The sequence below is a fragment of the Clavelina lepadiformis genome, chromosome 7 (assembly GCF_947623445.1).
Source record: "Clavelina lepadiformis chromosome 7, kaClaLepa1.1, whole genome shotgun sequence".
NCBI lineage: Eukaryota > Metazoa > Chordata > Ascidiacea > Aplousobranchia > Clavelinidae > Clavelina > Clavelina lepadiformis.
In genome coordinates this window covers 13319843-13457868 of record NC_135246.1, presented here as the reverse complement: position 1 = coordinate 13457868, position 138026 = coordinate 13319843, and the positions used below count along the sequence as shown (strand labels likewise).

General features: G+C 36.9%; 15 protein-coding genes across 26 annotated transcripts; 10 read left to right on the top strand and 5 right to left on the bottom strand.

The window, feature by feature from the left end:
- The first annotated feature begins 1743 nt into the window (after positions 1-1743).
- Positions 1744-16234, top strand: LOC143465067 (activating signal cointegrator 1 complex subunit 3-like). Of its 2 annotated transcripts, XM_076963207.1 has the most exons (45): positions 1744-1952; positions 2193-2325; positions 2430-2535; positions 2682-2835; positions 3046-3254; positions 3466-3547; positions 3651-3771; positions 3863-3918; positions 4010-4131; positions 4234-4372; positions 4485-4607; positions 4690-4890; positions 5010-5150; positions 5307-5471; positions 5551-5642; positions 5778-5934; positions 6043-6177; positions 6337-6594; positions 6816-6974; positions 7069-7188; positions 7347-7443; positions 8223-8377; positions 8512-8688; positions 9058-9286; positions 9476-9630; positions 9865-9963; positions 10044-10212; positions 10296-10433; positions 10521-10686; positions 10838-11004; positions 11211-11356; positions 11561-11681; positions 11831-11973; positions 12183-12441; positions 12736-12878; positions 13044-13182; positions 13300-13459; positions 13532-13648; positions 13850-14018; positions 14211-14362; positions 14551-14674; positions 14822-14933; positions 15068-15165; positions 15266-15438; positions 15596-16234. In XM_076963207.1, the coding sequence occupies exons 1-45, from the start codon at positions 1851-1853 to the stop codon at positions 15717-15719; spliced, it is 6507 nt and encodes a 2168-aa protein (XP_076819322.1). In that variant the 5' UTR covers positions 1744-1850; the 3' UTR covers positions 15720-16234. The 2 variants fall into 2 exon arrangements, with proteins under 2 accessions (XP_076819322.1, XP_076819323.1); XM_076963208.1 differs by lacking the exons at positions 1744-1952; positions 2193-2325 and having other exon boundaries at positions 2433-2555.
- Positions 16235-19971: 3737 nt separating this feature from the next.
- On the top strand, positions 19972-24517 carry LOC143465059 (lipoamide acyltransferase component of branched-chain alpha-keto acid dehydrogenase complex, mitochondrial-like). Of its 2 annotated transcripts, none has more exons than XM_076963197.1 (8): positions 19972-21633; positions 21770-21926; positions 22061-22200; positions 22276-22434; positions 22511-22741; positions 23212-23403; positions 23504-23575; positions 23690-24517. In XM_076963197.1, the coding sequence occupies exons 1-8, from the start codon at positions 21325-21327 to the stop codon at positions 23855-23857; spliced, it is 1428 nt and encodes a 475-aa protein (XP_076819312.1). In that variant the 5' UTR covers positions 19972-21324; the 3' UTR covers positions 23858-24517. The 2 variants fall into 2 exon arrangements, with proteins under 2 accessions (XP_076819312.1, XP_076819311.1); XM_076963196.1 differs by having other exon boundaries at positions 19973-21633; positions 22058-22200.
- Positions 24265-28220, bottom strand: LOC143465058 (methionine synthase reductase-like). The gene is made up of 4 exons (XM_076963195.1): positions 28065-28220; positions 26845-26988; positions 25855-26731; positions 24265-25753 (listed from the first exon to the last, which is right to left on the bottom strand). The coding sequence occupies exons 1-4, from the start codon at positions 28111-28113 to the stop codon at positions 24688-24690; spliced, it is 2136 nt and encodes a 711-aa protein (XP_076819310.1). The 5' UTR covers positions 28114-28220; the 3' UTR covers positions 24265-24687.
- A 1222-nt stretch (positions 28221-29442) lies between these two features.
- LOC143465871 (uncharacterized) lies at positions 29443-32764 on the top strand. 2 transcript variants are annotated; one of them, XM_076964386.1, is made up of 9 exons: positions 29444-29853; positions 30390-30500; positions 31117-31215; positions 31355-31453; positions 31548-31745; positions 31897-31985; positions 32100-32208; positions 32392-32490; positions 32574-32764. In XM_076964386.1, the coding sequence occupies exons 2-9, from the start codon at positions 30402-30404 to the stop codon at positions 32661-32663; spliced, it is 882 nt and encodes a 293-aa protein (XP_076820501.1). In that variant the 5' UTR covers positions 29444-29853; positions 30390-30401; the 3' UTR covers positions 32664-32764. The 2 variants fall into 2 exon arrangements, with proteins under 2 accessions (XP_076820502.1, XP_076820501.1); XM_076964387.1 differs by lacking the exon at positions 31355-31453 and having other exon boundaries at positions 29443-29853.
- A 2227-nt stretch (positions 32765-34991) lies between these two features.
- On the bottom strand, positions 34992-38422 carry LOC143465870 (cytochrome P450 4A7-like). The gene is made up of 11 exons (XM_076964385.1): positions 38131-38422; positions 37792-37933; positions 37566-37698; positions 37294-37455; positions 36972-37131; positions 36675-36833; positions 36509-36596; positions 36238-36340; positions 35852-36068; positions 35671-35753; positions 34992-35561 (listed from the first exon to the last, which is right to left on the bottom strand). The coding sequence occupies exons 1-11, from the start codon at positions 38323-38325 to the stop codon at positions 35393-35395; spliced, it is 1611 nt and encodes a 536-aa protein (XP_076820500.1). The 5' UTR covers positions 38326-38422; the 3' UTR covers positions 34992-35392.
- A 6161-nt stretch (positions 38423-44583) lies between these two features.
- LOC143465349 (uncharacterized) lies at positions 44584-46316 on the bottom strand. Its single transcript, XM_076963583.1, has 3 exons — positions 45743-46316; positions 45467-45534; positions 44584-45363 (listed from the first exon to the last, which is right to left on the bottom strand). Exons 1-3 carry the CDS (start codon positions 45808-45810, stop codon positions 44594-44596), a joined length of 906 nt encoding a protein of 301 aa, XP_076819698.1. The 5' UTR covers positions 45811-46316; the 3' UTR covers positions 44584-44593.
- An 11829-nt stretch (positions 46317-58145) lies between these two features.
- LOC143464774 (uncharacterized) lies at positions 58146-63512 on the top strand. Of its 2 annotated transcripts, none has more exons than XM_076962757.1 (9): positions 58146-58455; positions 58653-58735; positions 59687-59785; positions 59919-60017; positions 60115-60312; positions 60463-60551; positions 60666-60774; positions 60956-61054; positions 61138-63512. In XM_076962757.1, the coding sequence occupies exons 2-9, from the start codon at positions 58733-58735 to the stop codon at positions 61225-61227; spliced, it is 786 nt and encodes a 261-aa protein (XP_076818872.1). In that variant the 5' UTR covers positions 58146-58455; positions 58653-58732; the 3' UTR covers positions 61228-63512. The 2 variants fall into 2 exon arrangements, with proteins under 2 accessions (XP_076818872.1, XP_076818871.1); XM_076962756.1 differs by lacking the exons at positions 58146-58455; positions 58653-58735 and adding exons at positions 58747-58961; positions 59069-59230.
- A 370-nt stretch (positions 63513-63882) lies between these two features.
- On the top strand, positions 63883-67731 carry LOC143464773 (cytochrome P450 4A7-like). Its single transcript, XM_076962755.1, has 11 exons — positions 63883-64160; positions 64357-64498; positions 64588-64720; positions 64841-65002; positions 65841-66000; positions 66139-66297; positions 66376-66463; positions 66632-66734; positions 66904-67120; positions 67219-67301; positions 67411-67731. The coding sequence occupies exons 1-11, from the start codon at positions 63966-63968 to the stop codon at positions 67577-67579; spliced, it is 1611 nt and encodes a 536-aa protein (XP_076818870.1). The 5' UTR covers positions 63883-63965; the 3' UTR covers positions 67580-67731.
- An 815-nt stretch (positions 67732-68546) lies between these two features.
- On the bottom strand, positions 68547-73050 carry LOC143464775 (DNA-directed RNA polymerases I, II, and III subunit RPABC2-like). The gene is made up of 5 exons (XM_076962758.1): positions 72532-73050; positions 71925-72022; positions 70902-70998; positions 68749-68820; positions 68547-68634 (listed from the first exon to the last, which is right to left on the bottom strand). Exons 1-5 carry the CDS (start codon positions 72558-72560, stop codon positions 68547-68549), a joined length of 384 nt encoding a protein of 127 aa, XP_076818873.1. The 5' UTR covers positions 72561-73050.
- Positions 73051-76842: 3792 nt separating this feature from the next.
- LOC143464544 (cytochrome P450 4F3-like) lies at positions 76843-80091 on the top strand. The gene is made up of 11 exons (XM_076962376.1): positions 76843-77189; positions 77387-77528; positions 77622-77754; positions 77875-78036; positions 78199-78358; positions 78497-78655; positions 78734-78821; positions 78993-79095; positions 79265-79481; positions 79579-79661; positions 79770-80091. Exons 1-11 carry the CDS (start codon positions 76995-76997, stop codon positions 79936-79938), a joined length of 1611 nt encoding a protein of 536 aa, XP_076818491.1. The 5' UTR covers positions 76843-76994; the 3' UTR covers positions 79939-80091.
- Positions 77408-91927, bottom strand: LOC143464545 (DNA-directed RNA polymerases I, II, and III subunit RPABC2-like). 4 transcript variants are annotated; one of them, XR_013118513.1, is made up of 5 exons: positions 91371-91927; positions 90762-90859; positions 80930-81026; positions 77962-78050; positions 77496-77549 (listed from the first exon to the last, which is right to left on the bottom strand). XR_013118513.1 is itself a non-coding variant. In XM_076962377.1 (4 exons), the coding sequence occupies exons 1-4, from the start codon at positions 91397-91399 to the stop codon at positions 77534-77536; spliced, it is 240 nt and encodes a 79-aa protein (XP_076818492.1). In that variant the 5' UTR covers positions 91400-91926; the 3' UTR covers positions 77408-77533. The 4 variants fall into 4 exon arrangements, 3 of the variants coding, with proteins under 3 accessions (XP_076818492.1, XP_076818493.1, XP_076818495.1); XM_076962377.1 differs by lacking the exon at positions 77962-78050 and having other exon boundaries at positions 77408-77549; positions 91371-91926; XM_076962378.1 differs by lacking the exon at positions 77496-77549 and having other exon boundaries at positions 77909-78050; positions 91371-91923.
- Positions 91928-96423: 4496 nt separating this feature from the next.
- LOC143466106 (serine/threonine-protein phosphatase 2A 65 kDa regulatory subunit A beta isoform-like) lies at positions 96424-99292 on the top strand. The gene has a single exon (XM_076964721.1). The coding sequence runs from the start codon at positions 96500-96502 to the stop codon at positions 98261-98263; it is 1764 nt and encodes a 587-aa protein (XP_076820836.1). The 5' UTR covers positions 96424-96499; the 3' UTR covers positions 98264-99292.
- Positions 99293-99317: 25 nt separating this feature from the next.
- On the top strand, positions 99318-108789 carry LOC143466105 (uncharacterized). 3 transcript variants are annotated; one of them, XM_076964718.1, is made up of 21 exons: positions 99318-99460; positions 99586-99691; positions 100013-100099; positions 100225-100388; positions 101573-101692; positions 101891-101952; positions 103580-103658; positions 103783-103834; positions 103987-104043; positions 104118-104196; positions 104297-104450; positions 104580-104781; positions 104860-104969; positions 105060-105152; positions 105237-105364; positions 105571-105687; positions 105834-105959; positions 106134-106297; positions 106487-106745; positions 108222-108381; positions 108566-108789. In XM_076964718.1, the coding sequence occupies exons 1-21, from the start codon at positions 99404-99406 to the stop codon at positions 108701-108703; spliced, it is 2514 nt and encodes an 837-aa protein (XP_076820833.1). In that variant the 5' UTR covers positions 99318-99403; the 3' UTR covers positions 108704-108789. The 3 variants fall into 3 exon arrangements, with proteins under 3 accessions (XP_076820833.1, XP_076820832.1, XP_076820834.1); XM_076964717.1 differs by having other exon boundaries at positions 106134-106303; XM_076964719.1 differs by lacking the exon at positions 99318-99460 and having other exon boundaries at positions 100311-100388; positions 106134-106303.
- Positions 108790-112705: 3916 nt separating this feature from the next.
- Positions 112706-123412, top strand: LOC143466104 (extracellular calcium-sensing receptor-like). Of its 2 annotated transcripts, XM_076964715.1 has the most exons (23): positions 112706-112900; positions 112971-113072; positions 113690-113811; positions 113883-114015; positions 114519-114720; positions 115182-115371; positions 116428-116616; positions 116813-116988; positions 117145-117240; positions 117429-117443; positions 118677-118856; positions 119047-119221; positions 119436-119540; positions 119678-119826; positions 120008-120112; positions 120190-120321; positions 120428-120650; positions 121285-121406; positions 121487-121610; positions 121715-121920; positions 122021-122066; positions 122199-122253; positions 122387-123412. In XM_076964715.1, the coding sequence occupies exons 1-23, from the start codon at positions 112737-112739 to the stop codon at positions 122655-122657; spliced, it is 3282 nt and encodes a 1093-aa protein (XP_076820830.1). In that variant the 5' UTR covers positions 112706-112736; the 3' UTR covers positions 122658-123412. The 2 variants fall into 2 exon arrangements, with proteins under 2 accessions (XP_076820830.1, XP_076820831.1); XM_076964716.1 differs by lacking the exon at positions 117429-117443.
- Positions 123413-125016: 1604 nt separating this feature from the next.
- On the top strand, positions 125017-137037 carry LOC143465160 (rho GTPase-activating protein 26-like). 2 transcript variants are annotated; one of them, XM_076963341.1, is made up of 16 exons: positions 125017-126349; positions 127332-127458; positions 128314-128416; positions 128773-128902; positions 130226-130357; positions 130476-130547; positions 130675-130853; positions 130989-131229; positions 131399-131509; positions 132000-132181; positions 132410-132568; positions 132798-132957; positions 133143-133321; positions 133841-134001; positions 134515-135176; positions 135336-137037. In XM_076963341.1, the coding sequence occupies exons 1-16, from the start codon at positions 126227-126229 to the stop codon at positions 135873-135875; spliced, it is 3261 nt and encodes a 1086-aa protein (XP_076819456.1). In that variant the 5' UTR covers positions 125017-126226; the 3' UTR covers positions 135876-137037. The 2 variants fall into 2 exon arrangements, with proteins under 2 accessions (XP_076819456.1, XP_076819455.1); XM_076963340.1 differs by having other exon boundaries at positions 125021-126349; positions 135333-137037.
- The last annotated feature ends 989 nt before the right edge of the window (positions 137038-138026 follow it).

Sequence of the window (138026 nt, the reverse complement as noted above, 5' to 3'; positions counted from 1 at the left end):
TGTTTACTAACTAAACTCCTGCCACCCAAATTGTGGTGCAAATTGGTTGTGCATTTCTACACTACACTTTCTTTATTTTTAACCTTGGTTTAACTATCTACTGCACTGCCAGCTGCCAGGCACCTCATCAGCAGTTCAGCACTGCTACACTGGCTGACTGTAGTGGAAATTGTGACACCTGCACGCACAAAGCTCATCAATCTACACTCCAAATCTTTTTATTTTCATGGCGATTTATAATAGACAAACAAAGTAAATTGGGTTGTTTAAGCTCCAATTTATAATAATTAAAGAATTGAAGCTTTCTGTGTGGTTCCAATCCAGAAATTTCATCTTTGCACGCATGGCTTCTCGTCAAAAACTGCCATACTTTCCACTGGGCTGGCTGTCACAGCTGTAGATACTAGCTATTCAAATAGGGTCATAAACCTGTAGTCTAGTCAAATCGCAAGGCATCAGTCATGTTGTTTCAATGATAGCCTGCGGTTATTTCTTGTAGCATGTGAATTTGACTTAATTTTTTAAAACTCAAGATGCATGCCTGGTTGGAAAATTTACTAAGTTTAATGAAGAATTTTCCTGTGCAACAAAGATCAAAAGAATTAAACAAAGTAGTGCACAGATTAAAAATCACCACGCATTTTGCAAACTTTCCTATCTGACAAGTATATACTTTAATCACATGCTGAATTTTTATAACAATTAGTTGCAGAGCGAGAGTGTGAGGATTATAAATTACAGTGATGCAAACTCATGTGGCCCTGGACTCGTATGATATTTAGCAACGCAACCATTGTAATAGTTAGGGGCAAGGCATTAGTGAGCTTCTACCTGTTGCATGGTAAACAGTAAGAAATATTTTTGCAAGAGAAGAAGAAAAAAGAAACAAATCTAACCACCGAATAAAGCTCACAAACAAGTTTGTTCACACACGTTTGCACATAGACAACACAGCCGGTACATAAGAGGTGAGGAGTCATCACCAAGTTTAAGTTGTGCAAAGGCTCTGATACCGAGCATAAAGGCTCTGATACCATGTTATTGCTTCTTCTAGATATCTACTGTATATTGAGTATGAAACGTTAGACTGAAATACTATGTTTGTATCTGTAATATGACAAACAGACATATTACAGAAGGAAATGATATGCCACCAGGGCTTTGGAGCAGGCGTAAATGTTAAATTGCTCCAGCTCTGGAGCTCTCTTTTATCATAAATTAGCTCCAGCTCCGAAGCTCATTGATACTACTGCTCCGGCTCCATTACGTCAAAAAATGAGGTTCAAGGATGAACGCTCAATTTGGGATATCTAGCTCAATGGGTCAGTCAGTAGTCAATACCATCAGTTATGAACGTCTGACTGCTCTGCTGTCAAATCCCCTGCAATTCTAAATTTTGTGAAGGGTTGCTGTTAAATTATGTGAATTCAGCCAATAGTAGTAGGCTAGTAGCATAGCATCTTATGAAATACATCGGAGCCGGAGCTATTTTTCAAACAACTGGCTCCAGCTCCATTTGAATTTTGCATAGAGCTCCAGCTCCGTTGAAAATGCACGGCTACGGGGCTCTGGCTCTGGCTCCAAGCCCTGTATGCCACAGTGTGTGAATGAAACATACCAAGATGGGAATAGCTGAAATACCCAACATAAAACCTCTATCGTTGCTAGCTTCACTTTAGACTTTAAAATAAGTCAAAACTTAAGGCAAAATAACTCATATTGTTTGCATTTCGTTTCAAGCAATGGTAGCTTACTAACTAACTAACCAAGGATTTTTGCTGGCTGCCGGTACTGGATCGCCATAGGGTAAGGATTTCTACTGTGGCCAGTTTTTCCCCGGAATCAAAGTTATGATGAAATCACAGCTCAATATATTGGAGACACCTCACTTAACTACAGCTATCAGGGAATTTGGAGGAATTTCACAGCAATATTCATTGCATGAGAAAAAGGTCTTCACTTGTTAATGTGTAATGTAATTGTGCTATGATGTAATTCTTTTCTCGTTTATTTTGCATATTTATACTGTAACTGATTTGCACATGTAGCTTTGCATTAAACTAGTATGTATCTAGGCAAAGTTTTCCTGCTTAAACTTTTAAAAGTCTGCTCTTCACGTTTCTGTTGATGGCCGTGTTTAAAATTATTTTTATGTAATCTCAAAACCAGTTGATGTTATTTCTATTAAACAGCCATCTTTCTCTGACTGTGAACTAACATGGCAAGAATTCCAAGTGTTGGTTAGAAAAGGATGTAAGGAACGGAAGGCACATCAGTTGGTAAAATCCATGTTAAGGGACCTTTTACAAGAAAGTGGTAATATTGGTGAGTGATATTTTGAATGAATGTTCTTCCAAGAGAAAAAAAAATTGTCGCAACCATTGCACTTGATTCAGAAAATAGTTATCAAAATAAAATTTTCAATATAGTTGGTGATGATGAAAGTGCAGAAGTAAAACAAAGTGCCGCCACCATTTTTTTTCTTTATCTGTACGAAGTTGAATCCATTTCTTCAAAGAATGTGGAGGAATTAAGGTCTGAGTAATAGATTTACAGTTGAGTGTTTTCTTGGCTTTATTCTGTATATATTTTCATCCATCTGGAGTGAGCAGTTGATATAGACAAATTACTTTTAAGTGTTTAGGAGATGATATTGTAATTTTGACTTATAATCCTGTTAGAACAAAGGTTGGGAAAGTGGATTTTACCAGCTTAAAAACGGTTCATCAGGTTGTGATGAAGCTTGCATCAACAGCAGGGAGCAAAGCGATTGATGAGATAAAATATCTGGTGGAAAGTCAAAGAAATAGAAAACCTTTTGGTCACAAAATTAAGGTTGTAAAATGCTTATAACCTTTTGCCTTGTAATGTCTTTAAAAGCAATAAATACTATTTTTTTAATTGTAAAAATATTTTTTAAACATAAGAATAAACTCTAAAGAAGCTGTTACATGTAGATTTATTTAAAATTGGTAATTGTTTACAAGTACAATAAACAGGAATATTGTTTAACATATTATTCAAAGTGTTTATTGTTTATTGTAGTTTTCATCAAAACTGCCTGCTTTTGTGAGATCTGATTTTGTGTTTGGATCTGATGAGGATGATATAACTACTAGAAATGACTTTGTTGATGCTTTCCGACAAATCCATTATGATCAAACTAGGCTTCGGGAAAAATCAATAGCAGATAAATCAGCAAACACTCACACCCAGGGGTCCGGAATGCCATGGCTAAAAAGACAGATGCAAATGTAAATTTTGAGTGTGTAAATGTCTATTTTTTTTACTTTCAATACTAGTAGGAAACTTAGGAATGTTTTCTGATTTAATGGAGCAGTGGGTAAGGTTATCCTTGTCCTACTGCCTTTTCAGACTCGGATTACTGAATGAACGCAAACAAATAATATTTTAAGCAATATTGTGAAAATAATATATCATTAATTATCCTTATGATATATTTAGGAATTTCAAGTCTGGACAGTTAGTTGACCCAGCATTGGCACTACTCAAGTCGAACCAAACAAATGACCATTTGCAGAATGAGGTATTATGTAATATATGTTGCCATTGACATATGATTGAAGTAAAGCATTATTATGAACACCACAAGCATTACGAGCATTTAGTACTGGTTTATATTGTGCAAGTTCTGTGAACTGCTGGGCTTTGACCACCTTGATTTCATTGCTGAGATTCTGCGAAGAAGAGAAGCTATTGTGCAAGATGACAACCTTTTGAAGAGTAGTTCTCAGCATGGAAATAGCAAATGTTGGTGCATCTTGCAACTATGACTTTAAACAGAACAAAAAGCCATTTTTTATGCATTGTATGCATTCATTTATACCTGTCTGTATTTCAGCTTTGCCTTCAACCAGAGAATCCATTCCCAAGTATGGTAGTCAAGTTGTTGTACAGGTAAGACCGAGACAAATTTGATTTGTTTACTTTCTATGCAAACTGGGCTCTTTGCGATTTTACTTCGCTCTTCTAATATTGCACTCGGAAGACTGATGCTGAAAAGCAGATTGCAAAACTTATCCGCAAAGAGGAGAGAAAGGCACAGAAGGTTTTCAACAAGCATCATGAAAATACTGATGATTTTGACTCAAATAACTTGCGCCAACAGAGGTTTGCATCCTGTCTATTTTTATCAATGCATACAGCTCTGTATAGGGTTGTAATGATCATAAAGTGTATAATCATTGATTGATTGTAAAATTGTTTTTATAGGAATAAGGCCTTGTCATTGGCCTCAACCGCCCCACTATTTTCTCATAAAACTAAAGGAGGCGCAGTCGAGGTTTACCCAAATGTTTACGACTCAAAAGTTGCTGCTCATCAATCTGCAGCGTTTGTTGGTGGAGTTCGGGTGTGTAGTTCCTTAAGAATGCTATCTGTTTGTGTACAATGTTCGCTTGAAGTTTCAACTCATAAATTACATGAATTCTTTTGATACTTGAGCTGGTTCCTGTTTTACTTAGATGGCCTTACCTGAAGGTTTTGAAGTAGAATCATCAAAAAGATTTGAGGAAATTCGTATACCAGCCACAGGTGGCTTCCCTGGTCAACCCTGGTCTTTGGTTTCAATAAGTCACTTAGACGAGGTAGTATACATTGTTCTGAAATACAAGCTCGCATCCGTTGCAATGCAATTAAGTTTAAACTTCTTTTGTTTTTGATATTGAGATTGCTCAAATGGCGTTCACTGGTGTCAAGCAACTAAACACCATACAATCCCGAGTCTTCGACACAGCATACAAGACCAACGAAAACCTTTTAATCTGTGCTCCCACCGGTGCTGGTAAAACCAACGTCGCCATGTTGACAGTTGTCCGTGAAATTATGCAAAATGTGGTGTCTGGAGTAATTCAAAGAGATAAGTTCAAGGTATGTGGCTTCGTGGTTTAAAGACTGACTTTGCTTGGGAGTGATTACCTTCCTGGGAACTGCATCGCTCAATGTGGAGTTTGATCGTATGTATTATTTACTTGGTATTTTCTGTTTAGGTTGTATATGTTGCTCCAATGAAAGCACTGGCTGCCGAAATGACCGAGAATTTCGGTAAACGCCTGGCTCCGCTTGGTGTCGCTGTCCGAGAGCTCACTGGTGACATGCAGCTGACTAAAAAGGAAATTGCAGAAACTCAGGTACCCGGTCATTCCCAGTATCCAGTCAATTTTAGACTGTTTTAAGCTTGTTATATACATTCAAATTTAACGATAATAACGCTAAAATCATTTTTTTTCCCACAAACATTCATAGGAACACACAAAGAATTTATAACATATAACCGTCTATTTCAGATGTTGATAACAACCCCAGAAAAGTGGGATGTTGTGACTAGAAAATCTACCGGAGATGTGGCCCTTGCACGCATGGTACGCCTACTTATCATTGACGAGGTTCACTTGCTGCACGATGAAAGAGGACCGGTGCTGGAGACCTTGGTTGCAAGAACTTTAAGACAGGTTTTGTACCAATGCTTTTTTGGCTGTTTTTGTTCGACGGTCAGTAAGAATTTTCTTACTGATGCTCGTGCTGTTTCAGGTTGAAACACAACAAACAATGATACGAATTGTTGGTTTGTCCGCAACTCTGCCCAATTATACAGACGTGGCCAGGTTTCTTCGTGTTAACCCGTAAGTTTAACTTGTACAGGAAAACTCATTCTTGGGTATAAGATATCTGTCAATTGTAAATTATATTTGGAAATACGAAAACACCACCGGACTGTTTGTATTTGAATTTCGTAATTTATTTCTTATATTATTCAGACACATCGGACTGTTCTTTTTTGACGGTCGTTTTCGTCCGGTTCCTCTCCAACAGAACTTCATCGGCGTTAAGAGTAGGAGCGTGATGCAGCAAAACCTTGATATGGACGAGTCATGCTACGAAACGGTCATGAAAAACTTGGTTAAGGATTATCAGGTAAACGATGCTTAGTTGTGTAATAACTATCCAGCTCTCAAACCCAACTACTTGGCTGAAGAATGCCCGTGCAGACGTAAACCTAAAGTGAACGTGATCCATCCTCAGGTATTGGTTTTTGTTCATGCGCGCAAGGCCACTATAAAGACGGCAAACGCGTTGTTGGAAATGGCGAGGACAAATAACGAAACGAGTTACTTCAGTTGTCAGAAGATGGAAGGATATTCTCTTGCGGACAAGCAGGTATTAAAAAACTGTAGAATTAAATAAAAATAAAGAATAGGATGTTTCTAATCTAATCACCGTTTTACAAAATTATTTCAAAATGTTCCGCACAATTGCAAATCCTCATAACTGTGATAATTCCTTTCGATTTTCTAAATCACTCTGTTTAAATCCCAGATGCAAAGATCCCGCAACCGCGAGCTTCGTGACCTCTTTCAGTGGGGCTTAGGGGTTCACCATGCGGGCATGTTACGCGCTGATCGTAACCTGGTTGAAAGGCTCTTCTCCAAAGGTCTTATTCGGGTGCTCTGCTGCACAGCTACCCTTGCCTGGGGAGTGAATCTTCCCGCCCACGCCGTTGTGATTAGGGGCACCCAGATCTACAATGCTAAAATGGGTTCCTTTGTTGACCTTGGTATTTTGGACGTCATGCAGGTAAAATAGGTCGGATGATATTTTCATTATCCTTAAGTTTGTTAGTGTTGATATGTGTCAATATTGCCTGGAGTACTTTTCAAACAGCGTTGTGCTGACGGTTATTCCATGCATGACGCAGTTTTTCAATAATATCGTAAATTTCGTATTTATACTTGTTCTTGTCATAGCTTAAAACTCACAAGTTTCTAAATGTTAAACTTCCCTCCTTTCTTGACTAGATTTTTGGCAGAGCTGGCAGGCCTCAGTTCGACAAGACAGGTGAAGGCACAATAATAACAACCTACGACAAACTTTCCAAGTATCTTGCTCTACTTACCAGGCAAAATCCAATCGAAAGTCAGTTCATAGAATCATTGGTCGACAACCTAAACGCAGAGGTATGTTGCCGTGAAATGTTGATTTTATTATTACCATGGAATATTGTGTATAAGCCCGAAAGCTGCCGGTACAGGTACAAACGATTGCTTTCAGATTTGCCTTGGGACTGTCAACACGGTCGAAGATGGAGTTAAATGGCTTTCCTACTCCTACCTTTATACTCGCATGCGAAGAAATCCGCTTGTCTACGGAATATCAGCAGATATGATTGAGGTAGAGTAGAGTGGAAATGGACGAAAATTCAGATCAATAACTTCAGATTGCTGCAAATCGTAAACCGCTTTCTCGCTGTTGCGTTAGGCTCCTGGGCCGTTTTGATCTTGCTTGTGTGGTACCTTCAATAGGTGCTTACCATTTGTTCAACTTTTTAGAACGATCCAACGTTGGAAAAATGGCAACGAGATTTAATTACCACAGCTGGTAGGAAACTTGACAAGGTTTATATGGTTAGGTTCGACGAAAGGACAGGTTTGTTTTGAATGAACGGTAAATTACCTCAAAATAGGTCAATAACCTATCACGCCAATCGATTTTTTATGTTTAGTATATGCCAGGGGTAAACTTAAAGTGAAGGACAAGTCCGAAAACAAGTTGGCGTTAAATCAAATATTAGTTGTTAGTAGATATACTGGTGAAAGGATTTGTACTAATATGTAGTAGTTAACCAGTTATTGTCATGAATAAGTGACAAAAACGCAAACTTATTACTTAATTATGACGAGGCCCGAACGCTGGTTAATGTTTTAGCACATGGCCCTCAGTGAAAAAGGTTTGGACAACCTTGATCTAGAGTCTAGATTCTAGACTCTAGAGCATTTGATCCAAAACACTTCCACTGCATATGAAGCGGACTTGATAGAAAATTTCCGTTGCCTTTTCGGGGTTTTCCCGTTTCCTATTGGCGAAAGCTAGAACGTGTGTCTTTATCGCTATCAATCATGATTACGTTTTATTCAGAATTTACCGTCTCTTCCTTAAAGGTGCTGGCCCGCCGCCTATCACCATCGTGGTTTTGCCGCTTGCGGTAGAAAATGGTTGGAGACCCCTGGCATATGCATTCAATAAGTCTAATATGGACTATAGTGTTGTGGAATGCAGGGTTTCGTGTTTATCCCTTACGTTAAGGCAAAAATACCCAAAGTCAACGATTTCTTAATACATTGTTATTGCATAATCATGATGCATTACATTAATATTCCGCCTGTATATAGTAAAAACTGTCAGATGAGTCGTTTGCCTTATTCCAGGTTACTTCAGCCCAACTGATATGGGTCGAACTGCCTCTCATTATTACATCAAGTATCTGTCAATCGAAACTTTTAACGAGATGCTGCGATCTGACATGGATATTACGGCCATCGTGGGGATGATCTCTAAGTCTCATGAATTCGAACAGATAAAGGTTGAATTCGCGCAGTGGAATTTTATCTTTACACTTGACTAGGCCAAGGCTATTTTCCGTTGCCCTTTTGGCTTTTGCGTTCCACACAATTTCATTAGAGTTCGCCACCATAAAATGAAGTGCATCATTTGTAGGTTCGAGACGATGAAATGAATGAGCTTGACGAATTAATCGACGAATGTTGTTTTATGTCCATGAAAGTCGGGCCCGAGGAAACTGAAGGCAAAACCAACATTCTCCTTCAAACTTACATCTCATGCGGAGAAGTTCGTAGCTTCTCCCTGACCTCTGACCTCATGTACATAGCGCAGGTAACCTGTTCGTGGCGATTATTTGTAAAGTTGCTTAGTAATAGTATATAACATATACTATATATATATATAGCATTGTTTGCTGTGACTTTTCGAAATAGACGTAAATAGACCTGCAAGTTTGACTTAAGCGTTGTTAAGTTAACTGAGTTGTTACAGTTGTCAACATAATTTAGCCAATGTACAGTAAAACTATTAGAGAATGGTATTTTAATTCATCAGCCTTTTGTTCCACTCTTCGTGTATCAGCATTAGTGCTACTGCATATTTCTGTAAAACACACTTTACTTTACTTTACTTTACTTTAATACCGCAAGAGTGTATTGAGTGAAGGAGACGAATCCGACGTTCATTGTTGTTCTTGCTCAGAACGCCGCCCGTATCGTGCGCGGTGTGTTTGAGATTGTACTCAAGAAAGGAATGACTCGAGTGTCGAGCCGCATGCTCAAGCTGTGCAAGAGCGTCGATCGGCGATTGTGGCCCCACAACACCCCACTGCGTCAGTTCGGCTCAAGACTGGGCAAGGATATTTTGAGAAAAATCGAAGATCGAAAGTTGAAGATAGACCAACTGAGGGAACTTACCCCCAAAGAAATTGGTATGTTATTTTGTTGTATCTACCGACGTTGTACAGAACTCATGACATATTTATTAGCATCAAAGGTACTTTTGCAAATACTAGTACCAAATACTTACTTTTGGTACTTTACCGTCACATGGCTGCGTTTTACGTTTTTGTAACTGTGTTGACTTGTAAAAAAAATTAATAATATATTTGACTGTTCAGGCCACATGCTGAAACATCCAAGTATTGGGGAAAAAGTTGCACGATGCGTCAGCGAAATGCCCCACGTTTCCTTGGAAACGACCATACAACCAATCACGCGCACCATCCTTCGCATTAAGCTGATCATAACACCAGAATTTCGTTGGAACAACCATGTGAGCTGATTGGTTAAGATAACTCTCATAGGTTACGCAGGTGACCATAAAACCGGCTTTGCAGTTCAGCTGTGGAAAGCTTAGGCGAATGTTTGCATTTCTGCGCTGATCTGATATAAGTCATTATATGTTGAAAGTTGCGTGCAAAACTTGCACGTGTAAACATGCTTTAATTGGGAAGGTTTTGACTATAAGCGATGATTGTAGTTTAGTTTCGCGTATTATTTTTCATAGGTTCATGGAGCAACAAGCGAACCGTTTTGGGTTTGGGTTGAAGACCCTGACACAGACCACATGTACCACAGTGAATATGTTCAAATTACGAAAAAGCACGTAAGTCGAACTGAAACACAAGGAAAGTGGTAACTGTTTATTGTCGAATGGAAACCGGTAAACGTTTTATAACCATGTAGGTTGTTCGCAAAGAACCTCAAACTTTAGTGTTCACCATTCCTTTGGTTGAACCGCATCCCAGTCAGTACATGGTCCACCTGGAGTCGGATCGTTGGTTTGGATCCAGCGCTGTTTGTCCGATCTCGTTTCAACATCTGATTCTACCAGATCGCCACCCTCCACATACAGGTGCTTTATAAGTATCTGTTGCCTTCTCGAAGCGTTTGTTTTCTTTTAATTTTGTCTTTCATCATTCCAACTCGGTTTGGTAGAATTGTTGGATTTGGATCCTCTGCCTGTAACTGCGTTGGAAGAAAGATTTCAATCAGTTTACAACTTCAGCCACTTCAATCCCATTCAGACTCAGATATTTCACTGTCTTTACCACAATGACTCGAACGCATTAGTCGGTGCGTTGTTGGACACTTTTTCATTTCATGCTAACCAGAATATAGCCTAGCCGTAGATAGTTAGTTCGGTGGCTGTTTATCGTCCAGGTGCACCGACCGGTTCTGGTAAGACTGTAGCAGCCGAACTTGCAGTTTTCCGCATGTTACGCACCCAACCTGGTTGCAAGGCGGTTTATGTGGCTCCTCTCAAGGCTCTGGTTCGTGAAAGAATGAACGACTGGAAGAAAAGACTCGGCACAAAACTGGGCTTAAAGTTGGTTTTGTGTATTTTTCGGCTTATACGAAATTTATTTGGAAGCGGCATTTAAAACTGTTTTTACTGTGAAAGTCTTTTTAAGGTTTTTATCAAAGTCTTTCTAGTTTGCTGTCGTCGTCACCATACCGTTTTGTGCAATCGTCTCTAGGTTGGTTGAATTAACTGGTGACATCGCCCCTGACATGAGGGCAGTAGCTAGCGCTGACGTCATAATCACCACCCCGGAAAAATGGGATGGTGTGTCGAGAAGCTGGCACACCAGGGGATACGTCCGACAAGTGGCGCTGCTCATCATTGATGAAATACATCTACTTGGTAATTTTGGACGTTTGTTGCCATTTATATAGATTGTGAAATGTTTATTTTAATATTAACGTTAATAGGCCTAATGACTTGTCTTTTGACTGTTGTCAACAATTGGACAATTGTCTTTTGACTACCACTTGGTAAACTACAACTTCGATAGCATTTTGTTGTTTTACATATCATTGTTTACTCAGTATGACGACGTTTATTCATAGGTCAGGACAGAGGACCAGTGTTAGAAGTGATCGTTTCACGAACCAACTTCATTTCATCACAGACAGAGAAAACTGTTCGCATTGTCGGACTCTCTACCGCCCTGGCAAACGCTCGAGATCTGGCTGACTGGCTTGGCATCAAGCAGGTAGGCTACTGTTATAGTAAAGTTTCCGAAATTTTGGTGATGCTTATTTTTGTGAAACGTGTTTGAAAAATTAAAATTCCTTTTTAACAGGATGACTTAAAAACATTAACCGTGCTACATAATATTGTGGGGGTTATGTACAATAATAAGTTTTTATGTAAGTCTGTTTGAGTTTCAGTTGCTTTTATGTGTTTTCGTTTTTAGATGGGCTTGTTTAACTTTCGGCCTTCTGTGCGGCCAGTTCCCATGGAAGTTCACATACATGGCTTTGCCGGAAAGCACTACTGCCCTCGTATGGCCGCCATGAACAAACCATGTTTCCAAGGTACAGGAGTTGATGAGCATTACGCACGACATATTTAGGCCTACTACATTTTTATATATTTATTTCGGCGAGAATTTTGCTTAAACATCTTAGCTCTGCAAGTTTTTGTGTATCCCGTTGTTAGGCTACTCCAATCATTTTGTTCATAGCGATTCGAACACATTCTCCGGCCAAACCGAGTCTCATTTTCGTGTCATCACGACGGCAGACACGCTTGACTGCCCTTGACCTTATAGCTCATCTAGCAGCTGAAAACGACCCAAAGCAATGGCTGCATATGGACGAATTCGAGGTGTTACCCAGGCTTTAACTTAGCACGTATTTGCCTCACGCCTTAAGTTAGTGTTAGGATAAAGTTACACGGATCAACTAAGCTTTCGATTAAATCAAGACATTTGTCGAAAATCTAGTGATGACTAAAATTTTATTAAACTAAACTAAAATTTATCGGAATTGCTTTAGCGGAAATTCCAGTCGTGTTAAATCCCTTATCATTTTAAGATGGAGGAACTGACATACACCGTGAAAGATCCCAACTTAAAACTTATCCTTGCGTTTGGAATCGGAATGCATCACGCTGGCCTGGTGGAACGAGACAGGACTTTAGTGGAGCGTTTGTTTGCGGAACAGAAGATTCAGACCCTCATCGCAACCTCCACTCTTGCTTGGGGAGTGAACCTACCGGCTCATCTTGTGATTGTCAAAGGCACCGAGTACTTCGACGGGAAGCAATCCCGCTATGTTGACTTTCCTATTACTGGTAAGTTTGTGGTTCGTAATCGAACCTATTTTGAATTATTGGCATTTTTATCCCACAGTTACGCAGTAAGTTGTTAAAATTGAGTTAGTTTCGTGATAGACGTATTTGGTACGTTAGAATCTACTGAGTAGATTACTGAATGTATCGCTTCATTCCGTGAGCTTCGGAACAGTTTTTATCTGGCAGACATTTCGTAATTTCTTGAAAAGGTTAAGCGGCACGAACAAACAACAACTATATTATAAAGATAAGAAACTATTCTTTAATCTATTAAATTCTCTTATAAATTTGCAGACGTTCTACAGATGATGGGACGAGCAGGTCGACCCCAGTTTGACGACAAAGCTGTCTCCGTCATTCTTGTTCATGACGTAAAGAAAGCTTTCTATAAGAAATTCTTGTACGAACCTTTCCCGGTTGAGTCCAGTTTACTTGAGGTAACCACGTCGTTATGAGCAGAATACAAGACAAGATTTAAGCAGCTAATGTTATAAGATCTGTTCGGGTACCGACTAAGTACGTGGTACGTTAAATCTGTCCGCGACCAAAAATTGTTCCTTTTGTTCCATTGCAGCCAGTGTTTTCTACTTCGACATTTGCAGGTGCTTCAAGATCACTTAAATGCCGAGATCGTGGCTGGCACTATAGCCAACAAGCAAGAAGCAATGGACTACCTCACCTGGACCTACTTCTTTCGCAGATTGCTCATGAACCCGTCTTACTACGAGCTGGTTGATGTCGGTAGGTTTCTGACTTGTTAAATTCAGTCAATGATTTTAAAGGAAGCCCATCTGTGTTCTAATTTGACGTATTAATTTCACGTACTTACAATTGACGTACTTACAATTTTCTTTGAAGAAAACAATTCTGTAAACTTCTATCTGTCAAAATTAATCGAAAAATCTGTCCACGATTTGAGGGCATCCGGGTGTGTGATGTGGGACGACTGTGATGATCTTGAAGCAACCAACGCTGGTCGAATCGCCTCATTCTACTATCTTAGTCATTTAACATTGAGGTAAGAGTGGATTTTTTTACTTAAATGGGAAATTCCATTTCATCGGCGATTTTATCAACTATTTTCTTCCAGGATGTTGCATGAAGACATGAAGCCGGAATGCTCGGTTGAGGAAATCCTCCTGCTTCTGTCCAACGCGCAGGAATATCACGAGTTGCCAGTCCGCCACAACGAAGATGCAGTAAACAGGTGAGTCGAGTGACTTGACCACAATGATGACCGTTTTTTTTCACCACTTACAGTAAGTTATTCGAGCTACGATTTTCTTGGATAGACGCGCCCAATGCATGTTTAAGCTGCAGTCTAACTGCTTGACTTACATCTACAATAAAATATGATTTGTTATTAATTTTGTTTGTTGTTTGATGAATAACCCTAACGTCTCTTTAGTGACTTGTCACGTGACCTTCCGGTGAAAGCTGATGCGACCACCTTCGACTCCCCTCACACCAAGTCGCTCTTGCTCTTGTACGCCCACTTCTGTCGGATTCAACTTCCTTCAACAGACTATGTCACTGACTTGAAATCTGTTCTCGATCAGGCCATACGTGTATTACAGGTTTGACAATTACAAATTGTGAAACGTCGGTTTTATTGCGTTACTTATTTTTACTTAAAGCAACTTTGGTTTATGCAGGATGTAAGCTTAATTTAATTGAAAATAGAAATGTTTGAAATCGGCATTTAAAAATAAATGATATTAACTATGCGCTTTATTTGTTGAATAATAAATTTTTGCCCATGATGTAAGGCTTTTGTTGACGCGAGTGCTGATCGAGGTTGGATTGTTACATCATTGAGATGCATGCATGCTATCCAGATGGTGTCGCAAGCTAGCTGGTTCCACGAAAGCACTTTACTTACTCTGCCTGTCATCGAACGCAATAAGCTCTTTGTATTCAAGTAAGTTGCAAATGAAAACTCTTGAAGTCAACAACTTCCAAAGCTGAAATTCATACATTTTTACAATGCTTTTATCTCAATTTTCATTGTCTGTCTTTCTCGTGCATTCACCCTAGGCTTTTGTGGTGTAAGTATGCCCAAAATAGTTTACCTGTTTGCACTAACTATGCTATTTTTGTTATTTATAGACAAATGAAGCACTCGGGACAGCCAGTTGAATGCCTACCAGAGCTGATGAATTTGTACAGCAAGAATCCGAATATTGTCCGTAGGGTTTTATCAAAAGAGTATAGTGAATCTGATGTAAATAAAGTGAGTTTAGGTGAATTTTATAGAGTAGCGCCATCATCACTGCATTCCAAACGATAATTTGTAGAAAAAAGTTTCGGTTAATGTAGCGCAAATATTAATAAGAAAACCCAAGTTAGAAAAAAAAACAGTACGTCTTCATTTCTGTAGATCTGCTCTCACGTTTCAAGTCTTCCCCTAGTTGAAGTATCGCTTAGCATACGAGGTTGGTGGGCTGATAATCCACTACGCGAAGTACAAAAGAAAGTGTCTTCTTGCTTTGGTAAGATCATTTCAGTCCGTTCATTAGTTGGTTGAAATTTCGCTTTTCATGGTACAAGCAATGGGTAGAAATTATTCTTAGTAAAATGTAATTGACAATTTGAACCATGTGTCATACTTTTCCCATAAATTCAGGTGTTTCGTTGCGCGATGAAAAAAGTTGGTTGAACGTGCACGCTGATCAGGAATATTCTTTAACTGTCAATTTACGGAGAATGAACTTGAGCCAAAAGGTGGACGAAAGCAGTTACAAATGTTCATGCAGATTATTAGATATCGGTGTTGAGTGTTTGTTGGATTTCGACATAGTTATTAATCTTTATTGTTTTTAAGCGGCCCAACGACAACGCTTTTACACCACGATTTCCGAAGCCAAAATTAGAAGGTTGGTTTCTAGTTCTTGGAGATCGTGAAAAACGAGAATTGGTTGCACTGAAAAGAATAAGCACTTTACGGAAACGTTCTACGGAAACATTGGCTTTTTACACACCAGAAAATGTTGGAAGGTGTGTTAATACTTATAACAACATTACTGGCTGTATTTTTCAGCCTCATGTTTCATCAGTTGAATACAATATGCAGTAGCTAGCGTATAAAAACGTTTCGATATAATGACAACGTCTGGGATTATGTTTCCAGCAAGAACTGTTTTTTATTTTGCAGGCTTGTCCTTACGCTTTGGTTGGTTTCTGATTCATACATAGGCCTAGATCAACTTTATGACGTCAGACTCAACATCATTGAAAGCGATATTGCATGCCAAATAAATCAAGAGGTAAAGTTGTAAGATGACGATGATGTTACTTAAACAAGACCTCATACGTTCCTCATTCCGGCAAGATTGAAAACTGCCATTGTTTTAATTTTGGATGTTTTAAAATATGGGTGTTAAGGGAGATTTGCTTGTATTTTATTTATTTTCCGCTTAGTATGCCGTTTTCAAAGGAATTTATTATATTAATTATAGTTCCATCAGTTTTAATGCCTTACAATACTTTTCTTCGTTCCTGCAGTTTGAATGGTATTATGATGCAATCAATGCAGTATTTACATGGCAGCTATAGCTATATTTACAGTACATGGCAGCCCCTGAAATGTTTCGTTAAAGTCAAATTCTGTAACGCACTGTTTCTGGTTATGTTCAATATTGATATTGTCTTGAGTTTCAAGTTGCCCATTACTACTTGCTTTCGCTAGTTAACTGCTGTCTATGAGGTGATTCTCGGTTTTGGCGCGTGTGAATTTTATTGGGTACGTTATTACGTTGGCTATTTAAGAATGATTAAAACGGTTTACTTGGAATTTTACCCATGCGAAATTTTCACAATTCATTAAAAAAAATTTGTTAACAAATACTAATTTAATATGCCAATAATTACGACTAGGCCAACACAAAAACAATTTGTACAGATGAGTGCAATGTGATGCCTTGGTCACCAAATAAAACAACATGTAAGGCTTCAACTAGTCGGCTCTGTTAGGTTGAAACTTCATACTCATCCTCTTTACAATGCGACTCCTGGTTACCGGGGCCCCTTTTCTGTGCATTTTTTGTAATCTTGCGTAAATTTAAAACTTTTCACCAGGCCCACTGAACAGGAGCAAGCGTCGTTAATGCCTTGCCCTTTCCCAAAAGCATTACAATGATCACGCCGCTGGGTATCGAACGTGGGTCAGCATCATTGCATAGTTGGAGATTTTTTACAAGACGAAGTATATGGAATAGAATGTTTTGCAGGACATGGAAGTTTTTATTTAAGAGCATTAGCATTAAAAGAACAAAGTAGGCCGGTATCCAACTGACCACCCATATCAACAACAAAAGGTGCTCAACTGGTGATTGGATTCTTTAATGAAACCATCATTTTGTAAGCCCATCCGGGCGAGCTTCGTCAGGGCAATTGTTCAACTTACCAGTTGTCCAAGCTCACCCGTATAGGCTTGCGAAACGTTGATTTCATTAAAAAATTCAAACACCAGTTCAGAACCGTTTTTTTTTGAAATTATGTCTGGTGGCAAAGATAATGTATGACTACCTGTATGTTTGGTACAGTTGCTTTACCTCAGCGAAATTTGAAAAGTACCTCGTCAATTAAGATTCTATAATCTATGTTGAATAGCGCCATTATCACATTTCATAGTACTGTTTGTGCACAACTCTGACATTGACACAAATAACTCGTATTATGACGGCTTCCAGACTTTTTTGTAGTCTACGTAGTCTTCTCGCGATATTAAGAGAAGTCTTTCTTGGCGGGTTTAGGCCTGTATAGATCATTTGGTGAATTGCGTTTTTGTGAGAATGGCAAAGTCCCTCCGACTCAGGGATGTCACCAAGTCATTTTTTTCTGACTTGTGTCATTTTGAGTTGTGACTAGAGTCAGTCAATGCCTTTAATGTAAAAAATATTTTGAGGTCACGTTCACGTATGCGTCATATTCGTGGGTTAAAATTTGTGTACACGCCATGGCAAATAAGGCAGCGTACAACCAACGGATCAACTAAACATCTAGAACGCTTTTTACTAATCACAGTAAAGTGCACGGCCAAGTCGGCCATTGTTCCCAACACAAGCTTAAACCAATGCCTCATACTGTACAAATACACGATACTAAGTTTAAACGTTTGTATCTATCAGTAGAGCGTTTGTTTTCACCCACTGGCGAGGAAGTTTATGAGCCGCTGGCTTGTGAGCCAGTGTCGCATAAGCTTACTTTTTCTTTTTTACGTCAGCAGTATTAGGCGTACGCGGAACATGCAGCAAAAGCTTGGCAGTCTGGTCACTGCTAACTGCTGTATTTGCTTGTTCGTAATTTAGTAAATATTTGTGTATTTCATGGACCATATTACCCTATGCGGTGTCATGCATGCAATTGTTCTTTGACATGTTTCGTATTTTAACATAACAAGGAGACCTGCGCAATTTAACGAAAATGATTGAGGATTGCTTGGAGAGCGACGTCTTTAAGAGTTGTAAGTGGCTTTATTGTCGGCTGACGCTTATCTGCCAAGGCTTTGTTGTCCGCTCGCTTGCATGGTGTCTCGTAAATGTGGTTTGTAGCATCTGCAAGCAAAGTCCATCAACGAGGGAGAGTTTGATTACGAGTTGCATCACACAGTGACCGTTGGTCAACGCAGTCCAACAAAAAGCTTGAGCAACTGTTCTACGCGTAAGGTGTGATGGAGGGTGAAAGAAGTCCTACTAGGCGGTAGATCTGTCCTGCGTCATTTAAAAACTGGAGCATAATGCCTTGCCTGATGGCACAACGTAGGGGAAGATATGTTCTTCAATGAACGGGAAAACGAGTGTTAACGATAATTCGGCAAAATCTTGGTAGGAGTAGTACTCAGCTTGTCGGAAATCAGGTTGACTCTTTTGCAGTGTATGTGACACTTCCTGTCTTTCCGTTCCCACATTAAACTCCTGATTGGTTTGTGAAACTGCGGTAAGCTCAAAATACGGCTCTAACCGGTTTACAGAGACAATTTTCCGTGATCCGTTAGTCAATTCAATTACAAATCTTGGGTCGTCATCGTCATCATCATCTTCGTCATCTCCTTCAGAATCTGAACTATTCTGACTTGTAGCCATTGTTGTCACTGAATTAAACAGTGTTGACACTGTGCCAACTATGCAATCATCTTACTAAAGTTTGTTGTTATTGCTGTTGATTTCTTTGATTGCAGCTTCTCAGAAACGAGAAGTCCACTCACAAATGCTTTCGTCTTCTATGCTGCCGTTCGTTGTGAACGTCTCATAAATGGCTATGGTAATGCTCTTGAATCACCAGTGTGCAAGTTAGGCGTATTGTTGGGGTTGTGAACTGTTGTTAATTATTATATTTCTTGATTGAATATTATATTATATATAATTATTGCTTGATCGGTTGTTCGCTAATCTAACTCCATTGATAGCGCATTCATTAACCCCTGATAGCCTAGTTGAGCATAGGCCTAACAGTACCAGAACCAAACTGTCAATGTCTTAAATAATTATTTACTATTAGTTCTCAACAAAACGGTTACTGTTTTCAGTGCACAGAATAAAGCTGCATTCTGTAGACTGTAAATTACAGACTGTCATTGCCAGACTCACAATATCAGAACTGACGCGTTGCGTTGTAGTACGAATAACGTAATTCGGAAGTCATCAAAACCGGTCCGTGTATACTATACACGGCCAAAATATAATAGCGCCTACAGCGCTTGTTGTTAAACACACGAAATAGAACACAAATAATATTATAATATCATCAGATCTGCACGAGAATTCCGTAGGAATAAGGGCTAATTATGACAATTAGCACAAGACCACAACCTCGTTTTGTCTCCTGAGTTAAGTAGGGGATTATGAGAAGTGAGTACCTTTGCTGTGTTTATGTGTGCAAGTAGCTAAACTGCTAAAGGATGTGAGGTCTAGTATACAAATGTCCAACCACAGGATTCCTTTGTATAGTAGACGGAGGCCATGTCATTGCACCTAAACGGAATTGCAACCACACAGGATTGCATCCACACGCAGTTGTACACGTTCGGGCTTTGGAACTGTAAGAAAAAAGTACTGTAATTAGTGTAATACATAAGGAAATATTTCTTACGTATCATGGATTACAGTTAAATGATTTAAGAAAACAAATTTAAGATAATATGTGGGTCATACCCATAGATACAATATAAACACTATATCTTTTATAAACTCAACTAACATTTATTTGTACAATAGTAGCTGGAAATTTAAAGTGTACAATTTTGAAACGCCGTATAGCACGAATTTGATTTCTTGCAACCATAGATATGGTATAAACAAGATTTATAAATGATATAATGTTAATATTTTATCTATTCGTGTAATCCACCTTTTAGGCTAAATATATTTTCCTAAACTGTTATCCATGGTACGTACGTAACGTATTTCCTTATGTATTACAGTACTTGTTTCTTGCTGCTCTTGCAGCCCCAAAGCCCGAACTTGTGCAATTGCGTGTGGGTGCAATTACTGTGTGACGTCATCTGGTTGTGCACTTGTATACCAGGTCCCAGGGTGTGCGCAACAACATTATTCACCGACCTTCAACCAAGTTCATGTTGCAACGTATTAGCCACTACCTATTTCGACTTTATTACTGCATATAATACAAGAATTCTGCCATTTTTACGTAGCCTATATACACTTTATGATGAACGGTTAGTAGATTTATGGGGTAAGCAAGAATGTTTAACAATGAGCATTAGCTGGTTAACTAAATGTCAGTTGTGCACCCTAGACTGCTTCCACATGATATTGTATCATGTTTATTTGTATTATTTATTTTTTTGCCATTGACTGTGAGCCAGAGTGGAAAGCATGCATGGCACTTGTAGATGAGATCTCTGGGGTGCAGAACGGCCCAAATCGTGCATTTTGCAGTTATGTAGGCAAAGCGCACAGTTTGTTTTGTTTTGGGCTTTGTTTTACAGAGGTAAATCTGAAACTTTTGGGTGCAGCAAGCACCATTTTTAAAACTGTCTAGGGTACAGTTGCCATCATGCTTTCCACTCTGGGATGTGGGTAGTGAAAAGTATAGTGCTAACCTCGTTGTAGAATGGTCAAACAAGAAACACACTCACAAACAATGATCGAAAACGAAAAAGCGGCAAAGCCCTGAGAGATTGAAATGTGCAATGTTTAAATTACAATTGTGTTACAACGATGGAAGGTTAGTACGGTCACCAACCCTAACACATTAATCTTAAGAGGCAGTGAAACTTTAAATTGTTTTGTTTAAAAAGCAGAGCCTGTGGGCTTTTTTTTATTGCCCTTCTATCACGATGGAGTATTGAGAAATGATAGGTTAAAATTTTTTTCTTAGTTAATGTCATTCATAAAACTATATCATTGTTACTAGGCCTAGCTTTAGGATACTGTACTGGTATAAATCATGAAATCTTTAGAAGTGAAAAAAGAAAAAAATGCACCTCAGCATAGCTGAGCAAGAAGTGTTCACAAGCAAAAAGCATTGTTTGCTGGGTATTAACAACGATGAACAATTTCTTTATTTAATTTGCTTCAATCGACTTTTAAATGAATTTTTGTGCTAGCCTACAAGCTAATGTTTGAAACTCTAGAAAAAGAATCTGTGCAAATTTTTTCATAGTCTGTGAGACAAAACACAAAACTGATAGCGGTTTATTTTTGCATGGTAACAGTGGCTGTGCTATGTCATCCATCAATTAACTGTAGCCATGAGCTGCTTTTTCAGCAATGGCTGTGCCCACCTATGGTAGTGTGCATTTTTAATTCAGTACTTCAACTTGAGTCCATAATGTCATAATTGGTGATGTTGTTAGGCCTAGTTTATTCAATTAAGTGATATTTAATAAATTGTCAGAGTTTAGCGTATAATAATTACAAAATGAATCGTGGACGTATCATTAAAAATATATTTGCTCGCTTCAAGAAACCAAGTTATACCAACCGTACACAGTCATACTGCCGGCTTTCAACTTACTCTATTAATGGAACCAAATCATATCTTTTTATGAATAAAAGTCCTTGCCATTCTGTACAATATGTAAAAAGGAACTTTCATTCATCACACGTATGTTGCACTGTAGTCCCATTTAAACTGTCAGATATTGGAGAAGGAATTAAAGAAGTTGAAGTGTTGGAATGGTTTGTTGCCGTTGGTGATGAAGTTTCACAATTTGACAACATTTGCGAGGTTAGTGAAACCTTTACTTAGCAAGATTTTGTACAAATTTTATAAGTTATACTTTACATATTTACATGTGGTTCGGACAGTTCCATATCCTTTTATGCACTCTGATGCATCATAAGTTTTGACCTTTTGACTACAGGTACAAAGTGATAAAGCAGCTGTAACAATCACTAGTCGATATGATGGAACTGTGAAAAAGTTACATCATGAAGTTGGTGATGTTGCCCAAGTTGGTGATACGTTAGTTGATATTGAAGTTGCAGATGATGAAGCCACAACAGAAAAAGTCCCAGAAAGTATGTATGGTATACACTGCTAGCTTTTCTTGTTGGCTTTATGCTTTGTGGGCTTGGTCATTTATCGTGTCTACGACGTATGTTGTATATATATAAATAATTTTTAAATTGATGTTTTATTGCGATTTTAGCAGAGACTGTATCTGAGACTACTGTGCAAGATGTTCAAAATGTTACCGAGGCTCCAGTTCAAGTTGTACATGACAAAGCGCTTGCCACCCCAGCTGTCAGGAGACTGGCAAAAGAGCACAATGTTAGTTTGTCTGATATCAAGGTAGGTACTGCATTAAGTAACTGTTGTTGGTTTTGATTGCACTAGTTTTGAGACTATACAGGTTTTTACTTTAAGGCAACTGGCAAAGATGGCAGAGTGTTAAAGGAAGACATTTTACTTTATATTGGCCAATCAGGGCCTTCACTGACTGCCCCACCCACAGTTCCACCTCCTTCTACTAAAGTTACACCACTTGCTGAAGACAGAATCGAACCAATAAAAGGGATTAGAAAGGTCAGAACCAATAAATATGCTTGACACTGATTTGTTTCCAAATGACTTTTTATCTAATGATATTCTCGCATCATAGGTTATGTTTACCAGTATGAAGGAATCTTTATCCATACCACATTTTGGATATGACGATGAGTTCGATTTAGGTCAGTTGGTAGATTTGCGGTACAAGCTAAAGAAAGAAGTGAAGCACACTACTGGCTTGAAACTATCTTATATGCCTTTTATTATCAAAGCAACTTCATTAGCTCTTAAGGAACATCCTATTCTTAACTCACAGATTGATGGAGATAACTTAGTATTTAAGGTGATTCATTGCTACAGCATTTATTTGGTTCAACTGCTAACAATGCATTTTTAACATGATTATAACCAGGGCTTTAGAGCCAGCATGAAGATGATGCTCCAGCTCTGTATTTTCTCGAATAGTAAACGACTTCATTAATAGTCGCCCTCGATCAGTAATCACCCCAAATTTAAAGTCTTACGAAATAGCAGACGCACTTATTATATGAGATAATACAGTATATTAAAAATTGAAGTATAAAACAACACAATCAAAGAATTCAAAATGGTTATCAGCCAATAGCAACAGCATCTCATGAAATTAATTGGAGCTGTCTATCAAAAAACTGGCTTTAGCTCCACCTGAATTTTACATACAGCTCCAGCTCTGTTTGATAATGCAAAGCTCCGGCTCCTAGCTCTGATTATAACACAACAAACAATAATTCTACTGTAGTTTTCAATAACAAAAATTGTGTGTTTTTATCAAAGGCTGACCACAACATTTGCATTGCAACGGACACGCCACATGGGTTGCTACTGCCATGCATAAAACAAGTACAAAACCTTTCAATTCTTGACATAACTGCAGAACTTAATAGGCTCCATGAAGCAGGACTAAACAATAAGATATCTCCTGCAGATATTGCTGGCGGGTCCTTTAGCTTATCAAACATAGGAAACGTAAGTCTTCTGCAAGCACTTTTAGTGATACAATTATGATTCAATATTATTCCCATGGTGATTTTGTAATTTATTTGTGCGATTTTCAATTTGAATTTAGATTGGTGGAACCTATGCTAGACCAGTGATATTTCCCCCACAAGTAGCTATTGGTGCCCTTGGCAGGATACAGGTATCAGTATTTTTGTATTCATTTAATTTAGAATTTGGGTTTGGTTGCATGTCAAGTAACTGTTAATATTTGAGTTAACACAGAACTTTTCAATGATCAGTTTTGTCATAACAGGTCCTTCCAAGGTTCGATTACCATGGAAATGTTGTCAAAGCACATGTCATGTGCATCAGTTGGTCGGGAGATCACCGTGTAATTGAAGGCGCAACCATGGCGAGGTTTTCTAATCAGCTTAAAGACTATCTTGAAGAGCCTGCAAAGATGTTGATGCATTTAAAATGATAGCCTTTAGTGGAAATTTTTATTGCTTTAATCTGCTTCAGAATTGCAAGAGTATTGTAGACCAAACTTGTCAGCTATTTTTACATTTAATTAGCATTTGAGCATAAACGTAGTAAAGTAGCAAATTGTGTTCACGTATAACGTCCTGTGCACTACAATACCATTTTGTAGATGACCCACTTACCTATATGAAATCCATGACATTTAGTGAAGCAAACAGTTTCTAGCCACAATATTTTGGTTTTTAGAATCCTGGATCAAGTTTAACATGGCAAAGTAATAAGTAGCATGTTAATCAATGCGTTTTGAATCATACTAGCCTTCTTTTTACCTATTATTGCTTTGTTGCATATATGCTGTTTCATTTTCTCTTATCTCGCATATACACAAAATGCTAAACGCACAACTGCTCATGATTATGCTTTTATTTTTGCGTCGTTTGGGTTTAGCAAAAAAGTCTTAGAAACTCAGATCTAAACTTTTAAGCACAAGCAAAGCCAACATGGGTAACTATGTTAAAGGCATAAAACACTTAACCAATTATACTTCGATTTCCACACACCAGCACAATTTGATATTTTCTTACTATGCACATGTGTCATTGCGTTGTTGGAGATACTGCTGTGCTTACATATTTTAATAAATGGTGAATAGAATGATTACATGGATAATTGGATATATGTTACTTGTATGATTAGTTTTACTTGATCAGGTTAAAGCATGACATCATAAAATTGAAACAAACAAACAAACAAATATCTGCATAGTATTAAAGATTGTATAAGATGATCAATTATAAAAACTGTGTGATTTTGGTGATCAAAAGTATTTCATGCCCATATATCTTCCCTATACCTTTTTTCATCTAAAACTTGTTTAAACAAGTCTACAGCTTCCTTGTCACTGCAATTTCTTTCTTTTGTGATTATCTCAATTATGCATTGCCGGACATCTTTCGCCATGTTTCTTGCATCACCACATACATAGAATATTGCTCTCTTCTGGAAAAGAAGGTTAGCTATGTCCAAGCTGTGCAATTTCAAGTTATCTTGGACATACTTAGGAGATTCAGATGATGTGGGATCTCGCGAAAACGCAACCAACAGTCTTGAAAGAATTCCTTTATTTAAATAACTCTCTAACTCATCTTTATATAGGTAATCTCGATCCTTATGTCGGCAACCATAAAACAACCAACGGTCAGTTGTTTGGGCAGAAAGTGCCTCCAGGTGACGAAGAAAACCAATAAAAGGTGCAACACCAGTGCCAGGTCCAATCATAACTAGTGGTGGTGAAGTATCAGTCGGCAAACAAAAACCAGTCGATTTTGTGCGAAAGACTTTAATGGAAGGTAACTGTGAAATATTTTGATTTGTGGTATTTGAAGAAGCGTTTCCAAGGTTGTGCAAAAAACCTGTGCAAATTCCATCTCTGGCATACATACGACCAATGTCTTTTTCAAATTTCACTACATTAAAAGCAAAAGAAAGATGATTCTTGCTGACAAGAGGTGAATTAATGAGAGAATATCGACGCGGCATAAGTCGAGGTAGATGCTGAACAAGCAACTCAAAGGACGGACTGCAAGTTTTAAATGCTGCCAGTAAGTCTAGTATGCAGACATTTTTCTCACGGATTAGAGCAACGTATTCATGTCCTCCTTGTTTGCTAGATAGTTCTTGCAGTCTACGAATTTCGCTTTGATCTGTGGTATATTCAGCCAAACTTCGAAGCAGCATTTTTTTCGGTACAGATCTTATTTCTATACAATAGGTAAAGGCATATCTAATTGTAAAAATCCTTGGAACATATGGACACGGATTGGTAGCTTTTTTGCTGCTGTTAGGCAGCACGAAAAACTCTGCAGCATTGTCGGCAACATCATTCAAGGACAACCTGAAAAAAGCAAACTCAGTGGAATGATAGCGAAATTTCATTGTAACATTTACAAGATCTCAAGCAGTTTCAAAGTAGTATTTATGAACTGTGACTATTACCTGCTGATCAACCAATCGACTTCCTCTTTCGGATTTTCACAACAGACAGAAATTGAATCACCAGGTTGGTAAGGAAATTGATCTTCTGTTTTCAAAGTTATTTCCATTGCAATTTTTACTGCATCATCTCTTGTAAGCTGCTTTGCTTCAACAAGTTTAGTTAATATCGTTTCAGATGTTGCCAAGGGAAACGAATGACCATTCTGATATTTAAAATCCTGTGATTGTAGCGAAATTCTTTCTGCATCAACAAACCTCATGCCAATCCATTGCTTTGAGAGGGGTGATAAAGTAATGGTGGCAAGTTCTTCGCTTCCTGGAAATGGAGCAGAGGACATATTGAGCATTTCATTACTTGGAATTTCGGTTTCAAAACTATTCAAAAGTGACTGTGATGAGTCTACACTGGTCATATTAGAAAGAAGGCTGGAAGTGCTTGGATCATCTTTGGGAATTGTTGGTATTTTATCTTTACTCAGCGCCAAATTTTCCATGTCTGCCTTCACATCATTCACTTCCGTTCTTGTGTGGTTCACTGTCTCACAAGACTGCACATTCCGAACCATTACATTATTAGGCATTGTACCCAGTGAACTGAAGTAAACATCTAAGGCAGGCCATAGCCCCTCTATCCAAGGCTCCACTGTGTCCTCGAGGTCTGTGCCATCATCAGCATAAGCTGTTTTGAAAAAGCTCTTGGCCCCTCTCTGTTTGAGAGCCTTCTCCAACTTCTTTGGGCCACCACAAAAAGTTGAATAGTTTGTGTCACCCAACCCAAGTAATGCATAATTCAACTTCGAAAGATGAGTTTCAGAAAGACTTTTGCGATTAATTGAGCGTATGAATTTACGGGCATTTTCAGGTGGATCTCCGTCACCTAGTATTCAGAACAATGTGTGTCACTTCCACATGATTATCACCAAAATGCTCCACAAAACATAATTTCCTTTAATCATATCCTTATTTATATTATATTAATTAGTACAATACCTGTTGTAGAACAGACAAAAATTACACATGTCACATCAGTGATTACAAATTCCTTTCCTTCTTCTTTTAAACAAAAAACATTGGAATCATAATTGTTATAAACCGCATCTTCATGAATCCCATTTGCAATGGTTTCAGCTTGCCCTACATCAAGTACAACAAGTATAGGTATAGTATAGTCTTTATATTTTAAACTCCACAGCCCTAAAATGCTAACTTAGAAAAGTACAAGAGAAATATGAAAGTTGCGTATTGTATGATATAAATCAGAATGTCACATCGGGAAGTTGTGTGCAAAATCTAAAATTTTGATCTGTACATCCGTCCAAGTTTTCATTATAAATTGGTGTTAAAGTAAACAGGTTTGTTTATTATTGGAAATTAACATGTGAAACTGTGCATGTTCAGTCATTGATTTGCAATGATTGACATACAATGATTTGTCTCAGAATGTGTGTGTACGCATTAACAGGTTTAACTGAGCACATGTTAAAATTTTCTCCAGACATCACCAATTGCAGCAGCTCCTGCTGTTTTCGAGCAGCACCCTGCAATTAGTGAAGTTATGTGGTTTCTGATCGGTATAGCACACTGTTATTGGTGATGCCACATAGTTGCTGATAAGTGGTTTCAAGAGGCAGGGTCGTAATCAGAAAAATGTGTGTTTTTTATGTTTGTACAGCACGTTATCAAATACCATCCCATTATTCTTTACTGCTCAGTAATTGACAAGCTGCTGTTTATGAGATTTACAATGAACAGCAGCCTGTAATTTCTTAAGTAACACAGGCCTTGCAGTTGGTTGTTGCACTGTAATTGACAGGCTGCAGACTGTGACTGCTCGAGTAGAACTCAACTATTGATTGCTGCTGAAAACAGGACAGCTTACTATTATGTTTATATCATCAGGCATTCAAGGTCCACTTGAACACAAATTACGCTATCCTCATATAGGCCTATATTCTTTTCAAAAAAACCAAGGCACACTTTTCTCAGAAAAATCCACATCAACCGCTCACTTTGTTAAAAAACTAAGCTGCTATTCATTACGTCACAAACAGCGACTTTCAGTCACTGAGCGGCAAGAAAAAAATAGGTGTTACTGGAAAACAGCAGGTTACTGCACCCGTTCTTTTGGTTACAAGTTATGACCCCGCCTCTGTGTACGCGTGTATATTACTAGTGAGCAACACTTTTTTACATACAACAAATTACCTTACCTGTTTGTGACCCGTATAAAACCACAATTTTCCGTCTTGTCGTCGTCATTCTTAACTAACTTACGCACGGGCAATCCGGTATAGCATGGTATATTGGCCGTTGATTAAAAACCAAACTGAGTCAAGTTAGCAAACAGTGTCTGGCGAACACTGTTCGCTAGTTTTACAAAAGCTGGCGACCAACATATAAATAAAAAATAGAATAATAGATGAACAAGTTTGCAAATAAACCATAAAGAATTGGAAAGCACAACATAGATGACTCATCTAAGCAATAATAATCTATCCTATGCTGTTCACCTCATTGACAAAATACGGATGGAAATTGACCAAAACACAGAGGAAATTCACTGAATGTGCCCAATTACTTTCTAACTTGCAAACCATCCAACTTTTTTTTATTTGTACTGAAATATACTTAAGACGACTTAACAAAAAAGAAACTACCGATTTCAAGCGGGGAGTGAGGGTCGAATTAAATGATGTTGGTGTTTAAAGATTACAATAACAGATAGCCTACCAAAAGCTATACTACACTACAATTGCATAACTTGTAGATCCGAACTCCAAATATTGTGATAGGTAGAATAAGAGTACACAAATAGTGAAAATATTATGGCGTAGCCTGCTCCTGAAGTCTCCCCACGAAATTATGTAGACAAGGTTTATATAATAAAACAAAACAGGATATAGTCTGGCACTCTGAAGGTAACTTTATATTTTTAAAAACTATGAAGTTAAAATGAATATAAAAATATAAAGTTAACCTTCAGAGTGCCAAACTTTATCCTGTTTTTTATTTTACTTTAAAATTTGGTTAGCACGGTTCAGACAACATCACGGTTTATGTAATATTACATGTTTCTGTAACAAACAGTGTTTAAGTTTTGTATGCAGCAATATAATCGTTGATAGTACTGTACTTGTTATGGCGCAATATTTACTTTACAAGTTTACAGTAAAGTGAACTCAGCGCACGTGTATTTGCAAAACCAACACGCAACATACATAAATATCACCAAATTACAATCAATGACAAATTTGCTACGAAGGAGATCATACAACAACGAGGATCTCAAGAAAATGTTCAAACCAAAACTTTTGTCAGAGAAAGGGAAAATAAGTGAGACAAAAACTTTCACTAACTGATTTTGTTGAATGTACTGTAGAAGGTAGTTTGCAGCAGTTAGTTGTAGTAGGTGAGTTTGTAGGTTTTGCAGTACAATTGGCCTCGGAGTAGTTTTGCCCAGCCTAACACAAATTGAATGAAATAATCTACATTAATGATCAAACACGATAAGAAAATTGTATCGGATGTTCAGTATGATAAGAAAATACCAAGACCAGGATAAATAAATAAAGTGACGTCAGCCAAAAACGACCAACGGTGGTATTTATAGGAAAGCATTCGTGTAAAAGCATAAGCCTTTGGTCCCTGGAGAGCATATAACTTTTAGTAAGGTATGCCCTAAATTAGCTCTGGGCTTGTCTGGTTAGAACTACCAGAATACTCAATCAGTAAGAAGTAATACTCCATCGCTTGCCTTGTTGTCTTTTAATAATAATCTCTTCTTGTGTTTCGTATCATACCTAAGTTACACAAAATAGCTTAAGCAGGTGACGCTTCTTGCATAGTTGAGCTGATAGTAATGTTTAAAGAGGAAAGAACAGTTGCTAGCGGAGATTTCTTGAACAACAATCGTACCAGGAGGGTTGTCTGCTTACCTGGACACTCTGGCTGTGCTTTGTTGATTGACCCCTCAACTCCTTTACGTCACTGCACCAGACGGTAAGTTATGTGGACAAATTTAAAGTTATAAAACAACTTAAAACAATTTTTAACATTGTCTAGGCCCTAGACTCTAGGGCCAGACCTGTAATATGCTGATTTAATAACGTGATGTCGGTTGGTTATGGAGAGTTAAGTTTTCTCTAGTCTTTCCTATAGTTAATCCAGTCATAATTCGTTTTTTCATATGCAAAAATGTTACAGACAGAATTTACTTCACACAGCGCTCTAACTTGTGTCTTTGGTTCAATATTTTCTGTCTGTCAAAATTGAAAGCATAAAAAATACTGCTTTAACACGTAAGCCCACCATTATCCATTTGCAGTATGGTGATCGTAAAGTATACAAATTAAAATAGCCTATTTAGGTATTTATGTTGATGAATGCGATGAGAAATCATCGCCGAATTTATAAGATGCAAAAGCTTTCCTCAGTCCGAGGTTAAAGACTCTGATATCATATTATACCAACAACGCCTGTCGATCAGCCTATACGCTGTTTTGTGCACGTATGAAACTTTGTACTTCTGTTTACAGCCGGTTCCGGCCATGGCGGAAGCATTACACGGCGCTGCGAGTAACGGAAACATACAACTCCTCCAACAGATATTAGATGTGGGAGAAGTCGGTGTGGATGCATGCGATTCGGTGAGTTTGGGTTTTATGTATGTATGTATGCCCGTTTGCGTGTCTGTTGGCTGGTATTAGTTGTCGTTGAAATTTTTGATCTCGGACTGAGGTAAGTTTTGCACGACATAAACGTGCAGACTTTCACATGTTCTTAACTATTGAAGTAATTACTTCATGACAAATGGTAAGTCACGGTTATTAATAACTGGGAGCAAGGGACAGCTGCTAAGTTTTGTACGTCAATACGTTATGCTCGTGCGTAAACAGTGACGTAAGGTGAAAAAGGGCACCTCCGTAAATAAATTGTGACGGGTTAACAAGAATAATTGAAATGTTTTTCTCATTTCATCAACGATACCGTTACAAAAAAACAACAATATGGCGTATCTATAAACATTTTTTATGTTGATGTTTATATAAGCCGTTGACATGTTAAGATGAACCGCATATATAGGGCCTACAGTATACTTTTGAACGTGTTTGACAACACGGAAAAATGTTCCATAAATAAATCAACAATTTCTGCGTGTTTATTTTTCTGCACACATAATGATGATAACCGATGTTATTTTATTAGATCTAAGTTGTATAATTTAGCAGAACTAACATAACACACATGCCTGTTTGTCTGCAGGAGAACACGACTGCTCTGATGTTCGCATGTGTTGGTGGTTACAGAAATTGTGTTGAATTCTTACTTGACAGGGGAGCTTCCGTCAATTCCAAACGAATGGTATAAATAACCACGTTTATAATTTATCAATATACACTTACAGTAGTCACCAAAACATCTACTGGGTCATGCAATTAGGGTCCTGCAGCACGTCTCTCTGGCTATGTCGTCTAAAGCCAGGTTTTACGTATTTATTCAGACTGGGTGTACAGCGCTTTATCTGGCATCTCAAGGTGGTTTCTACATAATTGTTAATCTACTGATAAACAAGGGTGCTGTAATAAACGACCAAAATCACGTAAGTTAATAACAGCTGACTGCTGTAGTAGGACGATTATAAGATATCCATATACTTATGCTAATGTAGCTGAGAAGTGACGTTTATTTTAAAGAATGGAGGAACGGCTCTTTTTTCTGCGTCACAATTGGGTTTTAACGATATTGTGGAACTGCTATGTTCAAAAGGGGCCAATGTAAACTTATCCCTTGAAGATAAGACGTCACCAACGTTCATAGCATCGCAGAACGGACATCTGGAAACTGTAAAAGTGTTAGAGCACCATCGTGCGGACATAAATCGCAGGAGAGAGGTAACAACAAAATGTCAAACAGGAAGTTTTGTTACCTTTACAACACTTGTTAATACATTGCATATGTGCTAAATATCAATGTTAAGCAAAATTTGAACAAAGTTACACTGCATTGACTTGTCACTTATGCTGTGATGAAATTTCTTTTTAGGACGGTATATCTCCATTATGGATTGCCTGTCAAATGGATCACTACAATGTAGTAGAATTTCTTGTCCATGCTGGTGCGCATACAGATAGGTATAAGAAAAAAGTATAGATTAACTGAAATATCCTCACAATATAGTGCTTTTATACTGAACAATTATACCGTGAATCAAGAATTTCTCTTGTACGTATTACGTTTTCTTGCAGGTCTCGGAGCAATTACGGTGTCACTCCCCTGTTTAAGGCTGCAAGTAAAGGAAACGACAACATAGTCCGATGTCTGTTGAAGAAACTTCCATATACTGGTTTGCTCAGCGTAAGCACTTATACTTATAAGAAAAGGTTTTCTGAGTTTTTTTCGTACTGATCATCGCGCGCACCGTAGGTCCATCAAACAAATCAATGCTTGCCCGTGTGGTGGAAGTTATGGGACCGATTTATAAATCACACATAGAAATCAACTTTGCAATGCTGAGACTTAAATATTCGTAACTTTTAGTGTGGCTATAATCCTTTACACGTGGCGGCTTATCATGGACATGTAACCGTCATCGAAGTTCTACTGGAATTTGGGGTCAACTCCATGGAGAAGGACAGGGTATCTGCAAAGTATTTTTCTACCTGATTATTTTGACACAACTCCTCTAAAGGTATCTTGTAACACACTGTCACGTTGTGTAGGATGGACTGGACGCGGCACAACTCGCCATGTCACAAAATTTTTCAGGAATCAGTGACATCATCACCGCACACCAAAATTCCACATTCTAAACAAATTCCTTTGCTCTGTTAATCATTGAGTGTGTGGATTTATTCTATAACCTTTTTGCATGACTGCTTTTATTTAAAAACTACAAGTGACGACAACCACGTTTGTACGCCTGAAATTATTGCGTTGAGCTATATCTCCATGGATGCAACGTAGGCTAATATCAAACGGTAGCCTACATTACACCCCTTTGTTTTCATTAAACTATAATACATCAGACATAACACAAGGGACACAAGCTTTCATGACATGGAAAAGTTATAAGGACACATTGTACAAGTCAAGTCAGTTTGTTAATTAGCCTATATACCAATCCGTAACAAGAACTTTGGTTGTAGTATTGGAGCTAGATGGTTGAACACAAGGTGTAGCTGATTTCAGCATGCTAGCAAAATATATTTGTAAAGCATGTAACTATATACGCTCAGCTAACGGAAATTATTTTAACACTGGTTAATGATTGTTAAGTTACTGGCACTTGGATCACACAATGGCCTAGTTTTTAAAAACAGAATGCTGTAAAAATCACTAGTTTGTGTAATTACAAGTTTCTGTAATCGAAGTAAGCAAACAGCTTGCCGAAAATTTGTTTTGCTGTTTTTTGTAACTCGACTTCTGAGAAGTCATCAACCGGTCGTTGGTAAATGCGCACTCAGAGTTCGAGCAAGTGCTTCGTTTTTCCAGTAAATTCAATATTGACTTAATCACAGAGTCGAGACGAATATCAACCTGTTTATTATTTAAAGTCCTTTAGGACTGCTTTTGTAGAAATATCTAATGTTATTGCATAGTTTTTCAGTTATATAAAGGTACGGGTACATGCAAACGAATTTAGAAAAAAATTATTAATAAAAGGACACAAATTTCTTGCTAACATTTCACGATGTACGGTACCATGCAGCTTTACAGCGCAACCTACCAATACTGGCGAATATCACTATCGCGGATATAGTAGCTTTAGGTTTCACAATTTTGCGAATAGAGAAAAAATTTTCAGAAATATAACGATTAAGCAATAAATGGTAAAAGCAAACACAGGACTTTCTTGCATATTTCTTCCAGAGCCAAAAAAATTCCGATAATAATACGTCGTTATATGCCTGATGGAAGCTACGAAGATTGGGCAATTGATGAATTAATCATTGAATGATTGTGAATTCTTCCACAAGGATTGAGAAGATTTCTTCAGATGGTCATTTCCTGCAAGTTCTATGCATATGACAATGATTGGAGTTGAACGCGGCCACATTTAAGACAATACACTGGTCTCCTGTACCGCATATAATTGATTAATTATTATATATTTGCTAACAGCTTATAATTGCCATAGAACCTTAACCCTTTGGTTTATTTCAAAGAATTTTTTTGCTCGAGGGATGTGGCAATTACTCTGGCACTGGCAATTACTAGTATGTAAGAATATAATATTTCTTACCCATACAATAAAAATTGTTATAAACATTTTTTTACTGCCTACCGTATATTGAAAGTGAAGTTAATGCAATAGTGCAATTCTACAGTCGAATTAAACTAAAATAATCTTGGAGAACTTGCTACTACAACTTTGTCATGATTAGTACTAACCTCTTAACAAGGTTTGAAATCCATTCAACCAATAACGAATTACTGTATGTGAAGAGGATTAATTTTTCCAAGTAGTGTAAGTACTGTATATTGTTCTAAAAAAGTTCACAAATGTTTAACATTTTCGGGAATTCCCCCAATACTCACAAGATCTTGGAGGAATTAGATTTTAAAATAACAATAATTCGTGATCGTTAAAGTAAGAAAAGTCATTAATTTCGGCGAAGATTCTTCATCGCTGGAGCTTCAGTTACCCAACTTACGTGTTTGCGTTTTTCATTATTTGCATTCACCTACAAGTGAATTTAATAATCGCATCGTTAATTTGTTTTTAATGTTTTTTTTTAATGAAACTAAATAATGGAATTGGAATTAAAAATAGTTTGAATAAGTGTTTGAAAACAGAAAACGTTTTCAAATTTTATGAAGTTTTAATGTTTACTTGCCGTGCACTTCACAATTTGATGTTATGGCTGCCGCCGTATAACTCAGGTCAGTTAAAAGAAAGGTTCTCAAGCAAAGTATGATGCACAAATTAAATTCATCCGCAAACAGAACTAACATCTATTTTGTGAATTTTTTCTATCTTTTAGTAACAATTTGTTATTTCAAGAAACTTTTAATTGTTTCAAACCAAAGTAAAAATTTTTTTTAGTATTGCTTGCGTGATGTGAGGTAATCTTCTGCGATCAATCTGATGTTAACAGACTTAAAAAGATACGCAGTGGAATTGAAAAAATGATGGGCTGTTTAAGCACTCTTGTATTTTCTTAAAAAACTCGGACTTTTTCATGTTACGATTGAACGCAAAAACGAATTTTAAAGATGAAATGTTAAATTAATTTTCATTAAGTAGTTAAAACAATTATTTAGAAACATAGAAGTTAGTACTAAGTTAGACAACCACTGGATTTTATTAGTTTTATAACAGCTTTTGAAGAGTTTAGTACAAGAACTGAAGCAAAAGTGTGTCAAAAGTAAAACAACACTATACGCAACGAGCAAACTAAGTTTTATTCTTGATTTAGAAAAAAACATAGCGCTTCCAAACCGAAAAAAATATCAATATAATTCAATTAAAGTTTAAAGAATTAATGTTTAAATCTTGTTGGCTTTTACATGGTATTTCTTTTAAAGATTATAACAATCAAACTTTTCGTGCGAACAAATGCACTCCGCCACCTGGCTGGATGACAACAGCTGCAATAAGTGATGGATTTGGATAACTGGTGTCTAAGAGGAATTCATAGTTTCTCAACATAAGTGCCAGAACTACTTTCATTTGTTGCATGCCAAAGTGTTGTCCAATGCAGTTCCTGAAAACAAGACATTTAGTTAGAGCTATAATTTTGAAAATTATTTAAGTTTACCCCAAAATGTTTACAAAACGTACTCTTGCAAATACATGAGCTTTTTTATTTATACCTTGGTCCCGCCCCGAAAGGTACGAAGGCGTATGGAGATCTTTCATGAGATTTCTCGGCCGAGAACCTTGATGGATCGAAAACCTTTTACAATATCAGGTAGACTTATTAGTCAAAATGCTGTGTGTTGGTTGTGAGCTTTTTTTCGCATTACTTTCGTTTTTTGTTAACTGAAAGGATACCTCTGGGTTTTTCCAAATGTCTGGATGATGATGAAGTGCCCAGATATTAACAGTAACATTTATCCCTTTAGGTATTTTAATTTCTTTGAATTCGTTGTATCGATGTGATACTGTTACATCCTCCGAGATGCATCTGCCAACCAAGTGTAAGGGGGGACACATTCTCATACTTTCTTTGATGCATTGTGTCAGATATGGCAACTTGGACATGTTTGACCTGTTGAAAAAAAATCATTTTATTAATTGGGCAAAATTGATTACTTTTTGCCATAAAACTTATTCGCAAAAATTTCACTCGAAATTATCGCGAAAAAATTATAGGTCTCACTTCTGGGTTGTTTTGTATAAAGTCTTTATCCTCATTAATCGATTAATGGTTTACTCACGAGGTGAGGTTGTTCTGGTCACCAAGAACATTACGAATTTCTTCCCTACATAATGATTGATGTTCTGGATATTTTGCCAGGAAATAAAGCGTCCAGACAAGACCTGGAATAGTAACATTAAAACAAATAACATCTGTTATCAATCCGTGAATATTTGGCATATTAATAGACCATTAACTTCTACTTATAGTTTCATGTTGAATGTAGTCAATAAGTAATAATTTATTTCATCTACACAAATTGAGACGGGTTTTACTGCGTAACACTTTACCATTTGACACGGTTTCGTGACCAGCACTAAAAAAGGTTATCACTTCCTCATTAATTTCTTCATCAGACAAGCCTTTTCCCTCTTGATCCTGTCAAAATACTTCATGTTTTATAGAATCTGTTCATCTATGATGTGCTGAAATAGAACCGATGTCTAGTCCACTTACTTTTGTTTGAATCAAGATATCCAAAAAGTCTGCAATTTTGCCTTTTCTTTTTCGGAATGTAAATGCTGATCCAGTTTCTTGATTAACCATTACTTCATCTTCGGGATTGCACTCAAGAGAATTTTGTCGCAAAAGAATTTCGCGACGTTCGCTTATTAACTAAAAAAATGCAAAGTGGATGCTTTATCACGTATAGCATGTGAAAAGTGAAGTTGTTACAGCAAATATATTTTATAACCTCATGCTTTTACACAAAAGGTTTGTTGGTCTAAAACTTATAATGGTTATTTACTATACCTTAAAAGCTTGGTCTTCAACTTCTTTCGTAAGTTTTTTAAATTTTTTCCCTTCTTTGCTGAGAATAAACAAGGCTGGCGGCCATAAATAAGGCGTTGTAAAACGTTTAAAAACCAAATATGACAGTTCTTTCAATGCTTGTATGTAAACCCAGTTTTCTCTGTAAATGTAGAAATATGTATATGACCGCAGGGTATTAGTCTCATTTTGCGATCAATCTTAAACGTGTTAATTTTTCAATACGATTTGCTTCGGATGTTTTCAACCAGTAGGGCTATATAGCTTAAGTTATAAGTATTTTTTGCTTCACAAGAAGACTAACTCCGCATCCTTTGTCACTTTCTTTGACATGACACATTCCATCATATTGCTAAATGAGAGATCTGCCAGTGGCGAAGTAATGTCAAAAGAAATTCCAGATTTGGATTTCAACTCGCATAATTCTAAGATGCTGGAGCTGTTAGCATTAAAAACGTCCACGTGTCTGTACATGCAAAAAAATTGTCTGTTAAACGTTTGTAATGTGGATAGTGATATTTATAACTTCAATAAACGTGCTGTCTGGTTAAACCATAAGTTTATGAAAGCACCTACGCTTTTAGAATGTCAAAGTGAAAAATTGGCGTCAACAGTCTACGATGTCGCTTCCAATAATCGCCTTCGGAAATTACCAATCCATCACGTAACAAAGGGCGCAACATAAACTTGTACATAAAAGATTTTGGATCTAAAAACCAATTTTGTAAGTGCGCTTTACGTTAACATTGGTGTACAATATTTTATATGTTTGATTATCCAGAGCGACAAAAAATTAGCTCACAAGAACGGGCTAAAATTTCCTTTATGCAGTCCGGGTGGTATGTTTGAATGTGGCCAAACCATCCCATGTATTGAGTGCACATTGCCGGAAATTCTTTGATTCTTTCAAGACTGTTCATCAGTCCTTGGTGGGTATAGCCGTACTGCAGATATGGAAATATCACATTGTCACGTGAGCATATATAAATGTATTTTTATTTGGCCTTATTAATGCCTTTTGTGTTTCACACTGGACACATTACGATAGCGTATAGTCTAAACAAAAGCAAACAGAACTTGCTATCATTAACTTAAAGCTACAATGTTTCCTTTTTTTTGCAACAAGGATTCCTCAACCCACCTTTGCAGTGTCGCCTAACAACCAATGAGATTTAGGACCACCAACAATTTTTGCTGTGTAATGGAACTTGACCATGTACTTTCCAATTGGTGCCATCGCTGCAGCTATGTAACCGAGGGCAGCTAATGTTAGAAGATCAGCGAGTAAAGTGGAGAAAACAAATCCATCAGCAAATAAAACGGAACTAACAGTCATTTCTTTTAACCGTTGCTTGCACTGTTTTATACGTAAAGTGTAAACTTGAAGCAAGTTATAAGTTAACTATCTAAAAAAAAATTCAATTGCCACATTTGTAAAACTTGAAATTCTTACCAACTTTTATTAGCAATCAAATTTAGCTGTTTAGTTTTGGCTGGTGCAGTGCTAAGCTCAATACTTTTAGTAAACTCAACAATATCATAAAAATGTTTTTATTTTTATCCTTTCAGTAATTTTAATTCCTTTCATAAATTAAATTTACAAATGGCCTATATATAATATCTATTAAAGCAGATTAGTTTCGAGCAGTTTTTTACAATAGCGTTCTACAAGCTGAGAAAAATTTCTATGTCTTCTGTCTGAAACATTAAACGTTTCTCGAACAGACAAAATTCCTGTTGATGCAAGCTTAAAACTGAAAACTGTCTGAATCGAGCTTTGCAGTATGTAGGGCAAAGTAAAAAAAAATAGGCTAAACAAAGATTTTTATTTCTGAGAAATTTCCCTTCTGCTCGGAAACGGTTAAGTGCGCTTTTATATTTGCTTTGTGTCGCCTACACAAAGGTTTAAGGTCAACACGCGACCTATAAGCCTACGCGTTACGCGCTCTTTCGCCCAGCATAGCATATTGGTAAGAGTTTACTTTCAACAGGCCTTGAACTAATTTAGCACAGCTTGCGGTTTAACTTGCTAAACTTTCACAATTAAATGCTATAGTGAATAGTGATATAGTGGATTTTCAATTTGGGCAAACCGTTAAAAATGTTTGGCACTGCAAAAATAAAGTTTACATTTTTGCGCCTTTTTCCTAATTGCTCCTATTACTCATCTATCCTTCTGCAAATAAAAGGAAACTAAAAACCATTTCTTAAACGCTTTGAATCTCCATTTATATCGCTTCATATGTCGTTTATATTGCTATCTAACACCTTACGATTGATACAGTGCTAGTAGAAACATATCTTTCATTGTACGTTACTCAGAATAACATAAATAGCCACGTTTATAATTTATCAATATACACTTAGTCACCAAACATCTATAGGGTCATGCAGTTAGTCTCTCTGGATATGTCGTCTTAAGCAAGGTCTTACGTATTTATTTAGACTGGGTGTACAGCGCTTTATCTGGCATCTTAAGGTGGCTTGTACAAAATTATTAATCTACTGATAAACGTGGGGGTGCTGCAATAAACGACCAAAATCACGTAAGTTAATAACAGCCGACTGCTGTAGTAGGACGATTATGAGATATCCATTTACTTATGCTACTGTAGCTGAGAAGTGACGTTTATTTTAAAGAATGGAGAAACGGCTCTTTCAGCTGCGTCACAATTGAGTTTTAACAATATTGTGGAATTGCTATATTCGAAAGGGGCAAATGTAAACTTATCTCTTGAAGATAAGACGTCACCAACGTTCATGGCATGTGGAAACTGTAAAAGTGTTAGAGCACCAACGTGCGGACATAAATCGCAGGAGGGATGTAACAACAAAATGTCAAACAGGAAGTTTTGTTACTTTTACAACACTTGTTAATACATTGCATATGTGCTAAATTTCAATGTTAAGCAAAATTTGAACCAAGTTACACTGCGTTGACCTGTCACTTATTCTGCGATGAAATTTGTTTTTAGGATGGTATATCTCCATTATGGATTGCCTGTCAAATGGATCACTACAATGTAGTAGAATTTCTTGTCCATGCTGGTGCTCACATAGATAGGTATAAGCAAAAAGTATAGATTAACTCAAAGAGATTTAAACACATGAGTAGAAACTTCTCTTTTGCGCATGACGTCATGTTTGTTTCTTTTATTCTCTTGGAGCATATTCTACTTTCTCCACGGTCACGGTTCACTACATAACAATAAACATGCAGACGACGACAATGATTTTCAGATCTGTTTGCTGCTGGAACAGATTAGTCTTATTATTAGGGTGCAGTTGTTGGGATCCAATAGGTGTTAACTTTAATTGAAATTAATTAATGAAATCAGGTGAGAGTTTTAGGTTCAGCAATTAACTTATTTTCAGTTCCTTGAACTGATAATGCTGCTGTTTTGTATCAAGGCATGGCTTAGCCTACTTGAGTTGCGCGGGAAGATTTTTTCGTTCACCACATTTAAGGTGAAAAATAAAATGAATGGATGAAAAATTTAGATAGACCGAGTCATATTGTATTGTTTCATCTGCGCATAAAATTTCGCTCCACGCGCAGAATAAAAACTTTACAGATTAAGACTCAATAGTACAGGTCTTATGTTGCAGGCTTTAAGTTATTGAAATAAGCTAAATAGTCTGAAATAATGGCAAATTTGTGCTGTTTACCAATGTGCAACAACAGGTCACCTGCCGTGACTCTGTTTAAGATACCTTCGAGAAAATTTGTAAAAAAGGAGAAGGAAAGCTGGGCAGAAAGGTTGGAGTGTATCGTGCTGGCTTGCAGAAGCGACGAGCACATAAAAAATCTATTTGCTCGAGATGCTGTGAAAATGTGTGAAGTGCATTTTGAAAGATCTGACATTGTTTTAAGTAAAATTTGTTCTACATAGACTTACATGCAGTGTAACTAGTGTATTGAGGAAAGATATTTAATGTAATGGCATATCTAGCGTTTGATGCAGTGTTTGTTTTCCATGAGATGGTTTGATGCAGAACTTCATTAAATTTACTAGCGAGTAAGCACAGCATAACACTGCATCTGTGACAAGCTATTAGTGCAAACCTTCACTGTGGTTTCAGATTAATATATGTACCATTACAAGTATCAAAATTGAAAATGTTCATGTATGCACAAATAAGAGTTTTTTTGCAGAGGGTTCCCGTAAAGAATTACGTGAAGGAGCAGTACCCACTTTGTCTTTGCCTAAGCTGACTTTGGCGCAGGTACATTCAAGAAAGCCGCCGAAGAAGCGTATCTTTGAAACAAAATTACATTTCAAATCTGTTGCGTCCTTGAAATCTGCTCGCTTGCCGGAAGGTTGGCAGAGGTCATTTGAAAACAAAAATCTTGTTTTTTCTTTTTATGATGGCTGTGATCAACCTAAATACTCGATTGGAGTATTATATGACATGTCATTAAGGATATGCTATTATGGCTGGAAAGCACCTCGCTCAAGTTGTATTTACTCCCTGGATATAACTACTCAAACACTACACGGCACCATAAAAGATATTGAATCGTTTTCAATATGTTCTGGATTGTATAGTTCTGGAAGTGGCCTGCCACACATGACCACCAAATCTATGACACCATTCAGTTCTGAAAATGCACCAACGGTTAGGAAACTTGCATACAGGTGAAACTAGTTTTTCAATTGTGCCTATTGCATTTGTTACATAAATGAAATTTATCATTATTTAACATTGAATGAATCATATAGAGTGGTGGGATTCAGCCGGTTTGTGCGAACCGGTTCTTGGAATTTTAATGACATCTGCGAACTGGTTGTTAACAAGCATATGTATAAGCCTATGTGTATGTCGGTAACGGGTCAATATGGCATGCTGCTAGTGACCATATACTTACTTATTTTTGGTAACACTGATAATGCATTGCACTTAAAGTGTACACAGTATCTTAGGCATATTTTGTGACTTTTCTTGTTAAATGAACCAAATTTCTTGTTGTTAGAAATGCAAGTTGTGAACTTTTTCTCAAGGAAAGTGGTCAGTGCAGGAGTTGTTGTAGTGTAGATGAAAAGGAGGGACGGCTCAACCAGAAAAGGCTAAATTATTACCATATGGTTAAAGATCAACCTTTAAAACGATCAGCGCAGCCAACATTTAACCTACCATCTCGAATTACCTCCACCTTCACTGCTAATGAAATTTGGTGATATTGCACTTCGTAATCCTATTAGTAATAGTCTCATTCGCAAGATTGTCAGTGTCAGTAGCTGTGCTTTTTACACTTAACTATATGTAGATTGAGCAATGCCAGAAGATAGAAATAAAACAGTATTATTTAAGATAGTCTTGTTGTTATGAAGTAATTCTTTATTAGCATTAGAGAATTAGAAGCTAAGGTTTCGACTCTGTTAGCTGATGATACGGTGCAAGTGGAGGTAGATAAAATTATGTCAGATGACATGACAGCCATTGTTAAAGCAGGTATCATACCGATTACAAAGCTGGTAATCCAGAATATGTTACTTATAACTATTCCAATGAAGCTACAAATGTAATGTGATGCACCTACACAATGCATATAACTCAGTCTTTTTGTGTCGTGTGTTTTTGTGAAGTTTACGTTAATATCATACATTTTTTTAGCTCAAGATGAGGATAAAATTGATAACTTCTACTCAATCTTTTGGAAAGAGCAGCAAAAGCTAAATAGTATGAAAAGAAATGGGGAAAGATATCACCCTGAGTTAATAAAGTAGGTTTAGGTCTCCTTGAGTAATAAACTACTGAATAACTACTAAGTTCAGAACTGAACTACTACTGAGTAACTAAGTTCAGTTGACCTCAATTTTTGTTTATTTCGTAAAAGCGTGCTAAAATCAACCCTTGCAATTTTCTTTATAAGTTCTGTTTGAGTCTAGCTGCTAAAAGTAAAAGCGCCTATGAAGAATTACGACAAAGTGGCATTTTACGACTACCAAGCTCACGTACCCTAAATGACTATCGGTAGCGTATGGGTTCTGTTCTCTGCAATTTGGCTACTACAAGCTAACTACGAGCAATTGTTTCACTTGCTCACTTTTGTACTGTTTTCAGAAACGTTTACTGCACTGCACCTGGCATTCAAGATAATGTTTTAGAAGAACTGAAATCCAAAAGTCTCAGTCTAGCATCACATGAACGATTTCTCGTTATATCAATCGATGAAATGAAAGGTGAAACTTTTCTTGGAATTTTTAACACTATTAATCACACTGTGTAAGATTCTTATTCATGCTTTATGACAAAACAATGACACAAGTTATTAACTGTATATGCACAAGATATAACCTGTTGCTTATTTTGTTTACAGTGAAAGAAAATATTGTGTATAATGCAGCAACAGACCGAATAATAGGATTTGTTGATCTGGGTGTCGACAGACAATACAATAATGAAGCTCCTGCCACACATGCCCTACAATTTTATGGTAGGAGTATCCTCAGCAATTTTTCCCGGCCTATTGTTTTTTATGCCACCAAGAATACAAAGGCATTTCACTTGGTTAGCATGTTCTGGGAAGTGGTTGAATCCTTGGCCGGATGTGGTTTTACAGTCTTAGCACTTGTTGCTGATGGTGCATCCTGCAATCGAAAATTGTTCCAATTGCTCAATAATTCCAATTTGACCGTCCCCTACAAGTGCATTAATATTTATCAGCCAGAAATGCCTATTTATTTGATTAGTGACCCTCCACACTTGCTGAAGACAGCCTGTAACTGTGTGAGATCCAGCCGTCCAGGTGGAGCTAGAATGATGAAGTACAATCAACATTTCATTTTGTGGAAGCATTTTTGCCATGTTCCCTACCTATTTGAAAGTTCAGAGTTGAGAAGTTGCAAGTTGACTGATGGCCATTTTTCCCATAAGAGTTACGCAAAAATGCGGGTTTGCTATGCCGCACAATTGCTCTCTGGAACTGTCTCCAGTTTAATGAAGAGTCGTGGTGGAGAAGAAATGAAGATGAGTGCGTGGTTTGCTGGTTTGATGAATAAGTGGTTTGACCTCATGAACACCAGATTAAATTATTCATACAACCCTGACTTGAAACCATATACAACGATTGATGATCCTCGTCTGAAATGGCTTAATACATTCCTTTCAGAGTTAAAACAATGGTAAAGCAGTTTAACTGGGTCCGTTTCCGAACAGTCAAAGCAGTTTCTGAGCCATCAAACCTACGACGGTTTAGTTTCCACATCCATGGCCATTGCTGAATTGGTGAAATTCTTGTTGGAGAACAGCCCAGAAGGTTCATACGTCTTAACTAAGCGCTTAAACCAAGACCCATTGGAGGCCTATTTCGGTCATATGAGACAAACTGGCCGTCGAAATGAAGTGCCTGATATTCACCAATATGCACAATTTGAAAATGTGATAATGTGCAAAAAGAATATCAAGTCACTTAAGGGGTCAAATGTAAATCACGTTATTGACTGGAAACATGGTGATGTTTGCGATGATCCAATGCCGAAGCGAAAAAAATAACTTGATTTCGAGTGTTTTGACAGTCTGCTTACAATACAGTAACACTTAATCCTTTTTGAGCTAAAACTGACGAAGTACATGTAAGAAGACAACTATGTAATGTACATTCATTTTAATGATTTTCTCAGACTTACATTTTGATCAGAGGTTACATGCAGTACTGAATTTAAATGATTGGCTTTTTGATAGCATCTAATCTTCACGTAAAATTTACATATTTTCATGCACAATTTTTGCAAACATTCATCAAAAACAAGATTTTCAAATATATCTTTTATGTTACAAACACTCAAAGAAGACATGCAACTTTCCATGATGTGCTCCTTTATGTCTTGTTTCCTAAAGACACTTTCTACATACATCAACAATTTCACTAGTGATTTTGCTGGAACTGTAAGATGTCCATAATTGTTATTATTTAAAGCGGAAATCAAGGAACTATTAGTGGTTTCATTACTATAATCAGTTAAACAAGACAATAGATCTATTTCTCTCGGATTTATACAGCGCTTAGTGAGTTTCTGCAAAATATAACCACCTATGTACTGAATTATGAATTCTTCGTCTCGGGTTAACTTGTGTAATGTCAAGTGTTTCCCCTTTTTGTTGTGTGCAACAGTGGTAACGTGTGATAAAAATACATCAAACAATTTTCGTGTTAAACATAGTGACAATTTTCTTGGCAAGAAAAATAGTGATGGGATGCACGTAATTCCATCACAGGAGAATTTATGAAACAGTTCATCCGGTGAACTGTACGAAGAAAATAGCTTCATAAAATAGTTAACCGCATCTGCAGTTAGATCTGTTTTAACGCCACCCACTGTTTCCCACCATTCCATCAGCTTTTCTCTTGTAACATTATTGCAAGAAGATTCTGCAAGACAAGTGTAAAATTAAGTTTGTTTGATTTTTTTAATCGGAATCTGCCAATGATAGAGCTCAAAATGAAATAAGTTTCAAACAAAAAACAAATATACCGTGAGCAGTTTTTTGATGAGCCAGCAAAGTTTCATTACTTGTGCAGTTATGCAAACATTGTCCACATCTGCAAATAAATATTTTCATTATCAGATTAAATGACATCAATATATCAGTACAGTATTACTTCAAATACTCGTTACGACTTACATTAATTTGTTGTTTTGCTTGGCTGTTTATTATAAATTGGCGAGAACGTACACTCTGGGTGACCGCCATACAGGACAAGCTCAACAGCAGTTGGCTAATTGATTAATAGGCATATCGTATCTTACATGAAGTTTGCTGCATCGTCTTCTGGGTCACAATCTATTTCAATAATTAACTTCAAGTTGACATCCATTAGATCCCAACAACTGCACCACAATAACAAGATCTGAAATCAGACTTTCAGTAGCCTATTTTAATGACACAACACCTGCAACATAAGGCCTATGCTAATGAGTAATGAGTTTAGTTGCTAATTGCCTGGTCGAAGATAAATGTGGTGAACGAAAAAATCTTCCCGCGCAACTCAAGTAGGCTAAGTCATGCCTTGATACAAAACAGCAGCATTATCAGTTCAAGGAACTGAAACTAAGTTAATTGCTGAACCTAAAACTCTCACCTGATTTCAATAATTAATTTCAATTAAAATTAACACCCAATGGATCCCAATAACTGCACCCTAATAATAAGACTAATCTGTTCCAGCAGCAAACAGATCTGAAAATCATTGTCGTCGTCTGCATGTTTATTGTTATGTAGTGAACCGTGACCGTGGAGAAAGTAGAATATGCTCCAAGAGAATAAAAGAAACAAACATGACGTCATGCGCAAAAGAGAAGTTTCTACTCATGTGTTTAAATCTCTTTGATTAACTGAAATATCCTCACAACAGGGGAAAGTGGTGTAAATCGGACCCCGGCTGATTTGAGATTAATAGCGGTAGGTGACGTCACAAATATCACGTGACATGGAAGAGGTTAGCAAGACAAGGTGCTAGCGCCCAGCAGTTGTGTTTGGTCTCGTTTCTTTTGTGGTCTGGTTACGAAAACGCAAGTAAACTATTAGGGGTGTTTGATCTTATTTTAGTTGATGCGTTATTTCGATATAATCGGAGGCTAGAGGCAGGTAGGAAAATAATTTAAACGTTTCGAGACAACTAAAACATTCGCAGATACTGTACCATGACAGTATGGAACGCCAACGCCGCAAAAATAGCAAAATGTTAAATTGAATGGGAACTTTGCAAATTATGTTTTGTTTTCATAATTTGATTGGAAGGTTTTCAAACGTAATTTTATAGATTCAAATCACGAAACAACAAGCCAAACGCCAAAGCCGGCAATCAAACGGTCTTTTCTGTGATTGCTGTTGCACGATTCATATGGCAATTATCAAAATGGTTTCGCAACATTTACAATTACACCACAGTTTTATAAACTTGATTTTTTAAATCAAACCACGACATTTCAAGTCAGATATAACAACTGCAAAGCAAACTGGCTGTTGGCAAGTTACAATGCCTAATGGCAAATGGTATTTTCTTTAATCGGATTGCAGTTTTGTTAATCACATGTCGGTTTTTTGAATCATGTAACTTATACCATGAATTATAAAATGGCCAAATGATTGGAAATTAGTCTTCGTGAATTAAAAATGGGCGAATCAATTTGCAAAATACATACGTGATTAAACAAACATGCATTCCTAAAAGCACTAAATGATTCTATAAAAGTACGTATGAATCACATAACGTCTTCATGAATTGCCAAGTATAGATGGATCGGCAAATGTATAGATGATTTGCCAAAAGTGCATGAATCGCCAAATGTACATGATTCGACAAATGCATGCATGAATCGCCAAATGTACATGATTCGGTAAATGCATGCATGAATCGCCAAATGTACATGATTCGGTAAATGCATGCATGAATCGCCAAATGTACATGATTCGACAAATGTATGAGTGAATCGCCAAATGTACATGATTCGGTAAATGCATGCATGAATCGCCAAATGTACGTGATTCGGTAAATGTATGCGTGAATCGCCAAATGTACGTGATTCGACAAATGTATGCGTGAATCGCCAAATGTACGTGATTCGATGAATGTATGCGTGAATCGCCAAATGTACGTGAATCGACAAATGTATGGATGGTTCGTTGTTAAAGTGCGCCGCGCCAAGTGTGCAAAAATGTCTCTATTGGGGAAAAAATGTCTCTCTCGGGGATACCAAGAAGAAAAAGGGATTTTGAGAGAAGACAAAGTTTTCTGAATAGCCTATGTTTCGGGCAGGCCGAAAGTTACCGTGTACCGTCAGTGCAAAATACTTTGCGATCAGCAATAAGCGTAAGCTTAGTTTTGTTCGCAATGAAGAATGGGATGTTTCTTTAGAAGTTATTTCAACACTACACGCGCTAGGTTATGTTCTATTTGAAATGTGATTATTAAGCCGGGCCAGTACTGCAGTGCTGTGGTATTCCTTTCCATTCAGGTCTGCAATTCTGACTGCAAAATGAAATTAACCCAACCAACCTCATGTGCTGCTTAATAAAACGCTAAAAGGCGATCTTGAAAGACTAGCCTGAATAGGATATACCAGCCTACCACAGCACTGCAGTACTGGCCCGGCTTAATAATCACTAGGGCAACCAGTTTTTTGACCTAAAATTTTTAAATTTTGACCTTAAAATTTGCAAATTTTGACCTAAAAAGTTTAAATTTTCATCTCATTTTGAAAAACGCTATACTGATAGTCTCTACACGGTCTACAGCAACTTTCTAATCTAAAGCTGCATTTAAAAATGACAAAATGCTTTTCTAGTGTTGACTTTTTTTTCGTTTCTGCGTATTAAGATTGACAACTTGCAGTTTCAAATGCAATGACGTCACATCGTGACGCCACCAAACGCGCTGAAAAGCCTTCCCTCTCTTTGTGGCTTTGGTTCTAAGTAAAATTTGCGGGACTGGAATTGTTTGCGGTACAAGAAAAGAGAAAAACGGAAGAATAATATTACAAAATGGTTACAAAATTACAATTTTAATAGATTTTGACCTAAAAGAAACAATTTTACCGTATTTTGACCTAACGTAACATTTTGACTTTGTCTCACCTAATAACTTCTATACCACACGTCGTAAAAAGCTGAAATTTGTTTTGTGCTTGTTTGATAGCATTCTGAGCAGGTAAAAAAAATTGACCATATTGACTTTTGGTTGCCCTAATAATCACATTTCAAATACAGTCGAATCCGCTTAATTCGGACACCGGATAACCCGGACAAGCGCTTTATTCGGTCAAAATGCTCGGGAACGGAACAAAAGTAAAAATTGAACGTAAAAAACTCCCGTTAATTCGGACAATTCTCCGCTTAATTCGGACACAGGTTCGCAATTCCATCGTTAGGTTATGACACAATAAACAGTACTTCGTTCGTTTTAAGACAAGATTCAATTGCATTATGAGTGATTATGGTGAAACTATGACGATTGATGCGATAACAATCGACAATGAATTCATATAACGCCGTGCCAGCTTCATAGTCGCTTTTACTTCGGTACCATTGCGACCATCTTGTAGAACAGAATGGTACAGAAAAATTTAGAAGAAAAAGTGAAATTGCTCACTAAAGTAAACGAAGAAAAAAATGACGACGCTTCCTTGACAGTTCGTCATTTAGCTGCGTTGGTATCAAAACGTACTTTGCAAGATTGGCAGAAAAATGATGCAAATCTGCGTGAACAACGTGAAGAGACTATGCTTCGTGGACGAGGTTTAAAGACAGTGAGGAAGCGGCTCGGAATGTGCGTTTTATGCGTACTCATTTACTCGTACTCTTGTGCGTTTTATGCGATCAGTGCCAATTACTGCAGTATAGCACAGGTGCAATTCATTTATTACGCAACACTGCAGTATTTTAAATGCGTTGTTTGTCTTTACGCATGACCATGAAACGAACAATCGATTTTCCGCTTAATTCGGCCAAAAGTGAGCGGAACCAAAGTGTCCGAATTAAGCGGAGTCGACTGTAGAACATAACCTAACGCGTGTTGTGTTGAAATAACTTCTAAAGAAACATCCCATTCTTCATTGCGAACAAAACTAAGCTTACGCTTATTCCTGATCGCAAAGTATTTTGCACTGACGGTACACGGTAACTTTCGGCCTGCCCGAAACATAGGCTATTCAGAAAACTTTGTCTTCTGTCAAAATCCCTTTGCTTCTTGGTATCCCCAAGAGAGACATTTTTGCACACTTGGCGCGGCGCACTCTAACAACGAACCATCCATACATTTATCGAATCACGTACATTTGGCGATTCACGCATACATTTGTCGAATCACGTACATTTATCGAATCACGTACATTTGGCGATTCACGCATACATTTGTCGAATCACGTACATTTGGCGATTCACGCATGCATTTGTCGAATCACGTACATTTGGCGATTCATGCATGCATTTACCGAATCATGTACATTTGGCGATTCATGCATGCATTTACCGAATCATGTACATTTGGCGATTCATGCATGCATTTGTCGAATCATGTACATTTGGCGATTCATGCACTTTTGGCAAATCATCTATACATTTGCCGATCCATCTATACTTGGCAATTCATGAAGACGTTATGTGATTCATACGTACTTTTATAGAATCATTTAGTGCTTTTAGGAATGCATGTTTGTTTAATCACGTATGTATTTTGCAAATTGGTTCGCCCATTTTTAATTCACGAAGACTAATTTCCAATCATTTGGCCATTTTATAATTCATGGTATAAGTTACATGATTCAAAAAACCGACATGTGATTAACAAAACTGCAATCCGATTAAAGAAAATACCATTTGCCATTAGGCATTGTAACTTGCCAACAGCCAGTTTGCTTTGCAGTTGTTATATCTGACTTAAAATGTCGTGGTTTGATTTAAAAAATCAAGTTTATAAAACTGTGGTGTAATTGTAAATGTTGCGAAACCATTTTGAAAATTGCCATATGAATCGTGCAACAGCAATCACAGAAAAGACCGTTTGATTGCCGGCTTTGGCGTTTGGCTTGTTGTTTCGTGATTTGAATCTATAAAATTACGTTTGAAAACCTTCCAATCAAATTATGAAAACAAAACATAATTTGCAAAGTTCCCATTCAATTTAACATTTTGCTATTTTTGCGGCGTTGGCGTTCCATATGACAGTATTAGACTGTCAGTTTGAGATGTTAGTGAAGAGCCTGAAAGAAATTTCAGCTTAGGTTTGTGTAAAATGGACCCCAATAAAACGTGTAATTTGGACCCATAATACAAAATACACGTGGAGGCAGATAACATTACCTGTTTTCTTAGGGTATTAAACTGTCATTTTGTGATCCTTCTGATCTTGAACTTAGTACAAACAGGACCACAAGAGCTGAGCGTAAGAGCAAAGGAGTGTATGGAAAGTGGGATGAAGAAGCGATGCGACATGCAATAGAGGCTGTAAGAGATGGCACAATGGGTACAAAAAAAGCAGCCAAACAGTTTCATGTCCCCAAAACGACTCTTCTTAGAAGAATGAAAAATATGAACAAGAAAGATCTTGGCAGCCACAAGATGTTAGGAAGATCTACTGACCTCCCGGAAGAGATTGAAAACCAATTGGCAAAGCATATTGAAGATATGGAAGCCAGGTTTTATGGCTTGACATTGATGGACCTTCAAAAGCTTGCATTCCAAATTGCAGAAGCAAATAACATTTCTACTAGATTCAACACAGAAAAGAAAATTGCTGGCTATGAATGGGTGAAAGGATTTCTGAAAAGGCATCCAGAAATATCTCTTCGATTCCCGGAGGCAACATCACTAGCGAGAGCATCCGGATTTAACAAACCACAGATAGCTAAGTTTTTTGAACTCATTCATGAAATTTATGAAAAGAACAACTTAACTGCTGCCAGAATTTATAATATGGACGAATCTGGGATAAACGTTGTTCAGAAATTGTCAAAAGTTTTAGCTAAGAAGGGAAAACATCAAGTTGGCTCGATAACTAGTCAAGAGCGAGGACAAAATGTGACATGTAAAATGTGATAGGACAAAATGTGATATGTGACAAATTTCGAAAGGCCGGAATTTATCCAGTTAATATGCTGGTCTTTAATGACAGTGATTTTGCTGCTGCTGATGTCACAGATCAACCCGATCCAGCTGAGAATTCAGATGATGTAATCGCCACCACAAGCTCAGCTCTAGTGGAAAATGCAAGCTCAACTGCAGTTAACACCACTCCTGCTTGCATCAACAAAACAGCTGAAATCAGCAATCTAGTTTCTGACATGGAAGCCAGCCCTGTAGGCCTACCCTCATCCATTTCTTATTCTGAGAAAAAAAAAGTGTTGTAACTGTCACAGATATCAGCCCTCTACCAAAGCGAATCCGATCTATGAATCCTGGTACTAAACGGAGAAAATCTTCACGCGCCACAATTTTGACAAGTTCTCCTCATAAAAACACTCTGAACAAAAGAGACAGTGATGTGACTAAAAGGAAAAGAGGCGATGCACAAAAAACTAAACAGAAGAGAGGAAGGAAAACAGAGAACAAAGAAAAATCCATCTGCCTGGTGTGTGGAGATTCCGCAGATGAAGACTGGATTCAATGCAAAACCTGCAAGGAATGGGCCCATGAAGATTGTGCTGATATTCGTGATTCCAAGTATTATTACTGCGACAACTGTTTGTAAATGTGTGTTTCTGTTTTTGCAACAAAAACTTTTGCATGGGTTGGTTGTTCTATTTTTGTGAGTTATCGATGGTTCCAGATTGCACAATCACACATTGTGTAAATTGGCCCCTTATTTGAAAAAATTGAAATTGACTATTTACCTGCAGTGTCATTGAATTAGTAACTTATAGAGTGATGTTAGGTGCTATCCGAATAAAATTGAATATGAAGTTGCATGTTTTGGCCAAAAATGGAAGACACACGACACTTGTGCAAATTGGACCCTTAACATGAAAAAATTTAATTTGGTAGTGTACATGCAGTTTAAATGATTTAAGCCCGATACTTCGTTATGTTGTACCTTTCATGTATGTAAATAAACAAGTGAAGTTTGGAAGAAATCAATCAAGGACTTTCGTTATTATCACAGTTTTTGCTTAAGGGGTCCAAATTACACGAGTTTCCCCTATAATGCTTTCATACTGAACAATTATACCGTGATTCAGGAATTTCTCTTGTATGTATTACGTATTCTTGCAGGTCTCGGAGCAAGTACAGTGTCACCCCCCTGTTTAAGGCTGCAAGTAAAGGAAACGACAACATAGTCCGATGTCTGTTGAAGAAACTTCCATATACTGGTTTGCTCAGCGTAAGCACTTATACTTGTAAGAAAAGGTTTTCTGAGTTTTTTTCGTTCTGGTTGTCGTCGGTCGTATGTCCATCAAACAAATCAATGCTTACCCGTTTGGTGGAAGTTATGGGACCGATTTATAAATCCCACATGGAAATCAACTTTGTAATGCTGAGGCTTAAATATTCGTAACTTTTAGTGTGGCTATATTCCTTTACACGTGGCGGCTTATCATGGACATGTAACCGTCATCGAAGTTCTACTGGAATTTGGAGTCAACTCCATGGAGAAGGACAGGGTATCTGCAAAGTATTTGTCTACCTGATTATTTTGACACAACTTTTCTAAAGATATTTTGTAATACACTGTCACGTTGTGTAGGATAGACTGGACGCGGCACAACTCGCCATGTCACAAAATTTTTCAGGATTCTGTGACATCATCACCGCACACCAAAATTCCGCATTCTAAACAAATTCCTTTGCTCTGTTAATCATTGAGTGTGTGGATTTGTTCTATAACCTTTTTGCATGACTGCTTTTATTTAAAAACTACAAGTGACGACAACCACGTTTGCACGCCACAAATTATTGCGTTGAGCTATATCTCCATGGATGCAACGTAGGCTATCAAACGGTAGCCTACATTTCAACCCTTTGTTTTCATTAAACTATAATACATCAGACATAACACAAGGGACACAAGCTTTCATGACATGGAAAAGTTATAAGGACACATTGTACAAGTCAAGCCAATTTGTTAATTAGCCTATATACCAATCCGTAACAAGAACTTTGGTTGTAGTATTGGAGCTAGATGACTGAACACAAGGCGTAGCTGATCTCAGCATGCTAGCAAAATATATTTGTAAAGCATGTAACTATACTCTCAGCTAACGGAAATTATTTTAACACTGATTAATTATTGTTAAGTTACTGGCACTTGGATCACACAATGGCCTAGTTTTTAAAAACAACATGCTGTAAAAATCACTAGTTTGTGTAATCGAAGTAAGCAAACAGCTTGTCGAAAATTTGTTTTGCTGTTTTTTTGTAACTCGACTTCTGAGAAGTCATCAACCGATCTTTGGTAAATGCGCACTCAGAGTTCGAGTAAGTGCTTCGTTTTTCCAGTAAATTCAATATTGACTTAATCACAAAGTCAAGACGAATATCAACCCGTTTATAATTTAAAGTCCTTTAGCACTACTTCTATAGAAATATCTTATGTTATCGCATAGTTTTTCAGTCATATGAAGGTAACGGGTACATGCAAACGAATTTAGAAAAAATTTATTAATAAAATGACAAACAAATTTCTTGCTAACATTTCACGATGTACGGTACCATGCGGCTTTACAGCGCAACCTACCAATACGGGCGAATAATACTATCGCGGATATAGTAGCTTTAGGTTTCACAATTTTGCGAATAGAGAAAAAAATTTCGGAATTATAACGATTAGTTATTACTTAGTCAGCTTTTTGCGCTCCGGGATATGTTATAAATCGTGATTCACGTGGACGTCAGTTAGACTTACATGAAACGATAACACTGGCCAACAAAAAAATTTTGGCATGGAAGGTAAGAACGATTTTAGGGTATATCAGGGGCGCTGAGCTCGAAAATGCCATTAGTTTTTGCAAATTGGCTCTAGTTTTTAAGATATTAGCGAATTTTGATATTTTTGGTACCTTTTAATTTTGAACGTAGGTTGCATTTTATCTTAAGGAACAGCCTATATTAAATGTTGTTGTAAGTCTATCTGCACTAAAACCACAAGAATGAGCAAAAGCTAAAGACACAATGAGATTAACTAAAAGAAGAGGTGCTGCATAAGTCTATTCTTTTCCGTATATTCAACACAAAAAATGCCCCATTTATTCGTCTTTTCAACAGATTCTCCTAACATACTGCAATGTGTGAGACTAGCTTCCAATACCACATTAAAACTTGCTTGAAGTGAACAATAAATAGCAGTAATTTGGTAATAACAAACCAAGTATGCCTAAGCCAACACAAGAAAGACGACAATTTGTAAAAACAGACAAAATAAACAAGCAATCAATTTTTTTATTTGCCACGGAGTATTCAAAACAAAACACTATACGAAAAAATATACCCATCTCAGGATGTACATTAGTGAAGTTCTTAGATGCACTCTAGTTAATTACTCAAATTAGCTTAAAGTCATCTGCAGGAAAATTCTCTTGTACGACTTTCGCTTGTAGTCTGGTTGTGGACAGCTTCGCATTAGGCACCAGCAGTAATCTGCCATCATGTGAGTATCACATCTACCTTGATATCCTCATCTATTAATTTGGTATCTTGGTGAAACCTTTCACCTTGTTCCTCACTCATATTTCCAAGGTTTTCAGGGAAGCGATCCAAGTGACTAAATAGATAGTGAACTTTTATGTTCATCCTTGATCCAAGAGCTTGAAAGTTTGTAAGCTTTACTTCTATGAGATCCACATAGTTGCTTGCTTTTGTGCTTCCAAGAAATCCTTTTACAACTGCAACGAAAGAGTGCCAGGCTGCCTTCTCAACTTCAGTCATATGTGATGGAAAAACTTAATATTAAATTAATTTTCGTATTTGTGGCCCATCAAAAATTCCTGCTTTCAGCGTTTCAATACTAAGACCAGGAAATACTTTGCACAGGTGATCAAAACAAGCACCATCTTTATCTAATCTAAAGCCTTGACAAATTGTTTCATCAAACCCAGTTTGATGTGCAATGTGGGTGAAATGATGCGATCACAAATGACCAAAGGTTCATTTACAATGTGTTTATCTTCGTGGACAAGCTGTTCTCGTATGGGCCATTCCTTTTTAATCCAGCGTTGATCAGTGGCCCGACTATCCTAGTAACAAATAAAGCAGGGATACTTGGTGTAGCCGCCTTGTTGTCCTAAGAGAAAGTTGAACATTTTCAAATCAACGCATATCTCCCAGTTATGCTCAGTATAAGAAAGTTTCTTCAAGATCATCTTTACACTTTGGTAGTGTTCCTTTAAAACGACTGAGTGGCCAATTGGAACACGGGCAAACTTATTTTCGTTGTGAAGTAGCACACATTTCAAGCCTTTTTTGGAGCTGTCAATGAATGACCTCTATTCTTCTGGTTTATACTCAAGTAGACCCATAGATGAAAGAAGTTCTTCGATGTTTTTACAGTACACAAAATTATCTTCTTGAGAGAAAAATTGCATTAACATTTCTTCTCTGTCCCGGTAAAACGTTATTTTTGTTGCCGAATCAAGAATGTTATGCTATGTGTTGATGTTAAGGCTTATGTTAGTGCTTGATGGGAGATGATATAAACTAATCTAAGGTCTTATTTACCTCACAAGCGAGAAATTTGTGCCAGACAACTCAACATTTGGGCAAAACTAAATAGCTGCTTCACATGGCTTCAGTTTTTGTTAACCTACGTTACTCACTAGCATACATTTGTAACTTTTCATGGCGTATTTAGGAAAAAGCAATATCTCAAAAACTAGAGCCAATTCAGCAAAAGTAATGGCATTTTCGGACTCAGCGCCCCTGATATACCCCTAAATCGATCTAACATATCATGCCTTTTGAAAAAAATTTTTTTTTGTTGGCCTGTGTAATTATTGTTGTTTTGAAACAAACGACAAGTTAACGAGATAACACAGTGTTTGCTGGGAATTTTTGGGCTGTGGAACTTGAGAGGTTAATTAGCCCTATCCAAGCCGGGCTTGCGACTTTACTATTTTAACTCGGTGTGGCCGACACTGCACACATATTTTCAATCGTTAATTACTCAAAAACTATACGTCGTAAACTGATCGGATTTTTACAGGTTGGTAGAAAAAACATCTGGCTTCCTGTATACATCATAATTGTAAAATTAAAGAAAGTGAATTTAGTGTAAATTAAGTATTTCTAAATGTGATACATTTCTATAAATTTTTCTTATTACGCCGCACTCCCGCTGTGCGGAAAACCAGCTGACTGCGAGAAGAGAACTCAAGAGAATAGTTAGTCGAGTTAGTGGTGCGTAAATGAGTAAACGAAAACGATACGCTTCAATGCGGAGAGTGAGAAAAATTATGAAAATATGACAATATCTCAATAATTACAAAATCCAACTTTATAAAACAAACATGGACAGATAGCTGAACATTTTTTAGGAAAAGTCACCAAATTTCAAGTTTCTACAGCAAACAATGCAACTGTACGCCATGTTTTGCGGTGACTGTGTGAAGGAGGAAACACACCTATTGAAATTAGGGTTAATTAATTGCAAAAGGCAGTAACCTAGTTATATCATACAGGTTGTTATTCCATTTAAAAAGCAAATTATTGAAGTTAAAGAAGGAGAAGTTGAAAGTAGGTATCCGCAAAAATGGAATTTATGAAAATAATTTATTGAACTCACCTTGAAAAGATTTTCTACAAACGCAGGTTCTACTTGAGACAAAAAAGTTTGATTGCTAACAGAACTTTGTTAAATTATGAGCAACTTACAATGAAAGATATGTTTCTACTAGCACTGTATCAATCGTAAGGTGTTAGATAGCAATATAAACGACATATGAAGCGATATACGTGGAGATTCAAAGCGTTTAAAAAATGTTTTTTAGTTTCCTTTTATTTGCAGAAAGATAGATGAGTAATAGGAGCAATTAGGAAAAAGGCGAAAAAAGGTAAACTTTATTTTTGCAGTGCCAAACATTTTTAACGGTTTGCCCAAATTGAAAATCCACTATATCACTATTCACTATAGCATTTAATTGTGAAAGTTTAGCAAGTTAAACCGCAAACTGTGCTAAATTAATTGAAGGCCTGTTGAAAGTAAACTCTTACCAATATGCTATGCTGGGCGAAAGAGCGAGTAACGCATGGGCTTTTAGGTCGCATGTTGACCTTAAACCTTTATGTAGGCGACACAAAGCAAATATAAAAGCGCACTTAACCGTTTCCGAGCAGAAGGGAAATTTCTCAGAAATAAAAATCTTTGTTTAGCCTACTTTTTTTACTTTGCCCTACATGCTGCAAAGCGCGATTCAGACAGTTTTCAGTTTTAAGCTTGCATCAACAGGAATTTTGTCTGTTCGAGAAACGTTTAATGTTTCAGACAGAAGACATATGAAATTTTTCTCAGCTTGTAGAACGCAAGAGTAAAAAACTGCTCGAAACTAATATGCTTTAATAGATATTATATATAGGCCATTTGTAAATTTAATTTATGAAACGAATTAAAATTACTGAAAGGATAAATATAAAAACATTTTTATAATATTGAGTTTAATAATAGTATTGAGCTTAGCACTGCACCAGCCAAAACTAAACATTTAAATTTGATTGCTAATAAAAGTTGGTAAGAATTTTAAGTTTTACAAATGTGGAAATTGAATTTTGTTTTAGATGGTTAATTTATAACTAGCTTCAAGTTTACACTTTACGTATAAAACAGTGCAAGCAACGGTTAAAAGAAATGACTGTTAGTTCCGTTTTATTTGCTGATGGATTTGTTTTCTCCACTTTACTCGCTGATCTTCTAACATTAGCTGCCCTCGGTTACATAGCTGCAGCGATGGCACCAACTGGAAAGTACATGGCCAAGCTCCACTACACAGCAAAAATTGTGGGTGGTCCTAAATCTCATTGGTTGTTAGGCGACAGTGTAAAGGTGGGTTGAAGAATCTTTGTTGCAAAAAAAAGGAAACATTGTAGCTTTAAGTTAATGATAGCAAGTTCTGTTTGCTTTTGTTTAGACTATACGCTATCGTAATGTGTCCAGTGTGAAACACAAAAGACAATAATAAGACCAAATAAAAATACATTTATATATGCTCACGTGACAAAGTGATATTTCCATATCTGCAGTACGGCTATACCCACCAAGGACTGATGAATAGTCTTGAAAAAATTAAAGAATTTCCGGCAATGTGCACTCAATACATGGGATGGTGAGCTAATTTTTTATCGCTCTGGATAATCAAACATATCAAAAATTATACACCAATGCTAATGTAAAGCGCACTTACAAAATTGGTTTTTAGATCCGAAAGCTTTTATGTACAAGCTTATGTTGCGCCCCTTGTTACGTAATCGAGTGCTAATTTCCGAAGGCGATTATTGGAAGCGACATCGTAGACTGTTGACGCCAATTTTTCACTTTGACATACTGAAGGCGTAGGTGCTTTCATAAACTTATGGTTTAGCCAGCACCACGTTTATTGAAGTGATAAATATCACTATCCACATTAGAAAAGTTAACAAAAAAGTTTTTGCATGTACAGACACGTGGACGTTTTTAATGCTAACAGCTCCAGCATCTTAGAATTATGTGAATTGAAATCCAAATCTGGAGTTTCTTTTGACATTACTTCGCCGCTGGCAGATCTCTCATTTAGCAATATGATGGAATGTGTCATGTCAAAGAAAGTGACAAAGCATGCGGAGTTAGTCTTCTTGTCAAGCAAAAAATACTTATAACTTAAGCTATATAGCCCTGCTGGTTGAAAACATCCGAAGCAAATCGTATTGAAAAATTAACACGTTTAAGATTGACCCCAAAATGAGACCAAATCTCTGCGGTCATATACATATTTCTACAATTACAGAGAAAACTGGGTTTACATACAAGCGTTGAAAGAAATGTCATATTTACAATACTGACTTTTCCTGCTGCGATATGGTATGGTATAGTATGCCTTAGTTAGATGAACCGCATAAAGGGCTTACAGTATATTTTTGAACGTGTTTGAAAACACGGAAAAATGTTCTTTAAATAAATCAACAATTTCTGCGTGTTTATTTTTCTGCACACATAATGATGATAACCGATGTTATTTTATTAGGCCTCAGTTGTATAATTTAGCAGAACTAACATAACACACAAGCCTGTTTGTCTGCAGGAGAACACGACCGCTCTGATGTTCGCGTGTGTTGGTGGTTACAGAGATTGTGTTGAATTCTTACTTGACATGGGAGCTTCCGTCAATTCCAAACGAATGGTATAAATAGCCATGTTTATAATTTATCAATATACACTTACAGTAGTCACCAGAACATTTATACATTCTATAGGGTCATGCAACTATTATCTCTGGATATGTCGTCTAAAGAAAATTTTACGTATTTATTCAGACTGGGTGTACAGCGCTTTATCTGGCATCTCAAGGTGGTTTCTACAAAATTGTTAATCCACTGATAAACAGGGGTGCTGTAATAAACGACCAAAATCACGTAAGTTAATAACAGCCGACTGCTGCAGTAGGACGATTATAGGATATCCATAGCCTACTTATGCTAATGTAGCTGAGAAGTGACGTTTTTTTTAAAGAATGGAGAAACGGCTCTTTTTTCGGCGTCACAATTGGGTTTTAACAATATTGTGGAACTGCTATGTTCAAAAGGAGCCAATGTAAACTTATCCTTTGAAGATAAGACGTCACCAACGTTCGTGGCATCGCAGAACGGACATCTGGAAACTGTAAAAGTGTTAGAGCACCTTCGTGCGGACATAAATCGCAGGAGAACGGTAGCAACAAAATGTCAAACAGAAAGTTTTGTTACTTTTGCAACACTTGTTAATACATTGCCTAGGTGCTAAATATCAATGTTAAGCAAAATTTGAACAAAAGTACACTGTATTGACTTGTCACTTATCCTGTGATGAAATTTGTTTTAGGATGGTATATCTCCATTATGGATTGCCTGTCAAATGGATCACTACAATGTAGTAGAATTTCTTGTCCATGCTGGTGCGCATACAGATAGGTACAAAGAAAAAGAATAGATTAACTGAAATATCCTCACAATATAGTGCTTTTATACTGAACAATTATACCGTGAATCAGGAATTTCTCTTGTATGTATTACGTATTCTTGCAGGTCTCGGAGCAAGTATGGTGTCACTCCCCTGTTTAAGGCTGCAAGTAAAGGAAACGACAACATAGTCCGATGTCTGTTGAAGAAACTTCCATATACTGGTTTGCTCAGCGTAAGCACTTATACTTGTAAGAAAAGGTTTTCTGAGTTTTTTTCGTTCTGGTTGTCGTAGGTCGTATGTCCATCAAACAAATCAATGCTTACCCGTGTGGTGGAAGTTATGGGACCGATTTATAAATCACACATAGAAATCAACTTTGTAATGCTGAGACTTAAATATTCGTAACTTTTAGTGTGGCTATAATCCTTTACACGTGGCGGCTTATCATGGACATGTAACCGTCATCGAAGTTCTACTGGAATTTGGGGTCAACTCCATGCAGAAGGACAGGGTATCTGCAAAGTATTTTTCTACCTGATTATTTTGACACAACTTTTCTAAAGACATCTTGTAACACACTGTCACGTTGTGTAGGATGGACTGGACGCGGCACAACTCGTCATGACACAAAATTTTTCAGGAATCTGTGACATCATCGTGGCACACCAAAATTCCGCATTCTAAACAAATTCCTTTGCTCTGTTAATCATTGAGTGTGTGGATTTATTCTATAACCTTTTTGCATGACTGCTTTTATTTAAAAACTACAAGTGACTACAACCACGTTTGCACGCCTGAAATTATTGCGTTGAGCTATATCTCCATGGATGCAACGTAGACTAATACTAATCGGTAGCCTACATTACACCCCTTTGTTTTCATTGAACTATAATACATCAGACAAAACACAAGGGACACAAGCTTTCTTGACATGGAAAAGTTATAAGGACACATTGTACAAGTCAAGTCAGTTTGTTAATTAGCCTATATACCAATCCGTAAAAAGAACTTTGGTTGTAGTATTGGAGCTAGATGACTGAACACAAGGCGTAGCTGATTTCAGCATGCTAGGAAAATGTATTCGTAAAGTATGTAGGCTAACTATACGCTCAGCTAACGGAAATTATTTTAACACTGGTTAATGATTGTTAAGTTACCGGCACTTGGATCACATGATGGCCTAATTTGTAAAAACAATATGTTGAAAAAATCACTAGTTTGTGTAATTACAGGTTTCTGTAATCGAAGTCAGCAAACAGCTTGCCCAAAAGCTGTTTTGCTGTTTTTTTGTAACTCGACTTCTGAGAAGTCATCAACCGGTCGTTGGTAAATGCGCACTCAGAGTTCGAGTAAGTGCTTCGTTTTTCCAGTAAATTCAATATTGACTTAATCACAGAGTCGAGACGAATATCAACCTGTTTATTATTTAAAATCCTTTAGTACTACTTCTATAGAAATATCTTATGTTATCGCATAGTTTTTCAGTCATATGAAGGTAACGGGTACATGCAAATGAATTTAGAAAAAAATTATTAATAAAATGACAAACAAATTTCTTGCTAACATTTCACGATGTACGGTACCATGCAGCTTTACAGCGCAACCTACCAATACGGGCGAATAACACTATCGCGGATATAGTAGCTTTAGGTTTCACAATTTTTCGAATAGAGAAAAAATGTTCAGAAAAATAACGATTAGTGATTACTTAGTCAGCTTTTTGCGCTCCGGGATATGTTATAAATCGTGATTCATGTGGACGTCAGTTAGACTTTCATGAAACGATTATTGTTGTTTTTAAACAAGCGACAAGTTCTCGAGATAACACAGTGTTTGCTGGGAATTTCTGGGCTATGGAAGTTGATAGGTTAATTAATTGCAAAAGGTAGTAACCTAGTTATATCATACAGGTTGTTATTCCATTTAAAAAGCAAATTATTGAAGTTAAAGAAGGAGAAGTTGAAAGTAGGTTTCCGCAATAATGGAATTTATGAAAATAATTTAATGAACTCACCTTGCAAAGATTTTCTACAAACGCAGGTTCTACTTGAGACAAAAAGTTTGATTGCTAACAGAACTTTGTTAAATTATGAGCAACTTACAATGAAAGATATGTTTCTACTAGCACTGTATCAATCGCAAGATGTTAGATGGCAATATAAACGAGATATAAAGCGATATAAATGGAGATTCAAAGCGTTTAAGAAATGTTTTTTAGTTTCCTTTTATTTGCAGAAGGATAGATGAGTAATAGGAGCAATTAGGAAAAAGGCGCAAAAATGTAACCTTTGTTTTTGCAGTGCCAAAAATATTAACGGTTTGTCCAAATTGAAAATCCATGTTAAGATAATTTTTGTTCACTATTCACTATAGTATTTAATATTCAAAGTTTAGCAAGTTAAACCGCAAGCTGTGCTATAACAGTTGAAGGCCTGTTGAAAGTAAAGGCTTACCAATATGCTATGCTGGGCGAATGAACGTGTAACGCGTAGGCTTATAGGTCGCATGTTGACCTTAAACCAGTGGTTTCCAACCTTTTTTGGTGTCGGGGCCGAATTTCAAACTTCAGAGTATGTATGGAGCTGCATGAAAACACTCAAGTAATTATAACGAAAATTTTAAAACATGAAAACAGGTACCAACGAATAGCAACACTAACAAGAAAAATAACACAAATCACACAAATTTTGACCAATTTTTCATTTTTTTGACAAGTCAAAAAATAATCGTCCTAATTATTATAAAAAGAATTTTTATATTTTTGTGGGATCTTCAGGGGTCAATGAGAGCCGCAAGAAGGCTACCTTGGAGCCGCGGTTGGGAATCACTGCCTTAAACCTTTATGTAGGGCGTAGGCGATACAAAGTAAATATAAAAGCGCGCATGACTATTTCCGAGCAGAAGGGAAATTTCTCAGAAATAAAAATCTTTGTTTAGCCTATTTTTTTTTACTTTGCCCTACATACTGCAAAGCTCGATTCAGACAGTTTTCAGTTTTAAGCTTGCATTAACAGGAATTTTGTCTGTTCGAGAAACGTTTAATGTTTCAGACAGAAGACATAGAAATTTTTCTCAGCTTGTAGAACGCAAGGGTAAAAAACTGCTCGAAACTAATCTGCTTTAATAGATATTATATATAGGCCATTTGTAAATTTAATTTATGAAAGGAATTAAAATTAATGAAAGGATAAAAATAAAAACATTTTTATAATATTGTTTAATATTGTTGAGTTTACTAAAAGTATTGAGCTTAGCACTGCACCAGCCAAAACTAAACAGCTAAATTTGATTGCTACTAAAAGTTGGTAAGAATTACAAGTTTTACAAATGTGGAAATTGAATTTTTTTTTAGATAGTTAACTTATAACTTGCTTCAAGTTTACACTTTACGTATAAAACAGTGCAAGCAACGGTTAAAAGAAATGACTGTTAGTTCCGTTTTATTTGCTGATGGATTTGTTTTCTCCACTTTACTGGCTGATCTTCTAACATTAGCTGCCCTCGGTTACATAGCTGCAGCGATGGCACCAATTGGAAAGTACATGGCCAAGTTCCACTACACAGCAAAAATTGTTGGTGGTCCTAAATCTCATTGGTTGTTAGGCGACACTGCAAAGGTGGGTTGAGGAATCCTTGTTGCAAAAAATGGAAACATTGTAACTTTAAGTTAATGATAGCAAGTTCTGTTTGCTTTTGTTTAGACTATACGCTATCGTAATGTGTCCAGTGTGAAACACAAAAGGCATTAATAAGACCAAATAAAAATACATTTATATATGCTCACGTGACAATGTTATATTTCCATATCTGCAGTACGGCTATACTCACCAAGGACTGATGAACAGTCTTGAAAGAATCAAAGAATTTCCGGCAATATGCACTCAATACATGGGATGGTGGGGCCACGTTCAAGTATATCACCCGGACTGCATAAAGGAAATTTTAGCCCGTTCTTGTGAGCTAATCTTTTATCGCTCGGGATAATTTAATCAAACATATCGAACCAATGTTAATGTAAAGCGTACTTACAAAATTGTGTTTTAGATCCGAAAGCTTTTATGTACAAGCTTATGTTGGGCCCTTTGTTACGTAATGGAGTGCTAATTTCCGAAGGCGATTATTGGAAGCGACATCGTAGACTGTTGACGCCAATTTTTCACTTTGACATTCTAAAAGCGTAGGTGCTTTCATATACTTATGGTTTAACACGTAATATAACATAACACCACGTTTATTGTAGTTATAAATATCACTATCCACATTAGAAAAGTTAACAAAAAAGTTTTTGCATGTACAGACACGTGGACGTTTTTAGTGCTAACAGCTCCAGCATCTTAGAATTATGTGAGTTGAAATCCAAATCTGGAATTTCTTTTGACATTACTTCGCCACTGGCAGATCTCTCATTTAGCAATATGATGGAATGTGTCATGTCAAAGAAAGTGACAAAGGATGCGGAGTTAGTCTTCTTGTCAAGCAAAAAATACTTACAACTAGGGCAACCAGTTTTTTGACCTAAAAATTTTAAATTTTGACCTTAAAATTTGCAAATTTTGACCTCATTTTGACCTAAAAAGTTTACATTTTGACCTTATTTTGACCTAAAAAGTTTACATTTTGACCTTATTTTGACCTAAAAAGTTTAAATTTTGACCTCATTTTGAAAAACGCTATACTGATAGTCTCTACACTGTCTACAGCAACTTTCTAATCTAAAGCTGCATTTAAAAATGACAAAATGCTTTTCTAGTGTTGACTTTTTTTTCGTTTCTGCGTATTAAGATTGACAACTTGCAGTTTCAAATGTAATGACGTCACATCGTGACGTCACCAAACGCGCTGAAAAGCCTTCCCTCTCTTTGTGGCTTGGGTTCTAAGTAAAATTTGCGGGACTGGAATTGTTTGCGGTACAAGAAAAGAGAAAAACGGAAGAATAATATTACATAATGGTTACAAAATTACAAGTTTAATAGATTTTGACCTAAAAAAAAGACCTAACGAAACAATTTGACCGTATTTTGACCTAACGTAACATTTTGACTTTATCTGACCTAATAACTTCTATACCACACGTCGTACAAAGCTGAAATTTGTTTTGTGCTTGTTTCATAGCATTCTGAGCAGGTAAAAAAAAATTGACCATATTGACTTTTGGTTGCCCTACTTATAACTTAAGCTATATAGCCCTACTGGTCGAAAACATCGAAGCAAATCGTATTGAAAAATTAACACGTTTAAGATTGATCGCAAAATGAGACTAAATCTTTGCGGTCATATACATATTTCTACATTTGTAGAGAAAACTGGGTTTACATACAAGCGTTGAAAGAACTGTCATATTTGGTTTTTAAACGTTTTACAACGCCTTATTTATGGCCGCCAGCCTTGTTTTTCCTCAGCAAAGAAGGAAAAAAATTTAAAAAACTTACCAAAGAAGTTGAAGACGAAGCTTTTAAGGTATAATAAATAACCATTATAAGTTTTAGACCACCAAACCTTTTGTGTAAAAGCATGAGGTTATAAAATACATTTGCTGTAACAACTTCACTTTAAACATGCTATACGTGATAAAGCATCCACTTTGCATTTTTTTAGTTAATAAGCGAACGTCGCGAAATTCTTTTGCGGCAAAATTCTCTAGAGTGCAATCCCGAAGATGAAGTAATGATTAATCAAGAAACTGGATCAGCATTTACATTCCGAAAAAGAAAAGGCAAAATTGCAGACTTTTTGGATATCTTGATTCAAACAAAAGTAAGTGGACTAGACATCGGTTCTATTTCAGCACATCATAGTTGAACAGATTCTATAAAACAAGAAGTATTTTGACAGGATCAAGAGGGAAAAGGCTTGTCTGATGAAGAAATTAATGAGGAAGTGATAACCTTTTTTAGTGCTGGTCATGAAACTGTGTCAAATGGTAAAGTGTTACGCAGTAAAACCTGTCTCGATTTGTGTAATTGAAATAAATTATTATTTATTGATTACATTCAACATGAAACTATAAGTAGAAGTTAATGGTCTATTAATATGCCAAATATTCACGGATTGATAACAGGTGTTATGTGTTTTAATGTTACTATTCCAGGTCTTGTCTGGACGCTTTATTTCCTGGCAAAATATCCAGAACATCAATCATTATGTAGGGAAGAAATTCGTAATGTTCTTGGTGACCAGAACAACCTCACCTCGTGAGTAAACCATTAATCGATTAATGAGGATAAAGACTTTATACAAAACAACCCAGAAGTGAGACCTATAATTTTTTCGCGATAATTTCGCGTGAAACTTTTGCAGATATGATTTATAGGAAGAAGCAATTAATTATGCCAAATTAATAAAATGATTTTTTTTCAACAGGTCAAACATGTCCAAGTTGCCATACCTGACACAATGCATCAAAGAAAGTATGAGAATGTGTCCCCCCTTACACTTGGTTGGCAGATGCATCTCGGAGGATGTAACAGTATCGCATCGATACAACGAATTCAAAGAGACTAAAATACCTAAAGGGACGAATGTTGCTGTTAATATCTGGGCACTTCATCATCATCCAGACATTTGGAAAAACCCAGAGGTATCCTTTCAGTTAACAAAAAATGAAAGCAATGCGGCAAAGAGCTCACAACCAACACAAAGCATTTTAACTAATAATTCTATCTGATATTTTAAAAGGTTTTCGATCCATCAAGGTTCTCAGTCGAGAAATCTCATGAAAGATCTCCATACGCCTTCGTACCTTTCGGGGCGGGACCAAGGTATAAATAAATAAGCTCATATATTTGCACGAGTACGTTTTGTAAACATTTTGGGGTAAACTTAAATAATTTTCAAAATTATAGCTCTAACTAAATGTCTTGTTTTCAGGAACTGCATTGGACAACACTTTGGCATGCAACAAATGAAAGTAGTTCTGGCACTTATGTTGAGAAATTACGAATTCCTCTTAGACACTAGTTATCCAAATCCATCACTTGTTCCTGCTATTGTCATCCAGCCAGATGGCGGAGTGCATTTGTTCGCACGAAAAGTTTGATTGTTATAATCTTTAAAAGAAATACCATGTAAAAGCCAACAAGATTTAAACATTAAATCTTTTAACTTTAATTGAATTATATTGATATTTTTTTCGGTTTGGAAGCGCTGTGTTTTTTTTCTAAATCAAGAATAAAGCCTTCTCGTTGCGTAGTGTTGTTTTACTTTTGACACACTTTTCCTTCAGTTCTTGTACTAAACTCTTCAAAAGCTGTTATAAAACTAAAAAAAGTCCAGTGGTTGTCTAACTTAGTACTAATTTCTATATTTCTAAATAATTGTTTCAACTACTTAATGAAAATTAATTTAACATTTCATCTTTAAAATTCGTTTTTACATTCAATCGTAACATGAAAGAGTCCGAGTTTTTTAAGAAAATACAGGAGTGCTTAAACAGCCTATCATTTTTTCATTTCCACTGCGTATCTTTTCAAATCTGTTAACATCACATTGATCACAGAAGATTACCTCACATCACGCAGGCAATACAAACAAACAATTTTTACTTAGGTTTGAAACAATTAAAATTTTCTTGAAATAACAAATTGTTACTAAAAGATAGAAAAAATTCACGAAATAGTTGTTAGTTCTGTTTGCGGATAGATTTATTTTGTGTATCATACTTTGCTTGACAACCTTTCTTTTAACTGTAGTAAAAAAATGTTTGTAAAAATTTTCATTGTATGGGTAAGAAATATTATATTCTTACATACTAGTAATTACCAGTGCCAGAGTAATTTCCACATCCCTCGAGCAAAAAAATTCTTTGAAATAAACCAAAGGGTTAAGGTTCTCTGGCAATTATAAGCTGTTAGCAAATATATAATAATCAATTATAAGCGGTAAAGGGGACCAGCGTATTGTCTTAAATGTGGCCGCATTCAACTCCAATCATTGTCATATGCATAGAACTTGCACGAAATGACCATCTGAAGAAATCTTCTCAATCCTTGTGGGAGAATTCACAATCATTCAATGATTAATTCATCAATTGCCCAATCTTCGTAGCTTCCATCGGGCATATAACGACGTATTATTATCGGAATTTTTTTGGCTCTGGAAGAAATATGCAAGAAAGTTTTTTGTTTGCTTTCACCATTTATTGCTTAATACAATATGTTTTTCACAAATTGGTTCAATTCATTCTGAAGAAAACTAACCAAAACCTACTTCAGTTCCTTCATAGCGATTTGTAATGGATCTGTCTCACCTTCCAGCTCAACCATAACAGGTGCATTCATCCTGAAAGCATTGAAATTATCAAATATTATTCAATCAAATAGTTTGGAAGTTCTAGCACAATTCTACAACTGGTTTCTTCAGACTGACCAATGTCCGTGCCATAAGCCTTACACCTGATGGGTACACAAAAACAATATAATGTTAACATAAGATCTCCAAGCAGCGGCGAAGCTAGGATATTTGCGGTCTCGGGCGAACAAAAATAATTTACACTTTTGTTTTGTTTTATGTATCCTTACCACAAATAGTCTACAATAACTCTTTCTCCAAACACACAAACTTTACCACTTATTGCTTCAACCATTTCAGAAAAAAGCCAAATTGCAAAATTAACGAAACAATGTTTTATTAATAAAAAATGAATGAAACAATACATGATATATATATAACATACAGCAAAAAGTGAGAGTAATTAAATGGCATGGATTCCGAAACCATGAACGCAAAGAGGACAGCAGCAACATGGTGCAATACTATGTCTTTAACTTATCACTAAACTTTTAGCAGGCGAATTTTCGTTCAATACCTACTTTTCAGCTCACTGCTTATACAATAGAATATAGGTGAATCAATATAAATTCTTCCTAAATTCCGGTTTTAGTTCAATGTAAAGGCCTGGTAAGGCTCAAATGTGTACTACAATCAGCACTGACGCTTAATTTTGTTTTCACGTACACTACGGCAAAGAACAACACAAACTAGATCGTGAAAAATAATGGTAGTTGTATTTACACTAGGGATGGGCCGATACGAACCCAAACCCGAATAGATTCGCTGAATATCGCCTTTATGGAAGATTCGGGCGAAAACGAATACCAACAATGGCGAACCCAAACACATATTACTTATAAATTTACTGACTTTCGTAAAAAATGATAATCTAGTTTCCCGACAAAGCTAAACTAGAGTCAGCAGTACTTACAACGAAGGTTGTTTTCCTAACGATTTTGCCTTTTCGATCGTTTTTTAAACACTATTTTTCGAAAGAAAGCGATTTTTTTATCGATTACGTCATTTTAGAAGCAAGACTTGACAACTTTTGGAGGAAATTTTATTGTTTGGTTCTAATACGAATAGATTCGGGATTCGTTCGTGTCGAATTTCATGATATTCTGGTTCGAACCACCACGAACCCGAATAATCTTCCTCGCGGCACATCCCTAATTTACACGTAATACGCACGCAGACGATCCTGATGCGGAGCAGTATGGTGTTACTACAGTAAGGTACAGTGCAGTAATTACTTCCTTGCAAAAAAAATCACTAATTTTTTTTGGTTTTGTTTTTGCGACAGCTTTGTTCAACACATGTTGCTGAATTTTTGGTAGTGGGATTACGTCCCGGAGTTGAACTCAAATGTATGTAAAAGATAGGAATTTCACCGGGACCAACGAAAGTGTCGATATATGTGAACTGTCGATATAGCCGAAGTTGATATAGGCGAATTCTACTGTAATTGAAAGTGTTAAATAAAACCATGTCTTTTAAAACGTATACAGGTAGTGACAAAAATTTTGGCTCCAATTAAAGGCTGAAGTTTAATAGCTTTCAGTTCATAAAAAATCAGTTGAAAACCGATTTACTGCATGCCAACTGATACAATTAAAAATGTTGGTTTCTTGTGGCAGTAACTGAATGTTAAAATGGTGTAATAATGCTTGTTGGTACACATTTGGTCGACAAAAAACGATTGAAAATCTATTGTTGTTTGTATCGTTGTAAGTGAGATTTTGATTAAGTAATTATGCAAACGATGTACCAAAAGTATTTTCGATTAAGTGGGTCAATTCTGGTTTGTCACCCAGGGAGGAACACCTACTTTGCCCGTCCATGCCATTGGAATGAGTTATTTCACTGTTACAGGTCCTAAATGTTTGGGACATACAACAGTCTAAAAAGATATAATGGTACTTTATTATTGGTGGGGATGCGTGGTAGCCTATCTGGGCTCCGGGGCTATTAGCAATTTCACTTTTTTAGAAAAACATAAGGTAGTTTGTGACATGAGTGCCCAAAATGGAAAGAAGTTATGATTACATAATATTTACACTACTATGTTTGTTACTTAATGAAATACTTACGAAATCTGCAGTGCACGTGTTCCCAAAACTCTGGCACGTTCATATTTTGTCAAATATGGAGTGGTTATTCGTTTAGAAGCTGCAATAGGACCGGCTTCTGTTGACACAATAATTAGGGATATGTCGAGTTTGAATATGAACAATTAATCATTCAACAAAAACACTAATACTCCCATGTATTCTCACTACCTGGGTGTTTAAAATTTTAGGCCAAGTAAACCAGAAATGATTTAAAACTACACAAGAAAACTTATGAAAGCAACCTATTGCATTGAGTAATAAAACTAATAACCTGTTAGAGTGTGCTAATTGTCATAATTAGAAGAAAACGTGGCGCTACGACATTGTGCTGACTGTTCTGTCCGCCATTTGTTAGTATGACATGATCAGTGCCTATAAACCGATAACACTTTTGAGGACAAGAAATTGGAGCGGGTCAATAAAAAATTTATAAGGAAAAGTTTTTAAAAGCCAGAAAGCGGCAAGATAAGCGCTTCAAAATTACTTGGTATTTGCGCCAGACTAAATGAGTCTTATTAATTTCAAGTTTATAAAAAACTTGTGTTTAATGTGGTTTGCTTTGTTGCTGCTAGTAAAAAGCAAAATATATGCTTAGCTCAAAGGTTGTGTTGGCTGTATAGTAAAATAATCCTAAACTTCACATGATCATAATCAGTTACTAAAAATGGCCGCCAGGGTCGGCAGCACAATTCTGTGGCACTACACTATTTTCTCGAACTCTAACAGGGTACGACCATTCTGGAAAGACCAGACTGGTGCACCACTAGGCTGGCATTTCTGCAGGTGTAGTATACTAAAAGCATTGGCACAAGTTGAAATACAGCAGACATTACCCTAAAGATTTCGCAAAAACAACAAGATTAAACATTTGGACTTTTAAATCATTATTGATTTCAATTCAAACAGAACAACACTATAAAAGTACAACAAATATCACTATAAAACAATTATGATGGAATGACTTAATTAGTTAACTCATAATTTTTTTTACTGGTTACTAACCACCGGAATCTAAAATCTCAACTCTATGTCCATCTTCTTCATTTTCAAGCTCGTTGATGCCTTCCATGTCATCCATACCACCAGCATCATCCTGAAAACTGATAACATTTACTTGATTGAGAACTAAGATGAAATAGTGCATGTATACAAATATTATGATCTGGCTAAATATAGCATATATACAGATTCAGGGTCTAGTATACAAGTACACAACCACAGGATGCCTTTGTATACTAAAACCCAGCTACTAAAATTGTTACGCCATTTCTTTGTGCACTTGTATACTAGACACCTGATTCAATACTGTAACAAAAAGTTAAAAAACCCAACAAGTATAATATCTAAAGTGAAAACTAAACGATTTACAGAAGTTATTGCCACCCATCAAGGAGGAACAAATTCTCAAATTCATAAAAAGCATGCTAATTTGAACGTGGCCAAACCATGTTTTAAAGTTTGCTTGGGTATAACCTATACAGTAAGCTAGATGGAATTTGCCCAAGTGGCCACCTCAAGAAAAAAATAAAATTATTGGGGACTTAAGCAAACAACACATTAATATGCACAGACTGATGGAAATAGTGATAGGTTATTGTTCTTTGCTCACCCCTCAAAATCATCCTCGTGGTCAGACATGATGATTGTTGACAAAAGTAAAGAGTGGAAACTGCAGCAGAATCGTTGAAGAAAACTAGCACAATCTACAGGCAACTCTGACAGAAGACTGCGGTACAAAGATTTTCCCAATCACTAAGGCTAGGCCTATACCAATCAATAATTTTATTTCTTCGTCAAAAGCGCGGTGGGGACAAAAAAAGCTAGCCAGTTGTTATTAGCATGTGCTAATGAAATTGACAAAGCCGTGAAGGCTTAAAATGTGCTCCAAAAATTTACTGTAATAATTATTATTAATTGACTGGTAACAACTAGCCTAGCACGGCCACTAAACTGGGTCTAGGATACAAGTGCACAACCACAGGATGCCTTTCTATACTAGACACTAGCTACTAAAATTGTAACGTCATCTGGTTGTGCACTTGCATACTAGACCCACTAAACCCATAAACTTTAACGGCAAAAATGTAACCGGTAACCTTACTGAAAGCCAACTTCACACCAACCACCGTCACTCAACAACAGAGCAACTCAATGAGCACTTCTGCTATTGGCGTCTGACATCAACAGAAAACTGTCACAAACAAAAAGCCAAGAAATCGGTTGAAAAAGCCGAGAAATTGGCTTGGGAAGTATGCCATGGTTATTTGCAATTCATTGAGTTTCAAAAACTGTTGATACCGGGTATAAATTTTTGGTGATAGTTTCGTTATTATTTATGTGTAACAGTTTATTTTTTTTAATGATTCATGGATGTATATTTTGCTACTTGACCTATAGGCTAACAGTAACATCCATCAATGTTCCTTTTCGGCTGTCATTCCTTAGTTGAGCGAGATTGATGGTGAAGTTGATGCAGTTGTGGCGGTCGTGATAGTAAATTGTAATAATTTATATTAATTGGCATTCTAAAACATGCATGGGTTGTGTCTCCAGCTAGATTCAATTCAATTGAGTGTTTGAAGTGTATTTTTCGTAGTTAAATCCATAAGCAAACAAAGAGTTCCAAAACCGACGCTCTGACACAGTTTCAAGTAGCATTGTATTTTACGGTGTGACGTTTTGATGGTACTTTGGTCAAGAGCTTCGGTGACAATAGAATAATGTTAGATATTACATAGGTTATACGTAGCAATGCAAAATAACATGGCGTTCGCTGATTGGTTGATGTATATGGTATAAAAACTTAGGTTTGGTTAAAATCTGCCTTCTTGTTGTCTCTACACATAGTATCAGTTTTTACCTTCTGGACTGTTCATTACTGAATTGAAGTTATAGCTTTGTTCAAATGTGAAAGGATGATGAAAATGTTTCTGATTTGATACAACAATATTTCGGACAATATAACAATTAGACTTTATGAATTTGGTGCTGATTTAAAGAAACAATATAGAGAAAGCAGGCCAACGGATTCAAAGACACAATTGTCTAGGAGTTCTAAAAGAAAGACTAATAGCCTTTGGCCTTAGGCCGCCAACCTAAAAGCAATCTACATCGCCAATCCCCACACAGTTTTGCTGTTATTCTTCGATACTGGCGAATCTTATCTCGAAGCGGGAACTATTGCTAGTTAATAGTTGTCCTAGGATATGACTTGCATACGTTCAGATAAACACATTAATTTTCGATTGCTTTAGTAGTTCGACCGTCAGAGCTAAAAATCTCGACATGTAGGCATACGTGGTCATTACGAATTACTACATCCTTCACTGTTGAAAAACTAGATGTGTCGAGACAAGTCAATCAAACAAATCAATACTTACCCATTTGGTGGAAGTTATGGCACCGAATTATAAATCACTCATGGAAATCAACTTTGTAATGCTGAGACTTAAATATTCCTAACTTTTAGTGTGGCTATAATCCTTTACATGTGGCGGCTTATAATGGATATGTAACCGTCATCGAAGTTCTACTGGAATTTGGGGTCAACTCCATGGAGAAGGACAGGGTATCTGCAAAATATTTGTCTTCCTGATTATTTTGACACAACTCTTCTAAAGGTATCTTGTAACACACTGTCACGTTGTGTAGGATGGACGGGACGCGGCACAACTCGCCATGTCACAAAAGTTTTCTGGAATCAGTGACATCATCACAGCATACCGAAATTCCACATTCTAAACAAATTCCCTTGCTCTGTTAATCATTGAGTGTGTGGATTTATTCTATAACCTTTTCTGCATGACTGCTTTTATTTAAAAACTACAAGTGACGACAACCACGTTTGCACGTCTAAAATTATTGCGTTGAGCTATATCTCCATGGATGCAACGTAGGCTATCAAACGGTAACTTACATCACACCCCTTTGTTTTCATTAAACTATAATACATTAGACATAACAGAAGGGATACAAGCTTTCATGACATGAAAAGTTATAAGGACAAATTGTGCAAGTCAAGTCAGTTTGTTAATTAGCCTATAGGCCTATATCAATCCGTAACAAGAACTTTGGTTGTAGTATTGGAGCTAGATGACTGAACACAAGGCGTAGCTGATTTCAGCATGCTAGGAAAATGTATTCGTAAAGCATGTAACTATACGCTCAGCTAACGGAAATTATTTTAACACTGGTTAATGATTGTTAATTTACCGGCACGCGCACTTGGATCACACAATGGCCTAGTTTTTAAAAACAGCATGCTGTAAAAATCACTAGTTTGTGTAATTAGAAGTTTGTGTAATCGAAGTCAGCAAACAGCTTGCCCAAAATTTATTTTGCTCTTTTTGTAACTCGACTTCTGAGAAGTCATCAACCGGTCGTTGGTAAATGCGCACTCAGAGTTTGAGTAAGTTCTTCGCTTTTCCAGTAAATGCAATATTGACTTAATCACAGAGTCTAGACGAATATCAACCTGTTTATTACTTAAAATCCTTTAGTACTGCTTTTATAGAAATATCTTATGTTATCGCATAGTTTTTCAGTTATATGATGGTACGGTACATGCAAACAAATTTTGAAAAAAATTATTAATAAAATGACAAACAAATTTCTTGCTAACATTTCACGATGTACGGCGGTACCATGCAGCTTTACAGCGCAACCTATACCAATACGGGCGAATATCACTATCGCGGATATAGTTGCTTTAGGTTTTACAAATTTGCGAATAGAGAAAAAATTTTCAGAAAAAAGTAACGATTACTTAGTCAGCTTTTTGCACTCCGGGATATGTTATAAATCGTGATTCACGTGGACGTCAGTTAGACTTTCATGAAACGATTATTGCTGTTTTGAAACAAACGACTCGAGATAACACATTGTTTGCTGGGAATTTCTGGGCTGTAGAACTTGAGAGGTTAATTAATTGCAAAAGGTAGTAACCTAGTTATATCATACAGGTTGTTATTCCATTTAAAAAGCAAGTTATTGAAGTTATAGAAGGAGAACTTGAAAGTAGATTTTAGCAATAATGAAATTTATGAAAATAATTTATTGAACTCACCTTGCAAAGATTTTCTACAAACGCAGGTTCTACTTGAGACAAAAAAGTTTGATTGCTAACAGAACTTTGTTGAATTATGAGCAACGTACAATGAAAGATATGTTTCTACTAGCACTGTATCAATCGTAAGATGTTAGATGGCAATATAAACGAGATATAAAGCGATATACGTGGAGATTCAAAGCGTTTAAGAAATGGTTTTTAGTTTCATTTTATTTGCAGAAGGATAGTTGAGTAATTAGGAAAAAGGCGCAAAAATGTAAACTTTATTTTTGCAGTGTCAAACATTTTTAACGGTTTGCCCAAATGGAAAATCCACTATATCACTACAGCATTTAATTGTGAAAGTTTAGCAAGTTAAACCGCAAGCTGTGCTATGCTGGGCGAATGAACGAGTAACGCGTAGGCTTTTAGGTCGCATGTTGACCTTAAACCTTTATGTAGAATTGTAGGCGATACAAAGTAAATATAAAAGTGCACTTAACCGTTTCCGAGCAGAAGGGAAATTTCTCAGAAATAAAAATCTTTGTTTAGATTACTTTTTTTTGCTTTGCCCTACATACTGCAAAGCTCGATTCAGACAGTTTTCAGTTTTAAGCTTGCATCAACAGGAATTTTGTCTGTTCGAGAAACGTTTAATGTTTCAGACAGAAGACATAGAAATTTTTCTCAGCTTGTAGAACGCAAGAGTAAAAAAACTGCTCGAAACTAATCTGCTTTAATAGATATTATATATAGGCCATTTGTAAATTTAATTTATGAAACGAATTAAAATTACTGAAAGGATAAATATAAAAACATTTTTATAATATTGAGTTTAATAATAGTATTGAGCTTAGCACTGCACCAGCCAAAACTAAACAGCCAAAATTGATTGCTTATAAAAGTTGGTAAGAATTTTAAGTTTTACAAATGTGGAAATTGAATTTTTTTTTAGATGGTTAATTTATAACTAGCTTCAAGTTTACACTTTACGTATAAAACAGTGCAAGCAACGGTTAAAAGAAATGACTGTTAGTTCCGTTTTATTTGCTGATGGATTTGTTTTCTCCACTTTACTGGCCGATCTTCTAACATTAGCGGCCCTGGCTTACATGGCGGCAGCGATGGCATCAATTGGAAAGTACATGGCCAAGTTCCACTACACAGCAAAAATTGTTGGTGGTCCTAAATCTCATTGGTTGTTAGGCGACAGTGTAAAGGTGGGTTGAAGAATCTTTCTTGCAAAAAAATGGAAACAATGTAACTTTAAGTTAATGATAGCAAGTTATGTTTGCTTTTGTTTAGACTATACGCTATCGTAATGTGTCCAGTGTGAAACACAAAAGGCATTAATAAGACCAAATAAAAATACATTTATATATGCTCACGTGACAATGTTATATTTCCATCTCTGCAGTACGGCTATACTCACCAAGGACTGATGAACAGTCTCGAAAGAATCGAAGAATTTCCGGCAATGTGCACTCAATACATGGGATGGTTTGGCCACGTTCAAGTATATCACCCGGACTGCATAAAGGAAATTTTAGCCCGTTCTTGTGAGCTAATCTTTTATCGCTCTGGATAATCAAACATATCAAAAGTTATACACCAATGTTAATGTAAAGCGCCTTTACAAAATTGGTTTTTAGATCCAAAATCTTTTATGTACAAGCTCATGTTGAGCCCTTTGTTACGTGATGGATTGCTAGTTTCCAAAGGCGATTATTGGAAGCGACATCGTAGACTGTTGACGCCAATTTTTCACTTTGACATACTAAAAGCGTAGGTGCTTTCATATACTGATGGTTTAGCCAGCACCACGTTTATTGAAGTTATAAAAATAATTATAAATATCACTATCCACATTACAAAAGTTTAACAAACAATTTTTTGCATGTACAGACACGTGGACGTTTTTAGTGCTAACAGCTCCAGCATCTTAGAATTATGTGAGTTGAAATCCTTATCTGGAATTTCTTTTGACATTACTTCGCCACTGGCAGATCTCTCATTTCGCAATATGATGGAATGTGTCATGTCAAAGAAAGTGACAAAGGATGCGGAGTTAGTCTTCTTGTCTAGCAAAAAAAACTTATAACTTAAGCTATATAGCCCTACTGGTTGAAAACATCCGAAGCAAATCGTATTGAAAAATTAACACGTTTAAGATTGATCGCAAAATGAGACTAAATCTCTGCGGTCATATACATATTTCTACATTTGCAGAGAAAACTGGGTTTACATACAAGCGTTGAAAGAACTGTCATATTTGGTTTTTAAACGTTTTACAACGCCTTATTTATGGCCGCCAGCCTTGTTTTTCCTCAGCAAAGAAGGAAAAAAATTTAAAAAACTTACCAAAGAAGTTGAAGACGAAGCTTTTAAGGTATAATAAATAACCATTATAAGTTTTAGACCACCAAACCTTTTGTGTAAAAGCATGAGGTTATAAAATACATTTGCTGTAACAACTTCACTTTAAACATGCTATTCGTGATAAAGCATCCACTTTGCATTTTTTTAGTTAATAAGCGAACGTCGCGAAATTCTTTTGCGGCAAAATTCTTTTGAGTGCAATCCCGAAGATGAAGTAATGGTAAATCAAGAAACTGAATCTGCATTTACATTCCGAAAAAGAAAAGGCAAAATTGCAGACTTTTTGGATATCTTGATTCAAACAAAAGTAAGTGGACTAGACATTGGTTCTATTTGAGCACATTATAATTGAACAGATTCTATAAAACATGAAATATTTTGACAGGATCAAGAGGGAAAAGGCTTGTCTGATGAAGAAATTAATGAGGAAGTGATAACCTTTTTTAGTGGTGGTCACGAAACCGTGTCAAATGGTAAAGTGTTACGCATAAAAACCTGTCTCGATTTGCGTAATTGAAATAAATTATTATTTATTGACTATTACATTCAACATGAAACTATAAGTAGAAGTTAATGGTCTATTAATACGCCAAATATTCACGGATTGATAACAAGTGTTATTTGTTTTAATGTTACTATTCCAGGTCTTGTCTGGACGCTTTATTTCCTGGCAAAATATCCAGAACATCAATCATTATGTAGGGAAGAAATTCGTAATGTTCTTGGTGACCAGAACAACGTAAATGCGTGAGTAAACCATTAATCAATTAATGAGCATAAAGACTTTATACACAACAACCCAGAAGTGAGACCTATAATTTTTTCGCAATAATTTCGCGTGAAACTTTTGCGGATATGATTTATAGCAAGAAGCAATCAATTTTGCTCAATTAATAAAATGATTTTTTTTCAACAGGTCAAACATGTCCAAGTTGCCATATCTGACACAATGCATCAAAGAAAGTATGAGAATGTGTCCCCCCATACACATGGTGGCAAGATGCATCTCGGAGGATGTAACAGTATCGCATCGATACAACGAATTCAAAGAAATTAAAATACCTAAAGGGACGAATGTTGCTGTTAATATCTGGGCACTTCATCATCATCCAGACATTTGGAAAAACCCAGAGGTATCCTTTCAATTAACAAAAATGAAAGCAATGCGGCAAAGAGCTCACAACCAACACGAAGCATTTTGACTAATAATTCTACCTGATATTGTAAAAGGTTTTCGATCCATCAAGGTTCTCAGCCGACAAATGTCATGAAAGATCTCCATACGCCTTCGTACCTTTTGGGGCGGGACCAAGGTATAAATAAAAAAGCTCATATATTTGCAAGAGTACGTTTTGTAAACATTTTGGGGTAAACTTAAATAATTTCAAAATTATAACTCTAACTAAATGTCTTGTTTTTAGGAACTGCATTGGACAACACTTTGGCATGCAACAAATGAAAGTAGTTCTGGCACTTATGTTGAGAAATTATGAATTCCTCTTAGACACTAGTCATCCAAATCCATCACTTATTGCAGCTGTTGTCATCCAGCCAGGTGGCGGAGTGCATTTGTTCGCACGAAAAGTTTGATTGTTATAATCTTTAAAAGAAATACCATGTAAAAGCCAGCAAGATTTAAACATTAATTCTTTAAACTTTAATTGAATTATATTGATATTTTTTTCGGTTTGGAAGCGCTATGTTTTTTTCTAAATCAAGAATAAAACTTAGTTTTCTCGTTGAGTAGTGTTGTTTTACTTTTGACACACTTTTGCTTCAGTTCTTGTACTAAACTCTTCAAAAGCTGTTATAAAACTAAAAAAATCCAGTATAGTTGTCTACCTCAGCACTAAATTTTATATTTCTAAATAATTGTTTCAACTACTTAATGAAAATTAATTTAACATTTCATCTTTAAAATTAGTTTTTACCTTCAATCGTAACTAGGGATGTGCCGCGAGGATGATTATTCGGGTTCGTGCAAACCCGAATATCATGAGGGTCGACACGAACGAATCCCGAATCTATTCGCATTAGAACCAAACAATAAAATTTCATCCAAAAGTTGTCAAGTCTTGCTTGTAACATGATGTAATCGATAAACAAATCGCTTTCTTTTGAAAAATAGTGTTTAAAAAACGATTGAAAAGGCAAAATCGTTAGGAAAACGACCTTCATTGTAAATACTGCTGACTCTAGTTTAGCTTTGTCGGGAAACTAGATCATCATTTTTAACAAAAGTCAGTTAATTTGTAAGTAATATTGTATTCAGGTTCGTCATTGTTGGTATTCATGTTCGCCCGAATCTTTCATAAAGGCAATATTCGGCGAATCTATTTGGGTTCGGGTTCGTATCGGCCCATCCCTAATCGTAACATGAAAGAGTCCGAGTTTTTTAAGAAAATACAATTTCAATAGCAATTTAGCAAATACAATAGCAATTTCACTTTGTTAGAAAAACATAAGGTAGTTTGTGACATGAGTGCCCAAAATAGAAAGAAGTTATGATTACATAACATTTCACAGCACGATCCTACATGAACTGGACACTATTATGTTTGTTACTTAATGAAATACTTACGAAATCTGCAGTGCACGTGTTCCCAAAACTCTGGCACGTTCATATTTTGTCAAATATGGAGTGGTTATTCGTTTAGAAGCTGCAATAGGACCGGCTTCTGTTGACACAATAATTAGGGATATGTCGAGTTTGAATATGAACAATTAATCATTCAACAAAAACACTAATACTCCCATGTATTCTCACTACCTGGGTGTTTAAAATTTTAGGCCAAGTAAACCAGAAATGATTTAAAACTACACAAGAAAACTTATGAAAGCAACCTATTGCATTGAGTAATAAAACTAATAACCTGTTAGAGTGTGCTAATTGTCATAATTAGAAGAAAACGTGGCGCTACGACATTGTGCTGACTGTTCTGTCCGCCATTTGTTAGTATGACATGATCAGTGCCTATAAACCGATAACACTTTTGAGGACAAGAAATTGGAGCGGGTCAATAAAAAATTTATAAGGAAAAGTTTTTAAAAGCCAGAAAGCGGCAAGATAAGCGCTTCAAAATTACTTGGTATTTGCGCCAGACTAAATGAGTCTTATTAATTTCAAGTTTATAAAAAACTTGTGTTTAATGTGGTTTGCTTTGTTGCTGCTAGTAAAAAGCAAAATATATGCTTAGCTCAAAGGTTGTGTTGGCTGTATAGTAAAATAATCCTAAACTTCACATGATCATAATCAGTTACTAAAAATGGCCGCCAGGGTCGGCAGCACAATTCTGTGGCACTACACTATTTTCTCGAACTCTAACAGGGTACGACCATTCTGGAAAGACCAGACTGGTGCACCACTAGGCTGGCATTTCTGCAGGTGTAGTATACTAAAAGCATTGGCACAAGTTGAAATACAGCAGACATTACCCTAAAGATTTCGCAAAAACAACAAGATTAAACATTTGGACTTTTAAATCATTATTGATTTCAATTCAAACAGAACTGTAGAGGTTGCTAGTTTGTCGAGGTTGTTGGAATGCAGAGGTTGATGCCGACAGATGCAGATGCAGAGTTTATCGATCTTATCTTACGTTATTGTCTTTAGTTAACCTACTACATTAATATCTGACTCTATTGTTGCGTGCGGTTAGAATTCTCTAACCTTATTGACAGCCGAACTTTCTTATTATTTTATAACAAATACAGTTTACCAGAAAAGGCTTTTATTGTAGGTGCTGTACACTTTCTCAATATTACGCATAACCAGAAGTATAGCAAAACCACTGCTATTAAGATGTCTATTGATTTGCAATCACCACGACTACCGTAGTACGGTATTACATCTGTCTATAACTTTACGTCTGCGCCATCTTGCACAGAAGTTCGAGCTTATAAAACATTGTGCGATGTGCCGGAAATATATGACAAAAAAGGCATGAACATTTCAAAGCGTGTGAACGAGAAAAACAGTGCGTTTGCAATGCAATTTACATTCGGTTAAAGCTGGAAACAGTTTCTTGGAAGCGACTTGGTAACGTACAAAAAGGAGTTTTCACACGAAGTTATTCAGAGCAAGTTTCCAAATATTCCAACGATAATTGCAGTGTTTATGAAAGCTAGTTCATTAACTCAAATAAGTAACTGGAAAACACATTTCCAAGAATGATGTGGCGGAACTGAAAGTTTAAAAACTCCAATTGTTAACTGGAAAACACATTTCCAAGAATGACGTAATGGTATTACAAAAGCCACCCAGGCCGCCACATTCCTCCCCCGCTACGGAAGGAAAAAGATAACAAGTAAAATGTAACATACTGAAGATGGCAATGGCGAGCAAGCACAAACAACAAAATGAAGTTATATACAAATGAATGAACTCTTACAGATGGTAAAATAACTACATAACAGAGGGTACCTCCGAGAGCAACAGGGTATGCAAATATAGTTTGAACTGGTCGTACAGCAGAAGTTTATCTGAAATTCTGCCTGCTTTGTCGTTAAGCGTCTCCAGCAAGTTGACAGAATGGACAGCAGGTGTGGCTTGAGACAGCTAAACTCATGCGCGGGAATAGTGAACATGCAAGAAGGCTGGACCATTGAAAACGATACAAGCACAGGAATAAGCTACTAAGCATGCAACGAAGCAAAACAGTTCAAAATTGAAAGCGGCGACAAGGGAAAACGGCAAAAAGGTACATGCACAAGACATTAACGGTATTGAAAAGCAAGGTGATACACATAGTGAAACTTAAAGTGTGTGGGTGTTTGCGAAATCATCACGAGAAGATGAAGCGGGTGGTGCGTCATCCGAAGATCCAGACGGAGACGGTTCATCACGAGAACGCCGAGGCAAGGGCAACGGTCGTGGTAGCTGTGGACTTGCAACTGGCGCCTGCTGTTGGTGGCGCCAAGCGTGGATACGGGATACAAGGGATCTGGCATACTGCAAATGGTGCGGAGTCGATCGGATAAACCCGATGGTATGGAAGAGGGCCCACATCATGGCAAGGAGTTGCAGGATGAATATAAGGGCTGAGAGAAATGGATTCGTAATCTGCGACAGAGCAAGGAGTAACGTTTGTTTCGCGGCGTGTGCGAATGTGTCTGCGACGTAGGATCCGTTGATCATAGTTTCATCAGTAGTAGTAAGGCTTGTCATGACATGTCGCATTTGTTCCTTGAGAAGGTTGGCTTCAGACATAGAGCTGAGCAGCGATTGTAGATCAGTAAACGAGTCAGAGTCAGGTAGCTCGTTGAGAATTTTCTCGTAGTCGGGTGCCTTGTAGTTGACGTGTATAGGCGACAAAGGTAAGTTGAGTTGGTGCACCTGCACATGTTCGTGCGATAGAGTATAGTTGTGATAAAGGACAGTGTGTCCCAGAACTCGGAAGACAAAACTTCTTGCTGGTCGATACGATTCCAGCAGGTGTACTCCCGGTAGGACAATGTTGTCTGAAATGAGTTGGCCGTATTGACTGTGGCCGTTTTGATCGCGATATTTGATGAGAGGACGTTGGCTGAATGCGTTTCGGTACGCAAGTGACGGTAAGACGGTACCGTTGATAGAGTGACATGCTGCTCTGGACATAAAATCTCCAAGGCTGGAACCCATGGTTTGATGTCCAAGAGTAGTAGTGAGTATCTCAGTAGGGAAGATCTTCCCAATTGCTTTGTAGAGTGTGCCAATTAGCTTCGTGAGTTGGCAATGTAGGAACTTGTTCTCTTCGTTGAAGGTAGTGAGAACTTCTGAAATAAGGTCGTCCTGCTGCGTGTCGAAGGTTGCAAAAAGTCGCTCGAATTGAGAGTATTGTGTGTGAGAAGGTCCACGCCTTAGCCGGTTAGGACGAAAAAGAGCGAGTCTGTCGAGCTCTGTACATTGTTGGTAGCGAAAGATAAAGTTGTTGTTGTCGCAGTGAATATGATTGCCATAGCAGTTTTTCGCACGAGAGGAGCATTTCCTCCAGTGATGTACCGAGATCCCGAGATCAGGTAAGGAAACTCTATATAAGGACGTAGAGTTGTAATGGAGGAGCATCTTGTGAGACCCAAGAGGCTTGGTTGGTGGGCAGTTGATATGCGAAGGTACTCGCCATATAAACATACGATTGCCCGTTAAGCAGTATCCACGCTCGATTGAGCACGATGCAAGAGATCCAAGAGACGACGTCATCGTGTCCGTGACGTAATCGTAGTAAATTGTAGTGTGAAACAAGAAGTCGTTGGTTACTGTTCCAGAAGCTGAAGTCGGCCAGACAAACTTATAATGGACTGCATTGCGTGTTGAGTACGCCGCAGGGTTAGACAGGATCAGTGGGCCATGTGATGAAACTTTGGTTTCATTCCACGATGAACATTCTGGGTTGTACGGTGGGTGTGCGTCAAAGGTGTTGGCCGATTTTTGATAACTCCCAAAAAAGAAGTAAGTTGTGCTCCAGGAAGTAATCTGTGAAGTGCAAACTGTTGCAGGAATCTTCTGGAGATGCAGATCTGGAGCAAACACGGTAGCAGAGCAGTTATGTATGTAGAAGGGTGTCTGCGTTTGACAATGTATGTCGTCATCAAAGGTATATAACCCAAGAGAATGCGAACGCTGACATAACAGAAATTTCTGTGTGTCCGGATGAAGATTCGTCTGAGCGGCGGATGTGAACAAAAAGAAACACGTAAGCAGCAGACAAACGAACATGTTGTTTTTTCAGTCAGAGAAACGTTTCGGTAGAATGATTTTGCGACCGGTCCGAGAAGTCTTTACAACTTCAGGCGGTTTTATAGAATCAGGAGCAGTGACAGTAGGTGGTGTCGTTTGCTGTTTCGCTGAAGTAGCGGAGACTGACTGAGGAGCAGGATGTCGAGTCTGCAAAGAAAAATTTTGTTGATGCGAGGAGGATGATGATGAGGGAGCATCAATATCAATTGTATAGCTAGGTTTGAGACGGTCAAGTGAGACGCGATCCGGTTTGCCATGGCGGGATATTACAAAATATTTTTCGTATCTTTCCAATACTGGAAAAGGACCAACATAAGGGCGTTCTAACGCACGTTTGACATGATCGCATCTAACATAAACGCGGTCACAATGTTTCAAATCCGGATGCACGTAGGACTGCATGAATTTTGTATGAGCTGTCGTTGGAGTAAACTGAAGGTCGTTTATGAAGTCTCGGTAGGCACCGAGGTAGCTGGATGTAGGAACTGCAGAGGTAAGCTTGGAATCAGAAAAGAAACCACCTGGGAGCCGTAAAGTGTGTCCAAAAGCTAACTCAGCAGGTGTACATTTCAAATCCTGAAGATAGCGATTACGCAGGGCCAAGACAATAAAACCCAATTTGTGAAACCAACGTTCAGGTTCGTCTGAACACTTGATGGCGCGCTTGATTTCTGCATTTGCACGTTCTGTAATTCCATTGGAAGTGGGGTGGTAAGCTGTAGTCAGATTGTGTTGAATACCAAGCGAGCGCATAATTTCCGCCCAAGCGGAACTTATGAAACATGGTCCACGATCACTTGTGAGGATGATTGGAACACCGACCAAGGAACACCAGTGATTTACAAAGTAAGCGGCGACGGTTTCCGTGGTGGCATCAGGGATTGGTATGGCTTGAACGAAACGCGTATAACGGTCAATACATGTAAGGATGTATTTGTAACCATGGGAGGTTGGTAGTGGTCCAATCAAGTCAATTGCAACATCAGAAAATCGACCGTAGGGAATTTTGAATGTCCCTGGTGCGGTTTTAGTGTGACGGAAAATTTTTCCTTCCTGGCAGTTTGGGCATTGTTGAACCCAGGTAGCGATTTGCTTGCACATCCCTATCCATATAAATCTTTCCTTGATGAGCTTAATTGTGGCTTTTTTTCCAGGATGCGATAAATTATGTAAGTGCAGAAAGACTTGACGTTGGAAAGAGGAAGGAACCAGAACACGCTCTGCGTCAGTGGACACGTCACAAAGAATAGTAAAGTCATTATTGGGCAGCTTGCAGTCTTGCAGTTTGAGTGATGTTGTTGCGGTGCGTAGTCTTTGAATAGCAGGATCATTGGCTTGTGCTTGTGCTATTTTCTCATACTCTAAAGGAGGCGGAAGATCGGAGAGAGTATTAATGTTGGGTGCCGAAGGTTGAGACCTTGACAAGAGGTCCGCCACAACATTGGCAGAGCCTTTGATGTGCTCAATGGTTGTTGTATATTCTGAAACGAACAACAATTGTCGGAACTGTCTTGGAGAGTAATGTTCAGAGAGCTTACTGAGACTAGAAACCAGAGGGAGGTGGTCTGTACGCAAAGTGAATTGTCGGCCTGTCAAGAAGTAGCGGAAATGACGTATTGACTTGTAAGCGGCCAACAGCTCTCGGTCAAAGCAACTGTATTTACGTTGACTAGCGTTCAGCTGTCTTGAAAAGAAGGCCAAAGGAACAAGTTGATTTCCTTGCAATTGCTCTAATGTCGCTCCAATACCGGTCAATGAAGCGTCTACTGTTAGATAAGTTGGAGCATGGAGTTTCGGAAACGCTAATGTGCTAGCATTTGCAATAGCTTGTTTGCTGTTGGCGAAGGCGCGTTCGGCTTCGACATTCCATGTTAAAGGGGCCGCGCGCTTGCTGCGACTGTTCGGAACCAGCTTGTAAAGCGGTTGTAAGGTTGTGGAACAATGCTTCAGAAAACGAAAATAATAGCAATAAATTCCCAAATAACGTTTCAGCTGTTTGCAGGTTTGTGGCTGTGGGTAATCAAGAATGGCCTGCACTTTTCCTTGAGTAGGTCGTATACCTTCAGAATTTATGTGATGGCCAAGGTAGTCAAGAGACTTGCGGTTGAATTCACTTTTGTCTAAATTCAGCGTTAAGCCAAATTCCTCAAGACGTTGAAAAAGCAGCTTAAGATGTTCAAGATGTTCTGACAGGTTACTACTTCCAATGATGATATCATCGAGGTAAGCAAAGATTCCAAGGTGCTGAAGGGGACGTACCACTTCTCCTATGAGTCTGGAAAACGTCCGTGGGGCGCCGGACAAACCGAACGGAAGTCTTGTATATTCAAATTGTCCAAGAGGGCAAACAAACGCCGTTTTATGAACGTCTTCTGGAGCCACTTTTATTTGATGAAATGCAGCTTGAAGATCGCACTTAGAGAAGACAGTTTTACCATACAAAACATCGGAAAAACTATGTAAGAACGGAAGAGGATAACAGCTGTCGATTGTTTGTTTATTGACTAATTTATAATCAACGACAAGACGATATTTATTGCCAGAAGAGCCTTTAGGAACGAGCAAAGCCGGACTTCCATAAGGAGAATCACTGTAGCGGATAATTTCACGTTCCAGCAAGCTGTCAATTTCTTTCTTCAAGATCTGCATTGTTTCTGGGCTATATCGACGTGGACGCGCACGTACAGGAGAACCTGTGGTATGGATGTGGTGAACGATGGAATGTTTCACTGGTTTAACAGCTGACATGGGTTTTTGCAAGTCTGGAAATTGATGTAAAAGGTCTGCAACAGGATCTATCTGGCTGAGAATGGATATGCGAACAGGATCACTTTCAACAGGCTCTAACGTATATTGCTGTTGGTTTGGTACATCGATCAGATGCTTGGCTTTAAGATCCAAAACAAAGTTGTATGCAGTGAGAAAGTCCAACCCCAATATGCAGAAAGGTGTGTCCGCAAGCACAAATTCAAAGGGATAAGAAAAACGAGGGTGAAGAGAAACATTAAGTTGTGTAGTGCCATACGTAGTAATTGGCGTGCTGTTAGCGGCGAAAAGCGGAGTTTGCGGTTTGCGGTTTGATACGTCAGCTAAACTAGCGGACAAAAGCGAAGTTGCTGCCGCGCTATCTACATAAAAGTGAATACTATTTGCGTGATCATATACAGTTAACAAGGGGCAGCCTCTTTTTATAGTTGATGCGACCGACGGGACTGACGGGGTTAACGTTGCGTCGATCGCCACGCGTTTTTTGTCGGGCTATTTTGATTTTTCCACATGCTACAAGTTGGGTGACAGCGGCGCGCATCCCTACCGAAGCGGGCGTGGTAATAACATAAGCCATTTGAAGCATCAGACGCGCAAGGGTAATTGCTACGTTGGTAGTCTGGTTTCTGAAATGTGGTGGATAAACGTGAAAAATTATATTTGCGTTTATTTGGAAAAGAAGAACCGTTTTGTCGGCGATCATCTCGATTAAAACCGTTGTTGCTGTATGATTTGTGAAACTGACCATTGTTTGTGCGTGGTGAACGTTGTTGCCATGTTGAGTTAAATGAATTTCGTTGGTTTGGTGAATTATGATTTGTGAAATTTGTATTTCTTTGTCCGGAACTCTTTGTTGCATTGTTAGCGTTAGATCGTATATAATGCGGTGGTTCAGACAATTGAATTTGCTGTATTTGTGGTTGCATTGGGTAATCAATGTCATCCGTATCAGTGATAGCAAGAGAAAGGCTGTGAGAAGAAGTTTTCGGTTGTTTAAGCAGCAAAATTTCGTGCGCCTTGCTTGCAAGGTTCTGGAGATCGTGGTTTTCCACGCTGGCTAACGCAATTGCGACGTCTGGTGGTAACGCTTTAAGAAACTTAGCACGAATTAGTTTGACGACTGGCGGAGTAAGATTCTCTTGACCTACCGCACTCATTAATTCGCGCATTAAATGTTTGGGGGACTGATCGTGCAGCGTCAGGTCTGCCAACAAAAAATCTAAATGGTCCTCACGTTTATCAAAGTTTCTCAAGATTTCATTAATCAATATGTCGTAGCACTTCTGTGTCGACGCAGAAGGTAACCGAAGCAGCGCGAGGTTTGTCGCAGGGATTGCCTCTACCGCTAACAAGTAACGATTAGTTTGAGAAGTGATTTGATAGAGAGAAAATTTATGTTCAAGGTGAGAAATCCACGCTTCGGGATTGAATTTCCAAAAGGTAGGAAGTTTAACGTGTGAAAACAAATCGTTTCGCAAAGTATTGTTATGTGGTTGCGCGTTTGTTGGTAATTGGTTACTAGTACCCAGACCAGACGGTCCAGCAGCACCATCATCGGGAGAATCTGTGGATTCCTCCCCGTTTTTGTCCGACATAGTTGTATTATGAATTGACTCGTTGGAACGGTCGGTTGATCGTGTGCTCATGTGGAATTCTGTCTTAGCTCTGCCAGTCACCGAAGTACTTTTTCGTTGTGTCGGCGTGGGGAGTGGCATTTATCAAAACGGATGAAAAATGTTTTAGGCGGCGCACCGCAAAAATTGTTCACAATTGAACCAAAAAATATTTTACAACAAGAAAACTTTTATTTCAAACTGCAGCACAATGCAGCACAATAAGAATAGCCTAAGCTAAGTTAATAAGGTACAAGCTGATGAGCATGCACTACAAGCTTTTTGCAGCTAGTTAGCTAGTTGTATAAAAAGTGAAAAATCCACTTACCAGTGAAGAACGGCTGTAAGGATTGGAACGCGTCGTTTTTGACACAAGAACGTCGGTGGTCACTGGAAATGTCGGTGGCTATTAGAACGTCGGTGGTCACTAGAAATGTCGGAACGTCGGGGTCACTAGAAATGTAGAGGTTGCTAGTTTGTCGAGGTTGTTGGAATGCAGAGGTTGATGCCGACAGATGCAGATGCAGAGTTTATCGATCTTATCTTACGTTATTGTCTTTAGTTAACCTACTACATTAATATCTGACTCTATTGTTGCGTGCGGTTAGAATTCTCTAACCTTATTGACAGCCGAACTTTCTTATTATTTTATAACAAATACAGTTTACCAGAAAAGGCTTTTATTGTAGGTGCTGTACACTTTCTCAATATTACGCATAACCAGAAGTATAGCAAAACCACTGCTATTAAGATGTCTATTGATTTGCAATCACCACGACTACCGTAGTACGGTATTACATCTGTCTATAACTTTACGTCTGCGCCATCTTGCACAGAAGTTCGAGCTTATAAAACATTGTGCGATGTGCCGGAAATATATGACAAAAAAGGCATGAACATTTCAAAGCGTGTGAACGAGAAAAACAGTGCGTTTGCAATGCAATTTACATTCGGTTAAAGCTGGAAACAGTTTCTTGGAAGCGACTTGGTAACGTACAAAAAGGAGTTTTCACACGAAGTTATTCAGAGCAAGTTTCCAAATATTCCAACGATAATTGCAGTGTTTATGAAAGCTAGTTCATTAACTCAAATAAGTAACTGGAAAACACATTTCCAAGAATGATGTGGCGGAACTGAAAGTTTAAAAACTCCAATTGTTAACTGGAAAACACATTTCCAAGAATGACGTAATGGTATTACAAAAGCCACCCAGGCCGCCACAGAACAACACTATAAAAGTACAACAAATATCACTATAAAACAATTATGATGGAATGACCTCATTAGTTAACTGATAGATTTTTTTACTGGTTACTAACCACCGGAATCTAAAATCTCAACTCTATGTCCATCTTCTTCATTTTCAAGCTCGTTGATGCCTTCCATGTCATCCATATCACCAGCATCATCCTGAAAACTGATAACATTTACTTGATTGAAAACTAAGATAAAATAGTGTATGTATACAAATATTATTATCTGGCTGAATATAGCATATACAGATTCAGGGTCTAGTATACAAGTACAAAACAGCAGGATGCCTTTGTATACTAAACCCCAGCTACTAAAACTGTGACGTCATTTTTTGTGCACTTGTATACTAGACACCTGATTCAATACTGTAACAAAAAGTTAAAAAACCCAACAAGTATAATATCTAAAGCGAAAACTAAATGATTTACAGAAGTTGTTGCCACCCATCAAGGAGGAACAAATTCTCAAATTCATAAAAAGCATGCTAATTCGAACCGTCAATTTAGATTATTTGTTTTAAAGTTTGCTTGGGTATAACCTATACAGTAACCTAGATGGAATTTGCCCAAGTGGCAGCCTCAAGAAAAAAATGAAAATATTCGGGACTTAAGCAAACAACACATTAATATGCACAGACTGATCGAAATAGCGATACGTTATTGTTCTTTGCTCACCCCTCATAATCATCCTCGTGGTCAGACATGATGATTGTTGACAAAAGTAAAGAGTGGAAACTGCAGCAGAATCGTTGAAGAAAACTAGCACAATCTACAGGCAACTCTGACAGAAGACTGTGGTACAAAGATTTGCCCAATCACTATACCAATCAATAATTTTGTTTCTTCGTCAAAAGTGCGGTGGGGACAAAAAAAGCTAGCCAGTTGTTATTAGCATGTGCTAATGAAATTGACAAAGCCGTGAAGGCTTAAAATGTGCTCCAAAAATTTACTGTAATAATTATTATTAATTGACTGGTAACAACTAGCCTAGCACGGCCACTAAACTGGGTCTAGGATACAAGTGCACAACCACAGGATGCCTTTCTATACTAGACACTAGCTACTAAAATTGTAACGTCATCTGGTTGTGCACTTGCATACTAGACCCGCTAAACCCATAAACTTTAACGGCAAAAATGAAACCGGTAACCTTACTGAAAGCCAACTTCACACCAATCACCGTCACTCGACTCACTCAACAACAGAGCAACTCAATGCGCACTTCTGCTATTGGCGTCTGACATCAACAGAAAACTGTCACAAACAAAAAGCCAAGAAATCGGTTGAAAAAGCCGAGAAATTGGCTTGGGAAGTATGCCATGGTTATTTGCAATTCATTGAGTTTCAAAAACTGTTGACACCGGGTATAAATTTTTGGTGATAGTTTCGTTATTATTTATGTGTAACAGTTTATTTTTGTGCAATGATTCGTGGATGTATATTTTGCTACTTGACCTATAACTGTAACATCCATCAATGTTACATTTCGGCTGTCATTCCTTAGTTGAGCGAGATGGATGGTGAAGTTGATGCAGTTGTGCGGCTATTCCTCGATACTGACGAATGTTATCTCGAGGCGGGAATTATTAAGCCTTATACTTATTGTTTTCTTACTTTTCTTCGCTCGTCAATTGTTTGTTAGTGTATTCTTCTTTCAGCATGTTGTAGCAAGATTAGCACAAAGAGTATAAAAGTGTCTTTTAAAGTCTCTTGCAATAGAGTCTATGGAGTTTCTTGCCAACCGTGCTTTGTACACTAAGCAATTAGGCATCAGTATCAAGGCTAGTCGCATTTGCAAAAGGGGGGAGTGGCAATCTCAACTTCAACCAACCTAATTATAAGAATTACAGTTCACCTGTCCTAAACGGTTGCTTAACAACCTCCCTTTTCAATCACCATTCCATCTCATTCTGTGGAATTTGTTTTTATTTGATTTCTATGAGCTCTACATCACTATATCTTTCAGCTTTGAGCAGTAAAAACGTCTTGTGGTGTGGGAGGTGGCTTCAAATAGAATGAGTTAGTTTCTGTTAATGCTTGTCGGCGGTTTCGCAATAAGTTTCATTGTGTTTTCATTTCATAAAAGTCATATTAACTGACTATAAAAGACTGAAGTCCTTTTGGCTGTAGCCCGAACTAGTGATTGTAGGCTACAACTTTAACCCGTACCGTAGGCTAGGCTATAACAGTATAAAAGCAAACGACACCGGAATCTCCATTGGGCTAAACTGAAAAGTTTGACATTGGTGCACTTGATACTGGTTTTCATGAACGTCAGTGCCGCTTTTAAGTTACGTTATTTTGTACTTGATGACAGAACTTCTGTGTACTCAATTTTCAATTGCTTTAAAGATTTTAAGTCAAACTGTGTACATCACTGCGTAATTGTGCATCTAAATTTGCACTTTAATTGCGTATGACTATTTTTACACACTGCACTTGTCATTTTTGACTGTTTAGTGTACCCAAACTATTGCTGAAAACGGCCATACTCTGCAGTTCGGCTACAGCGAATAGGCCATATATTGGTTCCGGTGTACCAGTCTGTCGGAAAGCTAGCCTACCTGTAGAACTATATGTTATCTGAACCTTTTGGGTTGTTGAAACTATGCTTTTTCCACTCTGCCACCGTATTTCATAGGCTACATTATAGTTTTTACTTCTGTTTAAATTTCTTCTCTTTTTCGCTAATTTTTAACGATTTTCGACCATCTAATACTTGAATACACAGACATACTCAGACTCCACCTGCTTGTCATAGTTGGAAGTGTGACACCTGCACGCATGAGATTCATCAACATGCATGCCGAACTTTGTTATCTTATCGCCAATTTATGATAAATGAGCAAAGAATTGAGTGTTTGTTTGAACGAATAAACAAACAAAGAATTAAGGCTTAAGAACAGTGTATGCCATTACGCCAAAATTTGCGTCATTGTATGCATAGTTTGTTGTCAAAAACTGTTGTACTTTCCAATTAGCCTAGGTTAGCCCACTTTAACTTGGCTTTATTTATATATTTAACTATGATATAGTTTTGTGGTTTAACTAACTTTAGCTTTGTAGGTCACAGCAATTACTAGCTTAAACATTTTCGAGCAAGTTTTAAGACTTTTTTTTTGCTCGCCTTTTCTCGTTGATTAGGCTGAAGTTGACGCTAGTACAGCAATAACAAAGTCCTAGCTTCTTTTTTTTGTCCTAGCCACATTTTTGACAAAAACGCTCAATCTATTTTGACAATTAACATGTTTAATTGAATAATTAAAACACGTCTTAAATTTGCGTATAGCAGTCTAGTTGAAATTTTGTGGCAGCTGTACAGGATGTAAAACTGAGATAAATTTCAAATAAATTTCTTGCACACTTGACTTTGTATATTAGCTTTGTTGTATATATAATGTTTAATTTGGAGGCCAAATAAAAAGCTGTTTAATATTTTAAATTTTCTCTCTGATCGGAGATTATATCCAGGCACGCTCATGATTTTTCTGTTGTGGTCAAAATTCTCTTTGTCCAAAATGCTTCGTACAAATGTTTATTGAATGTTTATTGAAACATGACGAATGAGCAAGGTTGGTTTCATCCATTTAACCATAAAAATTTGCAAAATTTTGATATGAATCAACAAAAATTCATCCGGCCCTCAGGATTTTTTGGTTAGCTGTTAAATAAATTGATATAAATATATGCAAGAGAGAGAAGGAGAAAGATTGACTTGGCTAGTCATGGCGCACCAAACTTAGTTGATCTGCACGTACTCGAGATCTCGTAAAATCCTCCCATGAAATACAGGCCTGCAAGCAACATGGGAAGCATCTTGTTTAGTTAATTTTAGGTTATATATTTTTATTGTCATAAACATGGAGGTCATTTGGAGGTAATCAAATTTTGATGTTTCAGTGAGTGAGCTAAAACATTAAGGCTGAGAACCAGAGACTATGCGAAAAGACAAATGTGAGACAACCTTAGGCAGAACTATATTGTTTATGAAATAAAGAAATTTCTATATAATCCACAAAAAATGAGATACATCTGTTTCATTTCATATTGTCCAGAAATAAAAAAAATTTAAATGATATTCGACTAACATACTCAAATTACCCCTTACACTCAAATTAACCCACCCCCTATACAATTTATTTTATTTCAACTTGTGCAGGAGATTGACAATGCACTTTTGTGGCGTTATTTAACATAAAATGGTAGTTTTTATTAAAGTTTATTGAAGCTTTTCAAGTAGTTTTATTTAAAAAAAAACTAGACTTTTTTATAACTTTTACAGGAATATTTTTTCCACCGCAATCGCGTTTTTTCTTTAATTCATTTATTAAGGTTACCAATTACTTGCCTATTGAAAAGTTTGCGCTTAGTGTGCCGTAAAAATATGCTAATAAGTTTAATGCTGAAGTTTGTGCCATGCAAACAAAATGCTTTTATTGGTGCACGAAAGTACCCAGTGTATGAATTTTGTTAAAAAATCTCTATTTTAATTTTTTATGCTACAGTATTTCATCAAGTTTTTGTCGATAGTCCGCAGGATGCTTCTTAATGTATGCCAAACCTTTTACTCTTTTCAAGCCTTTACATAATTATGTTTTTAGTTCCAGTGCATCAAACTTCCCCACCTCATAAGCTGATTTTTAAGGCTTAAATAAACTTTTAGTGTCCAGCTGTAGTATCACAACACAGAAGAGTTAGAGAGTCCCTTTTTTTACACACTTGCACATAAATTCCTTTATGTTTTTTTACAGTTAACCTCTTTTACCAGTTGATTTTAAATGACTTTTCTCCATTAGGGTCTGATTTCGCAGCAGAGTTTGTGAACGAAAAAGATCTGCTATGACAAAATGCATTGTTAATGTTATTGATAGAAATTGACAGTATTTAAATACCAATTTAAATCATATACATGTATATTGAAATAAAATATTTAATGAGTACTATTCAACTCAAACTTTCTTTCCCCATTATTTACAAACTTTATTTACGCATTGAGAAATAACTGAGAGAAATGATACACATCCATAAGTGTTTATGTGAATTTTAATTATGTTAGCGTGGATGGAGAGGTTGAAAACCACAGGGCTAGGCTACATGGTATTTTTGCATGAATGAGTTGCTTAAAAATAAAACAAACCAAAACTGACATGTTTAAATAGATGAAATCTGATTCCAGCAGGGTAAAAAATAACTAGTAGAATATATAGATTGACTGCTTCCAGACAGCGTTTTTGTCCTGTTTGGTTTGGGACCTATTCGTGCAAACGTTTTAGGTTTAATTGCTTTGGTTTAAATGTTTAAGCATCTTACATGTGTTATATACATAAATGCAGCCTGGCACTGCTTTACTAGGTTTATTAGCTTTTACTGCACAATAGGTTTAGCCCATCTCAAATCTGGTCCCATTGCTGCAAAAGTTTTATGCACGGTAGGCTACTCATGCCTTAATTTAGGATTTTTGTTCGAGCATTACCACATACCACTTTTCTTCTGTAAGTATCATTACTTGTCCTCGGGAAATGTCCTTCACCAACACTCCACGCCCAGATAATGGTCATTTTTGTAGAAAACAACCTTGTACTTTTGTGAAGGACAGTATATATTTGTATACATTGACTGGACTAAATATTGAATTTACTCACACACAACAAATTTTTTTATTCTGTTTTGTCTATTTATCTTTCTAAATAAATTTAAATACCAATTGTCATACTTATTTTGCAGCGTTGTTTTAAAGTTTGTGCTGTTAAAGCGACAAAGAACCTTATTGATAAGTCATCATATAATAAGTTAAACAAGATAAAATGGCAGAAGAAGCTGGAGATGACTCACTTTATCCCATTGCAGTGTTAATCGATGAACTAAGAAATGAAGACGTCCAACTGCAGCTTAATAGCATGAGAAAGTTATCTACTATAGCTTTAGCGCTTGGAGTGGAGCGAACTCGCTCTGAGCTTATTCCGTTTCTTACGGACTCGATGTGTGATGAAGATGAAGTTCTCTTGGCACTGGCAGAGCAGCTTGGTTCATTTACTCCATTAGTTGGTGGCAACAGCTTTGCCCATTGTATCCTTCCCCCTCTTGAGAGCCTGTCTACAGTGGAGGAAACGGTTGTTCGTGATAAAGCGGTGGAATCACTTCGTTCAGTAGCTAATGATCACAGTACTAATGACTTGGAGACCTATATGATACCACTTGTTAAAAGGTTGTCAACTGGAGATTGGTTTACTTCACGTACTTCAGCTTGTGGTTTGTTTAGTGTTGTTTACCCAAGGGTGTCCAATACACAAAAGCAAGAGCTTCGTGTTTGGTTTCGAAATCTGTGCGGTGACGATACACCAATGGTAAGAAGAGCTGCTGCAGCCAAACTCGGAGAATTTTCCAAGGTTGTAGAGCATGATCACCTTATTGCTGACCTGATCCCATTACTTCACAATCTGTCGAGTGATGAACAAGATTCTGTACGTCTTTTGTCTGTTGATGGCTGTGTCAGCGTTGCTGAGCTCTTGAATGAAAATGAATGTGAACAGCACCTTCTGTCAACTATTCATGATGCAGCAGGTGACAAATCTTGGCGTGTGAGATACATGTTGGCTGACAAATTTACACTTTTGCAAAATGCCATTGGACCAAATCTCACGAACCAGCATCTTGTTCCCGCATTTCAGTCTTTGTTGAAAGATTGTGAAGCTGAAGTGCGAGCTGCCGTCGCCCACAAAGTGAAAGATTTCTCTGAGCAACTTCCTGCTGACAAGAGGGAGCAGGTCATCATGCAAAATATCTTGCCTCACGTAAAAGAGCTGGTCACTGATGCCAACCAGCATGTGAAATCTGCTTTGGCTTCTGTCATCATGGGTCTTTCTCCTATCCTTGGCAAAGACAACACTATTGAGCATCTTCTACCACTCTTTCTTACTCAGCTTAAAGATGAATGTCCTGATGTGCGTTTGAATATTATTTCTAACATTGACTGTGTGAATGAAGTGATTGGAATCGAACAACTATCTCAATCTTTGCTCCCAGCCATTGTTGAGCTTGCTGAAGATGGGAAATGGCGAGTTCGACTTGCCATCATTGAACACATGCCACTGCTTGCCGCACAACTCGGCCAGCAGTTCTTTGATGACAAGCTGAATGAACTTTGCATGCAGTGGCTAGTTGATCATGTATACGCCATTCGTGAGGCTGCCACCACCAATCTACGCAAACTTGTTGAAGCGTTTGGTGTCGATTGGGCAAAAGAAGCAGTCATTCCGAAGATTCTCAATCTTGCACAAGACCAGAATTATTTGCGTCGCATGACCACCATTTTCTGTGTGAATGAGCTTGCTTCCGCTCTTTCCAGTGAGCATTTAGTCAAGCTTGTCCTGCCAACTATGATCAGGCTTTCAAACGACAACGTGGCAAACGTACGTTTCAACGTTTGCAAATGCATGGAGAAGATTGGCTTGAAGTTGGATGGTTCCAGTCTTGCTTCAGAAGTACGGCCTATGCTTCAGCGACTTACTCGAGATCAAGACATAGATGTTCAGTATTTTGCCCAAAGAGCGCTACAGGTCCTTGCTTAAATGTATGAACAATATCAACCATATTCATGCTGGCTGTAATGTGTTTATACACACATTGTACATGTTGCGGTTGCTGGAAAGTTTTTTCAAATGATTTTTCCCCAAACACTTTACGTACGCTAAGTGTATTATTTCAATTTGACGAATGCTGCAGGAACACTTTACTAGAATAGTCTTGGTTTTCTTTAGTTTTTAATCCTATTTTTTATTTTAAAGTTTGGTTGCTAGGTTTACTTTGTTTTATTCATAATTTAATTCAGTAAAGCCAATTAATTAACAACAACTTGTAATCGGTAATTTTTCATCCCAAACATTTCTTTTAACATCTTCCAGTTCTTGTGACATGTACCTAGCTATGCTTTGAAATGGGTATCTGGTTAATCAGTGCAGAAATGTAAATAATAAATTTTTGATTGTGCAACTTGCGTTGATTACACGTATTGATGTATTTGACGCAAATGTGATAAGCTAAATCGCACTGGGCCGAAATAATCAGTCAAAAGGAAATCTAATGCACTAGGTGCTTGCTCACCTGGGTGTTTATACAGTAACAACTTCTGAAAAATAGTATATTATTTAGAATTCATTTCCAGAAGTGCTGTGAGTGTTCAAACTGTACATTAATTGCTATCTTGTGTCCGTTTTTTGTCAAAATTTATCAATATGATTTTACCGATTGGCTATATGCATACATTGACCCTACTAGATAGCTAGTTTTTTTAAACATAAATTCAGCTTTTAAGCAATGAAGTAGTTGAAAACCAAAACCCCAACAACTGTGGTTCATCTTCTTGTAATTATGTCATTTTGTGGTATTACTGTCTTTTTTATTTGTATGAGCTAAAATGAATCAGATAATTTCTTGGCTTCAACATCTATTTCACCGATTTGTGTTGCTCAAGACAGCACTAAATCTTGATGTATCAGTTGTTTTTACTCTGTATAAGTTAGTAGTAACATTCACCAAATGTATGCCACCTAGAAAAATTATTACTTGTTCAATTTAATTTTGTGTCACTTTGTATGTAGCATTAACTGTAATAGAAAACATAAACCGAACTGTGACTGCTTGTATGCAACCGGCATGCTGGTAGGAGGTGGTTATCCCTTATCCAATTAAAAGATTGGTCGGAGGCTGACATGTCAGAGTCATCGGCAGATCTAAAAAAAACGTCAACAGAAAACACAGCCACAGAAGTAAGTAATTTTATTATTTTGGTAAATATATCAACCAAACACTTTGAAGTTTAAGACTATATAAGAGAAGAGTTCCAATCAATATCAAAGTGAAAATTTTTAAAATTACGTACATTGCTTTACAGTCTCTTCAAAGACGAAGATATACTGGTATACCATTAATACCAAATTCATTGCCTGTACCACCTTCATCATCAAATATTTTATTACTTTCACCTATTGTCCGTCCAGGTATTCATTTTTGTGAGATACTTGACAAAATTGCATAAATTAATTGAATTATGTATTAGTTAGGTTCAGGCAAGATGTTTACATATGTATCAGTGGATCTAATTCATGCTAAAATTATGTTGAGTATTCAAAGATCATGGTTTCATAAATCTTCCCATTTTGGTCTTCCTGTTTGTGTGCATATTTATGTTAAGTAAACCCATTTTGTCAGTAGTAAATGTTGTCAAATTCTCCTATTATGCATATTATTGCATAAGTCTAATAATGAAATAATTTAACTTTAAAAGGACCTTATGTTACAGTACATGCTGTTATTTGTAGGAACTCGGTCAGAACCAGACAAACTATGCAATCTACAGTTGTTGGTTTCAAATGTATCGTACCAACAAACAAAGCAGCCTGCAACCAGTAAGTTATTTTTTGTTTTAGGGTTAGCATAATTGTCTAAGCATTTCCGAGGGCACTGCTAGTATGATATTTTAATTTTATGCTATAAAACTTTGACCAATGCAACTGTTAACGTCTTTCAATAGATCTTCTTGTACCGGTCAAGACATTACCAACATTAACAACTTGTAGCACACCACTTTTACCAACAACTAGTACTGTTTCTCTTCAGAAAATACATTTAGGGACAAATGAACAAAAAGAAGACGCAGTGGACCAGAACAACGGTACCCGCTTATTAAACAAGACGGTTAGTTGTTGTTCCATATTTGTCGATATCGTGGACTTAATGGCGCACAGTCTACTCTATTTAAATAAGCCATACCAAAGCAAAGAAGCTGGCAATCCATTGCCTATAAATTTGAAACGCCTTATTTAAACATTTCGTAGTATTTTGTTTTTCTTGTTTTTTGGGTCTACTTGTATATTTTAATAAAAATACAGTTTTATGATTTTTTAACTTCTCCATCAGCTATTTTGTTCTTAATTTTTTGTGTTTTTGGAAACTAAATGGTTATGCCTACCTAAACAGTCAGTCAAATTTTCTGAAACAAAGCTTGTGTTGTGATTAGTGATTACACAAGTACTCATTTCGTCGGAAACAAGTAGTGAAGTGGTTCTCAACAGCTTTTTGAACTTCTAACATTTCCAACACTTTCAAATATTTTCCAACTTAAATTTTTCAATACAAATGTTTATGACAACAGTTGGCATTCAAAGGCTTTTTTTGGTTCGAGCGAAAACAACAAAAGCCTTTCACTCTGTTTGGTAATTGCATGTCTTTTAGGCATCTAATTAATTATCAAAATTTTACTCTAGCTATTAAAACAAAATTCTTAACACATAACAAAACAAAAACTTCTTCCATTTTGCGATTACGCGTTCTGTTAACAATTCATTTTGCTTAATTTATGCTTTTTATTGTAACATCACGTTTTATTAAAATGTGAGTTATGTGAGTAAACACAGAAATTAAGTACCATAAAATTTGGTCCACCTTCAACACAATCCTAAATCCCCCCACTGTTCCTCATTTACTGAATTTTCCTCTTACAAGGAATTGTGAGCAGGAGGTCATGGCCATGATAGCCATCAAATCCAGAAATCAGAATACTTCTGGTGCATCTGGATTGCTGTGAGCAAGGAAAAGCTCCACATACAGTAGCTTGTTGAGAAAAAGCAGTTGCAGCCCTTGCATTAGACTGTGTTACTTTAGTAAACTAATTTGTGTGTTTTAGCAATCATAGATGCATTTGAGAAAATTAAGCTCTTCTAGAACCAAGTGACACGTAGCTACCGTAAAAAACTTATGGTATAGTTTGTGATCAGAGGAAGGGTGAGAACAACTGAATTAAGAGTTGAGTGAGCAAAGTTGGCTATGCTTCATCGAATCTTTTTACATAATTTAGTCAATGAACTACATAAAATTTATAGGATGTTGGAAAACTGGAAGGTGTATTATGTCCGAATTGTGGGGTTCAGACTGCCGACCGTGATAAATGTCTTTTCTGCAAAAAAGTAATTCCCAGCACAGCAAAACGTATAAATTCTCAGGTTAGTATTAACTGCAGTTAAAAATTTTTGCTTGTATTTGTTTATTTTTCCTTTAGGGCTTTGTGGTGGACTCAGTTTATAATAAAATTTATTTCCCAGAACAGTAAGATTACTTTATGATATATCATAGTTTTTAAAAAAGTTTTTAAACATCAGTAGATCCTGTGTTTTTGTTTCAGTGATATTTTTATTTTATAGTTTCGCAAAAGAGTATATGCCCAGTCCACAAGTGCAGCGACTAATGAGCCATCCGGCATAAAGTAAGTTGTGTTGGAAATGTATATAATTTTATATATAAATAGTTGGAAATAGGCATGATACATATGATTTCAAGTTAATACCAGAAATTATTATTTTCTCACACTTTTTACGTGAATCTTGGTAGTCTATACATAATTGTGATAACACGAAACTGATAAAGCTTTTGACATTGTTACATTGTTTATAATAAACTATCAGCAATTCTTAAGCATTGGATTTATCTTATGTGAAGAGAATTGAATTAATCCGTTTCCAGTAGTAATAATATCCATGTTACTCCCCCCTTTCAAATATATATTTATATACATTTCAGGTAAGAAAAACGTCGCTATCAGTAAATGCCGAAAACGTTTCTTAAAACGGATTTTTGGATGTAATAAGCAGTCGTTGTAAAAACCGTTTTTAAATGGCCAAACTAAACAACCACCTGTAGTAAAAATGCAATCGTTAAATTTATTGAGTACAGAAAAACATGCATCTACAGCAGTGATTCTCAACCGTGGCTCTCAACTGTACATTTTGCGGCTCTCACTAACTTGGTGAAAAATTAATTAGTTGTACCAGAATTGCAACAAAGGAAGTAAAAGAAATCAAGAATTAGTGAATTGTCTCAGCAAGGAGCCCGTGTACGAAGTACTAATGTTACCAGATTACTACCGTTCTGCTGTGTAAAATCATTTTGTGGTTTTTGACATCATTTTTCATGCGGCTCCTTGCAAATTTAGGTTTGAAATTTGGCTCTGGCACTAAAAAGGTTGAGAATCACTGATCTACAGTATTCGTACCACAGTGTAGGCTAAAACACTTTGACTGCAATAAGAAGACTGGAATGTGCTGCTTCAGCTAACTGCAATGACTAACACACTCTCTTTGAATGGATAGGCTATTGTTTCATCACAATGTTCTATTTAACGCATTAGCGCTCAAAGTAACCCATTATATGTACCCAGTAAAGAATAATTAATCGGCCTGCATGGGGAAACACAAGTTGATATGTTAAGCGATGGCTGGATGTATTAACCGAGGTTTTGTAATGGGAAAAGTATAGGAAAATTCATCCCAAGCAATTTGATACAATTAATGTGACTTGACAATTAGTGATTATGGCAGCTAACGGCTAATTCAATCTAATGGCTAAATAAAACCAGCTAAATTCCCAGCCCCAGCCCTAGTAAATTGAGCTGTACCAGGAGGAAAAGTATTCCTGTTCTCGTCATCTTGAATGTCATGGAGGTTAAAATAAATTAATGTAGACTCCATGTTTCTCGGTTTAAAACAGTAAAGTTTCATCGTTGCCCACTTAGGTTTATAACTTGTTAAATTTTAAACAATTTGTGCTGTTTTAAAAATTCTAATTAAATGGCAATTGAGTACTTCAATGCATTTGGCAAATGATCTGTTTTGTAAAGAGTGTTGACTCTACAAAAGCTAAGCCACCAAATATTATCTTCACTTTTTACCGTGATAAAAAAAATTATAGAAACTGTTGTAGGCAGGTCACCAGTATATTTGTGCTTGCATGTAAATTTGGTTGGGTTCATTTATGCCAATTTTATCTGTAATTAGTACTTTTATTTAGCGTTTACTGCTAAAGAATTATCTTTTATCTTAGTTGTTTCTTTTTAGGGCGAGTGTGGAGCCGTCTAGCTTCTATGGAAATGTTGGCCTCAGTGAATTTATGAGATATTCTAAAGTTGGGAAAACGGTAAGTTAAAAAGCATTTACCTGCAGAGTTTCTGTTTGGTTAATGCAGTCTGAAATTTATAGCTGAACTCTTAACTTGGAACATCTATTCTTACATCCAAACCAATTGTGTTTTATCCTCGTAGAATACTATCAAAGTGAGAAAAGTTTCTCAGTTAGTTCCACAAAATAAATCAGGTTTGTTTTAACTTCAATTCATTATAAACTTAAGTTTGAAATTTCACCCCAAAATATAATGAACCTACAGTGATAAAATTCTTTATGTGACAATGTGCAAGTGCATCAGTATGCAACATGTTAGTATCTTTAGCACTATATTTTTATTTCAGAATGTATAATGATATCTGATTCTAGTGATGATGATTTAGGCTCAAAGCTATCATCAGGTACTAAAAGCAAAGTCTACTGTTCAGCTTAACACCTGCAAATAGTCTGCTTATGTGGTATGTAATGCATTCAGGTGCGCTTTCCATTAGTGTTCCCTTGCCAGAGACAAATTTAAACACTGTGCCCACAGCTGCGCTGGAAAATGAAGCAAGGTTACATGTTTCAGTATTCATTTAATCGCGAACCAAGTTACTTAATTTGTCATCATGCTTACAACTATCTTGGTTGCTTTAACACTGAAATGTTTTGCAGCTCGTCATCAGAAGTTTCTTTTGATTCCTTAAACCAGGTGACTGAAAGCCAGCAAATTTTGTCGTCTGATTTATGGAAATATGAGACATTAAATGTCCAGGTTACTTCCACCAGGATTGGTCAACTGCATGTGACACCTCCATCACCCCTCAGAGTAAATATACAATTCTTAAGACTTTTCCTCAATGCTTTGCGTAAAGTAAAATCAATTAACTCTGAATTTGTGTCAGATTAGCCTGTTGCAAATTTAACATTTACCAAGAAAAATCTTATAATGTTGCAGGTTTGTGGTGTAAACTTTTGTCTTTCACTTCCAATGCATATTGTTCGCTTACAATGGTTTAGTATTGAACACATAGAAATCAGCAATAATCCCCAAGAGCCCTGCTTGTATTTTTTCATTAAAGATGAATGCCTTGGGGTTTTTCGTAGTCAGCTTGGTATGATTCCTGGAAAGATTCCTTACTTTGACCCTGTGGGCCCAGGTAAGTTTGTTCGGGCCTAGTAAGAAGTTGCATAAATGTTTTCTACCTTGTGGATTTATTATGTTATATTATTGCTAGTGGATCAAAAGTTTTTCATCATTTATATCGCGAAGAGTTGGTTTGCTGAGTATTCACGTGATTTGCGTGAGAAATTTTGCTTTATTCGGTCAAAACATAAACTTCCTCTGGTAAGCTATCATGCATTGAACTTGTTAACTAAGCCTGATGTTATCAATGTACTGCTAACATGAAACTTCACCGACATAGTTTTTTTGTAGGAATTTTTCTGCGAAGTAACAGATGCGGAGTCAAATGCTCGCCAAATGCAAATTGCCCAAGCAGATCCGGAATTAAATGGCTCAATGGCAATGGTTTGTTATGAACATCATTTTTTGTCATTTCCTACACGTTAAATTGTATTTTAGTGAAAGCTGTTGCTATATATGATATTTCAGCAATATTCGCCATCACTTATTCCACCTACAGAGATTTCGACACACTCACTAACAAGGGTATTAAGGCCGTCATTATCTAAGGATTGTCATACCAATGTCAGTTTAAGCTTTTGTGGACAACGAAAACAGTAAGTATACACTACAGTACGTTTATTGTTAACTGTCACAGGACTTTTTAAAGCAAGTAGCTGTATTTCGTAGCAGCTGTAGTCATATTCATATGATCTATATTCATGTAGGCTACCACCTCCTGAGCAAGTTAACTCTCGTTAATGCTAACACGTCCATGAGTTTTCTTTTAGATTTAAATTGTTTTTTGTGTTTTGTTAACCAGCCTTGCAATATATCCTCCGCCTCCTGCTAAAGGCGGAATCACTATAACCAATGAAGATGAATTTTGTCTCAATGATGGAGAATTTCTTAATGATGTTATTGTCGACTTCTACCTAAAGTTAGTATGTTAATGTTTAGTTAATAGTGTAATGGATTTGATTTATTTAGCTGATATTGTAATGAATTTCACTATCTTGGACTGGGTTTATCATTTGTTGATTTCACTAAGGTTTTTGTATTCATCGATTTAACTTCCCGTTTTAGATACACAATATTGGAACTAATAAGTGATGAAGATCGTGAAAGATCTCACGTTTTCAGTTGTTTCTTCTACGAGAGGTTGAGTCAGCCAGAAACAACCAAATTAAAATCAGCACCAAATACACCGAGGTTTTCGATTATGTCTGAAATTTGCACTGCAGTTACAAAACATACGCCATTATGAACACGAGTTTATCACTAATGTTTAATAGTTTATTACAAGTTTCTTCTTCATTTTTTAGCATTTCATATCATTTACTCATTTCATGGCAATTTTGTGTGAGAGTTCATTTTTACATCTAGTATGCCTCAGAGAAGACACATGCGTGTAAAGAAGTGGACACGTAACGTTGATCTTTTTTCCAAGGATTTCATTTTTATTCCAATTAATGATGCTGCGCATTGGTACCTTGCCGTTATTTGCTTTCCTGGGGCACAACCTTCTTCAGCCAAAAACGAATCCCCAAGTATTGGTAAGTGTGCTGTATATAGACCTAGCAAATCTAGTGGAGGGTATTTTCTTTTGGAAATCACTGGAATTTCGGCTTAAACTGTAAAGCAATAAAACAAATTTACAACACTTATATGACTTTTTTACGTTCACATGTTAACTTTGTCGTAATGAAAGTAAGTTATATTAAAGTACGTTTTTACAGCGTCTGTGGAGGAAATCTCAACACATAATGGTGCTAACGAGCTTGTAATAAGCGACGTTCGTTCAATACGGAATAATTCGTGTTCATCTCAAGATGCATTGTGTGCTGAAACTGATGGTGCTGACTTCAAAGATTTCCCTCCTGTTAGTATTACTGCCAAATCTACCTCAAGTTCTTCGTCTACAAGACAACCGTGTATTTTGATATTTGATTCCTTACGAAGTTCTTGTCGTTCAAGAAGTGCAAAGATTTTGCGAGAGTAAGTAACTAATCTGCAAGAAATCAAACGTTTTCTTCCAATGTTTTGAAAACTTTGTCTATTTCCGTTTGTAATCATTTAGTTTTAAATATGGAAAAAATACTATTATGAACACATAAAAAGATTGAGGGATCAAACGACATGCAGTTTTTATTTGCACTGTGTTTGTCATCTGCACTGCAGTTTTTTCCTATACGCATCAATGCGTGCCGTCTCGCAGGTTGAAAAGCACTGCCATAAACCATTCCTAGATTATTTGTATGTTTGGCACAACGTACATTCCATTTCAAAGTCCTTGCAGGAAGTTGCTTAGACTTGTTCACATAGTGCTTGCAAAGGTCTTTTTACATATTATTCTGCTAAGACTTCTTGCATCATTCTATGACCGGTTGGTTTTATATGATTTAGCAGCTCCCAGAGGTGCCAAGAGACACATGTTGCAGACAACCAAGTAGTGATTTGTTGATAGTTCAGTTTGTCTTTTGACTCAAACATCCACCACAGAAGAGGAGGTTGGCTGACACAGAACAATAAATTGATCAGGGACCACTGTTGTGTATATCTCTGCATTGAAAGAAATGTTCATGCTAAGACCATTTTTGCAACATAGCTGTAAGAGACACCTTCCATTGTCATAAAGGTCTGTATCACCACGCTGCTCAATCACATCTCTCCATTTATGGTTATCTGTTCCAACACCTCCATTAAAGTTTCTCAATACAAATGTGGATTCATATGGTGCTCATCTCAGCAGCGCAGCCTCAACTTCGCAGATTCAACGAATTGTGATGTTGAATTACCACCGTGCACCTGTATACTAAACAGGTTTTGGCCGTTCAGCTTTAGCTTCAACTTTTACACTCGACCTCCTATGCATTCATCTACAGCCTACACAATCCGCCAGCCTGGGTGTTGTGAGCTGTGTGTGCATCTTCATGTCAATCTGAGCAGAAACTGTTGTATTTTCAGTTAATTAGACAAGTTTCCACCCATCGGCAAGGTGGACAGATCCATGACGCTTAAAGAGTTGCCTAAAATAGCAAAGTGACAATGATCGGCTTTTTCAACTAATTCCTGGTTTACTATCAGAATAAGGACATTTTAGTTTCCAGCTTTTGACAGATTCGTTAGTGAATAATTCAGCCGCCTTCCCAAACTCCTAGCAACAACTACATTGGCAAGTTTCTCATTATGTGGAGGAGAATATCGCTTATTTTTTTAAACGATCCCACTACCTAAAGCTTGAACGTACTGTTGTGCACAAAGTACCACGCACGCAACCTGTGCAAGTTATGACGCCGTATGATTGAGATTCTTACGTGTGTTCATAGTTGTTGTGTTGTGATCAGTCTTAATCTGTCTTGATACGGGTATTCCATTGAGAAAAAGGCTCTACTATTACTACTACAGGGTTGTGTTTGTTAAAGGAATTCTCAAATTGCCACTTTTATTTACTATTCATATTTTGCAATGCAGGTATTTAACTGAAGAATGGAGAACCAGAAAATCTGAGGAATCTGGCGAAAGAATCTTTGACAGTTCAACTATGAAGATGTGCTCTCCAGTGGTCCCTCAGCAGGATAATTATTCCGACTGCGGAGTGTTTCTTCTCCATTATGTCGAGATGCTATTTCAGGTAGATCGATGTGATCTCGATCTCTAGGCATAGTTAGCTTAGCTAACTGTGACCGCATTTGTTTCCCATGTAAGGATCAGACGAATTATTTAATTTATGTCAACTATATTGAAGCGCGAACAATTGGATGTTTAATGTTTCGGGATGGCGCCGTTATTGGTAACAGCTCTGACAATGTTTTCAGAAACCAATTCAGGATTTTGCGTTACCTGTCAAATCCCTCCAGAACTGGTTTGACCCTGTGGAATGCAAAGAAAAAAGACTTCAAATTCGCCAGATCATCCGAAAGCTCAGTGTTGCACAAGCTGATTCTGACTCATAACATGTTTATTTTTTTCAATCACTGTTAGGTTTCGTATTTATTGCAATAAACTCATTTTTTGTCATGAAAAGTTAATTTAGCAATGCAGGTTTGCAGATGTGAAGGCATCGCGTCTTATTATCGTTTGTATCGTGAGGGTTATACTCTACTGTAGTAGGTTGACAGTCGTATTGTTATCAGTCTCTTAAGAAGGCGTCAAAAACCTAAAACTAAGATCTTTATGAATTTGTTGTCCTCCTACGTAGGGCTTTAAAAAACATGTTTAGACCCATCAGAATGCAGCATGGTTAGAGTTGTTATAATGTTTTCTATCCTGGGAATTACCCTAGCAGTTGGCGTGCTTCTATGTCCCAGGTCGGGTGCAGAATAATGCTAAAAATTAGCATGAAAGTAACTAAAGTTGGATTTTTAAACCAAAAATTCTAGTGTTTATTTTGCGGAATCATGGTTTTTTGGTGGCATTTTATGGAATGGTAGTTCAAAGCATACTAAGTTGACATGCAAAATTTCATAGAGCCTTATGGAGGATTTTTCGAGTAATCAGTCTTTTAGAAAATTCACTGTATAATAAAACAAACAAAGATTTTATGGCATTTTTTGGTGTTTGACGCCACCTTAAAATGTGTTTCTGTTCGAACAGCGCAGCTATTTTCCTGCTCCTAGATTACGTGACAGTGTTAATTCGGCTGGGCGTTCGTTACTTTGCCGAAGAGCAGCGACCGTTTCAGGTTTAACCTGTCTTTTAAAGTGTCATCGTAACTTTAACGAGTACTACTCAACAAGTTTCTTGTTGAAGCTTGCTGCGTTGTTAGGAAGCCTACAAAACAATCGCGTTATTGAGGGGCGTAACTTAATTATATTTACGGTTAAACCTATTAAACAAAGCGGTATCCGACAGCTTGGCTCATGTTTCTGACCTACTGGAAATTTAAGATACCACTGCTGCAAATTTTTACATCTTCGTATTTCAGAAAAGGTTGATTTGACCTCGCCTGCAGAAAATTCGCAAGGCTTTTCGTGGATTGCGCCACGACAAGAAGCGAGATAAACTTAAATGACATGTACACCGCAAGAACTCGAAAAAGTATCAATCTAGCATTCTTGGTAATAAAACCACCCTAATAGGGTTTAACAGCTGAGTTTTCGATAAAAGCCCTCGTTAAACATGTGTAGATTTGTAATTTTCGTCGAACGCCACCAAAAGCAGTGAACATTTGAGAATCGTCTAGGTAGCGCATGCTTGTCTATTACAAACTTTGTAACATACATGACGAACATTTTACTGTAAATGTAGTATTTTACCTACTGCCATTATTTACTTCTGCGGTTTTGTACGAAAAACAACTGACAAGACTCGGGTTGCTACAGAACATTATTAAAAGACTTAGTTCCTTTCAGAACAAAATAAATAACGTGAGTCGAAGGTATGCAACTAGCTTTACGATCCAAGTTAATTTTCAACCTTGATTTTATAATTTTCATTTATGCCGAGTATTGCCAACTGCTGGTGCAGCTTGTTAATGACAATGACCAGGGAACGGTGCCGGTTCATATTCGAGTAGTAGGCTATAGCTTGCGGAAAAACGCCGTAAATAAAATCGACAGAAATATATAAAACTGAAAGGTTTCTTGTAGCGCCCTAGCATATTACATTTTAAGTACCGGTAAGTGTAATGTCAACTGTCAAGAGAAGTCAAGCGTGCAGTTTTGTATCGGCAGTGAAAGTAATGTACTTCCTTGATAGTTATTCATATGAATAAGTTGTCCTTTAATGTTGACGTAGCCTGTTTCATATAGTATCCGTGTCGTACCAAGTGCTACACAGCCCGAAGCAAAGGAATTTCGGTATGTTATTTTTCGTCACGGAAAGAATGAACGTCATCGTGACATCACGCACGACCAACCTGACCAAATGATAGGTTAAAAATTAAATTAAAAAGCTGCCAGTAGTTAAATTGTCTTGTCCGTGTCGGATGTAAGGTATGGCATGGCTCTGATTAAGTTTCCGATAGGACAAGCTTACAAAATGTTAAGCCTGGCGTGTTTTGATTAATGCCTTGTTGACTGACTGTGCAAAGTGCGCTTTTCGTAACTGTTAGGTTGGTGATGATCATCAACACATAGACTCGGAAGGTTTGCTTACTAGGCCGAACTTTTAGCGTAGTGTAGCCATAGACAATAGACCTAGTACTTAACTTCATCATTCAACATATTGCTCAGATAAGTGTAAGTCAATAAACTGTCAGTGTATACCTACAGGCGAGGCACTTCAGAAATACTTTGTGTTGAAATTGTTTTGGTCACGGGGTAGTGAAGTCCTCAATTAGAGTATAATTCCGTAACCAGACGTTGTTCGCTTGTAGCCGAATGAGATTAGCATCGTATTTTGGGCATTCAACTAATAAACGCTTACAAAGGCAGGAAGGCTGCAATGTTCGTAAGAATATAAAGTTTGCGTTGCCATTGTTTGAGCAAGCCGTTAGTTAGGCCCAGTCACTGTCTGTGAATTTACCTTAACCTTGAGTGTGCTTCACATAGAAAGAAGGTTAACGCTCAAAAGAGCAAAAAAAACGAAAAAATGTTATCATTTTACGCTGGTGTTGAAGCATTACAGACCGTTTAATAAAGCGCTACTGTAGTGGAGTGTAGAGAATATAGAGGAAATTGTTTTCCACATTCACGTGAATGTGATTGAATAGCTGAACTCAGGAAAAGATTTTTGAAATAACAAATAGCCTATGTGACTTGAACAACTTAAATTGGTCAAGGTCGTTACATCTCGTGTGATATAAACCGGCAAACAAAAAACTTCGAAATAATTTTCTTATACGACGAAATGTTAGCCTTAGGTGTTGAGAATCGTTTTCATACAAAGTGTATGCTGTCAACAACGCTACCACGTTCGCAAACATAAACGGATCTTGCAAGAATAACAGCTGTCAACTGTTGAAAACTATTACCATATTAGACTGATCTTCCAAAAGACATTTAATTTATGGGAACACGTACAAAATACAGCATAAACAACGAAAACGTTATCGTTACTAACATCAATGCAATAGGTTACCGCCTACTAGTGAAGTAGGTGGAACGTGTGGGATATTTCATGGTACACAGTATTAGTGTCATATACCTATCTTATTCTTTGATTATTATGCCTCCAAGTTTATCATTAAACATAAAGGCAGTGACAAATACCGTTAATTGTATCACGAAAATTTGGCTTTGCTGCTTGTCAAAGATGCGTAGGTTGGGAGAACGAACTGTGGAGAATTTGGGTAAGATGACAGGTTTGCTTACGGATTCATGGTTTTTGTGTTAAGTTTATGCTACAATTAGATGTTAAAAATAATTATAAGGCGCACAAAATAGATAGAAAAAATTAATTTTAAACGTGACTTTTATTCCAGGAAATACGGTATTATCTCTTAATTGAAAATCGACCTCGGCTCGAAGCAAAGCACAGTAGTGCCTTGAGACGCAGATAAGATTTGAATGGAAAGTTATTACTAGGCGAAAGCCAAGCTGACAAAATTTCAGGTCATTTTACTCTGGGCTGCTAAATTAAAAATTGATTCTAAGGGCAGTGGGCTTGACTTTCTAGTGTTGTTCGAATAAGTTATTGGTTGTCACATTTCACGGGAAAAAATCGTTTAAATTTATAAATAAATAACTAAAATTAGCTCTTTGCATACCCATTTTCCCAATCTAATCGCCAATATAGGCGACAAACATTATGTACTGTATTATTTTTAACAACGGGCTGCGTGACCCACTTACGGTGAAATAGTCGCTTCTTAAATAATTAGGCTATTCCGCAACTGACCAGTAAGTAATAAGCTTACCTATCTCCCATTGCGATTTCCCAGTAAAAGAAGAGCATTAGATTTGCATTTTTAAGTAGCCAGGTATCATGGTGGAAACGTGTTTACTCCTATTCTTTCGGCAATCATATGTTTTCAGGAAATTATTGTTACAGTTGCAACTATATCAACTTCCATTGCTTTTTCTTCGGTAGAATCTACTATTTAACATGCGCTGGCTTAACTTTTCTGTACTGATTTTGACGCTGTTACTCGTAACGTCACATACTGAGGGTATCTGGACGCGGTCAGCGTCGTACAGTCAGCCCGGTGACGTCATCATAGGGGGCTTGTTTCCTTTGCATTATGAATCAAAGCGTCCAGATAACTACAGGTATAAAGTCGTTAATATTAGCCTGTCATAAATGGATCGACTTTTCTTAAAATCTGCTCTGCTTTTTTAGTCTTTTAACCGAACCTGCTACAAGAAAATGCGTTCGATACAATTATCTGGGGTTTCGATGGTTTCAGGCGATGATTTTCGCAATCGAAGAAGTGAACAACAGGTAACACTTACTGTACAGTATTGTTGTCTTAAGCATTCACTTGGATTGGCGGCTTCAGCCACTTATGCAAGTTGTTCATAGTTGTGTTTCGCTGCAGGGTAATTGCCATGAGGTATTTTAAAATGCGCTTTATACGATTTGTTTAGATAGTTTTTTGACTCATGGTATGTATATGGTTTTTGGAAGCACGTATTATACTGTACAGTACACTAACCAACCTTTGAAAAAGACACTGCTGTGTAATTTAAATTATTAAATCAAATAAAACCGTTAGGGTGTTGACCGAAACAACTGGAATAGCAATATACCACCGCCGTTTGGGACTGAAATCACTGAAGACCAAAATGCGATAATGTCGTATATGCTTCGCCATTATGTAGTCATTACACAGTAGTTTGAGATGCTCCGGTAAAAAACGGCCTCTTGAGCATATATTTGCCGGTAATCATTTTACGCATCTTATACGTATTACCAAGCAAAAGCTACCTCAGTGTGGCGATGAACCTACAGCGGAAACATGTTGCATGCATGCGTGCTTTGAATATCTGCCATATCGGCCAACTCAACACTCTTTCCAAAACCAACTTTGGTGTGACTTATTCTCATGTTTAAAACAGGACCGACTTATTACCGGATATCAAGCTAGGTTGGGACATGTTCGATACTTGCAATACAAACGCGATTGCAGTTCGTGAGAGCCTGCAGCTGATGGAGAACCGGACGAAACCGCTTAATTCAAGTATGCGAGCTGAGAAAACTAATTATAGGGTTCTTCACACTTTAACTTTTTATACATTATTGCATTTATAGGTATTAGCGCGGTCATTGGTCCGACGGCCTCCGACAAAGCAACGGTGACGTCGAATATTTTCAGCGTGTATGACGTACCACAAATAAGTTACGCTGCTACCAGCATTCTACTTAGCGAGAAGGAAATTTATAGGTTTGTAAAGAAAAATAGAAATATGTTTTGCAACAAGGAATTCACAATGGTGGCGGTCATGCACAATAGGCTGTGTTTAATGGAACTTTCCTAAAATACGCTTTTCTCGACGACAAAATCCGCAATGAAGATACGTTTAATGCATTTTTATTCACAACGATATAGCTGCTCTGTATTGCAAACACCATGCATAAAATTGGGATTTATGCGTCATTAATAGTTTCCAGTGTATACCCTATAGTGTCATGCGAAATATTTTCATTTTTGGAAACAGTTTTTAGTGAAAACATTATAGACCCGTGCCACTTTCGGTCGTTTGCTAATGGCATGTTTCTCAAACTAAAAGCTTTATCAAATAATAAACCCGAAAATCCGTGTATAATGACGCATAAATAAACATTTTGAATAAATAGGGCTGGGTACGTTGCGCGTCTGTCCCCAATCCACCTCGATACTCGTTAAAGAATGGGCACAAACAACGACAAATTGTTATGTCTTTGTAGCTCATTCTTTCGAACAATTCCAAGCGACAATGAACAAGTGCAAGCTGTTGTCGATCTGCTGGTGCGTAACGATTGGTCCTGGATTGGCGCTATTGCTGGTGATGACGATTACGGAAGACCAGCTATTATTGAACTGAAGTCACAGTTGGAAAAACTCCCGAATCAAAGAATATGCCTGGAATTTGTCAGATACATAAGAAAGGTATTTGGGCATGTGTCGTCTCCTATTACAAACTCAAAAGTGCTTCTAATGTTACAGCCTGGTGTCTGGTATAAAAGTTTATTGTCATGACCTATACAGTATCCAAATGTTTGTGTATTATTGGTTTAAATTAATTATTTATACTTCGAATCTGAACATTTTTCCCGCTATTGAGATTCACTAATTCTATAAAGTATACAGTTACGTTCATTGAAGCTGGATACATTCGTAATTTGATCCCCGCAAATTCTAATCTTTTTATCCACGACCCACACTCTGAACAAATTACCATATGGCTAACGAGCGCACGAGTCTTGTCAGCTAAGTTGAATCGAGTTACAAATTATACCATAAGCTCGGTCACCTAAGCACTAAGTGATTCGCTTTCTTGCTATCACGTCAATTAGGTTTAATGCAGCTCTTCATAATTTGTCTTAAGCGGCGATCATTTTTTTCTGCAGTCCACAGAGCCGAGTGAAATGCGGGAGATTGCCAAAGAAATTCGCGATTTCAACGCGACGGTTTTTGTCGTTTTTGCCGGAGCTCCGGCTCTAAAACCATTGGCAAATGAAATGAAGCTGCTTCGTGTCAACAAAACTTGGATTGCAACCGAAGCGTGGGCAACTTCTGATACGATTCGAAGTGTTAGTGGTAATACCAATATGTATGACATTTAACGTTTTCCTTTATATTTCTTTGATTCGAGATTTTAATAGCATATACCAGGGTTGGGCAAACTTTTTGACTCAGGGGCCAAAAATTTCTCAAAATTTGGCAGGCGGGTCATGCGAATATATAGTGGACAAAGACTGTTTACACTAGTTTTATGACATAATTTTTGAAAAATAGTTTACATTTAAAATCTGTAAAAACAACGAAAATTAGATTAAATTCCAGCATGAATGATATTTTTAGGCAACCTTTTTTGCGAAAACATCAACATTTGGTGCTAGCTTGCTTGTGGCAATTCTCAGAACAGATCCGAGTTGTGCATCAGTTAATTGAGATTTCGGCTAGATTTGTTGATGTTCATCAGGCTGAACGTCTGTTCACAAATATATGTGGAGCTAAACAACACCAAAATAAAAATATCAAAGATCACACATTTTTTACAATTTTACTAGAAGAGCTATTCTATAAATCAATTTTTTTGAGTTGGTGGGCTTGCTTGCTAGGCTAGCTTGAACCAAAGGAAACAGATCATATGCGCTTGAAAACTCCCAAACAAATATTCACAATTCTTAGCAGTCACGAAACAATAAACCAAGACAGATTGATTGTGTTTGGATTCCAGTTGTCTTGTGGAGCCAACTGTATACGAGAATGAAGAAGAAAAATGAATTGTTTCGATGCTCTAATTCATACCAACATCTGGCGGGACAGATTAAAAGACACAACGGGCTGGATTTGGCCCGCGGGCCTTTGTGTGCCCATGTCTGGCATATACGTATATGGGTAACATTCTATCACGCCATGTCAACATAAAATAGATAAGCACCTTCTATTGCCCCTTTCAGAAGCAATACAGGTTGACAAACTATGCGAGATAACCCTGCGTTGGCGTCTAAAATAATCTTAACGTGGTTTGAAATGAGTAAATATTTATATTGAATTCAACAAACGATGGAAGGGTTCGTTCAGCTTGAAGGCCCTCCAAAGATATCACAAAACAACAAAGAGCCAAACTTATGCATCTCCACCTTACAGCGGACCTTTGGAAAGGCACTTTGGGCGTAGCGGCACGCGGCGGAACCATCAGTGGATTTCGCGACTTTCTCGAAAGGGTTTCCCCGCAATCGCAACCACATAACCCATTCATACGAGACTTTTGGGAAGCGGTCTTCAGCTGTAATTGCCCAATGTGCGGCGAAGATTTGGATCAGACCAGTCATTTCGGTAAGCATTTTACTATATAGACTGGATTACAAATGTTCCATACAAGGTGCCTGGGTTCGAAGAACACGAGTTTAAGACAAGCAACACTTTTTTATTCCAAGCAAAACAATTACAGTAATCCACAGATCCATGAGATATAATCTCATTTTCATATTGATGTAAAATTCTTTATAGTTTTACCCTTTAAACGTTTAAGATTTGCCAATATGCGATGGTATGGAGGATCTGACGTCAAGCGATGCGCAACCGACGTATTTAGCATGGCCGGGAAACGAATTAGAGAAGAGCTATAATGTGTATCTGGCAGTGTACGTGATTGCTCACAGTCTGCATAACATTACGACGTGCGTCGACGGGGAAGGCTTATTCGAGGTTGGTACGGAAGTTTGTTTTGGTTCATGTCAGCTGGAATTTGTGCCTTACATGGATATGGTCTTGTCAATTTCTTTTAACCAAGGCAAAAGTTTTTGTTTTAAAATCCTTGTGCAAGTATCTAGTAAGTAATCTTATTTCATCATCGTTATTTAGGGTGGAAAATGTCCACAACTGGAGACCTTGCAACCCTGGCAACTTATGGCATACATGAAGAAAGTACATTTTTATCCAAGAGGCCAGAACCTTCAGGTAAGCGTGAAGTTTTCAAAACATGTTTGTTATGCTATTATCGTAGAATCGGCCGTAGATAGAAAAACATTTTTGTTTGTTTTGAAGGCAGGTAGTTTTTTACAGTCAGTTTTACAAATAGCAGAAATTCAAGATACTAAATCATTACGTACATCCATGTATCTAATGAATTTCTATTCATCGCATAGGATGGTCTGTCGGGCGTAAGTTTGTTTGGGATTCTGTTTTATCTTTTTGGTTTTTAGCTTGCGGATGTAAAAATAGCATGTGTTTTGCATTAGACTAATTGGTATGTTTGTGATTTGTATAAACAACACATGGAAACTTTTGGAAAAGTTCCCTATTTTTAGTTTCAGTTTCCAAACTACGTGTGATACAAGTAATCAAAAATAAACCCTTTGTCTTATATAGCAATAATTTCATGAATAAACGTCGAACGTTGTGCCTTATTTTAGGGTCTTGCCATATGATGATAGGCCTACTCTGCGTCAAAACTAGGCTTTCAATTGGCGGAAGTGCAAATGCTAAGCCAACACGCTTACTCCAAGAAATTCAAAGATCATAAATTCTTTCCAATTTATCCTGTAGCTCAGTTTTCACGACCTTTAACCAAAGAATTTTAGCATTTCGAAAAAAAAATTTGTAGCTACAAACTGGAGCTTTGTCTGAAGTGTCTATTTTAGTCTGTTTTAAACATAGGTACCACATTATATTTTTGATAAAAGAATGCTTTTGTGCCATGCGTGTGCGTCATTCGGACGTCACCGTGATCCAAAAATAAGTATTTTGAATGCTATTTCTCATTTCAAGGCAAAAACTACCTTCTTAACTTGATATCTGTTTGTAAAGTGTAACCCAGTAAAGGCCTGGAGTTTTAAAACTATATAAATTACTTAAAAACAGCTTAAATTAACTGTTTGATGTATACTGTAGTTGCTTGTTGGTTAGTATGATAATTAGAATACTATTTGCACGTCGAAACTGATGAAGGAAAGCCATATTTTACAGTAACCTTTACTTAAAAACGTTTTTGTAGTGTTATGTTTGAAAATGATTGGATTAGTAGCTTTGTTATTTATATAATGGGTTTGTGTCTTGTAGTTGAGTTTGTGAAGCTTTTAAAGTTTTAGTGATAGGCCTACTATTATTACCAGGACTAATCTTCCCATACTGTTAACTGCTATTGATCTCGCTTTTCCTGTTCTAAAATCTAATCTGTGTTTTATCTTTTGCGTTAATCAAACCCACCTTTTTTCGACTTTGTCATGTACCAAGTAAAGTTTTTACCGATCAAGTAAAATTAATTTTCGAAATTGTCAAAGTTAATAAATTAACTTTTAGCTCAAAAACCAGTAAATTTTTTAAACAAAAATTAAAATGTTTTGGGTAGAAAAATTATCAAATACAGTAAGATATACATTTAATTTACTCCACAGTTTTATTTTGATGAAAACAACGACCCTAACGCATCATACAAGTTGGTCAGTTGGACGCCAACAGGACCCGATTTGGACACGATTGAATTTATTCAGGTGGGCAATTACTCGTCCATGACTGATCCTCATTGGTCAATCGATGAAAGCAACATCTATTGGCGAAACGACGATCCAGACGAGGTATTTTGTTTCACATTCAACACACTGATGGAATGCAAACATTCGTCTACAGTACTATTTTGTATAATTCTGCTGGGCGAGTTAATGTATTTTAAAGCCTTAAGAATACCGTGGTTAATGTAACGCTTTTACATTTCTACAGTCCTCAAAGCTAATAACCAAAACGGTCTGACATAACTTTGCGACACAGGTCCCATTGTCCGTATGCAGTAAACCATGCCCACCAGGCTCATACCGCATTCGGCTCAGCAGCGATTGTTGCTATGAATGTCGCGTTTGCGGTCGAGAACAGTATTCAGTCAAGTGGGACAGTGCTGCGTGCCTATCTTGTAATCTTACGCAACGTTCGAATGACAACCGGACAGGTTCGTTATGTTGTAAACATCCGGATGAGAAAAAGTCTATTCTTATGATTTTGGTGTTTTTTTTTATTTTACTCATTGAGTGACAAGTGTATTTGTACTCAGAAGAAAGTGACACAAATACAGCTGTCGAATATCCATTTTACTTTTTGTTTATTTCGATTGTTGATGTAATACATTTTATCAATTTATGATAACACCATGAGTAATTCTTTAGGATGCATCCCCAAAATTGCGGAATATGTAAGATGGAACGACGCTTACGGAATAAGCTTCTGCGTATTTGCTGGCATTGGCTTACTTCTCACGCTATTTACAGCAGGTATAAACGTTACTTAAGCACATGCGTGACAAAAACTTCTCCGAGCGACTTAAGCAAATTTTTGTGGTTTACAGTAAACCTGAAACGACTTTATGTATCACTGTTGACTACAGTTTGGAATTTTTTACCTTTTCAAGGCTTATTTGTAAGAAAACGGCACACACCTGTTGTGAAAGCCACCAATTGGGAACTTAGTTCTGTGCTGCTCTTATCTATCGCGGTTTGTTTTCTTGCTTGTTATTTCTATATTGGAGAGCCAAAAAACTGGAACTGTAAAGCCCGAATGGTAGGATTAGTCAACCTTCTATAAATATGTTTGAAAACACGTAAATTGAAAAAAAAGTAAACATTTTGGATACTAACATATGTTTATGAGCGGCTTGCTTAACGTTTTGTTAAAACTGGTTTTTATTCTATCTATAAATAGTTTGTAATAGACTTTTTGTGATTTATGTTCTTATTTGCAGGTCTCATTCGGCCTGAGCTTCACATTTGCAATCGCTTCAATTCTGGTGAAAACATTACGCGTGCTGACCGCGTTCGAAGCCAAAATGCCAATTGCGATACGCGGGGTGTGTCTTTGTGCGTGGGCGCTTGAAATTACGAAACGTCATGATTATTTTTATCGTTTTTCATGGCTGTTTTTTAGAGATCAAAGTGGTTCGGCGAACATATGCAAATACTGCTGGTGTTAATCATATTCACAATTCAAGTTATTCTTTGCGTAACGTGGCTTGTTGTTGATCCGCCGAGTGTTGCAGAACCTCGAGATGACAACATGGTATTTAAACCGAAATGTGTTTTAGAATAGATTAAGTTTGCTCGAAATGTTTTGGTAAAAATAAAAACTAATTTTGTAAACGACTTAATTGCGTTGTTCTTTGCAGACGTACTCCGATTATTACGTCATAGAATGTAACATGGGAAGCCTGCCCTTGCTGGGCTGCGTGTACATTTATATCGTCCTTTTGGCGTTGGCCGCCTTCATATTCGCGTTCAGGTCTCGAAAATTGCCGGACAACTTCAACGAAGCGAAGTTCATCACTTTCTCAATGCTCATATTTTTCATTGTGTGGATCTCATTTATTCCAGCATACTTAACAACTGAAGGTATTTACTGGGATATAATTACACATGTATGAGGTTTATCATACGCTTTTTTCCGAAAAAAGAAAAACTCAGAAATACAAGAACGAATTTAGTGACCTATAATATAACGTTAATCTAACTAAGCAGTCATACACTTGAATTTTTTTTGATACCAGAATTCTTTTGTATGACAGGTTATGCTGTAAACGAGGTACTTCTTTACGTTGTTGTTATATTTAATGTAATGTTACGGGATATTTTTGATGTTCACGTTAATGCGTCCCGTTATGATCAGCTTGTATATATAGCTTTAGTTAAGCTCAGAAAACACAAATACACATTTCCTTATAGTGTAACCGATTGAAATGAAGTTGGGTTGTTCACGTCGACAACCTTATAGTTATATATGTGTAATATGATCTACGTAGGTCATTATTGCGTAGGTCCATTCCATAATAAATAATCGCACAAGAACCACCACTTTATACCTGTCACATTCCCATTGGGCTGTGTTGTTATGATTATTGCATTTTGATGAGATAAAATTCCTTTAAGTGGCGGTATGTAGACTATATACACAGTCAATACAACCGTGCAGTTGGGGTTTATCTGGAACTACCAATTGCAAGCGCTCAAACGATTCTATGTTGTTTAGGTTCTACTACGACCGCTGTCAATTGTATCGCTATTTTAGCTTCGACCTATGGCATTTTGGGCTGCATTTTCTTTCCCAAGGTTTACGTCATTCTAATAACACCTGAACGTAATACAACGGAGGTAAAACTGCTACATCTTTCATTAACATGTAACTCTGCAATCTTGAGTCATTTTGTAACGCTTCATTTGTGTTTGTAAAGGAAATGCGGTTAAATACAGTCACCCACGCCATGCGGGCTGTACAAAGCTTGTCTCGCAGTGTACACAGAACCAAAAGAAATTCGGAAGGAGCCAGTCTGCGTTATCGGTCGTCTTCAACTGAAGGTGATTTGTCATCCGATCATAATGCGTTGTGTTGATTGTTATAAATATTTTTCTATAGCACTTCCATTTGCCTTCCTTGTCTAACTTGGTTTTATTGTTTGCAGAAAAGCGATACTCGATTCAGGATGTCAGCACAATAAAAGATATGGAAGATTCGATTGCAAAACGAAGAAGTAGCGGCATTACCAACATAAGTAATAATAACAACAACATCAAACATACTAAAAACAAATCCCCAGCTGTAAAACGTATCGAGAAACGTGCCGTGCTTAAAAAAGTTTACGAAGAAGTCAGGTCGTCAACGACAAGCGTAAGTTTCTAATCTAGAACAATATAGCCTATAGGCTACAGATGTGCAATGTAGGCTACATCCTTGGTAGATAGTGCGGTTAAAACTGTTGCCTGTGCAGAGCGAAAGTTCTAAGTCCAGTTCGACTCTCAATGAACAAAAGAACGGTAAGGGTTTACCAGCTATTAGTATTTGCTTTTGGAATAGCCTAAGAGTTTGTGTTCACTTAAATACTCTCGGGTGGATAATGTTTTTAAATCTGAAAGAGCCTTTTACGACAGTCTCTGTGTATCATTTAGAAAACGGGATTCAAGTTGAACTAAATAAAAGCTTTTCATCCACTCTGACTACAGCGTAAGTTTGGTAGACGTATATATACGCTAGATAACATGGCACATTATCCTGACTCTTTTATGAAGAAATACAGATTTCTTTAATGGTATATCAAGATGATGACTGACCAAGATTGACATTGATTTTTTCGCAGGTCCGACAATTGTCAACCGGGTGCAAAAATAAACGTCAACGTCAATGTCAATGTCGAGATTCAGTCTGATGAAGGCGACGGAACGAAACCAATCTATACTCTAGCCTTGCCGAGAAATATCGATGGAGACAAACTAAAAATTGACCTTCCTGAAACGAATTTAAGCGAAAAGATTTCTTCAATCGATGTTGACAATCGGATGTCAACAAAAAACTCAAACTTCATGGCGCTAGAAATTCTGAGCGCAGATCATGAAAAAGACGTTTACTAAATGAAATTTTAAAGGCAGTTTTATTTATGTCGATTGTTTTACTAAATATCTATGCACTATACAGTATTCCAAACACAATATCAGTGTTAGTTTTTGCTGACCAATTTGTTTCTTTTTATTTTGTTTCCCCTCTGTTGTTTTCATACCCTAAATTTGTTATAATTTTGTAATTTACTCAGAAAGTAGCTGGCTAAAACGCGTCATGCTACTCTTCATTGTAACTTTACTTTAGTAAACAAACAAGTAAGATGACAGTTCACAACAAGTTATAAGGAGATTGTTAGGCGACTTGGGCACTTAATTCTTGTAACCTATATGGGCGGTTTGACCAGTTGGATCTCGTGTAGTTTGTGTTAAGCCTAACATGTTACTGCAAATTAAATGAACAGTTCTGTAATTGTATAGATAAATATCTTCAAAGCAAACGGTTTAAAAATATTTTTACGACGTTTTTTTGAAGTGTATGTATGTATGGTTTGAAAGCGCCAGCTCCGTAGCGATATCGTTTAGGGTTAGGCTATACATTTGGTGCTATGCATCATCGTGATAAACCTGTGGTGTTTAGCACTGGATGTTCATGTCACAAGTTACATCGCACTCTTCTATTTAAGTTTTTGCAATTCTGGGATTCTGCCCGCATTTTTTGCATTCAATCGATATTAACGTTAAAGTCCTGTTACTTTACCATGTTACGCACTATGTCTTACGTTTCGTCCGTTTAATTAGAGTCTGTAAATATCAAACGTTTAACTGAGTTTTATGCTGCTGATAATAATGTTTATCTGCGCTGGCGGAGAAGAATATACAGCTTTTTGGAAGGCAGATCAAACGGGGTTAATCGTTAGCAGGTTCGCATGACGAACAAACTGATCAACATAAATCAAACGGCAGTTTAAGCCATAACATTTTTTCCAAATGAAGACTAAGTCTGTTGTATCAAATTCATTAGCACTATATAAATAATTTGATAAACCAGTGATGTCCATCAAGTTCGATTTTAAAAAGGATTTTAACTTTTTTAACCGCTTCGAAATAAGGCCTAGGCCCGTTTGCGGACTTCTTCAAACTTAGCCTACTTGGTTAGCAGCACCATGTTTTTTCTTTGAGGGCCAAATAAGCATGAAAACTGAAGATCGCGAGTCGGATTACGGCTTTGTTTAATAGGCTACAATACAGTAAGCTCATTTGTGGCACACATAGGTGGGCCGGACAAACTAGTCTCTGTGGATCCTGTCCACGGGCCGTAGTTCGGTGACGCTTTTTCTACAAGGATAATAGTCTAGGACCCAAAGACGTGCAACATACAGCCAGCGAGCCAATACAATACATATTATGTAGACTATGTATAAAACTATGCTTGGATTTTTGATTATGTCTTCGTATTGACGCTTTTCCTTCAATTAAATTAATACAGACACTCAAATTATAATCTATCGATGCACCAAATAAATACACCCTGCAAGCTGCAGCAAAGTTAATAGAAAACTTCTTTCGAATAGAAAAGTCTTATATTAAATAAAAATTAATGATATATTTATAAGTCTGAATTAATTTAGACATAATAGTGTTTTCTATTAACTTTGGCCTGCAATACGATTACCAATTACAGTACTGTACCAAAGATCATAGACACCTTATGATTCAATAGCGATACTTTCCTCTGCACCGTATACTGCATACTGCAAGACTGCAGATTTACCAGGCTGAGTGTTGCCTGACATGAGGCAGGTAACAGTCAGCTCTTGGCCTGGCGTGATATGCGTTAGTCCGCTGGTTACACGTTTATTATGCCTGCACATCTTGTCCACATAAAGACGGAAAGATTTATAATGGAATAAATAAGAAGTTACGATAGGACACACTAAAAAGCCGAAATTGAAAACAGTGTTTTCCAACTAAACACCTATTTTCTTCGTTTTGGGCTCTTAGTGAGATCCGTTAGGCTATGAACATACAATGTAGTAATTTCTCACTACCCGAACCAGATGTTTGGATGTGAGATTGCAGAAGTAAGCTGCCGCCCGTTTACCAATATCTACCATAGGATAGAAAAAAATAGAATAGAACGTAGTGTAGTGTGCGACACTTTAGCAGATAAAAGCGATTGTGACAATTTTTAAAGTATGGGTTGATTTAGCTGCTAAATCAACCCATACTAAATCATAAATTTTAGCATCTTGTGCATCTTGCTCCAAAGTTGTTTCTGTGAAAGCTACCGGTACCTTGTCTTTTAATACAGTACCAGTTATCTTTTTATCCAGTATACAATACCTGGTATATATGTTACATGCCTGATTGTATTTGCCAGTATTGCGACTTTTATCAAAAAATACCAAATGCAACTATAGGCAGTATTTTTGCCTATAATAATCAAGCTAATGCTCATGTGTAAGCCATATGAGCATAATAGTTAGTTTCGACTACAAAAGAGATGCTTGCCGAATAATATTTTGAAAGTCGTGGCCGTTTGTTTTTGACACAGACACTTTTTGTTTGTGGTAAGCCTATACTGCCTACCGATCTTGATTGTTGCGAATAGTGAGTTGCTGCAATTCAGCAATTGTACACTGCCTAGCAAACACCAATAGTAGAAAGTGTGGCACATGCGCCACGTTTAGCAGTCATAATGCAAGCAAAGCTTCTACAGATCCCCACCGATTTTTAATATAAAAAAGGCATTTTTAATACTTAGTTGTTTAAAAAACACCATTTTTTGTCTGAGCTCACACCATTTAATTCATTATGACAGAATTTTGTCCTTTATAAACTCTGTTCCATGACTTTAGTCTGGCTAGAAAAGTCTTCATAAAAGTATGCAAACAGTGTGTTGGGCATCTTTGATCTATTGCTTTATTGGCATGCAAACAATCAAGCTTATTTTATTCATTTAAGTATTCTACATCATCATGTCTGTGAACGTGTGTCGCAGCTTGGTCAATATCACTTGTGTGACACGTAAGGTAGAAGGTGTCCCTCATGTTTCAAACAGTTATGTTGATAACTGGATATTCATCCTAACTGATCATCTACACCTGGAAATTTATCCTGTTACTTAAGCAAGTGCCATACATACTAGACTGCTAACTTTGTGGATGGCACACACTACAGCATGTATGCTGTGCTCTTACCTTTTGTGTTGCATGGGCAAACCATGACATTTTTCCAAAATATCTTGATTTGTTTAAGTTGAAATAAAGTGTATATTTCTATACTTGGACAATTTGGGCTCATCATGGCTGTTTTTGTATGCAAATATAAAAATCTTTTAATTTTTATTCAGAATTTGTAATTGCTCTTAATATTGAAATGTGCATGTGTAAGCATTGGCATGGTGTTTTACCTGTCAGCACTTTTTGAATGGTATAGTCCTTCATTTTCAACCATTTAACGTGTATATGATACAGTATACAATACTTAAGGAGTTACCTTTAATTTTCTTTGTTTAAGTAGAAATATCAATTTAAGTTCTTTATGTATTGATGTGACATGAAATTTTAAACAAAGCTTTGGCATTGACTGATTTGCTACTAGAAACTCTTTTTCCATCATCATAGTCGCTTATACCAAACATGGTGCTTCACCCCTTAGAATTTGCAGAGTGTTACTTGGATTCACCCTGGTTTCGTAAAAGCATTCAAGATTATGAAGAGGAACTTGAACGAACAAACACGCAGATTAAACATCTGATAAAGGTAATAATAAGAAACAAAACATGTGTCATATATATCATGATAGTTAACCTTTTTATGAAACTGTTTTTATAAAACATTTTGATATAGCAATTTTTTGCACGACACTAGTTTCCTTGACACTTGTGTCATAATTAAGTTGTTTTTGTTGTTGGTTACCCGATCTTGGTGTATTTTATGACGTTGTATATATTTGAATATTGGCCGGACATATTTAAGCATTGTTGAGTAAGTTGTTATTAGTTATATCAATGTTAAAATATTAGTGTTAAATTATTTTTAGTATTTCCTGTTTGTATACATGTTGTGATTTATGTAAATTTATGTAAATAAAATTGTTAAGTGTCATACCTCTTCTCATCAACACTGACTAGCTGTATTATACCAAACACTACCTCTCATCACACTGCAGTAATAACTGTACGACACCTGACAAGGAAGCATTCTGTGACTCATGTCTCCAGCTCTTCCTAATTATTCAAAGGAAGCCCTTATAGCATTGCTATACTGTTTTTATAGTGAGCTTTGCTTTCTGCCACTGATTTCCTTTGACCAAATAATAAAATTGTTGTGCGTCATTTGTTCAAACAGGTGTGGGTCGTTTTCTCTGATGGTAATTTTTTAATTACTGTTTGTGAAACAAGTATGCTCAACAACGTGCATGGTGTTAACTTCGTTATAGCTAACAATGTTATAAGTTTCATTAATAAGGGTTTAAAAGAAAGATCCTGAAGAAACTGTAATCATGTCTTACTGCTGTTATTGTGATCATATAAAATGCAATCATTCCTTTTTATGGCAAAACAGCCTAAAGTTAACTTAGTTAAATCATAATACTCAGAATTTGATCTAAACAACCTACCGGTATGCTGTGGCCAAATATAGATTGCCGTACCCGTGTTTAATGTGCCGTTGCAATATATATACAGTACAATGTACGCTTAATCACCAGTTTTATCCTCACTAATTTAATTGTTTATGACAGGATGGAAAAAACATGTTACAAGCATCACGGACCCAGTCTAAGATGATGACAATGTTTAACGATCGTCTTCAAAATTTCCAGTTTGAGTGCATCGGTGAAAATCTCACTGATGATGAGAAAGGCATAGGTATGTCTTGTTAGCACAATGTTATGCAAAAGTTTATTTTGGAAGTGCAAGTATGAAACCTGAAGGCATTATATTTTCTGCACTTTGACACTACAACAACATACTAAGTTATAAAGTATTTTATTTCATATCATTGACTATGATGTTTTCAGGTATTAAAATTCAATTACATGTTCCTAAAAAAAGTGGAAGCCATTTGTGATGACAAACTAAATCGTTTTGTAGCATTGCTTATCCATAAGTTGTTTATAGTATTAAGGTGTGACCTTTTTTATCATATTTATCATTATCAACATGGTCGTCAGTGTTAAGAAATTCCTTTTATTATGTATGGTTTGTGACATGTTATGATATTATAAACTTCTGTAAATATCCTTAGATCCCTAGTCCAGAATTCAAACGACTGCTTTACTTCTAAAATATCTGAAACTAATATATATCATACTGATATCGTTGATGCTGCAGGGATGATGGTTTTAGTCATAGCTCATAAGCACTCATTTTGTCAGCCTGTTATGTGTATAAAATTTTTTATATAAATGCCTTTGGGCTAACTTGCAGTTATTTAGTCTTTCACATTGAGCGCGTCACCCCAGTTTTGCATATGTTTCACCCAGATTTGGTTTAAAATCTTAGTTGTTTAGACTTAACTCTGCATAAGATTTTGGCTTAGGCAGCTACCGTTTCTGTTCCTACATCACTGCTCACTGACAATTAAAATGTTTTCGTTTGTATGCGGAGTACAAGAAACATTTTTATGGTATTTTCTATAATTTCTATTCCGTGTATATTCATCAGTATGTTTCATGAATTTGAGAAAGTTCACAAATATATTTGTTCTTTACATGTCTTCAGCTGGATCATTGAAAGAATTTGGTCTTATGCTGCATGAGGTGGCTCGTGAATGGGATAACACAATTGAACGATCAGAAACCCTTTTAATAAAACCATTAGAGGCGTAAGTCTTCAAACGCAGTTAAACATATATATACCTTAAGCTTTTATCTGCATTTATGTTAAAAGTGTAATATGGACTATGGTGCAGTAAAGAAATCTCACAATGGGCAATTCTTTTGACAAATATATAGAAGTAAAAATGTATCGTGCACTTTTTATATTTTAGTCATTTTATGATCTATGTATCTAGCAATAATGCACAAAATGCTATGTAAGTTAAATGTCTCAGATATATAGTCATGTATTTGGAGTTGGTGCATAAATTTTCCTACGGTCTCTTAATTGCATTCTTTTAGCAGCTTTATTATCTATTGCACCCTTTCAAGGCTTGGTTGTTGACAGAAGTCCATTGTTTAGGTTTCGTAAAGAGCACATTCACAGTTACAGGGACGCCAAGAAATCATTTGAAAAAGCCAGCGAACGATATTATAAACAGCTCGAGCATACATTGGGATTGTCTCACAAAAAGAAGGAACAGCACTTGCAAGTACGTTGTAAAACCCATAAAATGTCATTAATTGTCATGTTACTTGTTAGCTGGAAGGATGCTTTAAAAGTTTAAAACGTACGCCTTTGGTATTTAGGTCACATGGCATAAATTTACGTCAGTTTTCAGTTTACATTACTTTAACTTCCTTAAATGTAAGAATTGTTAACAAACCCTGCACATAGCATGACGTAGTTGTTGCTTACACAGAGCACGTGCTGATTGAATAGGTTACATGACGGTGGAAAAAGGGTCTAATATGATGAATAATGTGACAAGTTAAACATTAGATAATAGAAATTTTGAGGAAACAACTTGCAAGTAGCTAGTTTTCAGATTACATCATATATTCTTAGCAGGGCTTGTGTAGTACGTCACCATGTCGGCTAAATTCTTTTTAATACTTGTCATTTGTGTAAGCTGTTGTCCATTGTCGTCATACAGTATTTCGTTGTGGAAAAATTCCCATTTTGTCATCGCCCCATTTGAAATTATGTTATGTGTATACGTAAGTAATAAAAAATCTGCTGATATATCATATATGAAACACATTACTGCAGTTTTACACAGGATTGCATAACATTAGGATACCAATAACATGATAACTTACACAAGACTGCAATAACATAATAAATTAATTAAAATGTTGCACTTCTAAATCCAGGTAACAAAGCAAAAGTTGTTTTACTAGCATTTTTATGTTTTATTTGATGTTTCGTAAACATATGAAACAACAAATAAAATAGATTTGTTGGTACATAGCGTCTCAGTTGTCTAAGAACAGATTTCTATTTGTTTGACTGTTCGTACTATAATATATTTCTTGAACTATGCTAGTTTGCCATTTCAAAGTAAGTATTGTGTTACCACTCTAAATTCACGCAAAGTTAAGGTTCATATTACAAACCACTAAGGGAAAATTCACTGGCGTTGCATCTGTTTATCGGAATCCCAGCAGGTTTCAGAATGATTTACTTTGAAATTCAATTAAGAATAGGTACGGCTCAGCTAAAAAGAATAAATGTTAAGCAATGTGAACATCCCTGTAAGAACCCTTTTGTCATAGTCAAGTAGTATATTTTACCCTTTATATGCATCAGTAAACCACTTAAGATATGTCATTAGGCATTAGCTTCATATGACATGATTTCAAACAATGTAAATTTTTCCTGATAAAGTGATGAAAGCTTGTCTTTGGATCAAAATTTGATCAGCACCGTGCTTTGTTATATTTATATATAGCGATAAATTAATCACGTGCCTATTAAACTTGTGCAATTCATGATACTATTAATATTAATTTTCATGTATTGCATTTATCAGGTTTCCGACAAAGACCTTTTGGCTTACAAAAAGGCTTTCCACAGAGAAGCCCTTAGCTATGTTTATAAGCTTCAAGAAGTTGAAGAAAGAAAGAAGTTTGAGTTTGTTGAACATTTGCTCATGTTCATGCAGGTTTGCTGGACTCAGTTTTTCTTATTAATTTTTATCTTTTCATGGATTGTAGTTTATTATGAGCATCATTTTTTTTGTAACCAGCCATGTTTAGAATAGAATTTTATAATATTTCCAGGTCTACTTTAACTTTTTTCACCAAAGTCATGAAACTGCCAACGACTGCAAAGATTATATGAAAGATTTACAGGTACCTTTAGATCTGTGCTAAAAATTGCAATACTAAACATTTTCTACACTAAAACAACTCAAAATATACAAAACTGCATATCTTGGTAACAGAATATATGAAAGATTGTTCTGTTGTACAATTTCAGATGCGGCTGGTTGCAACTCGTGAACAATTTGAGGGAACGAGAGACAAAACCCAAACATTGATGAGGAGCATCGAGGACCAGGCAGACTCTGAGGACAAACAAATTCAACTGGCCGGTGGACAGAGATGGTCCAGGGCTGGTTATCTTTTCCTTATGGAGAAGAACCCTTTAAGTGCAAGGTGGTCATAGATATTTCTCACCTACCAACAATCACCTGAAATACAAGACAGTTTTTATTTGTCTTTTAAAATCTTAACCGTTTTTTTTATTTGTTGCTATTGATTGTTTAACACCATCAGCCATTTTATGCACAGACTCACTTCAAAATGGTCAAGATACTTCTGTATGTACACCGAAGCGAACAAACTGTTCCAGATGATGTCAGCTAATTCTTCCTCTTCAAATGTTGTTGCCTCCTCCATGGGTGCACTTAACCTCGGTAACAGCAATTCAAGCACAAACAGCTCCCTTGCAGGACCAATGATTGTAAAGACTTGTACACGGAGAATAACAGATTCAATTGATAAACGCTTCTGCTTTGACTTGGAACTGGAGGTAGTTGGACGTTTCACGTATTGATAAGTGTTTGTCTTTTGTGCTGTGTAAACACCAATTTCTGATAACTTTATCAGGAATAGAAAGTTGTTTATTTACCAAGATATACAGTATAATGTATATGCTTTGTGATGTAACAATGCAAATCATTGTATTTTGTCCGTTTTAGGACACTGCCGGAAAACAACACAATGTAACGATGCAAGCCACATCTGACCCGGATCGAAAAAGGTGGATGTCTGTGATGGACGGCAAAGAACCTGATTATATTCAAACGAAGGTGCATTGACTCTCGAGTATTGCAAATTTCATGCTGCACATACTTTTCTTGAATAATATCTCAATGGAAGTAGCAGTAGTTTTTGTTAATTGTACTCTGTTTTGTTCAAATTTTGGATAACCCAAAGTAATCTGGCTAGTATCCATAATACCTATGTAGTAAAATGAACGTCAGATTACACAAACTTCCTAAAGTCAAATTAATTTAAAGGGCCGCTTCAGTTTTAATTTGATAAGCTTCCTTTGCATGTACTTGTATTACATTACATATTTTATCATTTATATGTAGAAATAAGTTATTAACATAAGCTTTATATTTACTTCATACCAGGCCATTATTACGTTTAGCGATTAAAAGACTTTCATTATCTTGGCGTATGATTTGACAACACAAATCCATAACCCACCCTCTTAAACTAGATAGTGTATGTTAATAGGCTAAAAAAAAATTTAATAACCAATTTTATAAACACCTTTTGAAAATATTTCAGGATTTTCTGAAAACAGAATACCAGTATCAACTAAATGATCTTGGCTTTGATTGTGTCAAGCAACTCATTGCTGAAATAGAACGCCGTGGTGTGGACCACGAAGGCATTTATCGCCTTGTTGGAGTCATGTCAAAAGTGGATCTTTTACTTCGAAAAGCAAACAGTCCAGCTACTGCTTCCAAGTTAGTGCAATTATCTTGGTAAAATGGTATCTTTCAAGCATATGCGAAGCCAGATATGTTCTATTTACACTATTATAGTTTAAAAATTTGAAGGTGAGTATGTTATCTTAGTGGAGGTTTCAACATCGTCTGTCATATGAGTATAATTAGATTGGCTAAACTGAAACCTACCCAGTTTTACTTATCCAAAAATTCATCAAGTTTGCTTTTGGATTGTGCATATCATAGCATGGACTACTCAAACGATGATGAATGGGAAATTAATACACTGACTAGTGCTTTGAAAAGCTTTTTTCGAAAACTTCCCGAGCCTGTTATGACGTATGACTTGCATCGTGATTTCATCAACGCAGCAAAATGTGAAACTCATGAGGACCGGGTTGCGAAGTAGGCATTTGTTAATTTTGCTGAGCTTTCTTAATTTGCTTTAATATAAAACGTCCCAAGACATTATGTCTTTGGTAAAAAATGAAATACCTGGTATAGCTTAGAGATGGTTTGGATAAAGAGTCAAATACTTTGGCCAAAGGCATTCACTACTTCTATAATCAACTCTCTGAATTGATTAATAGTGGTATTATTTTTATTTGTTTTGCATTGTTGCATGCACACTTAGGGTGATGACATTGGTAAATAAACTTCCTGAGAAGAACAAAAAAGTTTTGTCTTTATTGACGGAACATTTGCAGAAGGTTCAATCGTGCAGTGAGAAAAACAAGATGACAGCACAGAATCTTGGAGTCTGTTTTGGTCCCACTTTAATGAAAGATAAACAGGTGAAAAACACCATCAACTGGAATATTGTATATTGTTATCATGGTTATTTTTTCATGAATGTTAAACAAAAAATTTTAATATGACTGAAATATTTTTGCATTGAATTGGTTTGTTTTTTATTAAAAAATCTATATATATATTTAATGTGAATATTAGCTCTAAATTATGTATCAATTTTTTTCAGGAAACGGTGCAGTCAATTCTGGAAATAAAATTTTCAAATATAATTGTTGAAATCCTGATTGAAGAACGTCAATTGATGTTTGGAGGAGGCGAAGATGAAAATTTTGGCAATAACATTGGTAATGCGTCACCAAAACCATCAGCAAAACCTACATACATTGCACGACTACCCTCACAAAGGTTAGGATTAAGACCGTGCTATAATTGTTTAGCAAGTCATTGTGTTTGGTATTTCTTTTTTAAACTTTTTCTCAGGACCTGGCTATTTATTTTGTTTGTTTAACTGAAATCTGCTTAGTTGCGGGCTTCTGCTGACAACCCAGTACTTAGAATAGTAGGAAATAGTAGCAAAAGAAGCTTACAGATTTGTCAACTAGTGTATTACTTATAATTAATCTTACTTACATATTTTTCGCCAACAAACAGGAAAATAATGGCGATACATAGAGTATATCTAAGATTACTACTAATACACCAGTCTGCAGGCCTGTGAACTTTTTCTGCCATTATCTCTTAGGATGTTTAAAAGTTATGTTGTTTAATGCTAATTTCTGACATGTTTTGTTATATTAGTTGTATTTTGGTTTTGTAGATTTTTTTTTCATTGAATACTTAATAATTTCTGATATCATGTTGAAGTGCTGCCAAAACGTTTGTTTCAAGTAAAATTTTAACCATGTCAAACATCAATACAATTAGGTTGAAACAAAGGCCTCGTGGTATGTATGAGGCAACCAGTGTTCCCAGTCTATTGGAAGAGGATTCTGAGTCTGCTCTGACACCAAAGTCCAAGTTTGCCAGATCAAGAGCATTCAGGTCAAACCAGGGCAGAACCTCACCTAATACCAAGGCAAAAACCAGTAAGGAAAATTTAAGTTATCAACATGTAGTTATAGTTATAGTATAAAATATTACGTGCATGCTGGAAAGTTTTCATAATAAATTTGCCTTAAATAGCAACTTTTCTATCGATGAACCATCTCGTGTTTTGCCATAACAGTGAATCTACTGTGTCTCAGGTTGTCAACACTGATGTTCAAAACACATTTTATGTATTTTTTTCTAAAGTACTTAACTTACCTGAGTTAATAAGTTAATTGTCATGAGCTTACCCAAACTTCCAAAGCCAAAATAATTTAAAGGGCTTCTATAGCTTCAAGTTAATAAGGTTCCTTTGTGTATCCAATGCCCATGTAAATGTTATTTGTATAACAAAAATTTTTCTGCTCGCTTACTTCCTGCCTGGTCATTATTAGGTTGGCCATTTGAAAGACTTCATTATGATGTTCAAACACATTTCGTGTAGATTTTTTTTAAATGCACCCAAATTACTAAAGCACTTAGTAATTTTCATAGCGTTTCTTTTCGTACAGATAGCAAGATAATTAGGCAACCAAGCATGTCGTCATCCGATGAAGATGGTTATGGTCACATCTCTCCTCTTGATCTTAATTTAAATCTCAAGGGACTTACAACACCATCGGATTCCTCATCAGTTGTTCTTGAGAGCATCGCTCCTCCTATTGCAGAGAGAATCTCTAAAGAAGAGTGGACTCCAAACGGAGGGCTCGAGGCTTCAACAATTACTGAAGAATTGCCAAATATTCCTCCTCGGACTTCGCTGATGTTGCAACCATTTCGTGAAAGATCTTTAGAAGATGCTCTCTCTGATGAGTCATCCAGAGTTAAGGATGAAGCGTTTTTGAAACAAAACGTTAAGAAAGATTCGCAACGGGATTTCAAGGTTCCAGAGCCAAAGAAGCGCGTTTCATCCTTTACTCGAACAAAACAACAAAAGACATCGGACTCCAAGGCTCCCACATATGCCACAGTACAAAAAAACAACAACAATAGCAGCAGTGCACCTAACAGTAGCAACAGTAGTAGTGAGAGATCATTACCAGCAAAACCAAAGTCTCTTCACTTGTCAACATCACTGAAAACGAGAAAAAAGAAGTTGTTGGCCTCCATGAAGGAAGGCCTTTCTTCTCCTGCTGTACCTGTCAAGTATTCCAGAAAAAAGATCAATTCTGAGGTAAGGAAGCAGCGGTTTTGTCACTACATACTACTAACTACTACTTCAACTGCTAAGAAAGTAGTTTTTAGTGTTCTTTTCCGATCTCAACTTCTGTTTTTAGGCAAGTATGTCTAGGTCGCTTGAATAATTATGATACATTTAATGAAATTTTAGCAGCCAAAACTGAAATCTCCAGCTGGTGATTCCTCACTTTCCCGTCCATCAATCAAGAAATCTCAACGCGTGACGACCCGTCCAAAGCCGAAGATTATTCCAAACTCTTTCACTGCCAGAGAATTAAATGACGATGAGATTTTAGAAGACAACTCTCGTCCAACGCCAGGCGAAAGACCTGTTTCTTCAAAACCAAATATGCCCCCTTCGAGACCTGCGATCCCCAACAAAGATTTCGTCCGAAGCAGACCAAGAAGTTCTCCAGTAATCAGGCAAGATCCAGATTCACCAGTGTCTCCGACATCTCCTGTGAATTCTGAACCTCAGTCACCGGAAACCGAAAGTGAGTGCACGGATGAGGATGTAGTTTTAAAAGTTGCTCGTACCCTCTACGAGTGTCGCGCCGAGCACGAGTCCGAACTTTCGTTCCATCCTGGACAGATGATAAAAGATGTCAGGATGACAGAGGAACCAGGGTGGCTCATGGGAGTCCTGAACGGGAAAGTTGGCCTAGTGCCAAGAAATTACATTGAATTTTTGTAAACTATTTAACTTCGTTAGTAAACTCTTTCTACGCTTATTACCACACATTCCCAATTCACCTTCACCTCTGCTCTTTAAACAGCAAACTTGTGCCAGTGTAGTCACTTATTACTACTTCACATCACATCCGTTGATCCATTTCACCTATAGGCATGGGAAGTTGTAAGGATAGCAAGTCGCCTGTTAACATGTACGCCGCGGTGCACAAAAATAACCGTGTACCAAACTAATAACTGAACCTACCCCTTTATATTATTGTGAGGCCAAAGTTACCGCACTTACACGTGAACCCGTGATTGGATGAACAACATTATTGGTCGGCAACATTACTTGGCCAGCAATATGAGTTCATGTCACTGTTTGGTAATAATGGTCTTCATTTGTTGTTACGTAGTTTTTGCACAATTCCGATCTCTCTATACACAGAATTTACCTATCGAAATTGTACGCTTAGCCTTAGAATCTACTGAGAATACGCCGCGTGAATACAACTTCTAAGCATGGCAAACCCGTTCATTTTATTTCTATCGGCTTGCGTAAAAAAACAGTCTGCTGCTGGTCTGCTGGCAGGCCGAACTTCAATGTTTTACCAAATCAGTTTCTTGGAACTTGCGCTTACCGTCATATTGTTTTTGCGTGTATAAGATGTAGTTTTTATCTTACTAACAAGGCTGGTGAGTTTTACCTAAATTTAGCGTTTCCGACTTGTACCAGCCAGGCTTTGAACGAGCCCTCGAGAAATTTTAATGCGATTTTATGCAGTAGGTGACCAACGTTTTTAGTGTCACGATTGTAGCAATCTGTGCAATTTTAGTCAAATAAGCCTTCCAATGCCTTTAGCATCCCGTTTCTTGGTTAACCTGTCATGCAATACAAACCAATTTGTATTATTTTTATGTTCCCGTTTCAACTAGTTCAATGTGTCTTTGTTTAGACTTTAGACTATTAGAATTTTTAATGTTTAAGCATTGATTTGTTAACTTTTCAGCAATTTTTACAAATGTCGTGGAAAATATATATCGTTGTATAAATCTTTTTTTTTCTTTTTTGCCTCGTTCTTATTCGCAAGAAGGCCACTGTTGTAGGCGTTTGTGCTTCTTAATTGTATTTTACATTGTATAATATAAAGTCAAAAATAAACATACACTCTTGAAAGAATCAACATTGTGCGTGTTTTGAAATTTCTACGTCAGAATAATGCAATCTCTGGGAAAAGTGAAATCTCAGAGAATTGACGTCATCCATTTGATAAATTGTTTTCTGTGAAGAATCACCGGTTAGAAGCCTTAGTCTTAAAATATTACTTGCTAAATTCTTCGTCCAACCACGTCTCCATAATCATAATCTTTTGCAATGTTTTCGAAACAAATTTTCTTTCTTGCTTCGTACCGGTCTTCAATTTGACAAACGTTTAACGCATTGGCTATGTCGGCGTCAGGCAGTTCACTCGTAATTATTTTTAAATTCCACAACAAACTTGATTAATTTGACATTTATCCGCAAAAAAGCGAACATAGATCAACGCTTTGACTATCAATTAGTCCCACCACCGTGTTAAGATGAACGTTTTTTGTGTAAGTCGGCACTGCGGTTTCCTTTGCTGCTATTTTATATGCTTTTTCCAGTTCATTAGGTTTGTAATGACCAATTGGTTCAATAGCTGACCGTAACGTTGACCACCCACGTATTTTCGTACAACTGTATTTGTATTGCAATAGCATAAAAAGTAACGAAATTGAACTAGGTCTACAATTTGCACAAAAACTACCTTTTCCGATTCCAAAGTCATTTGCCTGTCATTGCATAACGGTTGTGGCATTTACCTAAATTAAACCATGTTCGAGCAGAAAAGGTAATGGTTTGTACAAAATAATCTAAAGAGGTTAGCACTTGACATTAAGTGTGACATTCGGCAGTGTGTGCACAAACTTCCTCGTGTTACGCCAGAAATAGAATTATAATCGCGACAAATCTATAAAAAGTTGGGCAGTGTGTTTATTCGGGTGAAAGCGTCGTCGATGCTGCAATTTCAGAAGTCACTATCTGAATTATTTTGTCAGTCAACTGCGAAGCGAAAGTGGTTTGCTTTGTCGGCGGCGTAAGTAATTTTAGACGTCGAACTCGACCGAGACAAAGTATTTAACAGATAAT

Excerpts from the sequence above, each read along its gene's own strand:
- LOC143465067 (XM_076963207.1), top strand. The coding sequence starts at position 1,851 with ATGATGAAATCACAGCTCAATATATTGGAGACACCTCACTTAACTACA. Across the intron at positions 3,548-3,650 it reads ATGACCATTTGCAGAATGAG|TTCTGTGAACTGCTGGGCTT; the intron begins GTATTATGTAAT and ends ATATTGTGCAAG. Across the intron at positions 3,772-3,862 it reads TCAGCATGGAAATAGCAAAT|CTTTGCCTTCAACCAGAGAA; the intron begins GTTGGTGCATCT and ends TCTGTATTTCAG.
- LOC143465059 (XM_076963196.1), top strand. The coding sequence starts at position 21,325 with ATGAATCGTGGACGTATCATTAAAAATATATTTGCTCGCTTCAAGAAA. Across the intron at positions 22,435-22,510 it reads CAATAAAAGGGATTAGAAAG|GTTATGTTTACCAGTATGAA; the intron begins GTCAGAACCAAT and ends CTCGCATCATAG. Across the intron at positions 22,742-23,211 it reads GAGATAACTTAGTATTTAAG|GCTGACCACAACATTTGCAT; the intron begins GTGATTCATTGC and ends TTTTTATCAAAG.
- LOC143465058 (XM_076963195.1), bottom strand. The coding sequence starts at position 28,113 with ATGACGACGACAAGACGGAAAATTGTGGTTTTATACGGGTCACAAACA. Across the intron at positions 26,989-28,064 it reads TTTATACGGGTCACAAACAG|GGCAAGCTGAAACCATTGCA; the intron begins GTAAGGTAATTT and ends TACTTGATGTAG. Across the intron at positions 26,732-26,844 it reads TTTTGTCTGTTCTACAACAG|GTGACGGAGATCCACCTGAA; the intron begins GTATTGTACTAA and ends TCTGAATACTAG.
- LOC143465871 (XM_076964386.1), top strand. The coding sequence starts at position 30,402 with ATGGCGGAAGCATTACACGGCGCTGCGAGTAACGGAAACATACAACTC. Across the intron at positions 31,216-31,354 it reads CCGTCAATTCCAAACGAATG|ACTGGGTGTACAGCGCTTTA; the intron begins GTATAAATAACC and ends GTATTTATTCAG. Across the intron at positions 32,491-32,573 it reads ACTCCATGGAGAAGGACAGG|GATGGACTGGACGCGGCACA; the intron begins GTATCTGCAAAG and ends CACGTTGTGTAG.
- LOC143465870 (XM_076964385.1), bottom strand. The coding sequence starts at position 38,325 with ATGACTGTTAGTTCCGTTTTATTTGCTGATGGATTTGTTTTCTCCACT. Across the intron at positions 37,934-38,130 it reads TGTTAGGCGACACTGCAAAG|TACGGCTATACCCACCAAGG; the intron begins GTGGGTTGAGGA and ends CCATATCTGCAG. Across the intron at positions 37,132-37,293 it reads AAAGTGACAAAGGATGCGGA|AGAAAACTGGGTTTACATAC; the intron begins GTTAGTCTTCTT and ends CTACATTTACAG.
- LOC143465349 (XM_076963583.1), bottom strand. The coding sequence starts at position 45,810 with ATGGATGTCAACTTGAAGTTAATTATTGAAATAGATTGTGACCCAGAA. Across the intron at positions 45,535-45,742 it reads GACGATGCAGCAAACTTCAT|ATGTGGACAATGTTTGCATA; the intron begins GTAAGATACGAT and ends ATTTATTTGCAG. Across the intron at positions 45,364-45,466 it reads TCATCAAAAAACTGCTCACG|AATCTTCTTGCAATAATGTT; the intron begins GTATATTTGTTT and ends CTTGTCTTGCAG.
- LOC143464774 (XM_076962756.1), top strand. The coding sequence starts at position 59,195 with ATGTGTCATGTCAAAGAAAGTGACAAAGCATGCGGA. Across the intron at positions 60,018-60,114 it reads TAATAAACGACCAAAATCAC|AATGGAGAAACGGCTCTTTT; the intron begins GTAAGTTAATAA and ends TTTTTTTTAAAG. Across the intron at positions 61,055-61,137 it reads ACTCCATGCAGAAGGACAGG|GATGGACTGGACGCGGCACA; the intron begins GTATCTGCAAAG and ends CACGTTGTGTAG.
- LOC143464773 (XM_076962755.1), top strand. The coding sequence starts at position 63,966 with ATGACTGTTAGTTCCGTTTTATTTGCTGATGGATTTGTTTTCTCCACT. Across the intron at positions 64,161-64,356 it reads TGTTAGGCGACACTGCAAAG|TACGGCTATACTCACCAAGG; the intron begins GTGGGTTGAGGA and ends CCATATCTGCAG. Across the intron at positions 66,464-66,631 it reads TCATGAAACTGTGTCAAATG|GTCTTGTCTGGACGCTTTAT; the intron begins GTAAAGTGTTAC and ends TTACTATTCCAG.
- LOC143464775 (XM_076962758.1), bottom strand. The coding sequence starts at position 72,560 with ATGTCTGACCACGAGGATGATTTTGAGGG. Across the intron at positions 72,023-72,531 it reads CACGAGGATGATTTTGAGGG|TTTTCAGGATGATGCTGGTG; the intron begins GTGAGCAAAGAA and ends AAATGTTATCAG. Across the intron at positions 68,635-68,748 it reads ATCGCTATGAAGGAACTGAA|AGCCAAAAAAATTCCGATAA; the intron begins GTAGGTTTTGGT and ends TATTTCTTCCAG.
- LOC143464544 (XM_076962376.1), top strand. The coding sequence starts at position 76,995 with ATGACTGTTAGTTCCGTTTTATTTGCTGATGGATTTGTTTTCTCCACT. Across the intron at positions 77,755-77,874 it reads CACTTTGACATACTAAAAGC|ACACGTGGACGTTTTTAGTG; the intron begins GTAGGTGCTTTC and ends TTGCATGTACAG. Across the intron at positions 78,822-78,992 it reads TCACGAAACCGTGTCAAATG|GTCTTGTCTGGACGCTTTAT; the intron begins GTAAAGTGTTAC and ends TTACTATTCCAG.
- LOC143464545 (XM_076962377.1), bottom strand. The coding sequence starts at position 91,399 with ATGTCTGACCACGAGGATGATTATGAGGG. Across the intron at positions 90,860-91,370 it reads CACGAGGATGATTATGAGGG|TTTTCAGGATGATGCTGGTG; the intron begins GTGAGCAAAGAA and ends AAATGTTATCAG. Across the intron at positions 81,027-90,761 it reads TGAGATTTTAGATTCCGGTG|AAGCCGGTCCTATTGCAGCT; the intron begins GTTAGTAACCAG and ends TTGTGTCAACAG.
- LOC143466106 (XM_076964721.1), top strand. The coding sequence starts at position 96,500 with ATGGCAGAAGAAGCTGGAGATGACTCACTTTATCCCATTGCAGTGTTA.
- LOC143466105 (XM_076964717.1), top strand. The coding sequence starts at position 99,404 with ATGTCAGAGTCATCGGCAGATCTAAAAAAAACGTCAACAGAAAACACA. Across the intron at positions 99,461-99,585 it reads CAGAAAACACAGCCACAGAA|TCTCTTCAAAGACGAAGATA; the intron begins GTAAGTAATTTT and ends ATTGCTTTACAG. Across the intron at positions 100,389-101,572 it reads CCCGCTTATTAAACAAGACG|GATGTTGGAAAACTGGAAGG; the intron begins GTTAGTTGTTGT and ends TAAAATTTATAG.
- LOC143466104 (XM_076964715.1), top strand. The coding sequence starts at position 112,737 with ATGCGCTGGCTTAACTTTTCTGTACTGATTTTGACGCTGTTACTCGTA. Across the intron at positions 114,721-115,181 it reads TTGTCAGATACATAAGAAAG|TCCACAGAGCCGAGTGAAAT; the intron begins GTATTTGGGCAT and ends TTTTTTCTGCAG. Across the intron at positions 122,254-122,386 it reads TCATCCACTCTGACTACAGC|GTCCGACAATTGTCAACCGG; the intron begins GTAAGTTTGGTA and ends ATTTTTTCGCAG.
- LOC143465160 (XM_076963340.1), top strand. The coding sequence starts at position 126,227 with ATGGTGCTTCACCCCTTAGAATTTGCAGAGTGTTACTTGGATTCACCC. Across the intron at positions 126,350-127,331 it reads AGATTAAACATCTGATAAAG|GATGGAAAAAACATGTTACA; the intron begins GTAATAATAAGA and ends TGTTTATGACAG. Across the intron at positions 130,358-130,475 it reads ATTTGCTCATGTTCATGCAG|GTCTACTTTAACTTTTTTCA; the intron begins GTTTGCTGGACT and ends TAATATTTCCAG.